Genomic DNA, 135,525 nt, shown 5'->3' with positions numbered 1-135,525 from the left:
AGAAATTACGGGTTGGTTTAGAAACATGAAAAATGACTTCTAAAAATTATTTTTTTTGTGTTTGGGTATTTAAGAAAAATAAAGTCAAAGAAAAATATTTATTCTAATCAAAGAGAAAATGTTCTATTTGATAGAAAACATCTTCTTAGATTTTGTTGGAAGATATTTTTTAAATTCTTTATTTTCCTGTATTTATTTTCTCTCTGTCTCTTTTAAAGTTAGTTTTCGAATTATTATTGATGGTTTTTGGGTTTTCGGGCCCAAGGAGGTCCAACACAACATTTGGCTGGAGAATACACCTTTCAATAAAATGTATGCCTATATTGGAAATAATGCTAGTGCTCAGAATCTCTTCGGTATTCTTCCCTCTCCGGGTATTCAATCGTCTCTCCATTTTACAAGAGCGGAGGAGCCTTTATATAGCGGCTCCTCCTCTACCGACTTGAAGGCCCTTAATGGCCGACTTCAAGACTAATTAAGATATGGAGCCGTTGGACGCCATTACTCGGTCGGCCAACGGCTCTTCCAGGCTTGTAACGGCCTGACCGAGTCCTGCTTTCAATGCTCTAACGGCTCACTTTTAAACAAGCTTCTTCAATGCTCTCAACGGCTCCTTGAACCGAGTCTTTCCCTGGGCTTGGGCCTCGGTCGACTCCTCGTCTCGGCCTAAGCTCCCACTGGGCTCCTCTTTAGCAGCTCTGAATCGGGCCCCGTGCTTGGGCCTGGGTCGACTCCAGGACTCGGCCCAATTGCTCTTCGGGCTCCTCTCGACGCTGGCCCACTTCTCCTATCTCGAGCCATTTTCTTTGGGCCCCTATCTCTTGGGCCGGGGTCCTTACCCCATCAACTAGTCCCTCACTTTTTCATACCCGGTCCGCTAGCCTGGGTTTGGAAAAGTAGCAACTGTCCATCTCCTTCAATCACCGTATACATGCCCTGAATAGCCTTTTGTAACGTCCGGATCATCAGCCATTCTCTCCGGATCTCGCGGGGCCGTTTGGATTCTTCTGTCTAGACTTGGCACCTATAAATGGCCTCATCCCTTCTTTCTTTCTTTCACAAGTCCATCATGGGTCGTTCTCCTCTGAAAGGAAAACGAATTGACTTTGGGTCTCCTTGGCGTCCGCTGCCTTCCAAGTGGACTTGGCCTGAAAGGGAACACAAAAAGAAGACTCCTCGCCCGGCTTCTCAGAGGTCTCCTGCCGGCGCTACTCCTTCAGCTTCTCAGCCGCCGACTCCTCCTCGACGTGAGGTCGCTCCATCTTCACGCCATCCGCCTACTCCCACAACTGCCCGAGTGACTTCTCAAGACGGGTCCTTCGTTGAGGTGGCGGTTCCAGAGCAACTTACTTTCAGAATGACCTTCTCAATCCCGCTGGACGACCTGGATGGGCCAGTTACGGGCCTAATGAATGATGAGGATTACGCCCGCTACCTGGAGGCGTATCCGGATGATGAGGAGCCAATTGCGCCACCACTCATGCCAGCTTTCTGGGACTCGTTCTGTCCATCCCCACCTGGACCACCGGGGGGATTCTTTGGGGGCGACTCTTCCTCGCCCGGCGAGTGATCATATGTACCGGAGTCGGCCATAGTTCGGAGGAATCTTTTTTAGGAGCATTTTTATATTCCTTATTGTAATAAGCTCCTTGGTGACAGAATAAAAAGAAGAGGAACGAGAGGCAACGAAAACTACCTACGGTGGCCGCACCCTCCGGCAGCAAGCCACGCTTAGCCATGGCCCGGACTCGGGACCAGTACTTGACGGAGTACGGCCCAAAGCCCTTCAAGAACTCGCCACCCTGGACCGCATCGTTGGTAGGGACGGCACGCCGAGAGCAAGGCTTGAATAGAGCGGCCGGCCACAAGGTCGGAAAAGTGAAGGAAGAGAAAGCACGCCGGACAAAGAAATAGAGGAGCTTCCAGTCCTTAATGGAGTCGGACAATCCCTCGAAAAGCTGTCGCCCCGGGCGAGCGGCAACTTGAACGAAGCCCGGCGAGTGCGAGCCGACCTTGTTCATGGTAAAAAGATACCGGAACAGGTCTAGATCCGGCTCGCACAACCACCAGTGGCAAAGGTTGACGAAGCAGGTGAGGAGTCGGTGAGAATTGGGCACTAATTGGCCCGGAACTAAGTTGTAATGGCGATAAAAAAGAGAATGGAAAGAGAGACGAAGTGGCTATTTAAAGGTGGAGGAATTCCAAAGGACGGCCACGTGCCACCTTCTCGTTGGAGGAAGTGGAGGTGACGGGATGTGAAGGGACGCCGCATTTAATGCCTCAAAAGGCGGGGCGACGGTTCAGGCCTAGGGTTAGCCTGCACACGGCGCGTCTGTCCTAGGCTAGGGTCGGACGTAGTGACCCGACCTGCTAAGCCGGAAGCCCATCGTAGGCCATGGCCTCTGGGCCCACGAGGTACGAGCTAGAAACTTCTAGAACGACCCGGTAGAACCCGGCCCATCAGATGATATCAGCCAAGTTCACGAAGAGACTCCGATCGCCAGGTCGGCAATCAGACTCGGCGACTCCCTCGCCAAGAGGGTCTCGCCGTAGCAAGACTAGGAATCAGTCCCGTAGACCAGAGGTTGGGCGACAAAATAATAAGAAAAGGTAGGGTCGGACACAAAAGCACACAGTTTATTTAATAAGTACGAAGATTACAAGGCCTAGAACTCAGCCTATGCAAGTTACAAGAGAAAAACGGGTCAAGGCTTGGCTTCTTTCTCTGTCGACGGGCGAGCAGTCGGAGGGCCTTCCAGGAGGTACTGAGAGCGGGAAGGCAGGAGACTCGGCTCAGGCTCAGGCATTTCGTCCAGATACACGGCTGGCTTCCCGTCATCGATCATTTGCAAGGGCCTCTTCAGAGCGCTCGGCGACATGGCGACACCAAAGAGGGGAGGAGCCTCCCACTTCTCTTCCACCATTGGTTCTGGATCCTCCACCACAGGCTCCATCTCCACATCGATAGGCTCCCTACACATCAGGTCCAGCATGTCTGGAGGCACCACAATGGGGTCTGAAGCCGAGTCGCCCACCAAACGACCTCCATTAGCCAGCCTCTTCTGCTTCAACTGCTCCAGTCGAGCATGCTCCTTGTTGCGAATGGACCAGCGGCGATCACCATCTCTGTAACTCATAGCGCCGTACTTTCGCAAAATGAAGAGTGTTGCGATTTGCATCAACTGTGAAAGGGTCTTTATATAGCCTAGTGAAGGCGAATATCTAGGCGATAATCACGGAGGAGATTATAACTGACATAACTGAGCCGGATTAGACGGATGGCGCGAATCTCTGTCAGAGATTAGTTCCATCAAATCCGCCCGGGAAGAGCAAGATTTGCACGTCAACACATAGAAGATTGGATTCACCCGAGATACGGGGAATCTTGCAGGTGTCAGACTGAAAAGAGCCTGATGATGTGACCGACTCCTTGACCAGTCGTCCGGATGAGTACGCAACAAAACACGACAAAACATAAGGCAAGACGAAAATAGCATTTTTTATTATAAAAAAGGAGGGTACAAGTAGCAAGGAGCTTATTACAATAAGGAATATAAAAATGCTCCTAAAAAAGATTCCTCCGAACTATGGCCGACTCCGGTACATATGATCACTCGCCGGGCGAGGAAGAGTCGCCCCCAAAGAATCCCCCCGGTGGTCCAGGTGGGGATGGACAGAACGAGTCCCAGAAAGATGGCATGAGTGGTGGCGCAATTGGCTCCTCATTATCCGGATACGCCTCCAGGTAGCGGGCGTAATCCTCATCATTCATTAGGCCCGTAACTGGCCCGTCCAGGTCGTCCAGCGGGATTGAGAAGGTCATTCTGAAAGTAAGTTGTTCTGGAACCGCCACCTCAACGAAGGACCCGTCTTGAGAAGTCACTCGGGCAGTTGTGGGAGTAGGCGGATGGCGTGAAGATGGAGCGACCTCACGTCGAGGAGGAGTCGGCGGCTGAGAAGCTGAAGGAGTAGCGCCGGCAAGAGACCTCTGAGAAGTCGGGCGAGGAGTCTTCTTTTTGTGTTCCCTTTCAGGCCGAGTCCGCTTGGAAGGCAGCGGACGCCAAGGAGACCCAAAGTCAATTCGTTTTCCTTTCAGAGGAGAACGACCCATGATGGACTTGTGAAATAAAGAAAGAAGGGAGGAGGCCATTTATAGGTGCCAAGTCTAGACAGAAGAATCCAAACGGCCCCGCGAGATCCGGAGAGAATGGCTGATGATCCGGATGTTATAAAAGGCTATTCAGGGCATGGATACGGTGATTGAAGGAGATGGACAGTTGCTACTTTTCCAAACCCAGGCTAGCGGACCGGGTATGAAAAAGTGAGGGACTAGTTGATGGGGTAAGGACCCCGGCCCAAGAGATAGGGGCCCAAAGAAAATGGTTCGAGATAGGAGAAGTGGGCCAGCGTCGAGAGGAGCCCGCAGAGCAATTGGGCCGAGTCCTGGAGTCGGCCCAGGCCCAAGCACGGGGCCCGGTTCAGAGCTGCTAAAGAGGAGCCCAGTGGGAGCTTAGGCCGAGACGAGGAGTCGACCGAGGCCCAAGCCCAGGGAAAGACTCGGTTCAAGGAGCCGTTGAGAGCATTGAAGAGGCTCGTTTAAAAGGGAGCCGTTAGAGCATTGAAAGCAGGACTCGGTCAGGCCGTTACAAGCCTGGAAGAGCCGTTGGCCGACCGAGTAATGGCGTCCAACGGCTCCATATCTTAATTAGTCTTGAAGTCGGCCATTAAGGGCCTTCAAGTCGGTAGAGGAGGAGCCGTTATATAAAGGCTCCTCCGCTCTTGTAAAAGGGAGAGACGATTGAATACCCGGAGAGGGAAGAATACCGAAGAGATTCCGAGCACTAGCATTATTTCCAATATAGGCATACATTTTATTGAAAGGTGTATCCTCCAGCCAAAGGTTGTGTTGGACCTCCTTGGGCCCGAAAACCTAAAAACCATCAATTGAAGGAGATGGACAGTTGCTACTTTTCCAAACCCAGGCTAGCGGACCGGGTATGAAAAAGTGAGGGACTAGTTGATGGGGTAAGGACCCCGGCCCAAGAGACAGGGGCCCAAAGAAAATGGTTCGAGATAGGAGAAGTGGGCCAGCGTCGAGAGGAGCCCGAAGAGCAATTGGGCCGAGTCCTGGAGTTGGCCCAGGCCCAAGCACGGGGCCCGGTTCAGAGCTGCTAAAGAGGAGCCCAGTGGGAGCTTAGGCCGAGACGAGGAGTCGACCGAGGCCCAAGCCCAGGGAAAGACTCGGTTCAAGGAGCCGTTGAGAGCATTGAAGAGGCTCGTTTAAAAGGGAGCCGTTAGAGCATTGAAAGCAGGACTCGGTCAGGCCGTTACAAGCTGTAAGAGCCGTTGGCCAACCGAGTAATGGCGTCCAACGGCTCCATATCTTAATTAGTCTTGAAGTCGGCCATTAAGGGCCTTCAAGTAGGTAGAGGAGGAGCCGTTATATAAAGGCTCCTCCGCTCTTGTAAAAGGGAGAGACGATTGAATACCCGGAGAGGGAAGAATACCGAAGAGATTCTGAGCACTAGCATTATTTCCAATATAGGCATACATTTTATTGAAAGGTGTATCCTCCAGCCAAAGGTTGTGTTGGACCTCCTTGGGCCCGAAAACCCAAAAACCATCAATTGAAGGAGATGGACAGTTGCTACTTTTCCAAACCCAGGCTAGTGGACCGGGTATGAAAAAGTGAGGGACTAGTTGATGGGGTAAGGACCCCGGCCCAAGAGATAGGGGCCCAAAGAAAATGGTTCGAGATAGGAGAAGTGGGCCAGCGTCGAGAGGAGCCCGAAGAGCAATTGGGCCTAGTCCTGGAGTTGGCCCAGGCCCAAGCACGGGGCCCGGTTCAGAGCTGCTAAAGAGGAGCCCAGTGGGAGCTTAGGCCGAGACGAGGAGTCGACCGAGGCCCAAGCCCAGGGAAAGACTCGGTTCAAGGAGCCGTTGAGAGCATTGAAGAGGCTCGTTTAAAAGGGAGCCATTAGAGCATTGAAAGCAGGACTCGGTCAGGCCGTTACAAGCTGTAAGAGCCGTTGGCCAACCGAGTAATGGCGTCCAACGGCTCCATATCTTAATTAGTCTTGAAGTCGGCCATTAAGGGCCTTCAAGTAGGTAGAGGAGGAGCCGTTATATAAAGGCTCCTCCGCTCTTGTAAAAGGGAGAGACGATTGAATACCCGGAGAGGGAAGAATACCGAAGAGATTCTGAGCACTAGCATTATTTCCAATATAGGCATACATTTTATTGAAAGGTGTATCCTCCAGCCAAAGGTTGTGTTGGACCTCCTTGGGCCCGAAAACCCAAAAACCCAAAAACCATCAATTATTATCACCACGACAAGCACCACTTATTATTATTACTAGTTTTTTACGCGCATTGCGCGATTGAGATAATGCCCAATGTGTTTTTTAAATAAGTACTTTAAAGTATATATCAATGCAAGATTATATTGGAATTGTTCATGCATAGATAATTGAATGTTGAATTTACGTATTTAAATAGGTGATTCTAAGTTTACAAATGCAAGATAATATAGTCAAGATTGATTATAATTTTCAATAAAATAATTGTATAGGTATGGTTGAAACCAAATACGGGACATAAGGGAGAGCAAATAAAAATTAGGGCATAAAATTTAAATATATACTAATATTGAAGAGCTAACTGTTGATTGCCAAACAATGACATTGCGAAGTAGTTTCCCACTTCAATTTGTTGTGTGATTTGAATACTCTTTTTATCAATAAATCCCCCAAGTAGTTAATCTGGTTGGCTTAATTATATTTTTTTTATTATTTATTTTTTTAAAAATTATTATTATTATTATTATTATTATTATTATTATTATTATTATTATTATTATTATTATTATGTCATTTTACATGTTAATCTAAACAGCTAATTTTTTCAAATATCTTTTTACCAACCATATATTGATATAATTCACTGGTCAAATTCGCTAATATTGAATTTTTATATTGGAGAAAAATAAAGACAATATAACTAATGAAATTATTTCTCTTATTTTTTTTGAATGCTACTAGCTCTATTACATTGTAGTATCTGTTCATATACTTTCTCAACCTACTGAAACACAAAGAGCCAATAACGCCTCCACTGAGGCTCGAAATCACAACCTTCCACTTGGAAGTCCACCCCGGATACCATTAGACCACATAGTCCTGGTTATTTCTCTTATTTAATTTATTGATAATGAATATTTTTTTTTGAATAAAGACATTGTAGACACATAATTCTAAATTAAAGAAATGCATATGCACCATCGGCAGTGTGGGAGCTACCTCTCAAAGTGTTGGGGTTCCTTGTGCGCAGTGAGCAAAGGTCTAGCCTCTATGGTTCATGTTCAGTTGAGTTACCATAATTTACATCTTCCCAAATGCTCTGTCGGGTCGGAGTGTGGGGGGCCCTTAAGGTTGGGGTTCAAGCTTTTGGAAGAAAGAAATGCATATGTATTATTTTATGTTGTAGCTACTGAATTATTATTTAATTTAACAAGAATAAAATAGAATACTAATTATGCCAATTTTGATTAGGATGGGGTTTGAACTTAAGACCTTTCTTATTGAAATCAAAGAGTAGAGCTGGCAATTCGTGTATACGGGTCCGTTAACGGGTCGACACGATAACGACACGAACACGATAAGGCTAAACACGGACACGACACGTTATGGTTACCGGGTTCAATTTTTTAACACGGACACGAACACGATTTGTTAACGGGTTAAACGGGTTGACACGATAGACACGTTTTGTTAACAAGTTTCAAGTCGTGTCGACACGATATGACACGAAACCCGTTTAAACCCGCAATTTCTATTAATATATTTTAAAAATTAAAATTTAAAGTTAAGTTCTATAAAAAGAAATAAAACCTACCATTCAATCCATCAAACAAACTAAAAAATATTTAATCCATAACATTCATAAAATGATAAAATAACAACCAAAAATCATAATTAAAGGAGTCCATACTAGTTTTTAGAATCAAATTGAACACAATAAAAATTCAAATTTCAAATTGTTGGATGGTGTAGGATCTTGGCCTAATGTAGTAAATTCATACTTAGTCATGCTCATAATATCTTTTGTAATCTCATTCATGACAATGGTTCTTACTTAAATGATAATGGTTCTTAGCGGGTTATAAACAGGTTTGGTAAACGGGTTCGTGTTAACGGGTTAACACGATAATATTAACGGGTTAAACGGGTTTTTAATAGGTTTAACGGGTTGACCCGTTAAGACACGAAACATAACGGGTCCTTAACGGGTCAACCCGTTAACGACCCGGGACACGTTAAGGCTAAACACTAACCCGTTATTTTCGTGTCCGGTTTCGTGTCGTGTTAACGGGTCGTGTCCATAATTGCCAGGTCTATCAAAGAGTAATTTAATGGTGAACTAACAGAAATTAACGGAAAAGATAATATTTAACGGAAAAGTTAACGAATAATCATATTCATTAAGGATAAATTAGGAAATCTTAAGGAAAAATTAAAATCTGATCAATCTGAGCCATTCATTTGATTATAATCTATGACCACCGTTTTTTCTACCCATTATATGCCTAACTCTCTTGGACTCTTATTAGTATAGTAGATTATTATTATTATTATTATTATTATTATTATTATTATTATTATTATTATTATTATTATTATATAACAAATACGGAGTAATATGTTCATTTTCTGAAAAATGAACCAAACAGAAAAATGCAATTTCTTAACTTTCAGCAAAACAGAAAAAAACTATTTTTCTAACCTTTAGACAAACATTAACAAATATTTTTTTTTTTTTTGAAAAATGAGTCATTTTTTAGATTTTCAAACAAAATCAAGTACCTTAGCTTATGATTTGATATCATTACTTACTTTCCATGAAAAAGGTTTTAGATTTGAGTCTCATCACCAGACACCAATCAACGTTAGCAACTTAGCATATTTGTTGAACAAAAGAATGTACCCAAAAAAAAAATATTTTAAATTGTAACAATTACTATATCCAAATTTCAAGTCGAAAACAATTGAAATGTGTTACATTTTCATCCGTTCAGTACCATACTAGTTTGAAGGCATCAATGCCTTTGAAAATGACATGTTATTTTGAACTAAATAAATAAAAGTTTTACACCAAGGTGACATAAATAATAACTGAAGAATTAATATGGAAGTAACTTAATAGTTGTAGGATCAAAATTGAAAATAATTTTATTGTAAAATACATGAAAGAATTTTATAGTGTTATATGTAATAGTATTTGCAAATATACTAAATATTTGATGAAATTGTACTATTCTCCCTTTATATAACCGGCAAAATATATGATACACTATCATTAAGTATACATCTTTAGATACGTCATTAAGTTAAACTTGTCATCAAGTTATGAAACCATTACATGGTTGGAGAAGCAGTTGGAATTTGACAAGGCAGCCGACCACCTATTTTTTAATTACACTACTTAATCATGATTATAAATAATTACTTTATAGAGCTAATCACACTAGCTTGGATTATTACTAGTTCTGAGTCAAATATGGGATAAAACAGCTAACATGCAACACAACTGAGAGGACATCAACTATGACTGGAGATCAACCTCCACTACTGGAAATTATGAAATTTCCGACTACCTGAAAGTGATCATAAATCAAGTTGAAAGCAAAAAGTGGTCGGAAATAGCAATAAAGGTTTTTTCGGATACCAAAAGTGATCAGAAGAAAGCTTTCGACTTGATTTAAGATCACTTTCAGATGGTCGGAAATTTCATAATTTCCAACAGTGCTCGCTCCAGCTTCCACTACTACGAGATTAGGTTTTTCGTAGACTTTATTCAGACATTAGACTACATTGATATCTAATACATTTCTCATCTTTTCAAGTGAGAAATTAACCCATTATTTCCACTCCGTCACAAATCACAAAAATTACGAGTAATTACAATCTATTGATCAACCGATCAAGATCATTGTTCAACCACCACTTAACAACATTGAAATAACTTAATTAATTTAAGGAGTTCATCATAATTTTCCAAAGTGCTTGAAAAAAATCGGAAAGGCCTTAAAAGAACAATGTATATTAGTAACTAATCTTTTAAGATTATGTATAAGAACAATAGAACAATAACATATTATCAACTTAGGTAAGTTGTTGGGCGTGCCAATTGCCAAATTATTAAAGTCTACGAATAAAGACAATGACTAGAAGTGGATGCTGACGATGAGACAAGCGATTATGGTTATGATTAGGATGAAGATGTTGATGATTTGGTCACGAGGTTAATAATATATATGTATGGAGACCATGCGTGGATGATGTTCCTAGGTAGAACATCATTAATTAAACTTTTAATTGCCATCTTAAACACGAATCAGAAACATATATAGAGGTTGCTTTATACAAGAAAGAATTATATATATGTTTTGGGATATTATATATGTAATTGTCATTTTTGTTTAATTAATGACACTTTAAGAGATAATGGAAATGTAATAAGGCATGATGATGAAATAACTAAGGGCATACTTGTCTTTTTCCTAATTCTCAGTTAGTTATGATAGTTATCCTTGTAATAAAAGGCAGTGTTGAGTGCTTAACTTTTTTTCAATTCAATTCAAGCTTCCTTTTTTCTTTCCCTGTTCTGTAAACATGAGCACTACTGTACTGAAATTCCAGATTCATCTTTTATGCTTCCAGTGTGTGTTCTAGTATTGTTCTTGCATATTTCAAGGGAGCATGACAGTGAACGAATACTTCACAAAAAGCAATGCTCTATGGCAGCAAATGAATTCTCTAAGGCCTCTGTTGTTGTGCGAATGTGTACCGAGATGCTCGTGCACACTTGTTAGCCGGATGCAGAAGCAAAGAAATGAAGATCAAGTAATCAGATTCTTGGAGGGACTGAACGAAGAGTATGAGACTATCAAGTCCGGAGTTCTAGTGATGGATCCCATCCCGGAAGTAGAGAAGGTTCTTAATATGGCTCTCAAAGTGGAGAGGAAGATTAGAGGAACTATTAGTCAAAGAAGCAGTGAGTTTGTCCAGGCTTGTGCTGTTCAGAATGATGCAGAGCAGGAACAGCCACTTGTAGCAACTGCTAATCTCAACAATAAGAAGAAGTTCAATGCAAATGGAGGGAAAAGTGTGCCTAAATGTACCTTCTGTGGTATGAATGGTCACACGATTGAGAAATGTTACAAAAAGCATGGATATCCTCCTGGATGGATAGCAGGCTATAAGACTAAGAATAAGCAGTACCAAGGCATACAGCAGACTTCAAATGCCTTAGTGAATCAAGTTGGGGAAACAGGTATATCTGCTGATCAGTTTCAAAAATTGTTGTTCCTTTTGCAGAATCAAAACAAAGAAAATCAGTCTCCAAGTAGTGCTGCTGTAACAGTGACTAGTCATGGAATCAGATCAGATTTCAGAAGCTCTGAGGGAATATATGGAGAAGGTAGCTTTACTTATAATCCCTCTGTTAGTGCTGTTTTGAATTCCCATACCATTTGGATATTAGATTCAGGTGCCACTGATCACATCACTTGCTCTTTAGACTACCTTGAAAAATATCATAGAATCCATGGATTGACTGTCAAGCTCCCAAATGGTGGGACAGTGAGGGTTACTCATATAGGAGAAATCAGGCTTGATGAAAATATAATACTGCAGAATGTGTTGTTCATTCCATCATTTGCCTTTAACATTATTTCTGCTAGTAAACTGACTAAAGAGTCCAATTGTAAGCTTGTTATGGGGGCTGATTCATGTGCCATTCAGGGAACTCATGGAGTAATGGATGGTTTTGCTAAGCAAAAGGATGGTCTGTATCTGCTAGAAGATCCTCCCATAAAAAGGAAAAATGAGACTGTAAGCAGAAGTGATGATATTCATTGCAATAGTGTAACAGTTGAGATATGGCATAGTAGACTAGGTCACTATCCTGTCAGCAAAATACCTTTTTTGAATGGAATAAAGTCTGTTGCTATCAATAAAAATGTTGATTTTGTTTGTGATGCTTGCCATTTTGGTAAACATAAGAGGTCTAATTTCCCTGTTAGTACTTCTAGAGCTGAGAAAAGCTTTGATTTGTTGCACATGGATGTGTGGGGTCCTTTTAATGTGGCATCTTTGAAAGGAGAGCATTATTTTCTCACCATAGTTGATGATTTTAGTAGATTCACCTGGCTGCATTTGATGAAAAATAAGTCAGAAGTTAAAGCTAAATTCCAAGGTTTTTATAACTATGTGTCTACTCAGTTTGCAACCAAAATCAAGATGGTGAAAACAGATAATGGGACTGAGTTTTTTATGGGAGCTTTTCTAGATGAAAAAGGAGTTGTTCATCAGAAATCATGTTCCTATACCCCACAACAGAATGGGATAGCAGAGAGGAAACATCAACATATCTTAAACATAGCTAGAACCTTGAAATTTCATGCAGGGTTGCCTATTGAATTCTGGGGACACTGTGTGCTACATGCTACTTTTCTCATTAATAGACTACCTTCTGAGGTCCTTAGTGGGAGGACTCCTTTTGAGATGTTGACTGGAAAATGTGTGGATTATGGGCAGATGAGATCATTTGGTTGCTTATGTTTTGGGGCAACCATTTCACAAGGAAGAAATAAGATGCAGACTAGGGCAAGGAAGTGTATATTTTTGGGCTATCCGGCAAATGTAAAGGGTTATATCTTGTTTGACATTATTGATAAAGTTGTTTTCATATCAAGGGATGTTAATTTCTTTGAAAGAACCTATCCTTTCAAAAAACATGCTTTAGGAACTGACTTGGAAAGTGGTGACAGTCATGTTCTTAACCCCTCATTACCCTTAATCCCCACAAATTCAGAAATCATTTTTGAATACAATGAGAACAGAAATCCAGAGGTTGATGTTGATCAGGTTATTGCCAGACAGACTGTACATTCCACTGAGCAGATTGATGAGCCAGTTCTTGAATCTGTTGAGTTGAGTAATGCAGGCCAGAATGAGTTGATTGTTGACCATCATTCTCCACAGAATCCAGAAAGCCATATGCATCTCAGAAGATCCACCAGACAAAGACAAGCATCCACTAAGTTGCAGGATTATTATTGTCATAACATGGTGGGAAACAGCTCAGGTATGAGGACCTCCCCCTATCCCATAAGTAAGTTCATTTCTTATGACACATTACCATCTGATTATAAAGCCTGCATTGCCTCTATTACCACCACACATGAACCACAGTCTTATAGTGAAGCTGTGCAGTTTGAACCTTGGAAGCAAGCTATGAATTCTGAAATAGAGGCATTGGTTAACAATAATACCTGGATTTTGGTAGATCTACCTCAAGGCAAAACACCAATTGGTTGTAGATGGGTTTATAAAGTAAAACACAAAGCTGATGGGTCAATTGAGAGGTACAAGGCAAGATTAGTTGCAAAAGGTTACACTCAACAGTTGGGAGTGGACTATTTTGAGACATTTTCTCCTGTAGCTAGGATGACAACCATCAAAACCTTCCTAGCCATAGCAGTAGCCAAAGATTGGGATGTTCAGCAGCTTGACATCAACAATGCTTTTTTACATGGGGATCTAGATGAGGAAGTCTATATGGTTCTCCCTCCAGGATTTAGAAGTGATAAGCCTAATCAAGTCTGCAAGTTATTGAGGTCTTTATATGGTTTAAGACAGGCTAGTAGACAATGGAATGCTAAACTCACAAAGGCATTGCAAAACTATGGTTTCCAACAATCCACTGCTGATCCATCACTGTTTACCAAGTCTACAACTGATTCTTACCTTGCTTTGCTTGTATATGTAGATGATATCCTTGTGGCAGGTACAAACTCTAACCAGATACAGGAATTGAAGCATTTGTTGAACACATCTTTTAAGATAAAGGATCTGGGAAAACTGAATTATTTCCTGGGGATTGAAGCTTTGAGAACTCCAGATGGCCTTACTCTGTGCCAAAGAAAGTATGCCTTAGAAATTCTTGAGGAAAGTGGTTTTTTGGATGCCAAACCTGCTAAGACTCCATGCATCACATGACAGAAGCTTACCAGTTTTGAAGGGAAGTTGCTTGACAATCCTGAGAGTTACAGGAAGTTGATTGGAAAGCTCTTGTATTTAACCAATACAAGACCTGATATCACCTTTGCTGTCCAACAGTTAAGCCAGTTTGTAGATGCACCAAGAGATCTTCATTTGGTTGCAGCTCACAGGGTATTGAGATACATTAAGGGATCACCAGGCAAGGGATTGTTCTATGCTTCCAAGTCCCAAATCAAACTCCAAGGTTTTTCTGATTCAGATTGGGCTACTTGTGCTGATACTAGGAAGTCCATCACTGGGTTCTGCATTTATCTTGGGAATTCTCTCATTTCCTGGAAAGCCAAGAAACAAGCTACTATATCAAGATCTTCTTCCGAAGCTGAATATAGAGCCCTTTCCTCCACAGTGTGTGAAATTCAATGGCTCATCTATTTACTAGCAGATTTGAGAGCACCTTCAACTAGTCCTGTTACTGTTTTTTGTGACAATCGATCTGCTATTGCTATAGGGGAGAACCATGTGTTTCATGAGCGTACGAAACACATCGAAATCGATTGTCATGTGGTAAAACAAAAGGTTAATGAAGGGGTGATTAAGTTGATGAATATCCCTTCAAATCAGCAGGTGGCAGATGGTTTTACTAAGGCCTTGCCCAAGCCTTTGTTTGATATTTTCCATGATAAGCTTGGCCTTCATGACATTCACGCTCCAGCTTACGGGGGGGGGGGGGGGGGGTGATGAAATAACTAAGGGCATACTTGTCTTTTTCCTAATCCTCAGTTAGTTATGATAGTTATCTTTGTAATAAAAGGCAGTGTTGACTGCTTAACTTTTTTTCAATTCAATTCAAGCTTCCTTTTTTCTTTCCCTGTTCTGTAAACATGAGCACTACTGTACTGAAATTCCAGATTCATCTTTTATGCTTCCAGTGTGTGTTCTAGTATTGTTCTTGCATATTTCATCACATGATAGGTCGGTCAAGGGTAATGGATAAATATGAAAATAGGAATCACGGGTTTTGAATAAAAATGATAAATGATGATATTGGGGGTGTTTGGTAAATAGTTGTTAATTAGCTGATTGGGTTAGTGGGTTTAATGATAGCATTAGCTGATTATAGAAAGATGTTTGGTAAATTGGTTGTTAGCTGATAGCTGATTACATACAAAATGACTTTCTAAAAAATATGATCTAAAAGCTACTTTGAGTAGCTTTTTAAATTTTAGCGTTTTGGAGCAATAGACTGTATAAAAAGCTAATTAATCAAACACTTATATTGTTGTTTAACCAAATCAAACCGCTAATAGTAGTCAAATAAGTCAAAATTGACTGATAAGCTAACTATATATGTTACCAAACAAGGCCATTATATCCTTGTGAATTATAGGAATACAATATTTTTTTAATTTTTTTTGAAAAGATTATTATAATACAACTAATCAATTAACCTACCAATAAATGCTTAATGCACCTTATTTTTGTTGGTCTTCTTGGTTTGTACCGATCAACTATGAACAATCTATATTCTATACTAATTTACTTTATTGTGATCATTTAGTGGTTAGTGTCACAAAGCATATTTCACTCATAAGTCATAATACATATTCAAGTAGTAGTTGCGGACTTTCCCGTAAATCAATAAGAATAATGGTAAGTAATTAATAACTCACTAATCATTATAATTAAAGACACTAACAAAGAATTATTAATATGGATCCAACCTCTAGGTTAGTTAGATTAGCCATGAAGATCTAAGGTGTTGATGAGTTTGCTGTCATAATGTACACCAAATAATGTTTTGCCAACGAAGCAGACGAAGCTAATAGGATGTTGTTAAATAGATTAACCCAATCATGTGACGCTAATTATTAGGTAACTAAAGTAGGTAATAAGATAATTATAGAGATTAAGTAAAAAAAAAAAAAAAAAAAGTTAAAGGTGTGTTGTTGGTTTTAATAAGAAAAAAGTTTCTAGGTTATGATGACTCGAAATGAAAGGGAAATCATTAGTTTTGGAAGAATGAATGAAGTTGATAGGAATGAATGGTAAAAAGTGAAAACATAGGATTACCATAGAGAACTAAAATAGAGAAATTTTTAACAAATGCCCTTTAGGAGAGTACGTATGGTAATTGTCATTAAGATCCACACTTCATTGAATTAGTTTCATTTTATAAAATGCAAATATCAATATAATATTAAAAGAAAGAGAGAAAATTGCCTTTTATTTTCTTTAGCAATAGTGAACCAATTTCTTCTTCTTTTTTTTTTTTAATTTTTTTTTTTCAAATTTTTACATAGTAAGCAATGAAGATTCTCTTCAAACACTTAATTCCTTTTCAGTACATGAAGTGGTATTATTCTGCTACGGATTACCGATAGTGGAAAAACAAGTGTACCTGTTACGCTTTTTGACAGATAAAGTTTGTCTGGACTCTAGATGCTTCCAATTGAGTGATGACTTATTATTTTTTCACAAGTTTTGAAATTATTTTGTATCATATATTTTACAATTTGACATGGCTATCTATATATCTTCGTTTAACTAAATTAAGCCCTTGTAATAGAGTTGATACTAATAAAAAAAGAAGAAGATATAGTTATACATACTTTAATAATTTATATATATACTCAGATTTAGTATCATAAAAGTTTTAATTTCCTAGTTCATGCATGCACAAACCTGATTAACAGTCTAACAGGCAATGGTTCCGTTATGCTTAGAGCCATAATAATGAGACTTTTCTCCGATGTTGGCGGCGGAGTTGTCACCGGAACCTCCGTAAGTCCGCTGACAGGAAGGGCACATGGTGAGCGGCGTAGCCGCCGACAGCTGCATGTAAAATGGCTGCGCCACCGCCACCGCTGCCGCCGCCGCCGGGGTCTTGGCTTTCAGCTCTTGCAGTTCTCTTTGCAGTCTTCTATTTTCATCGGTTAAGCTGTCGTAACACTTTCTTAGTAGCTCACAGTCCACCTCCGTCTGTTTCAGCTTATTCCTAGTTAATTACCAAAAAAAATAATTATTTTTTTTAAAGAATATAAAAAATAAAGTTATTAACAAATATTTATAAATAAAATCTGATAATTTTGTTTATTAAACTTTTTTTTTTATTATTATAATTTCAAAGAGGAAATAGTACCTGGCTCTTCGATTCTGGAACCACACTTCTACCTGTCTTGGTCGTAAATTTAGTTTTCTTGCCAAGTGTTCCTTTTGTTTCTGAGAAATTAAGGATAAAAAAAACCCAAGATTTAATATGGGAAATTCAAATATATGAATAAAAGTGAAGGGGAAATTAAAAAATATATAAATAAATAAAGTGAAATATGGAATTACAGAATTAAGAGTGCTGTGTTCTTTAAAGCTGTCTTCCAAAACAACTGATTGTTCCTTGGTCAACCTAAGTTTCTTCCTCGTACCAACAACCTCGTCATCGTCACCGGATAATCCCTTCGTCGGTTCCATTATCTCCAGCTCCACCTCTTCTTCCCCGCCGCCGCCGATTTCTCTCTCCCTCTTCATACTCGAGTTGGAAAACGACGACGCCATGCTGGTCCCATCTTCCTCCGCCGCCACTTCAAACTTCAACTCTTCCTCCGGCGGCGGGGGGCCGCCGAGCGTCAGAGAGGGGCGGAGGCAGGTGGTATCCGAAACCGGCGGAGAGGATTTCAGATGAAAGCGACATCCTGATCCTGGGGCGGCGACAACGTCGTGGTCGGAGGATCCGAGGAGGCTGAGAGTGAGGGCAGTGTTGCAGATGCTGTCGTCTTCAAATCCCATTTGGGGCTGCTGATTTGTGAGAGAGTTTGAAGGCAAAATATAATGGTTGGAAATTATGATAAAAGTGTAAATATTTATATAGCTTAACTTAGCTTGCTTTGGATATATAGTAAATAATGGAGAGCTACAATACTATACGTAGGTGCTTAATTAGTTAACTAATAACCGAAAGCAAGATATGATGAGAAGGGTAAGAGAATTTAGATTGAGACAGTATTTAAAAATTGTACCCTCCTCCTCTCTAGCTCTAGCTACTTAGTTGACCGTAAAAAAAAAATAAAAATACATACATACATACATATATATTAACATGGGCGGATCCAGTATGGGGCAGCTCTATCTTAATATATGAAAGGGTTCATGTAAGAATATGCTCCTACCTAAAAGGTAAAGACTGATATGATCCATCCATTTATGTAGATCAATAGTTGAGAATTGTTGAAAAATAAAAGGAAAAAGAGTGTGGTCATTTTTTTTAAATATTATAAACGTAAAAGTTGGCAATAATTATATAATTGATAGTGTTTTATTACTCATATATATATATATATATATATATATATATATATATATATATATTTATTTATTTATTTATTTATATATTATTTTTTCCACATTGCATTCACTATTATTAAAAGTGTGCCAATTTTAGTACACTTTAAGATTTTTCGTGGACTAAAATTGGAATACTTTTAATAATAGTGGACGCAATGTGGCAAAAATAATTATGGTGGACTAAAATTGGAATAACCCCTATAACAATAGGACCAAAAATGGAATTCACTCTTTTCATAAAATAAGAACATTTTAAGCATTTTAGAATTTAGAGTAAAAATAGAGAAACTAAAATTTAACGTGAGCGATAAGATTCGAACCTACGCGAGCAAAGCCCACATTATTTCTAGTCATGCCCAATAACCACTTTGGCACGCTCACTAGTTACTTAATCTTTTCCACTTTCCTTTTATGTATAACTTTATCTAAAAAACAATGAGTAAATAGGGATAAAAATACCTATGATTGTATGAGGTCCATATACTATAGTGTTTTGTTCAATTTAGTCACTATTGATGAACCATGCATAACGAACAATCTAGATTTTAAACACACACACAGAGAAAAATGGATTCCCGTGCGGTTGGCCTTCTCAAGTGCGGTTGTGCGGTTGCTAAGGTGCGTGGTTTGTGTGCTTAAGGTGCATCAATGATGAAACTTAAGGTGCGTCAATCTAAAGCTTTAAGGTGCGTCAATCTAAAGCTTTAAGGTGCGTGGTTTTCCTTCTTAAGGTGCGTGATTTGTATGCTTAAGGTGCGCCATTTTAAAACCTTAGGTGCCTGATTTGTGTTCTTTAGGTGCTTTGTTTGTGTGCTTAAGGTGCGTGTTTTGTGTACTTAAAGGTGTGTCAGCCTAAAGCTTTAGGTGCGCGTGAGTTGTGTTCTTAATGTGCTTTGTTTGTGTGCTTAAGGTGCGTAAGTTGTGTTCTTAATGTGCTTTGTTTGTATGTTTAAGGTGCGTAAGTTGTGTTCTTAATGTGCTTTGTTTGTGTGTTTAAGGTGCGTGGTTTGTGTACTTAAGGTGCGCCATTTTAATGCTTAAAGTTCGTCAACAACACAACCACACAGGAAAACATCTCTGCACTAGACCCCGTCCTATATATAGCTGTTTAATTTGAAGTAATCTGATATTCTTTAAAGAAGTGAAAGTCTAGTTTATTGCTCCAAGAAAAGTGACGAAGTTGTGGAATGTTGATTCCTGATTTCTGCCAACTCAGAATTAAAGATGATGATTAGTTGGTGTGAAAGATTAGGCCATAACTCTAGTATGAAAATCTTTTCAACCGTATACCATCTATGATCATCTAGTGGAGTTGGATTTCACCTTTGCGTGATCCCGCAGATGTGGGAGAAATTCTCCAAATTTCATAAACATATATATTTTGGTTCATTTAATTTTTCCTACACATTGTTTTTATTCTATAATTAATTTGATTAAAATCAAAGTAGGAACCAGTTAAGATTTTACCTGCATTCATGACTCACAAATTAACTATATATATATATATATATATATATATATATATATGGAGAGAGAGAGAGAGAGAGAGAGTTATCCCCATGTGAGAATTATAAATTACCTATTGTGTATTTTGTAATGCTTGATTGTCCAACAATCCTGGATAGGGCTGTGCATAACCCGTCCAACCTGCCCAACCCGACCGACCCGAACCCGTCATACTGGAATGGATCGGGAACCGAACCCGAATAGCCAAAACCGATCCGAGGCCGAAAACGACGCCGCATTAGTTGGGGCGGGGAGGGGGTTATATTTTCCACCCGAACCCGTCCGATAACCCGAACATTTCTAAGCCTACGTATAACCCTATGTAATACGACGTCGTGTAGCCTAAGTATAAATAGAAGAAGAAGCGGAGAAATCGCAAACCCTAGTCTCATTTGCGCAGCTCTTCATTCCCTTCTTCCAGAGAACTCTCTCAGTTCTCTCTTCTCTCTAGTCTCTACCCTAGTTCTCTCAAAGTCTCTTCTCTCAGACAGTCTCTTTGAGTCTCTGAGACGCTGAGAGCCTGAGAGTGTGAGTGTCTGTAGTGTGGAAGCTATTATTCTCCGGTGGAAGCTCTCAAGAGTCAAGCCCCATTCGTTTCCGGTAGCCCTCAAGCCCCAAGCGAGTCTCCGGTGGGAGCGATACTCCGGTGGATTGCAGTTCGCTGGCTAGGAATCGAAGCCCTTTGTTCTCGGGGGTTTATTTTAGAGAAACGAAGTAATCTCTATTCTCTAAACCCTAGTTTTTAAGATTGTTAGTTTGATTGTTTGATTAGGGTTATTCTGATTGTGATTTTTTGATTTGTATGGACTGTGAGGACTGTGATCTGTTGAGAAGTTCCAGATTACTTACTCACTTGTCTCTAATTTAAGATTGATACTTTGATTGTTTGATTAGGGTTATTCTGATTGTGATTCTGTGATTTGTATGGACTGTGAGGACTGTGATCTGTTGAGAAGTTCCAGATTACTTACTCACTTGTCTCTAATTTAAGATTGATACTTTGATTGTTTGATTAGGGTTATTCTGATTGTGATTCTGTGATTTGTATGGACTGTGAGGACTGTGATCTGTTGAGAAGTTCCAGATTACTTACTCACTTGTCTCTAATTTAAGATTGGTACTTTGATTGTTTGATTAGGGTTATTCTGATTGTGATTCTGTGATTTGTATGGACTGTGAGGACTGTGATCTGTTGAGAAGTTCCAGATTACTTACTCACTTGTCTCTAATTTAAGATTGATACTTTGATTGTTTGATTAGGGTTATTCTGATTGTGATTCTGTGATTTGTATGGACTGTGAGGACTGTGATCTGTTGAGAAGTTCCAGATTACTTACTTGTCTCTAATTTAAGATTGATACTTTGATTGTTTGATTAGGGTTATTCTGATTGTGATTCTGTGATTTGTATGGACTGTGAGGACTGTGATCTGTTGAGAAGTTCCAGATTACTTACTCACTTGTCTCTAATTTAAGATTGTTGGTGGAAGCTTAATCTGTATGTGTGTAACTCACTAACTGAGTTAAAGGCTTAAAGGGGTAATTGTCCCTAATCTGGTGGAAGCCCTAGCCCCTTTGTGTGAAATCCATATATATGATGAGCATTATGAAGTGGCATACATCCACTTAGCTTGAATGCCTGAATATGGATTTCTTTGTAAATTGTAAATTGTAAATTGTATTAAGTTTATGGATATGGGACCCTTAAATTGTTTATGTGCAATTCTGCATACATGATGACATGTGAAATTAACTGAAAGTAAATAAGTAATATGTAAATATGTAATACTTCTATGTATGAGTACTGTATGGTGGAAGCTTTAGTATGATTGGTTGTCTGCTTTATTTGGATACTGATGCCCATCTTTATAGATGGAAAGCATCAGTGCAACTGGACACCCTCCAACCTCAACTGATGAGGAGCATGGAGTAGAAGCTCAAGGTACTGAGAGAAATCCTCAGACAAATCCTATGCCTTCTCCTCCTGTTGTTCCTACAAAGAAGAGGAAAGAGGTGGAGTCTAGATCTATAGTATGGGATCATTTTGAAAAGATCCGTGCTCCACCTGCTGAAGGTGAAATTGAGGGACCAGTAGTTGAGGGCAAATGCCTTTATTGTGCCAAAATCTATAAATGTGAAAGTAAAAAGCATGGCACTTCCTCTTTGAGAAACCATATGAAGGCCTGCCTAAAAAATCCTCATTGTAAGGACACAAGGCAGTCTCTTCTCACCTTTAATGCCTCTGGAACAGAAGCTTCTGAGGGGGTTTTGGGGACTTGGGTTTTCAACCAAGAGGCTATTAGGAGGGCATTGTGTGAGATGATCATTGTTGATGAACTTCCCTTTAGGATTGTTGAGGGAAATGGCTTTAGGAAATTCATTTTAGTTGCTTGTCCTAGGTTTCAAATCCCTTCTAGGTGGACCATTTCTAGAGACATTTATCAGATTTACCTAGATGAGAGAATAACCCTAAAAAAGTTGTTTAAGGTGAGCACCCAAAGGGTCAGCTTGACCACTGATACATGGACCTCTGTCCAAAGGATCAATTACATGTGCATTACTGCACATTTCATTGATGATCAGTGGAAGCTAAACAAAAAGATCATTTCCTTTGTCCCAATTTCTTCTCATAAGGGAGAGTATATAGCCAAAGCCCTTGAGAGTTGTCTTCTTGATTGGGGGATTAGAAATGTGTTCACTGTTACTGTTGATAATGCCTCTTCAAATGACACAGCTTTGGGGTTTTTCAAGAACAAACTTCTGTCTTGGGGTGGGTCTTCTGTTAGGGTTCAATATATGCACATGAGGTGCATAGCCCATGTGTTGAACTTAGTGGTCCAGGATGGGTTGAGATATGCAGGTCCTTCTGTTAAGAAAGTTAGAGATGTTGTGAGATGGGTGAGGAGTTCTCCTGCCAGACTTAAGAAGTTTAGAGAGATTGCTGTGCTTAATGGGGTGGAAGCCAAATGTGCATTACAACTTGATGTTCCAACAAGATGGAACAGCACATACATGATGCTTAACACTGCCCTTCAATACCAGAGGGCCTTTGAAGCTTATGAGAATGATGCCTCATTGAATGCTGACTTACCTGATTCTATTCCAAACTTTATGGATTGGCTTTCTGTGCAAAGCTTAGTCCATTTCCTGAAAGGCTTCTATGAGATGACTGTGAGAATATCTGGTTCTCTATATGTCACTTCAAATACTTTCTTTTCTGAGATTTCTGACTTAGGTTGCATGCTGGATGACATGGTTAACTCTGTTTCAACCTCTGAAAAGGTAAACTGTAAACTGGTATCATTTATCTGAATGTGTTTGTATGCATCTCTTAATTTTTTCTGTGTTATGTCTGTTTTATAGGATATGGGGTCCCATATGAAACAAAAATTTGAAAAATATTGGGGAGATCCTGAAAAAATGAACTTCTTGATATTCTATGCCAATATTCTGGATCCTAGGGATAAGATTGAGTACATGCCTGCCCAATTTGCTCAGTTGTATGGTGATGAAAAAGGAAAATCATGCTTTGAAAAGGTTCAATCTTCTATGGTTGTCCTGTTTAATGATTATACAGCCACCTACAGTGTGCAGTCTGCATCCCCTACTGTGCAATCTACCCAATCTGAACCAGTCCATTCTCAAACTTCAGTTGGAAAACCTCAGGGTAGAATGAAAAGCCAGCTTAAAAAACAGAGAATGGAGGCTGGTAAAAGCAGTAAAGAAACTGAACTCCAGATTTATCTAAGTGAAAAAATAGTGGAAGATGAAGAAAATGTGGACTTTGATGTTCTAAGATGGTGGAAGGTTAACAGTGATAGATTTCCTATACTCTCTAGAATGGCAAGGGATGTGCTGGCTGTTCCCATTTCAACTGTTGCCTCTGAGAGTGCATTCAGTACTAGTGGTAGGGTATTAGATCCCTTTAGGAGTTCATTAACTCCTAAAATTGTTGAATCCCTAGTATGTGCACAAGATTGGTTGAGGGCACCCAATCATCCAATCTCTGTGGAGGAAAACTTGGATGATGTTGAAAGATTAGAGAAGGGTACTGTTTTTATTTTATATCTTTTGTAGGTTTCTACTTTATAAATTGTTAATTGTTACTTACCTTTTCTAAACTCTTTTTTTGTTTTTCCTTTTTGTGCAGAATTGTCCACTGGAGCTGCTGGTTCTTTACCAAGTACTGTTGGAACACTCCCAACAATTGCTGTAATACTTTTATATAACATTGCTTTCTGACTTTCTGTTTAGTTTGATTGATAAATGTGTGGACTCTTTGAGGCAAATCAGGTAAGATTCCAGAACTGCTAATTGCTAAGTGGCTTGGTAACTTTTTTATAAATGTTGCTGCCCTTACTCAGTTACATCTCTGGTATTCTGGAATTCTGGTATATCACTTCCCTTCCTCTCATATTCTCATTTCTGTTTAGTTATGGACTTATGGCTATGATGATGCTTCCACCATTTGTCTGAATTAAAAAGAGTTTGAGTGTTTGGTATGTTGTTCTGAGACAAAACTCATGAAGCAATTTGCCCCCAACTCTAAAATGATATGAAAAAAAGCAATCTGAGCCTTTCTTATTAAGTATTATTAGTTCCCTACTTCTCTTTGTCTTTATTGGCTTTAAAGTTTAAAGTCTTTACTGGTTTTGTAATTGAGCAGGAAGATGAGGAATGGATGAATGCTGATTGCTGAAGGCTGATTGGTGACTGCTGACTTGCTGACTTGCTGAGTTGCTGACTGCTGACTTGTTGAGTACTTTAGTAGTTAGTAGTTAGTAGTTAGTAGTTTAGTGTTGTTTGAGTATTGTAGACAAAACTCATTTTGTGGACTTCATTTTTGCTTTTTGAATTTTGAACACAAGTTGGAAACTGCAATATGTAATTATGTATCTAAAATCTAAATGCCTACATAGCTGATAGCTTTGGTAATTTAGATTATGGTTATTAAGTTTGAACATTGTTACAGTTTTTTTTTTTTGGTATGTTTTATATTAATCCGAGTTCAAACCGAAATCCGACCCCACCCGACCGTATCCGATCGGATTTCCCTCTTAATTCGAACGGATTGGGGTAGTTTTTCTCAATCCGAAATCCGAGCGGATGAACGGTTTTCTAAACCGATCCGCCCGAACCCGTCCGATGCACAGCCCTAATCCTGGATACCTTATTGTGTATTCGCGCATAATTGATTGTACACCCGAACAACTATTATCAAAGCATACTGTAAAATATTTTTAAAAAAGAGTGGAATTTTTGTAATTATAAATGTGCAACTTGTAGTGTCTAATTGTGCAACTACTTGTAGCTTATTGTGCAGTTAACACATTCACACAGGACTAATAATGGTTCTCATTTGATCCTACTATATATATATATATATATATATATATATATATATATATATGTGTGTGTGTGTGTGTGTGTGTGTGTGGGGGGGGGGGGGTGGGGTTGTGAGGGAGGGAGCGAGAGAGAGAGAGAGACATTGTGTGGTGGTATAAAACAATGTAAGAAAAGTAATTCTAAATTGCTTACAAAAATTACTCTCTGACTATTACGAGTAATATTATATTTCTCTTAAAATTACAATGGTATTACCATTGAATTTCTTTTTGTATTTAATTATCTCATAAAATTTATTTTATTCACTTATGATGTCATTAAGTTTGTTTATGAAGTGTAACTTTATTTTCTTATATTCACGTAACAAACATTACCATGTTTCTGTGAAAGAATGTTAGACTCGGCCCTCCAAACTTTCACCAACAAAATGAATATTATATTAAGTTTTCTTAAGGAAACTATGGTAGCTTGCTAGGGAATGATTCGAAATTAATATTTTAAGATTTCATGAAAAATTAAAACAGTCGACAATAAGAAATCATCTTTTTTTATCTTTGCTATTATTCTATTCTATTCTGTTTATTTTTTTTTTGAATGCCTATTCTGTTTATTTATTTATTTATTTTTACACCTAAGAAATCATGTTTGACCATGCTAGCTGTGACGGCAAGTACATGATTATTTAATTTCTTAGCCGAGGTCCACTAAGAAAAACATTTGAAATAATTGAATTCAGTATTGGATTCTCTTAAAAAGGAAAGTGATGCATGCATGCACCACCCCCCCCCCCCGCTCTTCATTTTTTTAATTAAAATTATTTTTTCAGACATGAATCTTGTTTCCAATTCCGCTGTTTCGCAGTTGCTTGTATATGAGAATTTTCTAAACGTAACTTAATCACAATTTACAATTTTTTATGTTTTACTATACAAAAAACTATTATGCTTGTGACCTTTTTTTTTTTTTTTGTGTGTTTTGTTTTGTTTTTGTTTTTGTTTTTGTTTTTTTTTTTGTTTTTTTTTTTTTTGTTTTATTTATTGGTGTATTCTATATTTTTAAGAATTACGGTTGCACAATTTTTATTTTTTTTTTGTACGTATATACAAGAATAATATTTATGACAATCAATATTAATGGGTGGCTTGGATGACGAAATCTAAGGTATCCATCCACAATGGAGTTGTTCACTCGTCTAGGGAAACCCTAGCGGAGGGACCTAGGATAAGGCTACCTACTGAGAAGAATCCGGAATGTGAGCCTTTTAGAATAGCTATCCAGAATGGAGTCATCAAGTCGTATGGTGCCGGCCTGGGGAGGGGGAGGGGAACTTAGGAAATGGCTACTTTAGAGTGAAGCCGTCAACATGGGAGAATGACTACTTGATGCTGAGAAGAGTTCGAAGTGTGAACCCTTAGAGTAGGCCGTTGTGGATATCACATTCTTAGAGGGAGGATGGACAATGATACGATGGTAGAGATTGTGGAGTGGTACTTAAGTTGGGTACAAACCTCCACTTTTATATATATATATATATATATATATATATATATATATATATATATATATATATATATATATTGTTTTTTTTGTTTGTTTTTTGTAGAGTTAAAATCTTAGTTTGAGTGTTGTATTATAAAGCTTATAATAATTGTAGATGCAAATATCATTTATGTTTGTTGACAGTGGGTTTCCATGCCAACTTATGAATTATTAACGAACTTTTGTCAAGGTCATATTTTTTGTCAAATATGTACAACGTTATTAATTATAATACATTTTAATTATTTAATGAAATATAGATCCGATCATTGGCGTATTTTTATTTTTATTTTTTGGTGTTTTTTTTTTTTTTTCAAATGAGGAAAATAAGAAAAGTTAGAAATTATCAACAAACAGAATCAAGGCTAAACTCTTTGGGGATGGTCCAAGATTTGTAAATTTGGTCAATGATAATAATCATGATAAGTTACCATCCAATTTATTTAGAAGCTTCTTTATGAATTGACAAATTGTACATGTAAGTTTTGGAAACACACAATTCGTCGGGCCAAAGTAAACAACTCTTGCTTTTTTTATAATTACGTTTGAATATTTTTTTCTAATTATATATGCTATAATTATGTGTTTCTTTTTTAATGCTACTGACTCTATTACATTGTAATATCTGTTCAAACATATTTTTTCAACCTAATGAAGTACACAGAGTCAACAACGTCTCCACTAGGTTCAATTTCATGACCTCACACATAGGAGAAATCACTACGTGCCATTTGAGCACAGGGTGCCTGGCATATAATCATGTGTTTCTAATTACATTATAACGTGATATATGATGGTTCGATTGTCTAGAGAAGTAAACAAAGATATATCTATAGTTATCTACATACACATCTTCAAAGTTCAATTAAAACTACAGCAATTATTGGCTATTGCTTGAAAAAAATAAAAATAAATCCCATGATGCTTTTAAGAATGAAAAGCTAGCATATATGCATCATCAAGACTTGCACAGGCACGCTTCTTCATCTGCCCATATTTGTATTAATTCTATTAGTGTGAACCCAAACCTAAAGAAATGTAAAGAAGATAAATCGTAAAATGTGTCTCAATTGATAAATAAGTTTATAAATAGTTCTTTTTAAAAAAAATTTGAAATACTTGTGAAATATATATTAGCGCAGCACACAATGATGTTGAAATTGACGTTGTAACACAAACGATCTGTAACGCAGTTCGGGCAAATAACCCTAATCTGCGAGGCACATCTCAATTTGAGAACTTGCCTAAATCCACTAAAAGCTCAATATTTAAAGTACACTGTTTGGAACCTGAGATTACACAATAGAATGATCTTTCTTACCAAACTATTGAAACCTAAACACATGTACTACTTTCTAGGGGAATTTAGTATCCTATTCTCAAAGACTCTCGTACCTCACCAGATTAATGTTGAATGCTTGAGTTTTACAAGAAAGGACAACCCCTATTTATAGTAGCTATTCCTAACAGATTCGTGAATAATAAAGCTATTCCTAATCAGACTAGAACTAAACACTTCAATAACAATTCCCTTTAGAACTAGTACTCTTCAATAACTACTCCTCTTAGGCTTGGTATTCCTTTATAGATCTGGTATTCCTTTTGCACATAACTTTGACAAAACACTTTGAGTCAACAATCTCCCCCTTTGTCAAATTTTTGGCAAAAACCTTGATCTCATAGTGGCTTGATTTCCTATTCTTCTCCCCCTTAGTTGATTCTTCTCTCCCTAAACTTGATTCCTGGAGTTCTTGGAAAAAAAAAAACTTGAAACTTGTATTTGAATGTGTGAGTGAAGAGAATTCTTCACTGTCTCTGTATATTTTACCAATGTGTGGTAAAGTAGATCCACACAGTCACAAAAGTAGAGGATTTGATCATAGATAAGTTCAAGTGGTTTTGGATCTGTAAATTAAATTTCGCCATTCACGCAGGGCAAAGCCCGCATCATGCATTTCATTTGGAAGAGGAAGCACCGGGCCATCAGAGATGAATATTCCGGTGGAATCTTCTCCGAGATCATATGGATTTCCATTGCTGTTTGAAACCGGAACGGTAGAGGATCCGAAAGCTGGGTGCGGATCCGACCCGAATCCATAGGGATCGGGACTGTGGACGGATTGAGGAAAGTGCTCAACTGTCACTTCATCGTACTCTCCCGGAAATCCCCCGGCTGATTGGTACGGTGGCGCGTATCCGCCGTCATCAAACGGCGGAGGAGCCGTTCTGACGTGCTCATCCATGGTAGATACATCGAAGATGCTGATTTCCCCGTCTTCTTTTCTTGATTTTCTGGTGATCCTTCGCACCAGGCTCTCTTCTGGGTTGTTGAGGTAGCAAGAAAATGAAGTCACCCGAAGACTCATGTCATTGGCTTCCATGGAGATTATTATAATAACCGGACAGTAACGGGTTTTGATTGGAAATCAGTTTCGTACTTGTATTCATTTATACAAACCCCTCTCGCATTTGGGTGCGCCTCAACTGTTCGACAGAATTTCGGAGTCATTGTAAGTGCAATCCAAACTTCATATTTTGTTCACTTATGTCATAGCTCAACTTTATACCCCAATCATGTATATCTGTTACAGTTTAAGGCTTCATCAATGTTTTTTGGGATCAAACTTGGAGGTGTGGCAGTATACTCCTTTTATTTTGTGGAAATCTTGTTTCTTTCCTCTAGTCTTTATTCTTTGATTGAGATCTCCCATGATATTTTCCAAAGGATGATTTTTCTGATTTTTTAAGACAGTAGGATGACTTTTATCCTTTTCTTCATTTGGCTCTGTTTCTGTTCTGCAATTCTGCATATCATTAGTCAGAGGTGTTGGAACAGTTGTTTCAACAACTCTTGGACTTTTGTCATCATCAGTGGTTATTGCTGGAGTTACATCATCAATGATCACACTATTTGATGAATAACCTGGGGATGCTCCTTGGTCATGAAAATTTATGTGTCCCATACGTTGGTGCCATAATTGTGTTTGACTGATGGTTGTCTGTAAACCGGATAGATCACTATCCCATGTGTAGCATTTGTTTGTAGACCTTTTTCCCATCATGACACAATCATGATTCTAATTAAACACATTGCAACTGTCTCTAGAGAACTCTACTTTGAGTTCATCTTCACAAAGCTGACTTATGCTGATTAGATTTGCTTTTAGGCTTTGTACTAAAAGGACTTTTGACAACTTAGGCAGCCCATGGATATTCAAGGTACCATTTGCAATAATTTGTCCTTTTCCACCGTCTCCAAAAGTGACATGCCCTTCATTTTTGTACTGGATGTTCTCAAGATTTTCTGAATTTCCAGTCATATGCCTTGAACATCCGCTGTCAAAGTACCATATATCTTGCTCTTTGTTTGTTTTGGAGGTATATGCAACATTTTGGTCTTTTCTTACCCAGATTTTCTTACTATTATTTCTGTTCTGTGTTGGCCACACTCTGTTGTTTTGTCTGTAGTAAAGATCATTCTGTCTCTTGTAGCAGTGAGTTTTGATGTGTCCTAGTTTGCGGCAATAGTAGCACCTTATTCTTCTTCGGTGTCGGAAGTGCTGTTGTGACACTTCCTGTGTCTCGGTTTGATGATTCTCACTAGTATCTGTGCTTGGAGTCCTGGGTCTTTCGGTAAGCTCCTTGATTTCTTGTAGAAGTTTAGCTTCTTTGTTTTTGAAGTCTAATAGTTCGTTTTGAGCTTCTTTGTATTGTTTCTCTATTCGTTCTTTTTCATTCTTCAAATAGTGATTATCTTCCATGAGTTCCAAATTTTTCTTGATGATTTGCTCCCACTTGGCATTTAGTTGAGTGTATGCCTCTAGTAACTCTTGCATGTCATCGCTATTGTTGCTTTCATGGCTAGCGGTGAAGGCTACGAAATTTGTGTTGCTATCATCTTCTTCACTATCTGAGTCGTCGCTTAGGGTTGATATATATGTTTTATTTTTCCTTTTCAAGTATGTGGCACATTCTGATTGGATGTGTCCAAAACCTTTGCATTCATAGCACTGTATTCCTTCTGTATTTGAACTGTCTCTTCTTTTTGAAATAGATTGATTTTGTCCAGTTGGGAAGTCCCCTTGATTGATTGAAGCACTTTTGTTTCTAAATTTGTTGAATTGTTTGAGAACTCTGTTGAAATTCTTTGTTAGGAGAGCAATTGATTGTTCCATGGTTTCAGTATCAATTTCTGGACTTCCTTTCTGCTTTGATTGGAACGCAATTCCTTTGTCATCGTCTTTCCCTTTTTGCAGTATCTCAAGCTCATATGTTTGAAGATTTCCCATTAGATCACTCAGTTTGTAGGTGTTTAGATCTTTATGTTCTTGAATAACGGTGACTTTCATTTGGAATCTTCCGGGTAGTGACCGTAGTACCTTTTTGACGATCCTATGTTCGGGTATAGGTTCGCCTAAGTTGAATGCATCTCCGGATATACTTAAAACTCTGGCACTGAATTGGGTGATGCTTTCTTCCTCTTCCATTTTCAGGTTTTCAAATTCAGTTTGTATCATCTGAAGCTTAGATTGTCTTACAGTTGTGTTTCCCTCATGATGATCGCACAATATACTCCACGCAATTTTGGCTATGCGAGTAGAGGCAATCAGTTTGAAGGTATCTTCGCTCACAGCTCCATAGATTGCATTCATTGCCTTCGAGTTGAAGTTATATTCTGTTTTTTCTTCTTCACTCCAGTCAATTTTAGGTTTTATGTTTCCTTTATCATCAACTGGAGTTTTCCATTCGTTTTCTATAGCATTCCAGACACCTTCTCCTTGTGCCAAGATGTATATTTGCATTCTGGCTTTCCAGTAGGAAAAAATTCGTGCCAATGAGGGCAGGTGGCCTAGTGTTTGACAGTCCTTCTCTGGGAAACTCCATTAGGATCCTGCTAATAACTTAAGCAGTTTGGCTCTGATACCAATTGAAATATATATTAGCGCAGCACACAATGATGTTGAAACTGACGTTGTAACACAAACGATCTGTAACGCAGTTCGGGCAAACAACCCTAATCTGCGAGGCACTTCTCAATTTGAGAACTTGCCTAAATCCACTAAAAGCTCAATATTTAAAGTACACTGTTTGGAACCTGAGATTACACAATAGAATGATCTTTCCTACCAAACTATTGAAACCTAAACACATGTACTACTTTCTAGGGGAATTTAGTATCCTATTCTCAAAGACTCTCGTACCTCACCAGATTAATGTTGAATGCTTGAGTTTTACAAGAAAGGACAACCCCTATTTATAGTAGCTATTCCTAACAGATTCGTGAATAATAAAGCTATTCCTAATCAGACTAGAACTAAACACTTCAATAACAATTCCCTTTAGAACTAGTACTCTTCAATAACTACTCCTCTTAGGCTTGGTATTCCTTTATAGATCTGGTATTCCTTTTGCACATAACTTTGACAAAACACTTTGAGTCAACAACTTGTATACTAATACTTACAACCAGGCCAAATTCATAGGATTCAAAACCTGTACCTTGCTTCTAATAGTAAAACAGAACTTATAGAATTGTTTTGAGTTGGTTGGCCAATTAAGCTGTACATGATTGTGTTACTATTATTGGAAGTTTTGATTGAAGATGTGCATTATTGGAAGCATCATTTTAATTACGTGATTTTTTGGTTAGGTTTGAATTGTACGGTGGATTCAAAGTATTACTTTTTGATCTTTTATCATCTAGTCTTTTATGTTCAATTATTTTCGAGACATGTAAAATTAGGCAATTTAGATCAAATAATTACCTAGTTTTATAAGGTCTCATCAAATTAATTGACTTTGATCTTGAGGCCGCTGCTATGTAATCAAGAGATTAAGAGCATCAACATTATTTGCAAGTTGTTATTGTAATTGATATTTATTAGGTGGAGATTTAGAGGATCAAGTCCAACACTTTATTATCATTAAAATTGACGGTGAATGTTATGTAAGTATAAGAAAATAAAATTATGTCGCTACTTGTCAAGAAGCAAATTTGTAACTTTATTTTCTTATACTTGCCCAACATTCAATGCCACATTTTAATGATAGGATGTTGGATTCGACCTTCCAATCCTTGACCCAATAATTACTTGACCTACTTTGATACCAATTGATGGATTTAATTAACCCGGGGTGGACCCGAATCAATAAATTCGGATAAAAACGTAATACGAATAATAAATAAATAATATATAACGATGTCGTAAGGGCCGTGAGACCGTATATTATATTAAATTCCGTAGAATTGGCTATTACAAGGATTTAGTAAGACAAAGTATCTAGAATATAAATCAAGTGTGTAAAATGAACGTGCCTTGTTAGGACAAGGAGGGGGACTTTTATACAAGCTAAACCCCCAACCGCCTCTCCCTAAATCGGGGGCGGTTAGATCACCACTTTGACCGGGCACGGGTGGACCGGGTCAGGTCACGTCCCTTGGGCTCGGGTAGTACCGAGCTCCCTTACCCGAGCTCATTATGGCCCGAGCTCGGGTAAGGTCGAGCTACCCGACCCGAGCCCACCACCACGTGGCTCGGGTCGGGGCACCTCCGAGGTGCCTTGGGCCGAGGTATTTTGGGCTCCACCTTAGTGCTCCGGGTCCGCGCTGCTATCCCAGGTCGGGTCGTATGTATAATATATCCGTCATGAGTCCCACACTCTCTTTGTTGTGAGAAGTCGGCGACGAAAGAGAGTAGATATCCCGACCCGACCTCCATGCGCGAATATAGCCGAGCTCACCATGGCCGAGGTGCCTTGTGCCGAGGCGTCTTGAGCCGAGGTGTCTTATGCCGAGGCGTCTTGGACCGAGGTGCCTTGTGCCGAGGTGTCTTGGGCTGAGGTGTCCTGAGCCGAGGTGCCTTGGGTCGAGGTGAGACGTCTTGGGCTGAGGTGAGACATCTTGGGCCGCTCCACCTCCTTGCTCCGTTCCCCCCGGGTCAGTTTGCTCCGCGCCTACTATATCCATCACCAATTATCAGATCAAGCGCTTACCACTAGACCAAAAGTTATGACTAGTAATGCATGGAGTCACAATTTTATTTCCTTATACTTGCATAGTAATCAACGTCATGTTTCAGTACCAAGATGCTAGACTCGGCCCTCCAAGCCTCCACCTAATGTAACATTACTAGCTATAGTTTTTGACATAATGATAAATACTTCACCCTATCAATTGATATCAACATAGGTCACAAGTTTAAATCTCATTATCCCATTAAAAGCAAGTGGGTTATTGAGGTTGTGAAGTGGACAATATTATTTATTATATGGACAATATTATTTATTATATTTATTGTTGAGTAGAGATTTTGGAGGTTGTGAAGTGGACAAAACTCTTGAAGTTGTTACATTTTTGGTTGAGTAGAGATTTGGAGAGTCTCACATTCAACATTATATCATCAAAATGTAACCAGGGCCGGTTTTAGATTTTGGTGGCCCCGTTCTGATAAATAAATGGGGCCCTACCAAAATCATAATCTTTAAAATCAATACCGTATTTTTGTTAATAATAAGGTGATAAAATGTTGTCGTGCGCAAAGAAAAAAAAAAAACAAAAAACATATTATGGAATAAATAATAATAATAATAATAATAATAATAATAATAATAATAATAATAATAATAATAATAATAATATGCGCAAACTCGCAATGTAAAAGGATTAAAAAAATAGAAGAAAAAAACAAAAAACATATTATGGAATAATAATAATAATAATAATAATAATAATAATAATAATAATAATAATAATAATAATAATAATAATAATAATAATAATAATAGTGTGCGCGACTCTGAATGCAAAATGATTTAAAAAAAAAAAAAAGAAAATGTTCAAAGTTAAAGCATCATTCAAGTTTCGAACCTCTGACTTTCAAGTTAAAATACAATAAACACATGTTCTTACCCTTCCTCCATGAAGTCTTTTAAGTTTAATTGAAAATTTTTAATTTTTTATTTTTAAACTAGCTAGGTAAAAATTAAATATTGAATCCTCTAAAATTTAGGGGCCCCTAAAATTTGGGGGCCCTGTGCGGTAGCCCAGATTGCTCACCCTAAAATCCAGCCCTGAATGTAACCCTTATTATATTGTTATAAATAAATAAATAAATATAAATAAATAAATAAATAAATATATATATATATATATATATATATATATATATATATATATATATATATATATAAATTACACATTTGTTACTAATTATAATGTAACGAATGACTTTGAATTATATAAAAAGGTGCATGTATATATAAACCAACTTGTCCAATAATAACACCGTTAAAATTCCCAAGTGGCTAGATGATAACATTATTGTACAGGGACAGCACAAATGAGCAATCAATTCAATTTCCAGTAGGGGAGGCCAGAGCTAGTCTTCCATAATCTAGGGTTTAACCGCCGACAATAAATTGCCGTCCAATTAGACCCCACACGTTAATTACGTATTAACTTTGCACAAATCATTTTTTTTTTTTTTTTTTGATGTAAACCAAAATGTGGTCCAAGTCTTTCTTTGTCCGTTTAACGGTTCAGGTCCACCCGATTCGCTCCGAGAGGCACAGAAGTCCAAAGAGAATCGTTACTTGTGAGAATTGTTCGTTTAACGGTCCAGGTCCACCCGGTTCGCTCCGAGAGGCACAGAAGCTGGCCCAAAGGGAATCGTTACTTGTGAGAATCGAACCCGGGTTAGCCTAAAATTATTCCCCACAAAGAAAGCTCATTTGCCACTTAAGCTACCCTGTTGGGTTCTTTGCACAAATCATTAATTAGTAAAAAATATCTTTAAAAGTCACTTTAATTTTTTCAATTAGCAAATAGCTATGTGTTTCAATAAATGTATACACCAAACCAAAAAATGTAAATAAAATAAACATTTTGCTTTCATTCTTTATAAATAAGAATTATTTCTAACTTTACTCTCCTTACTATTATTCTATTAGGTGTTGGGCAGAGGATTGGGAACTAAGTCGACATTTTTGCTATCGGAATATGGTACTAGTTCTTATGCAAGTACAAAGAAATAAAGTTGTGAATTTACTATTGGTTATAATTTTTAATGTATTGGTAAATATTTGATCTAATAATTGATATCAGCAAGTTACAAGCTGCTAGGCCAAATCTGAAATAAAAATATGTATTTACTACTAGCTATAGTTTTTGGTGTAAGTCACTTCCACAATTTCATATTTTTATCACATTAGGTATACGACATTTTTTTTTTCTTTGCCACATTTAGTATATTTAACCAAATCTTCGATAGAAGATTACCAGAATTTATCAAAATTTTTAGCTTATATCTATATCGACTTAAACATTTTAGTGCTTTTGGGGTAAAATGTATACACAATTTTGAACTATAAACATGACAAGTTCTGATCGTTTTCTATCAAAGGTTTGGTTGAATGGAGCAAATGTGTCAAAAAAAAAAAAGTTACACAAAATGGACGAAAATAATACTTGAAACTAAATTTGACAATAATGGTCATGAGACTAAAAATAAAAATAATTCTTTACAATAATAATATCGTCCATCCATCAGGTTTGGTTTCCTGTCTCCTGATACAGAGGTACGAGACTATAGAACAGATCATGTTCAAGTAAGGTCGTTAACAATATCGTCTATAATAGCTTGTGTTTTACCATTCAGCATTATAAAATTTCAATAAATATCTACAAGTTTGTGTTCAAAATGTAAACACGTAACATATCACGGTAAAGATGGACGATGGAAAGTGGAGCTGAGGTGATATCATTAGGAGAGAAAAAAGTTGATTTTGGTAGCGTTAATTAAGATTAGTATTATATGATGATGATTAATTAGCCATGTCTTCGTTGACAAGTATCCTTGCATGAAGTAGATAGACAGGGACTTCGACCAATTGGCGCGGTCCATATTACCTCATTACTCCAAAAGGTGTCTTAAATAATTGGGGGGATTATTTATTTATTTAATTAAATATTTCCTTACAATATTAGCACAAAGGGCAAGTATTCAACAAAAGTAATAATATTATTTGAGAAAAATAATTCCTTTCTTTGAGTACGTGTCGGTGTCTAAGTTTCTAGGACCCAAAAAAAAAAAAAAAAAAACTGAAGCTGGGTTTAGTTCATAGGGTTAGACACAATGAATGAGAATGGAAATCATACACATTGTTTAGTTGATAATTTTTTAAAATACAAATTAAATATAGGATTTGATTATGTCTATAGTTATGAAACTCGTTACCTAATTTGAATCATGTATCATTCCATTAATTCAGTCTTATCCCTCCTCATTTCATCACCTTCTCATTTTGTTGCCTTCTCACTTCATCGACATCTTCACTGCATTGCCTTGATTTTTTACTTTTGTATTTTTAAAATCATTATTTCGATTATAGAGTCATGTATAACCAAACATCAATATTGATAATAATTCTAATTTCACCCTACTACCAAACATGTAAAATACTTTTCACAAAACTCATTTTGATTACCAAAGTATTTAATTCACATTCCTATTCCGATTCCCATGTTCCAACCAAACACACCTTTATTTGAGTTTACTTCTACTCAAGATTTTTCTTAGAACTGGTTCATTTTCTACCAATTTTTGGATGAATATTCGGCAAAAATTTTGAGTTTATTATGAGATTTGATTTACAGTCCTCGTGCGCAAGAGAGGCCGTCACTATACAATTCAAGCTCCTTAAAATTTTCAATCGTATTTATACTAGTGCAAGACAAGTCTAGCAGCAAATCTTTCTATTCGTAAATCTTATCTTTTCAGGTAAATGAAATTCTCTAGCTTTGGCCAATTCTTCCTGAAAGCTCCGCCAACTTCTTGTAGACTGAACTCTCTTCTCTTTAGGCTCTGAGCTGTTTTTGAGTGGGATGGTCTAATTTTTCTTCTCCCAGCCCCACTAGCAGCCCGTGTTTCCAACCCGAAAGGAACCCCATTCTTTTTCAATATAGGACAATGCTACTTTAAATTCTTCAGAAACTTTATTTTTTTTCAACTCAATGAGTGAAGGTTAATAACCCCAAAAGTAAGGTATTAGTTTTGTCACATTTTATTCATAGATGCATTTCTTGCTTGGAAAAAAAGGGTATAACAACTTCAAAAAGTACAATTTTCTTTTGAAATCAAACTATAATAACATAAGTACATAACACATCTCATGATCTAACACTTACCATCACGTTAAAAATAGGATGTTGGACTCGAGATCAAATGCTTATCAGTATGTCAAAAGTTATAACTAGTAGTAAATGTGTAACTTTATTTTTTTTATACTTGTGCAGAAGTCAGCACCACATTTTAATAATAGGATATTGGACTTGGTCCTCCAAGCTGCTGCCCCAACAACACCATATTGGATACATCTAATGGGTTAAGAACTAAACATGCATGCTTTTTCTTATATGAAGTTAGTTTATGCCACTATACTCTATCACAAGGTCTTTGGTCATAACATAGTCGTTACCATACATTAAAAAATTTCCATTAAAAGAAGAATACTTTCAGTTTAATACAATGAGTATATAATATATTATAACTGATATCTTCTCATTTTTGCATACCTTTCACTTAACTTTCAAATGTTTTATGAGATTAATTGCATTGATTTATGATTTTTGTTGTCAATTCCCTTGCTCATTATTTAAAGTGTGGTATAATATAATGCATGTTTTGACCTTTCAAAACAAAAATGCATGTTTTGAATAACTTCTAGTGTGTTAGTAATGCATGCATTTGAACTTTTAGAAGCAAGTGTTGAAACAATGCAACTAATAACACAACCAATTAATAAGGGGACTTAATTGACTTTTTTTTTTTTTTTTTTTTTTTTTTACAATTAATAATAACCTATTATAACACAAATAAAGTAAATAATCTCTATTGGCCATATATAATATATAAAAATAAATGTGCAATCCAACTATCAGTTTAGACTTGCAGTTGAAATAGAACACATGCTTTAATTTAGTATTAGAGACAACCCATGCCAAATGTTATGAGTTCGAATCTCCCCGTCATCCAATAAAAAAGTGACTATATATGGTCCACATGTTTCTTGGAGCACATCAGAAAGTAATTGGTTTGCACACATGAGAGGGCGTGTTGAACATATGATATATAAACATAAATGCTCAATCCAACTATGAGCGGAATACACAATAGTGTTCTAATTAATCTTATCAACTCCATAAAATTGTGTACTATACACATTATAATAATGTGTGAAAGGAATGGTGAAAAGGTAAAATGATGGAGGGAGAGAGTGAAGAGGTGGGAAGTTGGAGGGAGGAGACAAGATCGAGTGTGAGAAGAAAAGACCCACCAATGATTTGGCAGGCATGCATGGGCATAATATTTGATTCCCAAAGGGGTGAATGATGATGGATATTATTGAACGTAACGTTGTAAGTTGGCAATATAATGATGGGCTGAAGATGTTGGAGATAAGGTTTCAACTCCGACCTGTTTCCTCCCACCCCCGACCACTCTTTCTGATTAGTCTCAGAATCAATCATTGTGCTCTTTGCTTGCCTTTTTCACCTCCCTATATATTTTTTTTATATATTATATTTCCTTTTAATTTGTTCCCTTAGCTAGCTTGGCCGTCCAAATCTTTCTGGCCGTTCCCATATCTAATCTTTTTGTCTTATATTTATTCTTCTCCTTATTCATCTAATCAATGCATTATCCCTTTGACCCTTATTTTAGTTTCATTTCATTTTATTAAACCTACTTGTTTATACAAATCCATTAATTTATTGGTCTTATTAATAGCGTCAACGAGGCGGGCCTCTACCACACGGATGAATTGAAGAGGAAGGCCATGACTTACTAAGGGGTGTGTTGGTTTTACGGCTTTGGGATGCCGCTCGGCGGGTCAACACTACCGTAAAATACTTAAATCAGGATTTAGATGAATAGAGATTAGAATAATGGAGAAAATATTATGATATTTATTATTCTAGAGTTTCGGCCGCTAGAGTGCCAAAGTTGTCGTCCCTCCTGGATGACCAGTTGCTTGAAGATGGCTGACTTCAGTCCCCAGGCACTTTCCATGACGAACGGTAATCACATATGCTCATTAAGCTTATGGCCATCTCAAATTTGACTGCCTTGCCGGGCACCCCTGACCGGTCGTCTGATTTGAGGTATCTATCAGGGTGTTTGGTAAATAACTGTTAGCTGATTGTATTAGTGGGTTTGACTAGTTGATAGAATTAGTTGATTGTAGAAAGATGTTTGGTAAATTCGTTGTTGGCTGATATCTAATTATATGTAAAATGACTTTCTCAAGAAGCTGTCCGAAAAAGCTGCATGCTTTGAGTAGCTTTTTGAATTTTAGTTTTTTGGATCAATAAACTTTTACAAAAAGCTAATTAATCAAACACTTATATTGGTTTTATGACCAAGTCAAACAACTAATAGTGGTCAAATAAGTCAAAATTAACTGATAAGCTAACTATGTTACCAAACAGGACCTAAGAATTCATGAATCCGTGATTTTGCTGTGTTGAGCATTGGCTTGGAGGGGCAAATCTAGTATTATGTTATCGAAATGTAATGATATGTATGTATAAGGAAATAAAGTAGCGCAAGGTTGCACGAGCCATTGACTCTTTGTGCTTCAGTGGGTTGAGAAAGTAGTTATGAACAGATACTACATTGTAATAGAGTAGTGTTCAAATAGTTATGAACAGATACTACATTGTAATAGAGTAGTGTTCAAATAGTTATGAACAGATACTACATTGTAATAGAGTAGTGTTCAAACTCATGACCTCCCATCTGAGAGAGCCATTTCATGCCACTAGATCACAAGGTCATTGACAAAAATTAAGTATATTAATTAGAGATTTAAATGAGTGTTGAGTTTACTTGTTAGTTGTTACTCACTTTTGATTGAATATGTAACTTATAAATCAATGAATATTGATGAAGTAATTAGATACAATTACATTGTAACGGCTTCTAGGATTCCATATTACATTAGTATACCTAAGAAAAACAATCTTCATTCATTTTGACATTAGCTCATCATCACCCACTTTTTTTCACTAGGGTTTCATCATTTATTATTACTAACACAACTTGATTGAATAATTCTTTTTCTCCTTTTTATTGGCTATTCAAAAGAGAGATTAATTATTACGGGGGTTAGTGATGAACTGATGGACAACAAAAAATTTTGTGAAAATTATTCATATATGGGGTGTGGATTAGATCAGATGACCTGAGTCTCTTTCCGTTTAACCCAAGGTCTTGAGGTTACACTCGACACAAATATGATTAGTCTCAATGTATGAGGTTTTCATTCATCATGAAAAATGGAGAATTTTTTTCGTCACTAAAGAGACATGTAGGCCCTGTTTGATAAAATAGTTAACCTATGGCCAATTTTGACTTGTTTGACTACTATTAACTATTTGACTTAGTTAAACAACTAATATGATTATATAATTAATTAACTTTTTGTAACAGCTTATTGCTCTGAAACACTAAAATTTAAAAAGCTGTTCAAAATAGCTTTTTCAATTATCTTTATGAGAAAGTCATATCGTATGTAATCAGCTATCAACTAATAACTAATTTACCAAATTAAACATGTTTCTACAATCAGCTAATGCTATCAACTAGTCAAACCCACTAACTCAATCAGCGAACAACTATCAGCTAACAAGTATTTACCAAACACCCCGTAAAATGAATAGGCTCATTATATTCACATTTGGTTATGAAAAGGGCAATATATATAATTGAGAATTATTAAGGCCTTGATTGAAGGGGGGGAAAGGAGAAATGGGAAGTGGTGATATTCTATTGATAATAATAGACACGTAGAATGTGAAGAAAAGGCTAATAGGAATAGAATGGATGGGCAGGAATAAGTTCTCCTTCCATCCCCTCATAGCAGAAAGGTGTATCCTAGTCAGAGCTGAGGTACATATGAAAGCCTCTCTAGCTATGATATCTTCTTGGATTTCATTATAGTTATAGTAGTGTGAGCATCAGCTTGTCACCGACTTTCCAAAAAGCAAAGCCCTACCTTACCCCACTTCTATTGGATTTTGTCTCCCATTCTTTCTTGCTTACCTTGCTGTGGATATATGGGTGGCTTAGCTTTCATTTGATCTCATCACCCTATTTGCCTCCCATGGAAACCTCACTAATCAATCAATGTTAATTACTTGTATTATTTCTACTCAAATCATTATGCATGCTATTGAGTTAATATATACCCAAAATGGTCATCGACTATAGTAATTTTTCTCAATTTCGTCCTAAATGATTTTGGTGACTTAATGTAGTCCCAGATTTTTGTGTTTTTGCTCAATTTAGCCTCCGTTTGTTATTCCATTAAATTGGTGTTAAATAATAAAAGAAATTTCAGTAATCTCAATATTGGTGTCTCTTTACTCTCAACCCTACGAAGTGCGAAATTACTCTTTTTTTTTTTTTTTTTTTTTTTTTTTTTTTTTTTTTTTTACGAATTACTCCCAGAATTACTCTCAGACATGCGAATCAAATTTTATATTCGCAGGTTTGAGAGTAATTCTGGAAGTAATTCGTAAAAGAAAGAAAGATGGATTTCGCACTTTTTAGATCTAGGAGTAAAGAGATGTCAATATTGAAATTACTGAATTGTCTCTTTACTTAACACCAAATGGATGGAATAACAAACGGATGACTAATTTGAACAAAAGCACAAAAGTCTGAGACTATATTAGGTCACCAAAGTTGTTTATGACGAAATTGAGAAAAACCAATATAGTCGAGGACCATTTTGAGTATTAACTCTTTTTAATTTTATTATATATGAATAGTGCAAATTTATACACGTTGATAGTGATTGAGAAAAGTTATTATCATGCTACTTGAAAAATCAAATATACTAAGGCCCTATTTGGTAAATGGCTGTTAGCTGATAGCTTATAGCGGTTAGCTGATTGGGTTAATTAGAAGGTATAATTTGTTGATAACATTATCTGATTGTAGAAAAATATTTGGTAAATTAGCTGGTAACTGATAGTTGTTTGGTATAATTTCTTTTTTCAAAAGTTAATTGAAAAAATTGATTTGAGCAGTTTTTGAATTTTAACATCTTAGAGTTACAAAAAGCTAATTAATCAAACACTTATATTAATTTTTTAACCAAATCAAATAATTAATAGTGGTTAAATAAGTTAAAATTGACTTCTAAGCTAACTATTTTACCAACAAGGGCCTAATAGAAAAATTTGAATGTAAATTAAAGAAATCCGCAACTATTTAATTTGCCTACGATTTTGTGTAGGCAAATGAATCAAATCCGTAGGTATTTAGGTGGTATATTTTAATTCATCGGTAAATTTGTAGTTATTTCCGTATTTTCTTGTACTATATGACTTATTTTCAACTTTCTCTACAATTTCACTAGGGTTCATCATTTATTATTTACTATAACACAACTCGATTAAATAATTCTTTTTTCTCCTTTTTTATTTGAATATTATTAGGGCGGGTTTTTTACCTTGAGAAAATTTGGGGCAATTAAGAATATGATTTTTGAAATAGGAAAATAAATCTAAGTTAGGGGTTGGTTGATTTTTTTTTTTTTCCTAACAAATTTGTTGTCATGAAGCACATTCTCTATGATTACTTTTTCAGGAATTTAATTAGTGGGAGCCCAATTGGCCTAACTTTAATTTGTTGTACTTGGTGTGGTCTTTATTACTGTTATATTACTTTCAATTTGTCAAATTTAACTTCTAATAACTAATTGAAAGCCAAGTGAAGATTGAATCTTTGATTGCTAGATGATCGATTTGTGATTGTCAATATCAAACACTTATTACTATTTGGCCTATGTATTCTAATTACATTAGAATTCTTTTTTCCCTCTCTCAGTATCATTATAAATCAATCTTTTATCATTCTTTAATTTACCTGACTAGGATTATTTATATTCTTATAAATACATCTATTTAATAAAATTCTTTATAGAATCATTGTTCTCATCTAGTATCAATAGGTCAAACGATCCATGGTAGCAAACCTTGCCAACACTGTCGTCGCCAGATGCAAACCCTACCAACCCAGATGTAACGTTGCCACCAGCTAGCGAAACACCTACCACAACCCTAGCCCCGATAAATACTCTACAGACCAAACTACCTATTTTGGAAGAATCAACTCCTTCCCTTTCTCCATGATCAAATCTCAGTGGATATGTTCATGACACATTACCGTATCTGGCTTTGTTTATTCAAGCTGCGGATGGATGTTCCGTTGTAACCAATCTTGCGGCAAAAAATTGGGTCCGAATTCTTCTATCTTGTCCATGCTCATTTTGTCTTTGACCGATGAGGTTATGTATGCCAAAAGCTATAATTATTATTGAAAGTGAAATTGCTTGACAATCCCCTCCCAGCACTTGCCAAACTCAACTGCACTATACCAATTTACAAGATCAAGTGCTTACCCGTATACATGTCAAAAGTTATAGGTAATTAATACCGAATGCACGACTTTATTTCCTTAACTTAATCATACTTGAGTAGTATCCAACATCATGTATGTTTCAATAATAGGATATTGGACTTGGCCTAAACATCAACTTCGAATTATGATCTAATTAATAACTTAGATACGATCCTCTCCGCTCTCACGGAAGCCATTTCCATTTGCAGGTTTTGTATCATATATGCAGGTTTTACTCTAACCTTGTGTAGAATAGTTATTCTAGAGGTTAACTTTCCAGAGTTAATAACTCAATTTTCAAAAACCTTCATTGCAGTCATGCATATCATTCCCTCTTCAAAAATAGAAGGTGATCTGAATTATAATATTGCTAAATTGGGCATGGGAGGAAGTTTCCATATGATCACAATTAATAATTATTATTTGAACAAGTTAATGGTGGATGTTTGCGATATGGTCGGATGATAGAAGTTATATAGTTTCCCAAAGTACAAACAGTAAACAGCACTGCTCCAAACTGTGCAGTTTAGTGCAGGACATGGAAGAAAAGAGGAATGCATGCCCCCATTAAAGTCTGTATGTTGAGGTTGAAGGAGTGGGACGAGACATCAATGCCATATGGGATTGTTCTTGCCCAACATCACTTTGCTTTTGACTAAATCAAGCCACGTGCTTCAATCATGGCGTTTCTATATGTTTGGTCCTCTCATAGATCTTGTCCTTCCCCCAATAATTTTATGACTATAGTAGTCTAGTGTAAATTCACAAATCAATTGAAAGGTTGTTATTTGAGCATCCATTTTGTTTAAGGGTCTGTTTAGAAAAGGTTGGAAATATTTTCTAGAAAATGAGTCATTTTTTAGAAAACATTTTCCTTTTCAGTATTTGGTTGCATTCCAAAAAAACTGTATTGGTGTGTTGGTTCATTTTTCGAAAAATGTGCAAAATCACATCAAAATCTCACTGCAAAATCGCATTGGCCGACTGGTTTCCAATGCGGCCAACAAGTTTTCGGAAGTTTTCGGTCGGGCGTGAGGAAGTGGCAGTCAGCTAACCAGCGTGAGGTATAGTAGAGAGGGTAGAGAACTTGGAAAATGACTTCCCAACAAAAAAGGGAAAGTCATTTTCTTGAAAATTTGATGTATTTTTCATTGACCAAGACATGATTTTTCCTTTAACTTTATGTTTTCCTCCTTGCCAAACATGGAGAAATCATTTTTCGAGTTTCCAAAAACACCCTTAAATGTTCTTCAAGAATCTATGTAAGAAACAAAAATATTACAAATAATACATATTGGTCATATATTACACTAATATATAAATATGAAACCAAGTATATAAATATCACATTGATTATTTAGAAAGATAAACTCATTTTCTGACCAATAAATTGACATTAAACTTTGAAGCTAAAGATAAGTAGAAACCAGTATTGTTGGCGTGAGTGGCCATACGCTCCATCCTTAAGAAGGGTCGGGGGTTCGAATCCCCACTCGTATGAAAAAACCAATATGGTTAGCACTTTGCCTCTTAATTGGGCTAACCCGGTGTGAATGGGGATTAGTCTGAGTATGATACGGGCTTAAATGTGTCTCCTACAGTTAGGCCATGCTCAGGACACCTCATGGTTTGACAAAAAAAAAAAAAAAAAGTAGATACATGTATGAGGGAATTTGAGAAAAATCTATGAAATGACTAATATGTCCTTCAATAATTTGAGAATTTGAAGTACAATATAATGTTAATTTTAGCTACACTGCAATGACAAAAATAAATGTGTCCGTTAAATTCAATGATTAATTAATTATTTAATACAAAATGATATAAATAAAAAATGACTAAGGTGTCCCTCAATAATTTGAAAATTTAAAAGGAATTATTAATATTAACATAATTTATTTGTGGTGGACTAAAATTGTCACTTTACACATAATTAATTGAAAAAATTTGTATATAGTAATAATTCATGGACCGAGTCTATAATATAGGTATAATTAATGGATTAAAACTGTCATTTTCCCTTTTATACACCAAGAATTGGGAATTGAATTGAAGCTAATGAGAATAAGCTCTGATCTAGATGAGAGCTATATATGTAATTAGTATATAAAAGCATATATTGTGATTAATTGGCCATGACGTCAATTATATAAAAGCATACACACATCTCTCTAGAAAAACATTATAAAGTAATTAGTATAAAAAAATAAAATTTTCAAAAGAACTTTTTAACTAATAATGAAATCAAATTATATATAATAAGGTGTTTTCTTATCATTACCATACAATATGTTGTGATTATTTAATTAGCAACACTATTTATTTATTCATCATTTAGATTAGAAAAAGAAAAGTGTCTTCACGATAAAATAACGGCAAGCTTTTGTATTAAGAATAAGGAATTTGTTATCTTGTACATGGAAGTCAACATATATATTTATTTAGGGTATGATTGCAATCATGGATGGCGAGGATGAGCATAATTATATTTAAAATATGCTTTGAGGATCGGAATATTTTCATTTTTATTTTGATTAATCTTCATCACACTACAATGCTATGCATGATCTGATTACGTACTTAAATTCAGTCTAATATTTCATAAAAATTTAAATATAATTCAAAAAGTAAAACACAAGCAATTTTCTTTTGTTTCTTAATTATTTCGATAAATAGGAAATTACAAATATATAATCCCATGTTTAGTCCCTCAATTATTCTTGTTAGGCGGACGCCTTGAAGTCCGAGTTCAACATCTTGCCTTAGAAACGTTACACTGACTGTTACGCAAATATAAAAAAATAAATGTGTGTTTTCACTACTAGCTATAACTTTTGACATTGTGGTAAGCGTTTAATTCTGATAACATGCTGTGCAGTTGAGGTTAACAGATGCTATAATGGTAAACTTTGTCACTATATTTCGGTTGTTGTAAATTCAATCGTTTAGTTGTTGACTAAGTTGTAAATTTAGATATTATCCTTCAATTGAAAAAGATTGGCTAAATTTCTAACTCAAAAACAATTCAGGGATCAAAAGTATGTGTGATTTTTTCTCAGCTCATGTTTGCTCCATGATATGGTATGTATTATTGCATACTCTTCTTTCGTGTTTGATTATTAACCTTTTCTTTATGACAGTGTTTATATAATTATATAATTAACTCATCTCTTAAAAAATATATATATAATTAACTCATGATAAAATTAATTAATATAAAAATAATTTAAAATAATTTTTAAAGTATTATAGATATATTACAACATTAGAGAATAAATATTAATTATGGGTAATTTTAATATGAAAAATATTCATTTTGTGCTATTAATTTCTTATTCTTAGAGCTAAGGTTAAATAAATGAGCACTAAAACACCATACACCCTTACAGAGTAAGGGTGTGTTTGGTTCATGAGTTTACACATTAGAAATGGGAATCAAAATCATAGTTAGTGTTAGGTTGACAACTTTTTAAAACACAATTATGTGATTTGATTACCCCCTTCAATTAAAAACATCATCCCTTAATTAAAAAGGTATCATTATTCCATCTTATTGATAATATGATTTTTAAGTTTGGATTAGTGCTTTTAGATTTGTGTTTTTTGATTTTTTTTTTTTTTTTTTTGTTCATATTGGTGCTTTGGATGTCATTATATTATGATCAATTGCCTTGATTTGTTTGTTTGTTTGTTTGTTTGTTTTTTTTTTTTTTTTTCTATTCTTAAAACTTTTATTCCCATTATAGAGTTATACATAACCAAACATTAATATTGATAATCATTCCAATTCTACTCTACTACCAAACATGCAAAATACTTTCACCAAAACTCATACAATTACTATAAGTATTTGATTCACATTCCGATTTCGATTCTCATATGCGAACTAAACACACCCTATATGACTATATATAGTATGTGATGGAATGAATCACCATATATAGGCATGGTATTGAAATTAAACAAAGCACAAAGGTCAATTTCATATTGCTACAATAAATATTGCATAAGAGCAGTACATAGGAAAGAAGGAGGGTTGTAGAACCACTCCATACAGTCGGACATAGAAAGGGATTCCTTTCCTAAACAATGGGTAATCTTGTTTGTGGACCGTTTAACAAAAGTGACAAGCACGTACATTAGATAATTGACTAAGAACATTTGCAATATCAGTATGGGGTGGTTACTCCTTAGTCCCAAAAATATTATCTGAATTATTGAAGGATATGTTTCGTCCAACTAATAGTATTGTCTTGATAATTGAATGATTCTTCCAAAAGGTTGAACCCCAACCCTAAGGGATTTCCACACTCCAGCCTGACAGAGCATCTGAGGGGATGTAAATCATGGTAACTCAACTGAACATGAAACACATAGGCTAGACCTGTCTCAACTAAAAATTTAAATTAATAGTAAAGGTGTGCATTTATAATAATAATGTTATTTAACGTCATTATTTTACCACTGATATTAATGTTTATCTTCTACGGGGTAATCACTACTGTAAATTATTGAATTTCCGACCACCTGAAAGTGATCTTAAATCAACTTGATACCAAAAAGTGGTCGGAAATAGCAACAAAGGTTTTTCCAGATACCAAAAGTGGTCGGAACAAAGTTTTTGACTTGATTTAAGATCACATTCAGGTGGTCAGAAATTTCATAATTTCCAGTAGTGTAATAAAACTCTTTTTATTTATTGACTATCTTGAATTAATGAACATACCGAGTATGTATTAATCAAGTACGGAGTACAAAATTAACCGATCAAATATTTTCACATAATGAGGTGGATGTAGCATTATATATTCTTCAAATACTTTTTGGTGGCCCTAATAACATGTAGATATATATCCTATTTGATAATATAGTTAGCTTATCATTCAATTTTGGCTTATTTGATCATTATTAGCAGTTTGACTTGGTTAAACAATTAATATGAGTGTTTAACTAATTAGCTTTTTTGTAACAGCTTATTGCTCAAAAATGCTAAAATTATATTCAAAAAGCGGCTCAAAGCAACTGTTTCAATCAACTTTTTGAGAAAGTCATTTTACATGTAATCAGCTATCAGCTAATTTACCAAACATTTTTCTAAACTCAGCAAATGTTATCATCTAGTCAAATCCACTAACCAAATCAATTAACAGGTATTTACCAAACACCTCTATAGTCTTCCCTTGCACGAATACTTTTTATAAGCTAAACAACACGTGGATGGAATCGCTTTTTTTGAGAGCTGAGATTCAAACCACAACTATTTAAGTTCCTCTCTACTACTAAATTAAACGAGGTATTTTATCATCCCAATTAAAAGAGTAAACTAATAGTAAGAATGCATATTTATATTTCATCCACACTAATATAAGAAGGACAATTCTTTTGAGAGGTAGAGAGAGTATATACTTCAATTCATCTATCAATACAATATGTTCTTTTAAAAAGATCCTAGGTTACGTGCACTGTATTTCTTTATGTATTATCCTACAACCTATCATTTAATTACAAAGTGGAGATCACTCATGTTGAAATTTAATGGATGGAGCCATCTGATATACAGATCGCTCATTTGCCGACATGACCTTCTAGATGGAGAGAGACAGACGACAGACAGACAAAGAGAGATATATGCGCCTATCAGTGTGGAACTATGAATTAATTAAAGTAAATAAAAATAATGTATATATATGAAAAGAATTTCCCTTTCTGCAAATTGATTCTTGTAGATCAGATATGTATGATGATATGTGATATTCTGATCTGGGAATATAATAGATCAAACATATATGCACATATGACATTATGAGACGACAGTTGGTTAATGATATAATTAATTTTTGTCAACCGCCCAATTAGCTTATTAGCTAGGTGATGATAATGCTAATGATTCTTATTCACTTCTAGCTCCCACCATTTATACCAACTTGCAGAGATCATACATACACTAACTTCAATTAGCTCCAAGGAATTTGGGGTTTTAATTTCTTTTGATCTTATGCTTTTGTGATATCCCCTCCAAGCTCCAACAGCCAATTATTTGGAATTTTATCATAACTAGTTACAATAATCTTCTTATAGATTCTAATCACATTGATATGATGTGTGTTTTGATCACATCAAATTGAAATCAAGTGACAATTATGGTTCTAATTATTTGGACTTCTCTGATCGTGTAAAATGAGAATATATGCGTTTCAGATGGAAAATGATTCTTATATTTATTTTCATGAGCCCAAATAATTCGAGTTTAACTTAAATACTATAAATTAATTCAAAATTTATCTTAAAATGATATGTGGGGTTATATAAAGTACATCAAATTCAGAATGTTTGAAACATTTTTTGAAACTCATATTTTGTCGATGTGAAAGATTATATATTTAATTTATTTGTAATAACTAAGGACCTTGTGGTCTAATGGTACCAAGTTGAACTCTCATAAGGGAGGTTGTGAGTTTGAGCCTAGTGGACGAACAGATACTGCATTCTCATTGAGTTAGTAGTATTCAAAAAATCAAAAATCAAATAAATTAGGTGGCAAAACTTGAAGGGGAAGGAAAAGAAAATGAAGAAATGATCGATGATAAATAGAGGGGAAATCATAATAATAATAATAATTATTATTATTATTAAGTAAGCCCAAGCAGGCCTTGTTGTATTTGGACCAGGCTTCAAAAGGAGATATGTTCCATGATTGGTTTTGTTGCAGACCACAGGGCTTGTATTTAAGTTTGAAAAAACAGAGTCAAAAACAAGGAACTTTATAACCAATCGTTATGCGTTGGACCCGTGTCCAGCATGCATGCTGGACACGGGTAACAGTGCCGTTAGGCACTGTTATTTATTTTCTTTTTTTTTTTCTTTTTTTTTTTTAAAAAAAAAAAATTAGACCGCTTCGTTATAAGAGTATATGTTCATAATTTTATTACTATATGTTAATAATTGTACATTCATAACTCTATAACTGTACATTCATAACTCCATAACTGTACATTCATAACTCCATAATTGTACATTCATAATTTTCGAAGCTCTATGTTCACAATTTTAGAGCTCTATGTTTATAATTTTATCACTATATGTTCATAATTGTAAGTTCATAATGTTAGAGCTCTTTGTTCATAATTCGATCAATAACTGTACATTCATAATTCCATAACTGTAGATTCATAACTCCATAACTGTAGATTCATAACTCTATAACTGTACATTCATAACTCCATAACTGTACATTCATAATCTTCGAAGCTCTATATTCACAATTTTAAAGCTCCATGGTCATAATTTTATCACTATATGTTCATAATTGTAAGTTCATAATGTTAGAGCTCTGTGTTCATAATTTCATAATTGCATAACTGTACGTTCATAACGGCATAACTGTACATTCATAACGGCATAACTGTACATTCATAATCCAAAAAAAAAATAACGCCGTTAACGGCAAAACGCGCGCGATTTTTTTTTTTTTTAAACTAAATGACGCGTTTTTTTAAAAAAAAAACGACGTCGTTTTGGGCCCGTGTCCACAATAATTGTGGACACGGGTCCAGGGCATAATTTGCCCTTTATAACAGTACTTTAACTGTTCAAGCCCATATACAATTTTAGGGCAAATTATGCTATGGACTCGGGTCCACCTTGCACAGTCCAAAACGTGCGTCGGGAATAACGCTGTCGTTAGTGGCACTGCTTCCTCAGTCAATGATTTTTTTTTTTTTTTATGAATATAGATTCAAAAATTGTGTTATACTGTTGAATATAGAGTTTTGTAATTGTGAATATAAAGTTCAAAAATTGTGAATATTGAGTTCTGTAATTTTGTATATTGAGATCTAAAATTGTGAATATTCAGTTCAAAAATTGTGAATATAGAGTTCAAAAATTATGAATATAGAGGAACGAATTATGAATACAAACGACGTCGTTTTGGATTCGGGTCCACCTTGAAAGGTGGACACGGGTCCATGGAATAACAATTGCAATTTTAGGGCAAATTTTTCCATCAGTCATTATACCATGAACCATGATTTACTTTACAAAATAAACCACGAACATAAGGTTCATTTTTGTATACAAAATATTCATTTTTTGAATATTAAATGTTTATTTTTGTGTATTGATGGTTCATTATTTTATATATTAATAAACTAAATTAAAAATACTATTAAATAAAAAAAATAAGTTTAAAAATAATAAAAAATATTTAAAAAAAAAAAAAAAAAAACAAAGAACAAAGAGTTAAAATGAAAAAGATGAACTAGCTTTGTTTTTCGTTTTTTTTTTGTTTTTTAATTCTCAAATCAAATGCCTCTTGATGCATGTCTTTTTTTTTCGTCTTTAATTTTTTAACACATCTAATGCAATTACAAGGGCGGATCCAAAAATTGTTTTCAGTTAGGGCGAAAGAAAAATAAAATGAAATACTTAGAAATTGAGTCATAAATATTGTTGACTATGGATAAAAAAAAAAAACAAAAAAAAACATTAAAATGTGATAAAAATATCCATAACAAAAACATAGTTCAAATAGAAATTACATAATAAATCACTTTCATCTCGCTATTAATATTTAAAAGAAAATCCCAATGTTATATATAAAAAAATCCAATTAAAATTAGAAATTAATCTCATGTAGAGTGGACGACTTGGAAAAAGAAAGTATACGGTGGACGACTGGTCAAACACTTGCATATGATCATCATTAGTATTGGACTGGGCACCCTTTGAAATTTTGACTCCAAATAATATCAATTAACAAAAATAGAGAATTCTACAATACCTATATGTTAAAGTATTATATTTCAAAAAATATATATTTATAATTTTATAGAAGTTGTATAAATGATTAAGTATATATAATAATTATTTTCAGAAAATAATATTTTATATATGACGTTTTGGCATTTCCCAATATAAATGTTAATGACCTACAAAAGTATTTTTCCACTCAATTGTATTTATTGACTATGGATTGGACATATGAGGAAGTGCAAGAGTGGATTCAGATTCCTTTTTCCTCGTATATAAGAGGGTGTTTGGTTGGATGGAAATCAAATTTTATGGAAAAGATTTTTTATGAAATGTAGGAAAATGATGTTTTACCTTGTTTGGTTGGATGGAAAATCTTTTCTATGGGAATTTGACTTTCCAAAGGTGAAGGAAAAGAAAATCCTACCTAAACATTGGTATTTTGTTTTCCAAATGAGTTGGGAAGAAAATATAGTACTATTAGACTATTTTGCCCTCATCAAAATTTATTAACTACACATGTATAAATTATTGTTAAGGGCATATTGGTCTTTATATTCATAATTCCTTACCATTCCAAACTCAACCAAACAATGGAATTCATATTCCGGGTAATTTCTTTTCCACTAACCAAACAATGAAATCTATTTTCCTGGTAATTTGTTTTCCATGGAATTTGAATTCCATTTCCCTTCAAATATTTTCCAGCGAACCAAACGGGCTGAAAAGTATAAGAGTGTTGATTTGTGCACGCGCACCCACACATACATACACACACATATATAATCAGATGCGGTAATAGACTCAGGTAAAAGATGAATTTAATCTCAACTCTTGATCTAAATCAAAATCAATGGGCGCTCGTCGACATGAAGAGTGAAAGATTCTCAACACCTGCCTCTTGGAAGTGACGAGGATTATTTTAAAGATCTAGTGCATGCCACGTGTGCTCGTAGAATGAGGGAGACTATCTTGCTAGTGTCTTTTCTCCTCCGGAGTTGCCCCCTCTCTTATTGATTAAAAAAAAAAAAAATTCCAAGTTGAGTACTTAGAGGAGAAGTAGGGTAAAATATTTTAGTACTAAAATTCTTCAAAATTTTTTTTTTTAATAGAGGATGTTCTCGAGTTGTCTCTATTTCTTTGTATTAGAATTTAAGAAGTACATAAAAATCTTTAGTTTGATTGTCAGATGCATTCAATATAATGGGAAGAAGCTAGTTTATAAGTTGAGTATGCATATCCCTATATAATATGTAAGTTGGTGAGGAGTCAGTTTACGAGCCAAGAAAACATATTCATATCTTATTACTTATGTTTATCCCTATCAAAAAAAAAAAAAAAAAAAAAAAAAAAAAAAAAAAACTAGTTAGCCATATATATTATTTATACATCTCTTACCTCAACTCTCAAGTACTAGATTCTTAATAATCTAGTTCTTAGCTTTGCTTAATAAACTATCTAAAGGTTGAAAAGTTTGTCAATAATAAGTTTGTAAGATATTTGTACAATTTGAAATCTCATAATTTATGAGACAAAATCTATCCTAAGACTTTAAATGGTTTCGATATGATTTTGTGAGCATGTATTTGTTATAAGAGGTGACTCGTGTGCAATCATTTTTATGTCTTTTTTATATCTCTTAAGACAACTTAAAAAAAAAAAAAAGATAGTTGGCCAAAATTTTGAGTTCATTCCACAACACTACCAATTGCATTCTATGATGAGTACAAGTGCAACCAACATGAGTGCACCTTACATTTCATCAATTGTACTTGTAATTTTGAGCAATAAACTTTTAGAATTGTAGACTTTAAGTGCACTTATACATGTTAAAAAAAATACATCCACACTCTCGCGTATTAGTATTGCTTTTAATTAGTCCGCACGGACTTAGTTCGGTAAATAGTATTTGAGAGAAGAGACCAAGTTCAAACCTCAACAACGATAATGTGAGAATTATGTCTAAAGTGGGCAGATTCTTTCATTCCCTTGTGCGGCCTAACGTTTGGCCGGTTGCTGAGCTATTACCTCCTCCCAAATGATCTGTCCGATCGGGATGTAGAGGGCCATTGAGATTGGGAGAAGTGTTCCTTTTAATTATGATATAAACGCACCCAAATGTGAACGGAATAAAACCAAACTCCCCAACTTGATCGTCATTTACAATATCCTAACATCAAGTCAGCCAGATGCAATCATCCCCAATTCCATCATCGTAGACTTCAATAATTCCAAGTTGACGATGAATTCAAAGTCAAATCCATTCAAAAACTTTGTGCCCAACGCCACTCTATAAGAAGTGATTCCTTTCAGTTTTTGATGCAGAGTTGAGGTCTGATCTGAATTGAAAGTTTCTTCAGAGAACTTCGAAGAGATCGAGATCGATAAATCATGTGTTACGAGGTTCAATGTTCGACCTGCGGCAAGACCTCCTGGGAGGGCTGCGGTCGCCATGTCCCCTCGGTTTACCAGCGGATTCCCAACGGCCAACACTGTCAGTGCAAGGGATGGCCCGGCGTTAAGACCGGCGCCGGCGGGGAGAGCAATTCCGGCTCCGGCGCCGGTGCTGAGGAAGCTAAGGCTCCATCGTCGTGCAGTATTCTCTGATGGGATGATTTACAATAAGTTGTGGGAATAAAGTTGTAATAAAAACTCAGATCATGAGATTAAATGTGGGTTTTATCTTAGATCTGGTTGAAGGGAAGATTTCAAGCCTTGTAATATCTTCATGTTCTCAAATATATATTTGCTTTCATGTTTCTCCTGTTTTTTATTTTATTTGATTTTAATATTTACTGGGTGCAGTAGATATAGAGGGTGGTACTATATCTACGTTTCTTAGATCTTGGGTGTAACTCAATTTACAACTCAAAATAAATTTATAAAGAAATAAGGATCAAATAAGTTATCAAACCGTAGACAATAATGTAATTAAACCACTGAACTCAAAAAAGTTATAATTAAATCCTAAACTAATCCATTTCAAACAATTTGTACAATTTGTAAAATTTCCCCCTTCCTAACAGGTCATTTAATTTAAAATATTTTTTAAAAATAATTTTTATAAAAAATTAATTAAAATAAACTAAAATTATTTATAAAAAAAAAAAAAAAAAAAAAACTTTCGTCTCCACCGGAGACGAAGATCCCTTCTTCGTCTCTGGCTGGAGACGAAGCCTGAGACGAAGAACGTTTCCTCGTCTCCGGCCGGAGACGATGTTTTTTTTTTATTAATTTTTTTTATAAATAATTTTAGTTTATTTTAATTAATTTTTTTAAAAAAGTATTTTTAAAATATATTTTAAATTGGATAACATGTTAGAAAGGGAAAAAACTTGCAAATTGGATAAATTGCTTGAAATATGTTAGTTTAGGGACTCAATTGTAGCTTTTTTGAGTTCAGTGTCCTAATTACATTATTGTGTGTGGTTCGATGGTCTATTTGACCTTTATTCCATTTATAAATTTTGTTTTGCTACTAACGGTATAATGTACAGTTTGAAATCTACAAAACTAAAAAAAGAGATATATGGATTTAACAATGTTGTGACTACTAACCTCATCTTAACTAATTAGGACATTCCTATTTGTGGTTTTTTTTTTTTTTTTTTTTGGGTCAAAATGGAAGGGAGAGATTAGGAAAGAGAAGAAATTGATTTTGCAATAAGTTGCATTGTTTTTGTGAGGTGACAGAGAGAGGAAGAGGACAAAGTCGCGCCAATTGGCGCGATAGGTGCACAATGTGCGTCGCAGTACACGTTCCACCTAAGCATGTAAATAAGCATTTTTTTTAATCCTGACATTTAGCATAGAAAAACAACTCTGGCCAGCACTTTGTCTCTTAATTGGGTTGATCCCGTGCGAAAAGGAATTAGTCTGATTATGGTAGTGGCTTAAAGGTGCTTCCTACAGTTAGGGTCTAGTCAGAACACCTCATAGCCTGACCAAAAAAATTTAAATCCAACAATAATACTCGAATATTTTGATTTAATTAACGGTTCTGTATCAAACACCCTCCTGATTGAGTCTGTACATGATTTTCTTAGTGCAATTTATTTTTCTTATGTGATTTATAAGTTATTATATGTTAAGAATAAAGTTAGTACAGATACACAATACATATATTCTAATAATAGCTGCGAATTTCTTTTGTCATCTAAAATTTGCACAAAAAGACTCAATGACAGCCCAAGTGCCCAACGGGGCTTGAAGGGCCTGCTACTCTTTGGACATTGTACGAATAAGCCCATTTTCTTAATGGGATACACCGATTAATAGTCCAAGGATTGCAATCGTTATGCTGTGCATCAGTATGCACCAAACATGGTGCATACGGATGCAAAAACAACGTCGTTTTGTCGCTTAACTTAAAAAAATAAAAATTAAAATTGCATAACTACACATTCATAATTTCATCACATCCATAATTTCATAATTATACATCCAGAATTACATAACTATAAATCTAGAATTGCATAACTACACATCCATAACTTCATAACTATACATCCAGAATTGCATAACTACACATCCATAATTTCATAACTATAAATCCAGAATTGCATAACTACACATTCATAACGTCATAACCACACATTCAGAATTGCATAACTACACATCCAGAATTGCATAACTATACATCCAGAATTTCATAACTAAAAATTATGAATGAATGAACTAAAAAAATGAATAACATAATGTTGTTGCTGGGAATCGAAACTGATTATTATTATTTTTTTTAAGTAGGACACGTGTTTTGCATCAAAACGATGTCGTTTTTGCATCCGTATGCACCGTACGGATGCACAACATAATTTGCCCAAGGACTGTAGTTCAAGTCACAATGTCAACACCTTAGGACTTGTGTGGCTAAATTTATATAATTCTCTCATTTCAAACTTGACTCAACCTCTAGTGGCACCAAGTTGCTATCTCATATGAAATTATAGATTCGAGATTCAGTGGAGATGATATTTATTTTTTGTGATTCAGTAAGTTGAGAAAGTAGTTATGCATAGATACTGCATTATTATAACAGAGTTGGTAGTAATAATAAAAAAAAAAAACCTTGACTCACCTCTTTTCATTTATTATGATTTAACATAATTAATTTGCAGATGAATCATACAACATTATGATGCTTATGAGTTATGACATGACAAGTCACACGCAAGCATACAATTATGAATATCTAATTAATGCCCGCATGGGCAGCTCAACTGGTTATAGAGGTGAAGTTTGAAAAGATTGACCAGAGATTGAGTCTCACCAGCGACAGTGTGAGAGCAACCTCTCAAAGTTAGGGGGCTCCTTGTGCGCAGTAAGCAAGTTACCATGATTTACATCATCCCAGATGCTCTGTCGCGACGGAGTGTGGGGGCTTCTTGTGCATACTAAGCAAATGTGTTCATCAGAATTATCATGATTTACATCCTCCTAAATGCTCTGTCGGGACGGGACGTGAAGGACACTTAGGGTTGGGAATTCAACCTTTTGGGAACATTTGAATATCTAATTACCTTAATAATAATGTAGCAACTAATATAGGTGGTAAGTAGAAAGAAATTATTAGCAGCACGCAATGTCCTTACTTTTTTCCATTTTTGTCAATGCATTCTCAAAAAGCTTTACCCACTACCTTTGAATTCTCAATAAATTTAATTGAAACATAATTTTTTACAGACGACAGTCAACACATTCATTTATTCCCTTCTCTTCACTTCTAATTTGTAGGTTATTTGGTCACCTACCAAAACGGAAATTTTTCTTGCATTTATAAACAACATTTTAAATTAGTTTTAAATAAAAAATTAAATTTTTATTCTTTAAATTATGTAACTTTGATTATTTTATAAATCTTTTATCTTTCAACCGTTTCAAAAACCATTTTAACTTTTTTTTTTTAAGTTGCAATTTTTCCTTTTCTATTTTTGCCATTGCCGAAATGGCCAACACATGACCATGGCCAAGTATGAGCTATGGCGCAACACTCTAAAATTTAAATGATATAATCTCTCTTAAGAAGTTTAAAAATGGGAAATGTTGTTTTCGATCCCTAAGTTATATATACTTCCAGGCCCGAACATGGGACTAATTCAGATTTGACTCGAGAACTGAATCTTGAACCTTACAGTTACATTAATAGTACACTCACTAACTATACTAAATTGTAGGGTAGTCATTTGATATAATAATGATGGAATAAGGTTCAAATTGATCACTGAACGTAACCTGAAAATGCAATTAGGCCACTGAACGAAAAAAAAAAAAGTGCAATTAGGCCACTGAACACTCCAAATGTATGCAATTTCACCTGATAACAAGTTACCATCAATTTTAGCAGGTTACCGGTTTACGTGACAGCTGAGTTCGACATTTTTAATAATTTTTAAAAAATTTTAATAATAATTTTTTAAAATAAAATAAAATAAAATAAATGACGGGTGGCGCAGCCACCCCGTCGTTTATTTTTATTTAATTTTTTTAAATTTATTATTAAAATTATTGTTATTAAAAATGTCAACTCAGTTGCCACGTAAGCAGGTAACCTGCTAAAATTGATGGTAACCTGCTATCCGGTGAAATTGCATACATTTGGAGTGTTCAGTGGCCTAATTGCACTTTTTTTTTTTTTTTTTCGTTCAGTGGCTTAATTGCATTTTCAGGTTACGTTCAGTGGCCAATTTGAACCTTATTCCAATAATGAAAAATGCGTATGGGCTGATAGTAAAGATATGAATAGGCCAGACCCTTTTGTAGGGGCCTATGACCTGACCTAATTAAGGCTTAGTTAGGCCTGACTTGTTTAGTAAAAAGGTTTGGTTCTTACCCATTTCAAAGCCAATTAAACTAAATAGGACAGACCTATATATACCATGCCCGACCTTCTGGCCTACATGCCTGGCCTTGGCAAATTTTACTGTGGACCATGGTCTATGTAGCATCATGGACCATGAAGTATGTATCATTTTAATTATAATGCGTATGAGCTGATAGTAAAGATATGAATAGGCCAGACCCTTTTGTAGGGGCCTATGACCTGACCTAATTAAGGCCTAGTTAGGCTTGACTTGTTTAGTAAAAAGGTTTGGTTCTTACCCATTTCAAAGCCAATTAAATTAAATAGGACAGACCTATATATACCACGCCCGGCCTTCTGGCCTACATGCCTGGCCTTGGCAAATTTTACTATTGACCATGGTCTACGTAGCATCACTACTGGAAATTCTGAAATTTCCAACCACCTGAAAGTGATCATAAATCAAGTTGAAAGTCTTGTTCCGACCACTTTTGGTATCCGGAAAAACCTTTGTTGCTATTTCCGACCACTTTTTGGATTTTTTGGTATCAACTTAATTTAAGATCATTTTCAGGTGGTCGGAAATTTCAGAATTTCCAGTAGTGCATCATGGACCATGAAGTATGTATCATTTTAATTACACTTCAGTTTCATTTGACAATATTATTATGTTTTTAGTTTCATTTTTTCTCCACACTAGTTTCATTATAGTAATACTAAAGTATTATTTTAATTATACTATAGGTTCATTTGATACTATACATTATTGCTTGAACTCTATTTTTTTATTTCATTTTTCACACACACTAGTATAATTATAGTAATGTTGAAGTATTATTTTAATTGCACTTTAGGTCAATTGACAATATATGTTATTGCATGACTCTGGATTTTAGTTTCATTTTTCATGCACACTAGTTTCATTATAGCAATACTAAAATATCATTTTAATTATACTACAGTTTCATTTGACAATAATGCGCAATGTTTTTTAGTTTCATTTTTCACATACACTAGTTTCATTATAGTAACATTAAAGTATCATTTTAATTCTACTACAGTTTCATTCCACAATCATGATCCATACAGCGTGTCAACCATGGTCCACTGTATAACAATTGCCTGGCCTATGTATATAATAAATAGAAATAAATTTCCACTGATGTGAAAGCCTTAATATATAAGTCAAGAAGAAGAAAGCCCTCGTTTCCTCTCCTCTCACAGTCACTTACATAAATTATTTTCCACCTTCAATTCAGAAGTACACTCATCATCATCATCTTCTTCATCTTTCTGGCAAAACTCTCTTTAATTTTCTGAATCACATATGGCTGCATCTCCTCTCCCCCTTATCATAATCTCTGCCTAGCCAAAACTTGCAGCCTAAATAGAGTAAACAAAATTAACAAAGGAGATCATCAGAGATGGGAAGATCACCTTGCTGTGACAAAAACAATGTGAAGAGAGGGCCATGGTCTGCAGAAGAAGATGCCAAGTTAAAGGCATTCATTGAGCAGCATGGCACTTGTGGCAATTGGATTTCTTTGCCACAAAAAATTGGTACCAAAACCCTTAACTTTTCATTTTCTTTCTTTCTTTCTTTCTTTCTTCTTAGTTAAAAGTGCTGTAATGTTGGGCGGAGGCCTGAAAGGACAAATCTAGAGCTCTGCCTATCGAAAATATGACGGGTATAAGAAAATAAAGTAACTGTAATTTTTTGCATAGTGATAAGCGTTTGATCCTAACAAGTGGTATCAGAATTAGGTTACGGATTTGAGTCCCAGCAAGGGGAAGCTTGATCCTAACATGTAACGTGTTAACCGATTATTGATTTGATCATATGTGTTGTTTTGTGGGAAATTGACTAGGGCTTAAGAGATGTGGGAAGAGTTGTCGTCTTAGATGGCTGAACTATCTCCGTCCAAATCTCAAGCATGGAGGATTCTCAGAAGAAGAAGATAAAATAATCTGCAGCCTCTACATAAGCATTGGGAGCAGGTAATTAGTTAAAATTAAAATTATTTTATTAATTACCTAGAACTGTTCTTTCAATTTAATCTTAATTTAAAACCATAATGTTGGACTTGGACCAGATGGTCTATAATTGCAGCACAGCTCCCTGGAAGAACTGATAATGACATAAAGAATTACTGGAACACTAAGCTCAAGAAGAAGCTCTTTGGCAAGCAGGTCAATGACCATGGCCACAGCCTTAGGGCTAACCAAAGGTCAAACCTGCAGCCAGAAATGGTCTCGTGTGGGCCCGCGTCCTCGTCCCCGAGTAATATAAATATTTATCAAAATCCTAGTTGTCACGAACTAGTACCGGTTGCGATGCAACCGGTCCCATACCCGAAGGAAGAGCCGGGTTTCAAGGACCCTGCTCATCTGACAGATACTTTACCCGTTGTCAACTCTATTTTATCAAGTACAGGTATGGAGGATTGTTTGATCAATCAAATGGTGTACAACGTTAATCCGCAAAACTTGGAGGGTGTCGAGTTCTTGTGTGACAACATATTCTATAATTGGAAAGTGGGGAGTAGTAGTAGCACTGCAGGAGGCATGGATTGGAATGAGATTAATGAGATGCAGTCTTTGGTGCCATCCCCTCCTTCTCCTCTAGCTTCGAGTTACGAAGGTCTTGAACCAACCGGGAAACAATGTGCATACTTCAAGACATAACTAGTTGAATTATGGGATTTGTACATTAGTTGTTAATTGCTGTTTGCTTTAAAAAAATTTAAGGTGTCATTTGAAATTCGTGTCAATTTGTACTAGGTACAACTATGTATATATACATGATTGTATTAGAGACTATTGAAAGTAATTACTAATAGGATACAATCATATATGATATACATGATTGTACCGGATACAGTTGACACTGCTTCTGATCAACATTACATAAGTTATTTGGCAGTTGTAGAATTGGATTGTTAATCATTGTGGAAACCCTAAATAAATTGTTCATCGGTATGTTCATTTTCTCTTCAATAACTTGAATAATTTAGAGACAATTAGAGCTATATATATAATTGTCCTTTTTGTAATGGAATAACGTTTCAATTCATTAGTATTATGTTAATTATATTACATGAGTTTCGTTTGTCTAGTTTATTCAATTCTAGTGGTGAATTTGCTTGGATATAGATTATTGTTTATTTGGTTATGGATAGAGGGCTAGATCTTGCATTTTTGCCATCGAAAATGCATTTGCTATTAGTTATAACTTTTGGTAAAATGGTAAACGTTTAATCCTTAAATGAATATTAATTTAAAGTTATATTGATGTATGCAAATTGGATTTTCTATTTGTTATACTTTATAGAATACTAATGCGAAATTGACAGCAATCTTTATCAATAACAATAAACAAAAGAGAGTCAGTTTCTCTATTATTACACACCGTGTTAAAAATGTATTAAAATATATATATACGCACATTCTGATTTATGGGAACCAACTAAAGTTCGATTTTTTGCATAACGAAACAATGACAATTCTAACATGGATACAATTATTCCGAAGGTCACAACTAATAAGGTGTAAGAAAAATAAATAGCCGTATTATATATGTTGTACTGTGAAACAAAATGTTGGCTGACCAAATACGGAATATAATTAAAGAGAGTTGATTACAGTTGTTAAGTACATAGTACAATTTGGACTAGGTAATGATTTTGGAGCTGACTTTGGATCCTAAATGTCACTTGTATTTGGTAAGGCTAAGGTCATAGTTTGTTATAAATTGGTTGACATACATAATCCTGAAGGAGATCCAGCTAGCTATCTAGCTGGTTTTTCTTCACTACAACCCTCAAGCACTCTATAGCTATAACCAATTTAAGTATAGCTACTTGTGATCACATGCATTATTTTTTTCTCTACTTTTCTTCATGGTAACTTAAGCTAATTTGAATGTGATTTTAGATTAAGGATTCACAATGCAAAATGGATCTTGATCCATGATATAATTTGTCATGATTTACTTTGTCTAAAGCATGGGACACAAATGACAAATTATACCATGGACCAGGGTCTACCTTGCATTGTGGATCCTGATTCAAAATAACCTTCAAATTATGTATTTGTAGTTGACATATTTTGTATCGACAGGCTACAGTTATTGATTTTTGTACAAGTAAATAAATTGAAGGTATACAACATGTTAATTACAGACACATAAAATGACAACTACATATACATAAACTGTTAACTACATGCAGCTACATAATATGTTAACTGCAGACACATAAGATACAAATATATTATGTCTATAGTTAACATATTTTATACATGATGTTAACAATTTATTGTCAGTAGTTACCATTTTATGTGTTTTTAGTTAATATATTATGTGCCTTCAACTTATTTACATGTACAAAAATGATTAACTGCAAATACAATATGTCAAACTGTAGACACGTAATTTTTAGATTGGAATCCACAATGTAAGATAAATCCTGATGTATGGTACTATGGTATAACAATTGACAAAAATGTACTTCCAAGTTTGGGTTGCATCAATTACCAAATATGATTTATTTAAAATGAGCCCAACATATTGAGTTGGATACAATTATTCCCAATTGTTATGCCATGGACGCCGGTCCACCTTACAAGGTAGACTCAGGTCCAAAACGACGCAGCTTTGTGTGTTTGGAGTAATAGTGTTGTTAGTGGCATCGTTTCCTCAGCCAATGATATATTTTTTTGTGAATATAGAGTTCAAAAATTGTAAATATAGAGTTCAAAAATTGTGCTATACTGTTGATATAATTGTGAATATAGAGTTCAAAAATTGCGACTATAGAGTTCTGTAATTGTAAATATAGAGTTCTGTAATTATGAATATAGAGTTCTTTAATTGCGAATATAGAGTTTTGTAATTGTGGATATAGAGTTCAAAATTGTCAATATATAGTACAATTTTTATTTTTATTTTTAATTCAGACGACGTCGTTTTGAAAATATATTGTATATAAAATGAAACTACAGTGTTGGAAAAAAATGAAACTACGGTGTTTTTAAGTAAAGAAACGACTGTCGTTACAGCTTAACGGAGCCCGTATTTTTTGTGTTAGTTACAAAATGAAACTACAGTGTATCTAAAATTAAACTGCCTCACATATTGTTTTTATATTATCAAATGAAACTATAGTTGAATTGAAATGAAACTGTCGTTGTGTTGAAATGAAACTGCAGTATTTATAAAATGAAACTGAATAACAGTTTCGCATATTTGAGTGTATAATGTCGAATGAAAATGTAGTTATATCAAAATGAAACTGTAGTTGTGTTGAGATGAAACTACAATAATGTATATAAAATGAAACTGAATAACAATTTCACATATTTGAGTGTATATTGTCCAATGAAATTGTAGTTATATCGAAATGATAATGTAGTTGTGTTGTAATGAAACTATAGTGTATATAAATGAAACTGAATAACAGTTTCACATATTTGAGTGTATAATGTTGAATGAAATTGTAGTTATATTGAAATGAAACTGTACTTGTGTTGAAATGAAACTACAGTGTATATAAAATTAAACTGAATATGTTATACAAACAGAGTTACTTTTTTGCGGAATGACGGGGAACAAGTACCGTTTCTTTTCATTAAAAGAAACGGCACCGTTTTGATGTCTGAACAACAATGCATTATGCATGGCCGCGGCCACAGTGAAATTTGCCCTACAATGTAAGGTGGGTCATTGTCTACAATCGTTATGCCATGGAACCGTGTTCACCATCCATTGTGAATACGGTCCCAACGGTGTTAGTGCACCGTTATCTTTTTTTTTTTTTTTTTTCCTTAATTAATCGCGTGACTTTTCTTCTTCATTTTCACATTTCGCGGTTTCACTTTAATTTGAGGTGAGCAATGATTTCGGACATTCATAAATTATGAATCCATGCCTGCACATTCACTTTGGAACCATGCCTACACATTCCCGTCCGAAACCATTGCTGCTCCTCTGTAGCGCAAGCTTCTTCAACATTCATAAATTATGAATTTTTTGTTATGAGATTATGAATTTTCTGTTATGAGATTATGAATTTTCTGTTATGAGATTATGAATTTACAGTAAATTCATAATCTCATAACAGAAAATTCATAATTTCTAATAAATGTTTTTTTTATGCGATTATGAATTTTCTGTTATGACTTATGAGATTATGAATTTACAGTACATTCATAATCTCATAACAGAAAATTCATAATCTGACCAAACGCGCGCCGTTAACACCACATAAGCGATTTTTTTTTTTTTTTTTTTTTTTTTACGTAAAAACGACGCCGTTTAGACCCGTGTTCACCATTCACGTTTCCCGGGGCATAATTTACCCATTGTCTATGATATAACAATTTCAGGCAGCTAGGCTAGGCCTACTTTGAGCTCTATGGGCTGAACTATTAGCGAGGGTTGGGCTTCCTTTAACTTGGAGTTTTATCTCACGGCTCACACAAGCTTTGAAGAGAGAAATATAAAAGCCGAAAATCCAGAGATTCAGAGAAGAAGAGGAGTTATTCACCAAAAAAAAAAAAAAAAAAACCGAATAGCTATTTTGATTCAGCTTATGTGTCTGTAGTTAACATGTGATGCGTCTTCAATTTTTTTTATAATCTACACACATAATCTGTAGGTTAATTATTTTAGATCATGATCTACCATACAAGATAAACAACGCTGGTATATGGTATAATTTGCCACACATTACTGGTAATCCATGTTGAAAGGGTCAAGCTTTTGGATAATTTAATTAATTTGTTATACGAGGCAGGAGAAGAGAGTCATCTTCTTGGAAGAATTAATGGTGGCGGTCAAGAGAACAGTTGGCATGCATAATTAGGTTTCAGGTCAAAGTCTGGTCGGTTAAGATAATACATAAGGTGATAGCGCCTCTTGTGGAGGATAATTATATTCACATAGATTACGACACAAACGTCTAAGAAGTTGGAAATTCTAGTTTTTTTTTTTTTTTTTTTTTTTTTTTTTTTTTAACAAATTCTAGTTAATTAATATATTATGTACTTGTAGTACCAATATTATTTATGATTGTGTAAAAAAAAATAATGCCACTAAATGCATTGTTTATGTGAATCGTAAGTAAATAAACTTAAAAGTTAAAGATTCATAAATTGCGTGTTTGACCGCTAATCGCGATTAAAAATTATCAAGTTTTTATTAAGGATTTAAAGTATTGATTTATAACATGTATTTGGTTAAAAAATCTTTGGCAAATGTTCATAGGGGAGAATTACTTGATTGGCCAAAACACTTCAACATTACCAATGAATTGAAACTGCTAGAGGGCTTTTGTATTTGTAACATTTTGTTAGTTATTGATACAAACCCAAAAATATTAGACTTAGGATTGGCAAAGAGCATTAGATTACAATGAGATAATGGAAGCAAATACAAATCAAGTTACTAGAACACATTAAGATTTTAATTTCATAATTATGCATTCATTTAATTGTTTGGTTTTTGATCATTGAACATAACAAGTTAAATTTCCAAACACATTGGTTATATATCTCCTCGAACACAGGCTCTTCTATCTCTATTAAATTAGATGGGTTATGCTTTGTTGTCTTGGTACTAGAAATTATATTGTGAGTGAAAAAAAGAAGAAGAAGTAATTTTCTCATAATTATCAAGATCACTACGAGAACCTTCTTGGTTATGTATGTCTCATTTTAAAGCATATCACCATTTATTCATTAATGCTTGAATTGAAGTCTTAATCAAGTAATTCATCTAAACTACACATGTATGAAATTAAAGCTATATAGAGATGGTAGATTGATTGAATATTTGAATATGTAGATGAGCATATGGATAAACCGGCCACGTGATTTTCTGCGAGTTCTAGGATCAATTTATATTGGCCTCTTATGTGGTCAATACTACCCTATAAATCAACCAAATTAAACATGTTTTCCATATATAGTACATATGCTGGCTAACAATGTCGAGTTGCCCATTGCTAAAGAGTATGATTTTTTCACATAAAGAATGGTAGTTGAAGCCAATTCTTCTTAAAACAAAGAAATAACATATTCCATAAAGGGATAATTGTAAAAAATGCCCCTCTATAATATGTGAATTATCAATGTCACCCCTGAATTATGAGTGGTGTAAATGTTGCCCCTCAATTATCAAAAAGGTGTACATATAGCCCCTCCCGTAACGGACATGTGGTTCCCCGTTAGTGTACGACACCGTTAAGTCGAAGTAAATATGTAATTTAGTTGTTTTTTCCCTCCCTCGATTCAAAGTACCAGCAATGGACAGCGGTGGGAAACTACATGTCCGTTACGGGAGGGGCTATATGTGCACCATTTTGATAATTGAGGGGCAACATTTACACCACTCATAATTCAGGGATGACATTAATAATTGACATATTATAGAGGGGCATTTTTTACAATTTTCCCTTCCATAAATGAAGTCACCATTACATTGTTATATAGGGAAAACTTCTAGAATTAAATTAAAGATAAACTAAATTTATTCGTGATGATGTGGTATGTAGAATTGCCCAACCTAATACTCTTTTACCATTCAATGGCAATGATTATAAATGAATTATTCATTGTTTCTTAAATAGAATTGTATTCTTAAGTTAGTCATGAGTGATGAATTGAAAGAAAAAAAAAAAAAAACAATTTCTAGCATTACTCATGTTTTATATTATATAGATATAAAGGAGGTCAAAGGCAATAGACACATCAGCAAGCTGTCAGAGTTTGCAGTGTGGTAGTTAATTGGCTGACATATGTTCCTCTAATATATATATATATATATATATATATATATATATATATATATATATATATACACACTGTTTTTTCTTTGAAGGGATAGATACACTGTTTGCTCCTTCGTATATTCAATTATTTTTTCAATATAATAAACAGAGCCTTTCCCCCCTCTCTCTTATATATCCGAGGATATGGTCCAACGTCAACATTATAGTACCATAACATTTTAACTGTTTAAATATCGACGGCTTCCCAATTATTAGTTGAAAAAAAAAAAAAAAAAAAATCGCCGGAAGATTGCATATCCCCGACGACCGGAACACGAGCTTTTATCATGCAGCTACAGCTTTGAACAAACAAATCAAATTAAGTAATATATATTGGGGGAGGGGGGAGAGGTGGTTCCTCAGTACTTATTTCAATGATTAATTTCGATTTGTTCCGTATGTCATTGCGTCGACAGTGGGGGGTGTGCATTTTTATGCTCTATCGTGTACACTTTGGTATGCATCGAACGAATGCACACTATTACTAGTGTTTGCACTTGCGTTGTGTACATGTAGGCTGTTTGAGGTTTTGTGCACTCATGTGGTCGTTTTTGTGCATTCCACATGGGATGACGTGCATTTATTCTTATATTTTATCACATTTTGGACATGTGTTGCGTTGTTGTTCTGTGATTTTAGAGGAAATTTCAATTTTGGTCATATGACTATAGGGGTCTTGTTAATTTCAGTCACTGACTTTTAAAAATGTTAATTTAGTACTTTAGCTATGCAAATTTTGTCAATTTTAGTCACTCCGGTCAAATTGCCGGCCAAATTTCGCGGAAAAATTTTAATAGTTAAAATAATTAGTATATTTTGGTCGTTTCACGCCCCTTTTCTTCTTCTCCGGCGAGTCCATATCTTTCTGTTCCATTTTCGGCGTTTTTTCTCCTTCTAAACCCTATCTTTAATATCATCAAGTCTCATTTCCCCATCATCTTAGTTCATTGCATTCACCGGAAACGGGAGAGGAAGGGATGAACTCGCTTGGGAAGAAGAAAAGAGACGTGAAATGATCAAAATATCCTCATTATTTTAACAATTAAAAGTTTCCGGCGACATTTGGCCGGAGTGACCAAAATTGACAAAAATTGCATAGTTAAGGTACTAAATTGATAGTTTTAAAAGTCAAGGACTGAAATTAACAAGACCACTATAGTCATATGACCAAAATTGAAATTTTGTCGTGATTTTATTTTTGTGCATTTGTGTGTCGCGTTTTCACAGTCACTTAAAAATGCCCAAAGTATCGAAATATGTTAATCATTTGCCATTTGTCCATTTTCTCGTAGTGGGATACTAACAAAATGTGTTCCTAAAATGCACAAAACATTACAAACAAGTGCACACTGACCATCTTTCCTCAGCCCCAAACCCTGTCCACCTTCCCTCGTCATGCCAATGGACAAACAACTTAAAATGCATACAACATATTACAAACAAGTGCACATTATCTATCTTCTCCCAAACCCAACTTCTTTTTGCCTCTCCCTGGCACCACGACCAAACAAACACCCATGAAAAATGACAATGGACAACAACCTAAAATGCACAAAATAGTATAAACAAGTGCACGTTATCCATAATGCCTATATAAATCAACATCATACTCCAAATTATCAAAACGATGTCCAATAAAAGGCTTGATAGACTTGTCAAAAGTTGGTGACTAGTACTTCGTTTCACCAGGCGAAGTATCCATAACACATTTGTCAAGTGCACCCGATTGAGCTCTATGCGCTGAAAAAATGAAAACAATCACAAAACACAAGTAAGAAACACCACCAACTCTACAGAGCAGCTCCCAAAACCCATCGTTACTCTACAATGCACAAAATGGACCAAACAAATGCACACACCATACATAAGAATTGAAACACGAACCACACTACACCACAACTGGAAAAATCTGCACCCCTGCAATGCACAAAATAGACAAAACAACAGCACACGAACCACCAACCACACCCTGACAGGTCCACCGAGGACCCAGACATTGTGAAATGCACAACCACTCTATCGGAACCCAAAACCATAATAATGCACACAAAGACCCACCCAAATGAACACAAGCCACCAAATAATGCACACACCGGCCAGATCAAACAAATGCACACTACACAGTAACTACCCCACCTTCCTCCCAAACCACGCACCTAGGCCCATTGTGCCGCCGAACACCAGACTCCTACCGGGAAAAAAAAACAGACAAACACATGGAACCATCGCACAAAGACCAGAACCACACCGCAACACCCTAGTTCCAACAAAATTAAACTATACAATACTATACAAGAACAACACAAAAAAAAAAAAAAAGAAAAAAAGAAAAAAAGGAACAAACATATGTCACCGGCGACTCCATCGGAACAAACAACATAACAACAGACAAACAAAAACAATGTGATGGCGAAGAAGAAAAAAATATCTGCAAAGAAAGAGAAGCATTGTCGAAAAGAGAATAAAATCGTACCAAAATTGCATCTCCTAAAATCATGCATAACATCCACAAATAATAATATCAGGATTCTATATGCTCACAAAATTACTATATATATATATATATATATATATATATATATATATATATATATATATATATATATTTTTTTTTTGGATCCGGTGAGGTTACCTTTGTCAGGCGAGGTGGTGAGGCTTGATCTGGTACGTCTATTTGTTTTTTTGGACGGATGAGATTTGGCTTATTAGATTGGCACGTGCGTGAGATAAGTGTGCATGTGGGGGCTTTGATGTCTTTTTGGTGGTGTCTTTATTAGGTTGTAATAATTGATTAGCAGATGTTATGGGCTTGTGCAGTGCTAATTATGGTTTTTATCCGATGATATATTATTTCAGATTGCCGTCTCTTCGCATTCTTCTTCTTTTCGTCCGTCCGTTCTTCTCCTACAGTTCAGACTGCATAGCGTATAGTTCTAACTTGCACATGGTTAAAACCTAGCATGCACAGGCTATAGTTCTAACTTGCACATGGTTAAAACCTAGCATGCACAGGTTGAGAATATAACGCTCAAAACCTTTCATTCTTACTTGCCCAGGCTAAGCACTATAGTCGCAAAGGCTAACCCTCAAACTTGCACAAGCATCAACCAAACATGCATATTCTTATACAAACCCCCACCATGTTTTTTTCCCCAATGTCTCGTTAGCTAACCACATATCATATCAAAACACAATGTCTGATTGCCTATTCAACTTTTTAAAACTCGTGCGGTATATACTCAACGTAATGTGATTTGTATTAAACTCCTCCCTCATGCACTCATTAGACCCACGTGTTATTAACTGCACACACTTCGGTTTCTCAAGGCACGGACTTGACATACGAAAAGCCAATAAGCATTTCTAATACGGTTGCACATACCTCTTTCCGTTTGCGCCATCACTGTTGCTTTGAGAAACCACCGTTGCACTGTGTTGCTGATTACCAAATGCTTAAATTCAACTCTCACAATATCAATACTAATTTATTGCCGTTAACATATAATTCAATCCTATAATCAGTTGATCCTTTGCATGGAATATATTCCAATTTATTTTTAACCATAAATAACTCCAATATTACAATTACTTATTCACCCTTATGCATAGACTACTACCTTAAATGCAAAACAAATCTCTTTCAATCTCACCCTTTTATATGTAATGATTTAATGGATGAGGTGAGGCCTCATGATCTCACCCATCTATGTCACCTCATGGGATCGGATTCGGAGCCATATATATATATATATATATATATATATATATATATATATATATATATATATATATATATATATATTTGATGAAGGCAGTCTGTCAAATCCAAACAAAGATATGGAATGAATTAAAAAAAGCAATACTAGACTAGTTAATTTATTATTTATGTCAGGTTTCTTTGATCATACTAAAAAAATGAATATACAAAGAAAAAATTCCATCAGATTGAACCAAACATAATAATAAGAAGAAGAAGAAGAAGAAGAAGAAGAAGAAGAAGAAGAAGAAGAAGAAGAAGAAGAAGAAGAAGAAGAAGAAGAAGAAAAGCTAGATTAGGAAGCTTTTCTCAATGGGAGCTCTTCTACTTTTATTAGCGCTCTCATTTTCAGTTCATAAGATGTCACTTGCAAGGGATACCATTAGCTCCACTCAGTCCCTCAAATATGGTGACACCATTGTTTCTTCTGGTGGAATCTTTGAGATGGGCTTTTTTAGCCCTACCAATAATCCTTCTCACAATAACATCTATGTTGGCATATGGTTCAAGCAAATGTCTATTCGCACTGTAGTTTGGGTTGCCAACAGAGACACTCCCCTCACTAATACATCATCAGTAGCCTTGCAGATCATCAGTCCAGGCCGGCTAGCTCTAGTCGATGGCAACGGTTCTCAAATCTGGCGTACTAACATCACTTCCGGTTCAGTTCAGAATAATCCAGTTGCAAAGTTACTGGATTCTGGGAATCTGGTGGTGAAGGATGCCAATGCCAATTTCCTGTGGCAAAGTTTTGATTATCCAACTGATACTCTATTGCCAGGCATGAGAATTGGGAAGAATTTGGTTACTGGTCTTGAGATTAGTGTGTCAGCATGGAAGACAGAAACTGATCCAGGTCCAGGACAATATAGGACTTCCTTTGATCCTACAGGGTTTCCACAAATTGTGTTCTGGAAAGGTGGAAACAAAATGTATCGATCCGGTCCGTGGACTGGTTCGAGCTGGAGAGATCTACAAAAATGGGGTCTATTTGTTGAAACTTCAGTAATCATTAATGCAACTGAGGTTATGACAAGGCAGTTTTCTAACACCTCAAAATTAATCAGGTTTGTCCTCACAAGCTCCGGGACTTTACAATTGGATATAGGGGAAAATGGGACAGGTAAATGGAACAGTTTCCCTCTTGTACCAATAGATGGTTGTGATAAATATGGAATATGTGGTCCCTATGGGAATTGTGACAATAACAAAAACCCTGTTTGTGGATGCCTGGATAAATTTGTGGCTAGAGATCCAGTAGAATGGGGAAGTTCAGATTTCTCAGGGGGGTGTGTTCGAAGGAAACCTCTGAATTCATCATCCTCAGATGGCTATGGATTCAAGAGATACTCAGGTGTTAAATTGCCAGATACAAATGTTTCAACATTCCATAAGAATATGACCCTTCAAGAGTGCAATCATGCTTGCTTCAACAATATCTCTTGCATGGCTTATTCAACTCTAATTATAAGCAACGGAGAAAATGTCTGCTTGCTTTGGTTTGATGATTTGATGGACATTAGAGTGGTAGTCATACCTGAGGACGGCCAAGATCTTTACATTAGGATGGCTTCTTCTGATTCAGGTAACAATTTATTATGGGATGTTTTGTAAATAGTTGTTAGCGAATAACTGATAGATGATTGGGTTAGTGAGTTTGACTAGTTGATAGCATCTGATTGTAGAAAAGTGTTTTGTAAATTAATTGTTAGCTGATATCGGATTAAATGCAAAATGACTTTCTCAAAAGCTGATCGAAAAAATCACCGTGAACAGCTTTTTTGAATTTTAGCATTTTGGAGCAATAAGTTGTTATAAAAAGCTAATTAATCAAATAGTTAATAGTGGTCAAAAATAGTCAAAATTAACTGATAAGCTAACTATATTACCAAATAGGGCCCATATTATGAATATTCAGCTAAAATAATATCATGCGTCTCCTTTTTCATTCCCTCTCTCTTTTTTGGTAGATTATCCATCAAGATCAAAGGGCAAGAAATTAAAAATTATAAAATTGAGTTCATCAATATTGGGTGGAATTCTGGTGCTGAGCTTGGCCTCGACTCTGATCATAATATTGTATCGACGAAAAAGGGAGAAGATCCATTTAAACTTGAAATGGGAAGAAGATCAAACATTATTTGAAGTATTGACAATAACCAGAGCTACTGATAACTTTTCACCAGAGAACAAGATTGGAGAGGGAGGATATGGACCTGTTTACAAGGTAACATAATATTATTATACCAAATTATATTCATCACTTTCTATAGCCTAAACATTATAATCCATTTACAGGGTGTTCTGGATGATGGAAAGGAAATAGCCGTGAAGCGACTTTCAAAGACATCTAAGCAAGGGCTTGGAGAATTTAAAAATGAAGTCAATTCTATTGCCAAACTTCAACATAGGAATCTTGTGAAACTTCTAGGATGGTGCATTCAAGGAGATGAAATGATGTTGATCTATGAATATATGCCAAACAAAAGCCTTGACTCATATATATTTGGTATGATATTCAATTCCCATCTAAATTCTAATCATGTCTATTTTTACATTTGATCACTTCATCAATGCCATATTGGATTTTGAATATTTTCCTTCATAGGATTCTTTTAACCAAGAAAATATGTGCTTGGAATTGAGAGTACACTTTAGGATGATTTTTTTTTTTTTTTCCATTTTAAATAGACATGTACGTGATTTGTATAAAAATCTTTGGCAGATACTCAAAGGAGATCATTTCTTGATTGGCCAAAACGCTTTAACATTATTAATGGAATTGCTAGAGGCCTTTTGTATTTGCACCAAGATTCTCGACTAAAAATTATTCATAGAGATCTCAAAGCTAGCAACATTTTGTTGGATATTGACATGAACCCAAAAATATCGGACTTTGGCTTGGCAAGGAGCATTGGATTAAATGAGACAGGAGCAAAAACAAACCGAATTGTTGGAACGCTGTAAGATTTCAATTTCGTTTTGCATTAATTTGTTGGCATTTTGATCATTCAACCTGACAAATTAAAATTTCAAACACAGTGGTTATATGTCTCCGGAGTACGCAGGACATGGGATCTTCTCTACTAAATCAGATGTGTTCAGTTTTGGTATCTTGGTACTAGAAATTGTGAGTGGGAAAAGAAATAGGGACTTTTCTCAACACCAAGATCACTATGAGAACCTTGTTAGCCATGTATGTCTCATTTTGAAGCATATTTATTTATTCGTTAACATTTTAAATAAAGTGTTTTACAATAATTCATCTTTATGATAATAGGCATGGAAGCTTTATAGAGATGGTACATCAATTCAACTTGTAGAACATCATCTAGATGAACCACATAATTTGCTTCAAGTTCTAAGATCAATTCAAGTTGGGTTGTTATGCGTTCAACACTGCCCTGAAGATAGGCCAAGCATGTCTTCCATTGTTCATATGTTAGCTAATGATGTTCAATTACCCATTCCTAAAGAGCCAGGTTTCTTCACAGAGAAAAGGGTAATTGAACCCAGTTCTTGCCTAGACAAAGAAAAATCTTTTTCCATAAATGGACTCACCATCTCATCAGCGTTCCATCCTCGTTAAAAGTAATGCTTTTATAACTAAATATTTGTTTGTAATGGTGTGATATATAGGATTGTCTAACCTAATTCTCTTCTAATATTTAGTGGCAATGATGATAAATCAATTCAACATAACTGTCTTAGACACCCCATTATGCTTGTGATTGGAATGGTATCTTGAAATTGTATTCTTAAGTTTGTTTTTTGTGTAATATATACAATGCTTTGTTTATTATTTGGAAACAGACATTAGGTTATAGTAATTTGAATTTAATATAGTTGTAATGTAACATAAAAATATAAACTATAATATAAACATTTGAATGTTTGGATGCAAATTAAAATTTTGAATTTAGAGGCTACAAAGAGGGAGATATTCTATTTCGATGGAAAATTGTAGTTTATATCCCACTAGTATAGGTCAATTATCAATGTTGCTCCTCAATTCTACGCGATATAAATGTTGCCCCTAAATTGACGAAACGTGCCCATATATTGCCCCTAAATTGTTGAAACGTTGCCATGGCTGCCTTTGCAGGCTACTTTGGAACCAATACAATTGTTATACCATGGACCATGGTTCATATTGCATTGTGAACCCTGATACAAAAATTCTGTACCTACACTTAACAGTTTCTTTACATGTAAACAAATATAACTTGATAATTGCTTACACACAATATGATAGCTACATGTACAAAATGTGTCAACTATAAATACAGAATCTGACTTGATAATTGCTGACACATAATATGATAGCTACATGTACAAAAACTATCAACTGCATGCACATAATGTGTGAACTATAGATACATAATCTATCGTGTATACTTTGGTAGGCGTCGAACGAATGCACACTATTACTGGTGTTTGCACTTGCGTTGTGTACATGTAATTGTTTGAGGTTGTGTGCCCTCATGTGGCCATTTATGTGCATTTTACATGGAATGACATGCATTTATTCTTACATTTTATCACCTTTTTAACCTTTTGTATGTGTTGCGTTTTTGTTTGGTTGTTTTATTTTTGTGCATTTGTATGTTGCGTTGTCATAGTCACTTTAAAATGCCTAAAGTATTGAAATATGTTATCCGTCAAGTGCACCCGATTGAGCTCCATGCGCTGAAAAATTGAAAACAACCACAAAACACAAGTAAGAAACACCACCAACTCAACAGAGTAGCTCCTAAAACCCATCGTTACTCTACAAACTACACCACAGCTGGCAAAATCTTCACCCCTGCAATGCACCCGTCACCGACGACTTCATCCGAACAAACAACATAGCAACAGACGAACAAAAACAATATGATGACGACAAAGAAAAAAAAAATATCCATAGAGAAAGAAAAGCACTGTCGAAAAGAGAATAAAATCATACCAAAATTATGCCTCCTAAAATCATGCATAACATCCATAGATAATAATATCAGGGTTCTAAATGTTCAAAAAATTACTAATCTAACAATCATATCCGAATTCAAGATCAAAGGCTCACGTTACTACATTAGTCCCTGAGTTTTAATGTAGGATGGTTCTCATTTGATATATATAAGGCGGCCTGTCAAATCGAAACAAAGATACGGAATGAATTAAAAAAAAAAGAAGCAATATTAGACTAGTTAATTTATTATTTATGTCAGGTTTCTTTGATTATACTAAAAGAAATGAATACAATGTAAAGTTTTCCTAATTACATTATTATAATATTAGATTAAAGTTATAATAATTAAGGTAATCTATTGTGGTGCAACACTTCCATACATGCTTCTATTAATTAAGGTAATATTTAATTATAAAGGTAAGAAGTATAATTAGTAAAGGGATTTAGTTACCATATTGATGGAAATTAGATAAAGAGTCCCCTAGTCCTCTCACTGCTTAACAATTATTCCTCATACAACTTATACTGTTACTATGCCGCAGCAGTCTTGTATACATAACCTTCATCAATCTGAAGCTATGGCCGATGGCTGAAGGTTAGTACTTAAATAAGATCATCTATATCATGTACTGTGTACTGTGTCGTTCCTACGTGATTTATATGCTTACATACATCAGATTGAACCAAACATAAGAAGAAGAAGAAGAAAAGCTTTTCTCAATGGGAACTCTTCTACTTTTATTAGCGCTCTCAATATTTTCAGTTCATAAGATGTCACTTGCAAGGGATACCATTAGCTCCACTCAATTCCTCAAATATGGTGACACCATTGTTTCTTCTGCTGGAATCTTTGAGATGGGGTTTTTTAGCCCTACCAATTCTTCTCACAATATCTATGTTGCCATATGGTACAAGCAAACACCTATTCGCACTATAGTCTGGGTTGCCAATAGAGACACTCCCCTCAATAATACATCTTCAGTAGCCTTGAAGATCATCAGTCCATCCAGGCTAGCTCTTGTGGATAGCAATGGTGCTGATATCTGGCATACTAACACTTCCAGACTAGTCCCGAATCCGGTTGCTAAGTTATTGGATTCTGGGAATCTGGTGGTGACTGATGCAAATGATGATAACCCAGAGAATTTCTTGTGGCAAAGTTTTGATCATCCTACAGATACTCTATTGCCAGGCATGAAACTCGGGACGAATTTCGTTACTGGTCTTGAGATTAGTGTGTCAGCATGGAAGACAGAAACTGATCCAGGTACAGGGCAATATAGGACTACCCTTGATCCTACAGGGTTCCCACAAGTTGTGTTCTGGAAAGGTGGAAACAAAATGTATCGATCTGGCCCGTGGACTGGTTCGACCTGGAGAGATCTCGAAAAATGGGGTCTATCTGTTGAAACTTCAGTAATCATTAATGCAACTGAGGTTATGACAAGGGTGTTGGTTATTAACACCACAAAATTAATCAGGTTTGTGATTACAAGCACAGGGACTTTACAAATGGATATAGGAGAAAATGGGACAGGTAAATGGAACAGTTTCCCTCTTGTACCAATAGATGCTTGTGACAAATATGGAATATGTGGACCCTATGGGTATTGTGACAATAACAAAAACCCTGTTTGTGGATGCCTGGATAAATTTGTGGCTAGAGATCCAGTAGAATGGGGAAGTTCAGATTTCTCAGGGGGGTGTGTTCGAAGGACACCTCTGAATTATTCATCCTCAGATGCCCATGGATTCAAGAGATACTCAGGTGTTAAATTGCCAGATACGAATGTTTCAACATTCTATAAGAATATGACCCTTCAAGAGTGCAATAATGTTTGCTTGAACAATATCTCTTGCATGGCTTATTCAACTCTAATGATAAGCAATGGAGAAAATGGGTGCTTGCTTTGGTTTGATGATTTGATGGACATTAGAGTGGTAGTCATACCTGAGGACGGCCAAGATCTTTACATAAGGATGGCTTCTTCTGATTCAGGTATATCACAATTTATTATATCATCGATATATATTCGATCTGAAATGTTGAGAGTGTTTGATAAATAGCTGTTAGCTAATAACTATTAGTTGATTGTATTAGTGGGTCTGTCATTGTAGAAAAGTATTTGGTAAATTAGCTATTATACCTGATTATATGCAAAATGATTTTCTCAAAAAAGTTGTTTTAAGCAGTTTTTTGAATTTTAGCATTTTAAAGCAATATGCTGTTATAAAAAGTTAATTAATCAAAAATTCATGTTGATTGTTTAGCAAGTTAGACAACTAATAGTGATTAAATAAGTCAAAATTTACTGATAAGCTAACTATGTTATCAATACCAACATCATGCACATCTCCTTTTTCATTTTCTCTCTCTTTTTGGTAGATTATCCATCAAGATCAGAGGGCAAGAAATTAAAAATTATAAAATTGAGTTCATCAATATTGGGTGGAATTCTGGTGCTGAGCTTGACCTCGACTCTGATCATAATATTGTGTCGACGAAGAAGGAAGAAGATCCATTTAAGGGTCCGTTTGGAAAGCTGGAAAATGACTTCTGGAAAATGAGTCATTTTCCAGAAGTCATTTTCCTTTCCTGTGTTTGGCTGAACAATGGAAAACTGTCTTTTGGTGTTTGGTTCATTTTCCAGAAAATGATGGAAAACTGTCTTTTGGTGTTTGGTTCATTTTCCAGAAAATGAACAGAATGGAATTGTTATTCGATAAATATATTTTTATTGTTTTTTGTATAATATAACAATTTTTATTTCAAATTCCATGCTACATAAATTTTAGTTGTATTTAATTCGAATGTCTTTGCTCTCAATCTATCTTTCTAGTATTCTAATAACGCTAATGCATTTGTTATCACCCTCACACAAGATACTATTTATGTAACTCTCTCGCTCATTATCTCTATTGACAATGTCATGTTCTATTTGGTTTCTATTCCTAAGTTGTTGTAATAGAAGAACTCCCATAGCTAGTATAGCACTTGCTGCACCCATAACAGTTGCACGCACATGATTTCTATCCATCTATACACAAAAAAAATGATAACAAATAACCACAATTAAAACTAACACATAGGTCATAACCACACAATAATTAGTGATCAAAATCAATAAACCAAATAAGCAGCAACCAAAGTGTATTATAAGCAGCAACCAATATACAAGTTCTTCAAGATCATGTATAATCAAATATACTGTATGTATGTGTTCAATGAAACCATCCATCTCAAAGTTAGAATAGCTATGTTTAAGATCATGTATAATCAAATCAAATCTACTGGCAATCAAATCTACTGGCATCAAATCTACTGGTATAGCAATCAAAGCATACAAGTTTTGAAAATTTTTTTTTTTCTTCACTGATTTCCCCGCCGGAAACCCACTGGTTTCCGGCGGGGAAACCAGCGAGCTCACTGGTTTCCCCGCCGGAAACCCACTGGTTTCCGGCGGGGAAACCAGTGAGCTCGCTGGTTTCCGCATCGGAAACCAGAGGCACTGGTTTCCCCGCCGGAAATCAGTGGGTTTCCGGCGGGGAAACCAGTGAAGAAAAAAAAAAAAAACAAACTCATAGATCTGAAAATCCATAGAAAAAAAAATTCAGGGTGTGTAGAGATGAGATATACCTCAATAGCTTTTCTAGTGTTGTTGAAGCTTTTGTGATTATGGATTGATGGAGGAGGAAGTGTTGGTGAGTTGTATTGCAAATGTTGAAGAGGAGGAAGCTCTGTTGAAAATGGGAAGAAAAGAAGATGGAAGGAAAATGACTTCCCCCAAAAAAAAGGGGAAGTCATTTTCCAGAAAATTGCCTTCCTTTTCCATTGACTTCTCCTCATTTTCCTTTGACCAGTCATTTTCCAATGTAGCCAAACACCAAAAACCCGGAAAATGACTTCCAGAAGTCATTTTCCGGGTTTCCAAACACACCCTAAACTTGAAATGGAAAGAAGATCAAACATTATTTGAAGTATTGACAATAAATAGAGCTACTGACAACTTTTCACTAAGGAACAAGATTGGAGAGGGAGGATATGGACCTGTTTACAAGGTAACATAATATTATTATACAAAATTATATTCATCACTTTCTAGAGCCTAAACATTCCATTTGCAGGGTGTTCTAGATGATGGAAAGGAAATAGCTGTGAAACGACTTTCAAAGACATCTATGCAAGGGCTTAGAGAATTTAAAAATGAAGTCAATTCTATTGCCGAACTTCAACATAGGAATCTTGTGAAGCTTCTAGGATGGTGCATTCAAGGAGAAGAAAAGATGTTGATCTATGAATATATGCCAAACAAAAGTCTTGACTCATATATATTTGGTATGGTATTCAACCCCCATCCATTTAAATTTTAATTAACTCTTTCTTCAAATACTACCGACTGAACTAGTAAGCTAAGTCCGTGCGAGAAACTCTATAATTATGTCTAATCACTTTTCATCAATGTCAATTTATGATTTTAAAATTTTCCTTGATAGCATTCTTTTAAGCAAGAAAATGTGTGCTTGGAAGAGTGGAAAGTTTCCTTCTTAGATTTTTTTTTTTTTTTAATTATAGAAGAATATACATAACTAAATTGCATTAATATCTTGGGCAGATAATAAAAGAAGAGCATTACTTGATTGGCCAAAACGCTTCAACATTATCAATGGCATTGCAAGAGGACTTTTGTATCTGCACCAAGATTCTCGATTAAAAATTATTCATAGAGATCTCAAAGCTAGCAACATTTTGTTAGATATTAATATGGACCCAAAAATATCAGACTTTGGCTTGGCAAGAAGCATTGAATTAAACGAGACAGGAGCAAATACAAATCAAGTTGCAGGAACACTGTAAGATTTCAATTTCATTTTGCATTCATTTGTTTGGTTTTTTGATCATTGAACATGACAAATTAATTTTCCAAACCCAGTGGTTATATGTCTCCAGAGTACGCCGGACACGGGATCTTTTCTATCAAATCAGATGTGTTTAGCTTTGGTGTCTTGGTACTGGAAACTGTGAGTGGGAAAAGAAATAGAGGTTTTTCTCATCATCAAGATCACTATGAGAACCTTCTTGGCCATGTATGTCTCATTCTAAAGCATAAATTCATTAATGTTTAGATTAAAGTCTTGATCAAGTAATTCATCTATACTACAGGCATGGAAGCTATATAGAGATGGTAGATTGGTTGAACTTGTAGATGAGCATCTGAATGAACCATGTGATTCTCCTGAAATTCTAAGATCAATCCATGTTGGCCTATTATGTGTTCAACATTGCCCTGAAGATAGGCCAACCATGTCTTCGATAGTACATATGTTGGCAAACAATGTTGAGTTGCCTATTGCTAAAGAGCCTGGTTTTTTCACAGAAAGCATGGTACGAATTGGAGCCAATTCATCTTCAAGCAAAGAAATATCATGTTCCATAAATGAAGTCACCATTTCATTGCTCGATCCCCGTTAAAATTTGATGGGGCAGGACAGGTTTTTTTGGAGGGTGTGTTCGGAGGACATCTCTTAATTCTTAAATTGGATCCTCAAATGGATCTAGAAATATTCTAGTGTTAAATTGTCAGTTACAAGGTTTTCAATCTTCAATACTAGTATTAACCTTCAGGAGTGCAGGCAAGTTTGCTTCAAAAATTGTTCTTGTATGGCTTATTCAAGTCTAGATATGGGCCCTATTTAGTAACGTAGTTAGCTTATCATTCAATTTTAACTTATTTGATCACTATTAGTTGTTCAATCGTTATGCGTTGGACCCGTGTCCAGCATGCTTGCTGGACACGGGTAACAGTGCCGTTAGGCACTGTTATCTCCTTTTTTTTTTTTTTTTTTTTTTTTTTTTTTTTTTAATTTCAGACCGCTTCATTGTAAGAGTATATGTTCATAATTTTATTACTATATGTTAATAACTGTACATTCATAACTCCATAATTGTACGTTCATAACTCTATAACTGTACATTCATAACTCCATAACTGTACATTCATAACTCCATAACTGTATATTCATAATTTTCGAAGCTCTATTTTCACAATTTTAGAGCTCTATGTTCATAATTTTATCACTATATGTTCATAATTGTAAGTTCATAATGTTAGAGCTCTTTGTTCATAATTCGATCAATAACAGTACATTCATAATTCCATACTGTAGATTCATAATCTCATAACTGTAGATTCATAACTCTATAACTGTACATTCATAACTCCATAACTGTATATTCATAATCTTCGAAGCTCTATATTCACAATTTTAAAGCTCCATGGTCATAATTTTATCACTATATATGTTCATAATTGTAAGTTCATAATGTTAGAGCTCTGTGTTCATAATTTCATAATTGCATAACTGTATATTCATAACGGCATAACTGTACATTCATAATCCAAAAAAAAAAAAATAACGCCGTTAACGGCAAAACACGCGCGATTTTTTTTTTTTTTTTTTAACTAAATGACGCGTTTTTTTTGAAAAACGACGTCGTTTTGGGCCCGTGTCCACAATTCAATGTGGACACGGGTCCAGGGCATAATTTGCCTTAGTTGTTTGACTTGGTTAAACAATCAATTGGAGTGTTTGATTAATTAGCTTTTTGTAGAAGTTTATTGCTCCAAAATGCTAAAATTCAAAAAGCTGCTCAAATTAGTTTTTTCAATAAGTTTTTTGAGGAAGTCATTTTGCATGTAATCGATCAGCTGATAGTTAATTTATAAATTACTTTTCTACAATCAACTAATGCTATCAACTAGTCAAACACACTAATCTAATCAGAAAAACAGTTATTTACCAAATAATGGAGAAAATGGCTGCTTGAACAGGCAAGATCTTTACATCAGGATGGCTTCCTACGACTTAGGTACCAATTTATAATAAAATTTTCCAGTGGTGTACTGAGTGTTGCTATATATAGATGACTATTTAAATTGTTCTTCCCTCTAATTCAAAGTGACCATAAGTCCATAACTTCCTGATGTCAATTACGGAATGCATCTCTTTGTTTGTTTAATTTGCTTGTTTATTTTCTAGCAGTCAATGCTTCAAGCACTAGGGAACAAGTTCAAGAAATGAATCAACCATCACTCTTGGATCGTTGGTGGAGAGTTGACAACAAAAATCAAAGTAATATTTCCCTTTTAATTTGGAAAATAAGTATTATTGTACCTTTTTTGTTCTTATAACGGGAGCATGTGCTCCATCTCAATTAAAAGTCTAAGCTAATAGTTAGATTTGAACCATAGTCATGACCTATGGTATGAGTTAACTCTGATACCAAACTGAAGCAAGTCTTCCATCCCAACTAAAAGTCTAAGCTAATAGTTTGATTGCACATTTATATTTATATAACATAAATGTTAGGAATAAAGTTTAAATTAATCACTGAACGTAATCTGAAAATGCAATTAGGCCACTGAACAAAAAAAAAAAGTGCAATTAAACCACTGAACACTACAAATGTGTGCAATTTCACCGGATAGCAGGTTACCATCAATTTTAACAGGTTACCTACAGTTGAGTTGACATTTTTAATAAATCTTAATAATAAATTTTAAAAAAGTTAAAAATAATTAAATAATAAATAAATAAATAAAACGACGGGGTGGTTGCCAGCCACCCCTTCCCCCTCCTTCGCCCCCACTCCTTCGTCTCCGCTGGAGATGAATGAAGACCGGGGGAGGGGGTGGCCGGCTGTCTTTTTTTTTTTTTTTTTTTTTAAGCCTTATTCCATTATAATTTTCCCTCGAAATAAAATATCTCCTGCTACAAGAACTTAATTAACCTCTACAAGAACAGACCCTATTCAGATTAACAAGTGGACTTCTTAAGGGTAGTTTTGTCATATACATTTTAGCCAATAATAAGCAAAGCAAGCAGCCATTTTCTCCATTGCTTATATCTAGACTTGAATAAGCCATATACAAGAGCAATTCTTCAAACAAACTTGCTCGTACATCTTTATATTAAATATTAATAAATTTAACCACATTATACTTCTTTACCAAACTAGGATTTTATCTTCTATGCTCTACCGAGGATGCAACTCAGTGATGGTGCATTCATTTCTTGAACTTGTTTTTTGTGTGCTTGAAGAGTAATTGCCCTTATTTACACTTTGTTCTATGAAAAATCCTGGCTCTTTTGCTTCAGGTAAGGTGTTGTCATTGGACAACATTGTGACCACGGAAAACATGGTTGGTCTATCTTCTGGGCGTTGTTGCACACATAATAATCCAACATGGATACACCTTTGAACTTGAGATTGATCACATGATGAAGCTAGATGAACATCAATTAGTTCCCATGCCCTATTTTCTTTATATAGCTTCCATGCCTGCAAAGTTAATTTAGATTAATAAAGACTAATAATATAAGTAATTCACAAAAAAATTATATATATGAGTAGTTGATTATGACCCACATGACCGATAAGGTTGAGACTATGGTCTGGGTGGAAAAATCCTCTATTTCTTTTTCCGCTCACAATCTCTAATAATAAAACGCCAAAGCTAAATGTATCTGATTTTATTGAAAATACTCCTTTACCAGCATATTCTGGGGATATGTATCCATTGCATCATAGGAGAACGTTTGTATTAATAAAATTAATGGAACACAATTGGATGATCCAATATAAGTAACACAATATCAAAATTCTTACTGTGTCCCCATAATACGACTTGCATTTGCTTCTGTTGCATCCCCTCCAACACTTCTTGCCAGTCCAAAGTCTGAAATCTTAGGATTCATATTGTTATCCAGCAAAACATTACTAGCTTTAAGATCTCTATGAATGATCCTTAGTCGAGAATCTTGGTGGAGATACATTAATCCTCGTGCAATTCCATTAATTATGGAAAAGCGCTTTGGCCAATCAATCAATTTGCTCTTTGCTTCATCTAATTAACCAAAGGATCTAATCAAGGTTTCATATATAGAATATAGTATGTAATGAAGTAAAGTTACTTATTGATGTATGACGTGTAGGAGATTAGAAAAGCAAACCAAATATGAAGGTATCTAGGCTTTTATTTGGCAAGTATTCATAAACCAAAAGCTTTTCTTCTCCTTGTATACAACACCCTAGAAGCTTTATTAAATTCCGGTGTTGAAGCTTGGCAATACAAATTACTTCATTCTTGAACTCTAATACTCCTTGTGTTGAAGTCTTTGAGAGCCGCTTCACGGCAATTTCCTGTTTATCATCCAAAACACCCTGAAAATTGAAAGTAATCATGTATATGTTACAATTTGGATGTACAAAAGTTTTTGAAATACTGAGAATTCAATGGACTTACCTTGTAAACAACTCCAAATCCACCCTCTCCGAGCTTGTTGTTTTCTGAAAAGTTATTTGTAGCTCTTGATATTGTAGACAAGTCAAATAATGGTAGTTCTAACCATTCTTTTAGCTTCATCATTTTCTTCTTACTCTTTTTGTAGATGTTCAAACCAAGGCACAGACCTAGGAGGATCATTACAATTAGAAGTAGCAAACAACCTAAGACAATTTTCACTTTCTTCCCCTTGGAGCTAGCATGAGATTCCACTCTAATTGGCTCTGTATTATCATGATAATTTTAGTCACTTCAACCACAAAATATAGATTATTGCATATATGTATTCTCACGGCTGGAAATTCTGGAATTTCCGACCACCTGAAAGTGATCTTAAATCAAGTCGAAAGCTTTGTTCCGGCCACTTTTGGTATCCGGAAAAACCTTTGTTGCTATTTCCGACCATTTTTTGCTTTCGACTTGATTTAAGTTCACTTTCAGGTAGTCGGAAATTCCATAATTTCCAGCGATCTTAATTGTAATATGTTGAGATTAAACAAGAACGAGAAAAATAATAATGGCAAAAAAGGTAAAGAAGACAAGATTTACGTGGTTCGGCAATGTGCCTACATCCACGGGAGTGAAAGTATTCTCTTATTATTTGTGATGGTGATAGTGGTGACACAACCCTTTAGGGATACAACCAATATATTTATAGGCATCCAATCCCTATACAATAGGTCTACCCGTTTCACTCCTACTCCTAGTATGAGACAAACACTTATTCCTAATCCATATATGAGACAAACTCAACAATCTCCACCTTGGCGAATATGTTCTTTAGGAGAAAAGATAACTCAACAAATCTCCACCTTGACGAATATGCTCTTTAGGAGAAAAGACTTATCTCACCATCTCCACCTTCACATATATGCCCTTTAGGAGAAAAGGCTTCTCCACCTTCGCAAATATGTCCTTTAGGAGAAAAAGATAACTCAACAAATCTCCACCTTAGCAAATATGTCCCTTAGGAGAAAAGACTTATCTCACCATCTCCACCTTCACAATTATGCCCCTTAGGAGAAAAAACTTATCTCACATATACACATGGGTAGGAACAACCATGCTCATCCCAACTAGCCAGCCACATGCATACGCAGCATCAAACGTTACCCAGTGCATGTACACGAACCGCTTTGTTCCAAGCCATTCGCCCCTCAGCCGTCGACCTGTTATACCGCCGCGACTCATGCTAACTGCCCCGTTCAGCTGACTTCCTGCATCCGGCCCATACCAGGTCCATATCCCCTCCTGGTATCCACGCTGCCCCAACACAACAGTGCCCCTGCAAAGTCACACTAAACCCGTGTGCCTTGTCCAATACTCCACTAACCAGCAATTACCACTGGCAAGCAACACGCACAACGCAGCATCAAATGTTTCCCAGTGCATGTTCACGAACTTCTTCGTCGTCCCGAGAAGTCCTCCCATACCAGCCGTGACTTATGCTAAGCCCGACCCATGCTAGTGCCATACTGGCCTATACTGAGCCCATATAAGCCCATACCGATACCAGCCGTGACTCGTGACAAGCCCGACCCATACCAGGTCCGCGACCCCTCCTGGTATCCGCACTACCCAACACCACAGTGCCCCTCACCACCTTCTCATCTAGCATCTAGAAACGCCCAACAAGTCCAAACAATGTTCGAACTTGTTACTAGTTACCGCTAGAACATCACCTTCACTATAATAAGATTCATTAGCATGTACCACGTCCGTAGCTTCCTGCTTCTTCAACTCCTTCCAATCAGCCTCTTCCAGATCAGCTGGCTTTTTCGCCTTCAAGGTTTTCAGAAGGCCTTGTTGTGCCAACAAATCTTTTACCCTAGATTGCCATAAGACACAAATCTTTTACCCTAGATTGCCATAACCCAAAATTCCTTTACCATCAAACTTTGATACCTGTACCATCAAACTTTGATACCTCGAATTTTGTACTTGAACGGACCATCTCAACAGTGCTCTGATACCAATTTGTTGAGATTAAACAAGAACGAGAAAAATAATAATGACAAAAAAGGTAAAGAACACAAGATTTACGTGGTTCGGCAATGTGCCTACATCCACGGGAGTGAAAGTATTCTCTTATTATTTGTGATGGTGATAGTGGTGACACAACCCTTTAGGGATACAACCAATATATTTATAGGCATCCAATCCCTATAGAATAGGTCTACCCGTTTCACTCCTACTCCTAGTATGAGACAAACACTTATTCCTAATCCATATATGAGACAAACTCAACATAATAGAAGAGTCAAATATGATATGATGTAAATGAAAATTGTAATGTATTCATACCTGGTATCTCAGAAGAATCAAGTCTAATGTAAATGTCTTGCCCGTTTTGATATAGTACTCGAATGTCAATCAAGTTGTTAAACCAAAGCAGACAACCACTTCCTCCATTGCTTATATCTAAATTCGAATAAGCAGTGCAGGAGCAATTCTTTAAACACTTGTGCTCGCACTCTATAAGGTTCATGGTCGTGTTAAACCAAGAATGTTTGGTGTCTGGCCATTTTACACCGGAATACTTGTTGAACCCATCTGTTCCATTCTTGCATTTCAGAGGCTTCCTCCTTTGGCAGCCATCGGACCAGTAATCCAATCCCACTCTAGTATTCCTTGTAAATTTTTCGAAGCATCCACAGACTGGGGAAGCAGTGATGTTACAAATTCCATTTGCACCACATATTGCATAGCTGTCACAAGCATTCCTAGGAACCTTAAGGGCACTGACCCAGCTTTGAGTCTCATTCACCCATGTGAAGACTTGGAGTTCACCAGAACTAGTCATAACTACCCTCGTCAAAACGGAGCTGTTAATGATATCATATTTGGTGTAAACCTCCCTGGGACTTATGTACACATGGTACTTGTAATGAGGACTATTTGTGGCCATTTCAGGCGTTCCACTCCACCGCAGACCATTCCAGGGTCCTGCTATAAAAATCTCTTTCGAACCGTTCTTGGTTACTAATTGTGGGTAACCAGTTGGATCAAAATGATGGGTGAACTGCCCTGAAGCTGGATCGTTTTCGTTCTTCCACGATGTAATATAAACCTCGTGGCGTGTCAAGAAATTCCACCCAAGCTTCATGCCTGGAAAATAAGTATCAGTTGGGTAGTCAAAACTCTGCCACAGGAAGTAGCTCTCATCCTCTCTATCTCTCACCACAAGATTCCCTGAATCCAACAGTTGCACCATTGGATTATTCTGAGTTGATCTTGATGACACATTAGTGGACCATATGATGATGTTATTGTTTCCATCAATAAGAACTAATCGCCCAGGCTTGACAACCTTCAATACACCCGAGGTTGTGTTAGTTAGGGCAGTTTCTCTGTTGGCAATCCATATCACTGTTTGATCAGGAATCTGCTTGTACCATATACCCACGTATCGGTTTATGGAACCAGCAGGGATGCTGAAAAACCCCATTTCGAAGTACCCACCAGATGAAATGATGGTGTCACCATCTTTGAGGAATTGGGTGGAGGTGATTGTATCCCTTGCATCAGAAATGTTGTGCATGGAATGCAAGAAGAGGGAGAACACAAAATGCAGGAATGGGAAAAGAGCTCTCATTTGGACACACACACACACTGTTTCTTGAATGAAATGTTTAATTACTGTTTACTGTTTTGTTTTTTCTTTTCTTGATCAAAGTATATTATTACTTTATTTATAGATAGATTGAGAGAGTTAATTCAATGGCTTGTGGGTATATAGTCCTTAGATGATGCCAAAGACCAAGACTCCGAACCGTGTAATTGCCGGCGAGATGAAAGTGGCCGGGAAACAATTTGGTAAAAAATTCAACTCATGCCATAACGTGTTTGTAGGGAAACCCGGAAAGGGGTATGTGAAACCTTCAACTACGCTGTTGAGAAAATGACTGCATACAACTATTCAAATTAAAGAGTTAATTCCCAAAATGGTCCTCCGACTATGACTTTTTCTCAAATTGGTTCATTGACTTTTAATTGCACCTAAAGTAGTCCTCTAACTATTGAATTTTAAGTCAAAATGGTCATCCGTTAGTTTTGGTATTAAGTGGGTGTTAAAATGAGGGGTAAAACTGGTAATTTAGGATTTTCACTATATTCAAAGGACTACTTTGAGTCCAATTAAAAGTCAATGGACCAATTTGAGAAAAGGCCATAGTTAGAGGACCATTTTAGGAATTTTCTCTTTATAGTTCAAACATGATTTGTACTTATTTTGATTAAAAGGGGTTGATCTATCTTGTACTTATTCTCATTTTCTAAAGAGTTAATCAACGATTTTGATGGGGTGTGGACCCCGGGCCCAAAGCTGGGGGAAGAGGGGAGAAGCCCAAGAAAAAGAGAAGAAGCCCAAGAAAGTAAGAAGAAGCCCAAGAAAGAGAGAAGAATCCCAAGGAATAAAGAGCGGCTCAGGAAAAGGAAGAGGCCAGGCCCAAAAGAAGGAAAGCCCGGGAGAGCCATGGACCGAGTCAAGAAGTCGGCCCGACCCTGAGGTCGAAGCGAGGGCTCGATCGGCGCAAGGAACAAAGAGCCGTTGGAAGCATTTAAAGAAGGCGTTAAAGAAGCCCAGTCAAAGAGCCTTTGGGAGGCCCAGTTGTAAATATTAAAGTCAGAATGTGGAATGGGAAGAGGTTTAACTAAGGGAACTTGGGAGGAGTTTTTCCTAAGGGAATTTGAGATGAGGTTTCCTAAGGGAATTTGGGATGAGGTTTCCTAAGAGAACTTGGGATGAAGTTTGAATAAGACAAATGCATTAAATGCTTGGGCATAGGTTTTGCTTGGGGAAATTTGCAGGAGAAGTTATCTTGCATTGCAAGTTCCTATGCATTTAATATAATATTAAATGCTTAAGAATTCTCTAGACTTTTTGGTTGCTATAAATAGGCAACATCCTTCATTCATTTGGATCATCCCATCCGAAAATTTCCAGTAGCATAGCAAATTCTGTAGAAAGAAAATAGAGAGTTATATTTGTAATTCCTATTGTATTATCATTTTGCCAATACAGAAAATTCTTCTTCAATTTGCTTTGTTCTGTGTATGATTTATTTTAAATCTTACACTAGAATTTATTCTCAATATTTTTTCAGTTCAAGTTGCTATTATAAATTTGGTGTTGTGAACCCGTTTCGATCATAACACCAGTAACGGCAGCCCAACGGCCCTTAGGAATAACTAGTAATTAATTGGCCAGTTAAGGCCTTAAATGTGTGTTCTAAGTTGAAATTCAAGGAGGCCTGCTATAAAAGGCCCCTCGAAAGAAGAGTATTACTTGATTGGTCAAAACGCTTCAACATTATCAATGGCATTGCAAGAGGACTTTTGTATCTGCACCAAGATTCTCGACTAAAAATTATTCATAGAGATCTCAAAGCTAGCAACATTTTGTTAGATATTAATATGGATTCAAAAAAAAAAAAAAAAAAAAAAAGGATCCAAAAATATCAAATTTTGGCTTGGCAAGAAGCATTGAATTAAACGAGACAGGAGCTGATACAAATCGAGTTGCTGGAACACTATAAGATTTCAATTTCATTTTGCATTCATTTGTTTGCTTCGTTTTTTTTTTTTTTTTTTTTTTTTTTTTTTTTTTTTTATCATTGAACATGACAAATAATTTTTTCAAACCTAGTGGTTATATGTCTCCAGAGTACGCCGGACACGGGATCTTTTCTATTAAATCAGATGTGTTTAACTTTGGTGTCTTGGTACTGAAAACTGTGAGTGGGAAAAGAAATAGAGATTTTTCTCATGATCAAGATCACTATGAGAACCTTCTTGGCCATGTATGTCTCATTCTAAAGCATATTTAATGTTTAGATTAAAGTCTTGATCAAGTAATTCATCTATGCTACAGGCATGGAAGCTATATAGAGATGGTAGATTGGTTGAACTTGTAGATGAGCATCTGAATGAACCACATGATTCTCTTCAAATTCTAAGATCAATCCATGTCGACCTGTTATGTGTTCAACACTGTCCTGAAGATAGGCCAATCATGTCTTCCATAGTACATATGTTGGCAAACAATGTTGAGTTGCCTATTGCTAAAGAACCTGGTTTTTTTCACAGAAAGCATGGTACGAATTGAAGCCAATTCATCTCCAAGCAAAGAAATATCATGCTCCATAAATGAAGTCACCATTTCATTGCTCGATCCCCGTTAAAATTTTTAACTTTTCTTAAAATTGTATTCTTAATAAAATTTTCTTGATTGTTCTCTCACAACCTCACTTGATTCACAATTACTCAAGGAGAGTAAGCTCTCTAGTATATGAACCTTCAAGAGTGCTAGCAATTCAAGTTGACTTGACAATTGCTCTTGTAGTATCACTTATTCAAGTCTAGATATAAGCAATGGAGAAAATGTCAAGTTCTAAAATATTAATGAGTTTGTCAATTTCAACGTCAAAATTAAACATTAGTTCTGTTAGAGGAGTATTAGGTTGGGCAATTAATCTTATATATCACACCATCACGAATAAATATTTTTAATACAACTTTTATGCTAGAAGCTTTCCCTATAAAATTATAAAAACAAAAAATACAAATACAAACTCAATGTAAATAGAAGTAATAGTCCAATTATAAAAGTTTTACATTTTAACGAGGATCAAGCATTGAGATAGTGACTTCATTTATGGAGCATGATACTTCGACAACACTTGAAGAAAACTTGGCCTCATCAATTACCATTTTTTCTGCAAAGAAACCAGGTTCTTTAGCAAAGGGCAACTCAACATCGTTAGCCAACATATGAACAATGGAACACATCTCTGGCCTATCTTCAGGGCACTTTTGTACACATAACAACCCAACTTGGATTGATCTTAGAACTTGAGGCAAATCACATGGCTCATCTACATGTTCTTCTAACAGTTCGATTGATCTACCGTCTCTATGAAGTTTCCATGCCTGTAGTATATATGAATTACTAGATAAGGACATATATGAAACATAAAAATGAATAAATATGTTCAAAATATAAAACATACATGGCCAAGAAGGTTCTCGTAGCCGTCTTGATGATGAGAAAATTCTCTATTTCTTTTTCCACTCACAATTTCTAGTACCAAGACACCAAAACTGAACACATCAGATTTAATAGAGAAGATCCCTTGTGCTGTATATTCCGGAGACATGTAACCACTGTGATTTAAAATTTTAATTTGTTATGTTCAATGATTAAAAAAAAAAAAAAAAACGAAACAAATGAATGCAAAAGGAAGACAAAATTTTTACCGTGTTCCAGCAACTCGGGTTGTATTTGCCCCAATCTCATTTAGCCCGATGCTCTTAGCCAAGCCGAAGTCTGATATTTTTGGATTCATGTCAATATCCAACAAAATGTTACTAGCTTTAAGGTCTCTGTGGATAATTCTTAAGCGAGAATCTTGGTGTAATACAAAAGCCCTCTAGCAATTCCATTAATAATGTCGAAGCGTTTTGGCCAATCAAGTAGTGTTCTTCTTTGATGATCTGTCAAAGGATTTTACACAATATACATATGTATGTGATGCTTTAAAAAAAAAAAAAAAAATCATTTCAAATCACACATTTTCTCTGTTAAAGAATGCTGGGAATGACATACCAAATATAAATGAGTCTAGACTTTTGTTTGGCATGTATTCATAAATCAACATTTTTTCTTCTCCTTGAATGCACCATCCCAAAAGTTTCACAAGATTTCTGTGTTGAAGTTTGGCAATAAAATTGACTTCATTTTTGAACTCTTCAATCCCTTGCATAGACATCTTTGAAAGTCGTTTTACAGCTATTTCCTTACCATCATCGAGGACACCCTGAATTCTTTAGAAAGTTAGAAATCAACAAATATTATTTTGGATAATAAAATATATATTTTTTATCTTGGTTTATTTATATTAAGTAAAAAATGTATAATAAAAATAAAAATATTGTTACTTTGTAAACATGTCCATATCCTCCTTCTCCAATCTTGTTATTGAGTGAAAAGTTACCAGTAGCTCTTGTTATGGTAGATATTTCAAATAATATTTGATCTTCTTCCCATGTCAACTTTAAATTGTTCTTCTTCCTTTTCCATTTGTACAAGAATATTAGGATCAGGATCAGGATCAAGCTAAGCACCAGCATTCCAATCAATATTGAACTCAATTCTATTATTTTTAGTTTCTTGCCTTTTGAGCTTGAACCATTAACTGCTGTAAAAAAGACAAAGAGATGAATTATATTCCATAATCGACATCATGAAGTTATGGCCTCTTTGAATTAGAGGTAAGGACAAAACAAATAGTCATTTTCCTTGTTTCCTGGATCCCCAACCCTAAGAGCCCCTCACGTCCTAACCCGACAGAGTATATGGGAGGATGTAAATCATGGTAACTCAGTTGAATACAGAGTTATTGCGCACAAGGACCCCCCCTCACTTCAGAGTTTCCTTGGTCCCTAGATCCCCAACCCTAAGAGCTGCGCACAAGGAGCCCCCTCACTTCAGAGTTTCCTTGTTCCCTGGATCCCTAACCCCAAGAGCTGCGCACAAGGAGCCCCCTCACTTCAGAGTTTCCTTGTTCCCTAGATCCCTAACCCCAAGAGCTCCTCACGTCCCGACCCGACAGAGCATTTGGGAGGATGTAAATCATGGTAACTCAGCTGAACACAGGGTTATTGCGCACAAGGAGCCCCCTCACTTCAGAGTTATTGCGCACAAGGAGGCCCCTCACTTTGAGAGGTTACTTCCACACTGCCGCACACTCGATCCTAGGTCATAATTAAACTTCATCACTGTGACCAACTGAGTTGCCCATGCAGGCCAAATAGTCCTTTTCCCATTATATTTGTTGAGCATATACGGAGTAAAATATATAAACATAAATGTGCAATCCAAACTATATTATCAGCTTAACATTTTAGTTGAAATGAAACACATGATTCAATTATAAGTATGATATATAGCAATGAATAAATGGGTACCTAAATCAGAGGAAGCCATCCTAATGTAAAGATCTTGCCCATGGAAAGGTACCACTTTAATGTCGACCAGATCTCCAAACCAAAGCAAGCAGCCATTTTCTCCATTGCTTATATCTAGACTTGAATAAGCCATACAAGAGCAATTGTTGAAGCAAACTTGCTCACACTCTTCAAGGTTCATACTGCTATTGAACCATGAAATCTGTGTATCTGGCAATTTAATATCAGAGTATTTCAAGAACCCATCATTTTGACAACTAAGGGGTGTCCTACGAACACACCCTCCAGAAAAATTCGCCCTGCCCCATGCCACTGGATCTCTAGCCAAAAATTTAGGCAAACATCCACAAAAAGGGTTGCCATTAGCGTTGCAACTCCCATGTGCCCCACAGAATCTATATGCGTCACAAACATCTGTTACTGCGAGGATACCATTCCATTGCCCAGTCCCATCTCCCCATACAAAGGTTTCTACACCCCCAGAGATTGTTAGCACAAGTCTGACCAAAGTTGAGGTATTAGATGCCTTGTAACTCACGGAAACCTCATTCATATTAGCGATCACAAACGTTTCAGCAATATTGTTCTTTCTTATCGTTCCAGTTGATCCACTCCAACGCAAGCCATTCCATGGTCCTGAGCGAAACACCTGGTTTCCACCTCTTCTTAAGACGAGTTGTGGGTATCCTGTGGGGTTAATGGAAAGCTCATATTCCCCCATCCCTGGATTGTTTTCTGACTTCCATGCCGATAGAGCTGTTTCAAGATGAGTAACCAAATTCCTCCCCAGTTTCATGCCTGGCAATAGAGTATCAGTAGGATGATCAAAGCTTTGCCACAGGAAATTCTCTGGGTTCTCATCATCATTTGCATCCATCACAACCAGATTCCCAGAATCCAATAGTTTCGCAACCGGATTTTGGGCTATTCTGGAAGCATTAGTATGCCATATATTAGCATTATTGTTGTTGCCATCAATAAGAGCTAGCCGGGATGGACTGATGATCTGCAAGGCTAGTGATGATGATGCAGCAGTGAGGGGAGTGTCTCTATTGGCAACCCAGACTACAGTGCGAATGGGTATTTGGCTGTACCATATGCCAACATAGATATTATTGTGAGAAGAATTATTGGTAGGGCTAAAAAAGCCCATCTCAAAGATTCCACCAGAAGAAACAATGGTGTCACCATATTTGAGGGAGTGAGTGGAGCTAATGGTATCCCTTGCAAAAGAAATCTTCTGAATTGAGAATAACAGCGCTAATAAAAGGAGTAATAGAAGAAGAGTTTCCATTGAGAAAAGCTTATCTAATCTATTCTTCACTATTTTGTGAGCTATATATGTAAGTTCCATCAATTTGACAGAGAAAAATTTGACATAGAAAAAATATTGTCCACAAGATGAAGTCTTATAGTTTTACTCGTTCCTAGAAACGGCACTATCATCGTCATTAGGCTGTCAGACCTTGGTCCTCAAGCAGTACAATTGCTCAACCCTCACCTAGACACTTCAATGCTAACGCGACTAAATCAACGAAGCCTCACAGAAATTAACATTATAGGTTTGGAAATTTATGAGTGACTGTAAAGTTTTATGTGTTGTGGCTTGGGTTGAGTAGTTATGCTGTGCATCCGTATGCACCATGCATGGTGCATACGGATGCAAAAACGACGTCGTTTTATTAAAAACGCGCGTCTTCCCTTAAAAAAAAAATCAGGTTTGATTCCCAGCAACAGCATTATGTTGTTCATTCATTCTGGAATTTTAGTTAATAGATTATGGAATTTTAGTTCATTGATTCTGGAATTATAGTTCATCGATTCTGGAATTGTAGTTCATCGATTCTGAAATTTTAGTTCATAGATTCTGGAATTTTAGTTCATTCATTCTGGAATTTTTAGTTCATAGATTAGATTCTGGAATTTTAGTTCATAGATTTTGAAATTATAGTTCATCGATTATGGAATTATAGTTCATCGATTCTGGAATTTTAGTTCATATGTTGTTGTTGGGAATCGAACCTGAATTTTTTTTTTTAAGGGGAGACGCACGTTTTTAATAAAACAACGTCGTTTTTGCATCCGTATGCACCATGCATGGTGCATACGGATGCACAGCATAATTTGCCGCCTGGGTTGTATTGGTAGGGACGGTTAGAATTTTTAGCTAAAAATGGCATTTTGAGTGATTATTTTGTTGTACAAATATATGTTGGATTCACTTCCTATTTGGGTCGGGTCAAAGTAGATTCGGGTCTTCGTAGTGAGACGAATAATTTGATATAATGTACGCTCAAAATAGGTAATAGGTAAATGAGAAATTGATTCTCAAAGTGAACCTATTTGAGAGAAGTCAAACTCTTAAGCTAAATTGCTAATTAAATTGGCAATTCGTAATTTGGTTATCAAACTTGATTAAGCTTAAGAGGGGTAATTAAGCTTGAAAGCTTAATTAACTAATTAATTGGGTTTCTGAGCACAATTCGTGCCTTGGAGAATTGGAGCTCCTTTCGTGCTTTATTGAATGCATGGACGAATGTTGCATGAATCAATTGTGCTTAAGCTTTGGATTCCAAAGCAGCTCAATTCGTGCTGTGAATTCGGTGAGCACGAGTCAATGCTATATGCATTGATTCATGCTGCACCGTTTTGGTGCTTGCAGATCACTTGGGTGTAGTTTGCGGTCCCAATTCGTTAAATTTTTGGGTTTGTACGAACTTCTCGGTCACTCAGATATTTTGAAATGGGTCGTTATGGTCGGTACGAATTAATCGCGTATTAAGTTCGTGACCGTTGGTATTATTACGATAATAAGTACGCCATTTCAAACGTTATTATCCAATTATTAAATTTTGAATTTATGTTGGATAATGTGTCATGAATAGGCTATTAATTCTATTTCTCCTACAAAAAGCTTGGGTGTTGGCAGATTGTTTACTCCGTTTTGAGAACTCTCAAAAATATTTTCCTTTGGTTTCTCTACTCTCAATTCGTTTACAAAGGGAAGAAATTCTGCCAAACATCTTTCGTAAAATATCTGAGTGCTCAAATTTTGTTCTAGTTCGCCCGACTTTGGATTGGAGTGCTCGAACACCAAAGTCGTAGTCCGTTTTATCCTGGGAGACTGACGCCACAACGTTCCTAGCACCCTCGGGAGGTGGCGAATCAGTTTTAAGGAGAGTGTGTGTACACACGACTCGGATTTCTGCTTCTTCTACTTCTTCTCGTTGGGTTAAAACCTCAGGTTAGAAATCCTTCTTGTTTTATGTTTTTTTTTTGTTCTTGGTTTCGTACCAAGTGGTGGGATTAATCTTGTAAAGATTAAATCCTTGTACTAGTTTCGTACTAGTTGTGATGGGATTAATCTCGGAAAGATTAAATCCCTTATACTAGTTTCGTATTAGTTGTGGTGGGATTATTTTGATAAAATAAATCCCTAGTTGGTTAATATATATACGCTGTATATATATATATATATATATATATATATATATATATATATATATATATATATATATATATATATATAATTTTGAATTTGTACCAAAATTGGTTGGAATTAATTTTCTATAAATTAAATTCCATTTTTTGGTAAATATATATTTATATATTTGTGTATCAATTTATTCACCAATATCCAACAGGGACTTTGTTCTTTTGATTAGAAATATTTATTTTCTAGTTGCAATAGGTATATAAAAGTTGAATTGATTTTCAAATCTTCAACAATTTTGGATTGATTCGAAATAAGAAATGTTTGGAGAGGTTAGAGAGTGGAGAATGAATAATCTTTTAAAATAGCCTTATTTATACCTCTTAAATTGCGCCAAAAATACAAGTTAAAATCGATTTTGGGCCGTGGTCACGGTGGGACTCACACCGTGAGTTTTCAGCATAGCTTGCAGGTTCCAGATGTTATGGTCACACTCACACTGTGACCGTACGTGACCATCCACTTTGCGCAGCAGTTCTGGTTTCTAGGCAAATTTTCACCTTGTAGACATCAGAACTGGACTTTGTTGTCTTCATAGAAGTTGTAGCACATTGAAATATATTTCTAATGCCATTGAAATCACTTCATTTGGATATTCCTACGACGAGATATACTTAAAATATTGAGATGTCGCCTGACAGAGAAAAGTGCAGAGCAGAATGAAGTCACGTTGGCACTCATGGCGTGAATGCCAGCGTGAGCCATATCTTCACTATAAAAAGCAAATTTCTTGATCTTGTTTGTTCCTTTGGGTCCCCAGGTCATGTCAGTTTACTTTCAACTCACTCTTTTTCACTTTCTTGACCTCTCATGACTCTCAGAACACGCCGTTGTGTCAAGATGACTTCAAAACACATCCAATTGAGCTTCAATTTACATGATGTTATAATCAATGCCTCCAAATCACCTAAATGACACAAAGGAATCAAATAAGCACATACTTAGCTTCCAATTAATATGAAATTATAAATTTGATATTAATTGTGCACATAAATGTACTATTAATTAACGCTTATCAGTTATATAAAGAGGGCATAGGAATTGAAGGATGTCTATGAGGATGAGAAGAGGGAAAGAATGATGAAAATGTATTTTCATCGACTGCCTTGAAACTCTTGGTTCTCAGATTAATTTACTAGAGACTCTGAGACAAAAATCTCAAATTACATGCTAAGTGATGAATTTCGCCAAAAAATATAATATATAAAATTTAACATCTTCTTGTATCTCAAAAATATTTTACGATCATCCTTGTTCCTTAATAAAAGAAATCAAAACCTTTAAGACAATGCATTTTATGCTCTTGAAAATTGTGATCAAATATGTTTCTTTATTTTCTTTGAGTCTCAAATTTCTTATCTGAGACCTAAATTGCTAACAATATAATCTAATATTTCTTCGGTTTCATTTTTGGTATCTAGTTGGATTCAAAAGACTTGACTTAAATTATTTTGAATTTAATTTCATTCTTCTAAAAGGCTGAACTTCAACCCTAAGGGTCCCTACACTCCGACCCGACAGAGAATTTAATTTCATTGATGGCAGTCATCTTGCGCCTGTGAATTGGTACACTACTGGAAACTTGACCTATTCTAAGCTACTGCTAAAATCTCTATAGGTGAACAATCTCTATTGAAATTCAAACATTAAATGTTAGTGTACTACTCTACTGTACCATGATGTTGAGGCTGGACCATTTCCTCCGACGTAGACAACACTCATGTTTTTAATAATGTTAGGATTATTATTAATTTTTTGTGTATTTCCACCAACAATTACAAAAATTAATTTATATATCTATAGTAGTCAATTTATATACTTATAGTAATAATTCATTAATTTGTTTTAATCAATTTTATATACCCAAAGTGATGACATTCTGCATTATAAATTTATTTTTAAAAATTGTAAACAAAATATTAATATTGGAGTTATATAAAATATCTCAATTAGCGTTCTTTAATGATTATATTTTACATTAATTTTATATATGTCATAACAAGTGCGACCCCCACTTATTGTTATAAGAGTATGCACGGAATAAATCATGTCTTATAACATGATCTTAATTGGTAAAAGATCACTAGAAAAATAAATCAATTTAAGCTGCATATAGCTAACTACCTCAAACCAACTATGGAAATTTTTTATTAGTCTTTTTAATTTGAAACTGTCAACTATGGGTACAAAATCAATACCCGTTATTACATGAACCATAGTCTACACATTGTCTTTGAAGAAATAGTCTACTGAGGTTGAACAATTGGCCTAATTAGGTTAACAGTTACCATGTACTAGATAAGGTGATTGATAAGAGTCAAAAAGTTTATAATTTCACCTTGCATTTAAGCTTACTTTCCTTGTTATTTGTTATAATTTTGCCCAAAGTGTCCTCATTTGATTCATTTGTGTGTTTATGTGTAATTCTTGATGATTTAGATGAATTGAATATTTTTGGGGCATTTCGGATGCTTGTAGAGCCAATGGGAGTCAATGAGAAGATATGAAGGTGGGAGAAACACCTTTTATAGAGCCAAATTGTGGTGTGTTTAGTGGTCTTGGTCATTTGGACAAACAAATGCAAAAGTGGAGCAAAAGAGCAAGAAGTTGAAATTCCCGCACAAATCGTCAACTGTTCAGTATTTTGGCTATATCTTTGCGTAGAAATGTCCAAATCAAATGAATTTTATATCATTGGAAAGCTAACTTGAAGGGATACAACTTTGACTCAAGAATCAAAGGCTAATTCAAACGTTTTGATGGTGAAAAATGGCCTAGAAGACGGACACAGTGCACAGAATCTCAGCTGTGGCAACCAGGCAGTGTACACTGCTACACTGCCTGGTTGGCCACGGGTGTGGCCACGGCCGTGGCCACTAGGCAGTGTACCCTGCGATTCTAGCCACGGGATTGGCCACACCCGTGGCCATGCACGTGGCTAGCCTTCTTTGCTTGTATTTAGTCTTGTTTTTAGCCATTTTAACATGGTTCCAACCCATTTTAGAACCCTAGCTTCTCTCTTTCATTTTCTTTGATATTTTTAGGTTATATTAGACTTATATTTAGGTTCTTAAACATTTTGGAAGCTTGGATTGAAGCATTTAATCTTGGATTTCAAAGATTTCATATCCATTTTCTATAGATAAGTTGTACCTCTTTTATTTCTATTTCCACTTTGCTATTTACTTTCTTGCTTTATTGATTTGTTATCTTGTGTTTGTTTTGGAATTCTTTGTTGATTATGAATCTTGTGTTATTTTCATTATGTTTGTTTGATTAGTTCTCCTTGGAGGGAGGTAGGGATGTAGGTTAGGTGTTTATTGGTTGACTTTGAATTGGTTGAGAAAGAATGTTGATGCTTGACCTTGATGTTGTTGATTGACATGTTTATTTGAGTCTCGATTAGGGAGTGACAACCTAGTCTAAGTTTAAGGAGTTGATCAACCATGCTTCACCTTTGAGAAAAGGGGAGTGTGTGATGTTAAGAACACCAAGTGTTTGATGAAATGCCTCTTAGACATTCTTGAGTCATGAGAATGTCCTTGAATGTTCTAGGAGTGTGGGATGACCTTGAGAAAGGCTTCCCTATCGTTATATGACATCTATCATCTTTTAGCCCCCAATTGGGTTTCGCTATCTTGACTTACCTTTAGTTCCTATTTACCTCCAATTTCTTATCATTTGTTTTCATTGTAGTGTGTTGTTTAATATTGTGTTTGTATCCAAATCAACTGTTCGGTTTGGCTAGATTTCCATGGGGAGCATTAGTATCTTATGCTTGGAACACTAAAGCTCTACTCCTATCGCCAATCCTTGTGAGAACGATATCCGGTGTAAGGATACCCTCTTACACATCCATTCACCCAAAAGACTACTTCATCAGTGATAGTGCCTCCTGTGGAGGATAATTCACATTGCTGAGAAAAAAATCTAAGAAGTTGAAAATGCTAAAGAAATAGCTAATCTGGAGAAGTTAGATAGTTGATTATAATATCTCCCAGAATTGGACGGAGTCTTTCCTCTTTGTCATCATATAAGGACTACCACAGGTGATTGGATTAACGTAACGTTTCTCAATCTATAAACAATAAATTTTCATCTATAAAAAGTGAAAATTATACTAGTTGGGGATATGGTCTAACAGCCTAATGAAAACTAAAAATCTATAGTAAGTTTGTAAACTCTGTCCTTACATAGCAATGGCAAGAAGAAAAGCTAGCTAGATTACAGAAGCTTTTTCTCAATGGCAACTCTTCTTCTATTGCTCCTTTTATTAGCGCTCTTATTTTCATTTCATTTCAGCAAATTTCATTTGCAAGGGATACCATTAGCTCTACTCAATTCCTCAAATATGGTGACACCATTGTTTCATCTGGTGGAATCTTTGAGATGGGTGCCATTAGTAGACTTCATACTCTGGTTGTTTTAGGAATAAGTCTACTAAGGACACTGCCGGCTCAAAGCTCCAACAGAGCGTCGGCTGGTAGCACCAAGTCGTAGGGGCTTTATTTCTTGGGAGCAGACGAAAAAGGTAGAGAAAGTAAAGGTAGAGAGATAAAGCTTTGTACAAATAGTAGAGCTGTCAAAACGGACCAGCCCGGCCCATATGGGTTGGCCCGTCACGGGTTCAACTAGAAACGGGACGGGACGGGCCGACCCGTTTTTTCACGGATTGGGATTTTCCCAACCCAACCCGTGTAGGACGGGCTGACGGGCTAAATGGGCCAGCCCGTCAGCCCGTTTATTATTATTTTTTTTTTTAATTTACGTGATTAAAATATTTATTGTAGTATTGCTTAAAATTTGAAGCCATGGCCTCTAAGTTAGTAACCAAGACTATTTCCAATCAACCACATTAACCATGGTTAACAAATATGTATATACACATATAAAAGTAGATTTTAGTTTTTAATATGTAATTATAAATTATTTAATTTATATTTAATACTAATATATTTTACATGTAATATTTTTTATTTGTAATTATAATATATAGTATTAAGTTATAAAGTTTATAAATATATAATTTATTACTTTATGTAGTTTATATAATAAATAAACTTTAAATTAATATTTATATAATGATACAATTAATTGTACTAATTAATATAGATATATATTTAGTATTGCTTGTGAATGATGTAAATAGATATATAATTACATTAAAATGTTTAACATGTGTTCTTAGTGTAGTTGGTTTTAATAGTAATAATTTAATAACTTAAATAAAAGATCAAGGGTTCAAGTCTTGTTAGCAACAATATTTTTAAACATTAATAAAATACCCAATTATACAACACATTTGGAAGTGGGGTGGGTGGGGATACGGGTTATACGGGCCGGCCCGTGTAACCCACGGGTCAACCCGTATAACCCGTATCCTCCACGGGTTACACGGGACGGGTTGAAAACGAGACGGGCTGAAAATCCTCCAACCCAACCCGTGTAAAATACGGGTTAAACGGGCCCAACCCGACGGGTTGGGCCCGTTTTGACAGCTCTAACAAATAGTCAGGGTTTTACAATTGTATATACGTACAGTACAGATGGAACGGTTTCCTTAGAAAGGGCCAGTAGCCCAGTAGCATGGGGAAAGACAATTGTTATACTATGTACCAAGGTTCATATTCATTGTGAATATTGATACAAAAATTTTGTATCTTCAATTCACATATTTTATATTTACAGTTTAATAATTTTTTTTTACATATATGTAAATAAATAACTTGATAATTGATGACAGGAATTATCAACTGAATGTGTAACTTATAGATACAGAATCTGATTTGATAATTGCTAATACAAAATATAATTGTTACATGTACAAAACTTTTAACTGTATATACAAAATGTGTCAATTATAGATATAGAATCTGAAAGTTATTTTTGGACTATAATCTACAAGACAAGATAAACCCTAATCCATGGTCTAATTTGTCGAGAAAAAGTGTCTTTGCATTTTGCAGGACACACATGAATTTTCAAAATGCTTAACCCAAGATTAGAGCTCATCCTAGCCCAAACAACTTGTCCAATAGATAGGAAGGATTCAATAAAAAATACATTATTTGAAAGTTCACTATTTGAGTATTACTGATAGTATATAATACTATCAAATAATATATATTCAATATACAAATAATGTATATTTAATATATTAAAAATATATTTTATATTTAAGAAAGTACATTATTTTATATAATGTACATATAGCATACAAATAATATATTTTTAATACATTAAAAATATATTTTTTTATAGTCCACATTAAAATTTATTCAATAACAATCCAGAGTTTTCCCATAAATTAAAATTGGAGAAAGACTAACAATATGTTTAGTTCAAAGAAATGAATTTATTAGGAATAAGAATGGTATTCATAAGTAATGGAATAACTCGGAACAAAAAGGCTAACAAATAACGGAATAGGCCTATTCTGTGATTCCATTCGCCTATTCCATTATAGTAATAATTTCATGGCAATTTTCCAGAGCATCAGCAAACAGATGAGGGAGAAGACTGAGGAGTAACAGCGCAGCCGCTCGTTCGGTCCACGGAGAATAATGAGGGGAAGCAACACGGAAATTAGGAAAATGGCGGACATTACTGAATGCAGAAATTGGGCTGATGATCAATTGCCAAGGACTGGATTGTTGATTGCAAATTGCAAATTTCAAATTGCGGGTGGATCAGCAGCCAGGAAAGGAGGCAAGTTCAATTTCCGATCTCCTCAATTTAGTCTGTTAATTTTACCTTTTAATATTTTAATTTAAAAGATAAATAGAGCAGAGTTTGTCTGTTGTATGAGGTAGGAGAAGAGTCATCTTCTTGGCGAGAAGTGAGAAGAATTAACGGTGGAAATGGATATATGAGTAAGTGTGTGAACTTTGAAACCCATATTTTATTGAATATTCTGTGATTTCATTGTCTTTGAAGAAATAGTGTAGTGGGGTTGAAAAATTGGCCTAATTAGGTTAACAATTACCATGTACTAGATAAAGTGATAGTGCCTCCTGTGGAGGATAATTCACATTGCTGAGAGAAAGTCTAAGAAGTTGAAAATGTTAAACAAATAGCTAATCTGGAGAAGTTAGATAGTTGATTATAATATCTCCCAGAATTGCACGCAATCTTTCCTCTTTGTCATCATATAAGGAAGTCTTTCCTCTTTGTCATCATATAAGGACTAACCACAGGTGATTGGATTAACGTTTCTCAATCTATAAACAATAAATTTTCATCTAGAAAAGTAAAAATTATACTAGTTGGGGATATGGTCTAACAGCCTAATGAAAAGTAAAAATCTATAGTAAGCATGTAAACTCTGTCCTTACATAGCTGACAAAATAGTCAAGAATATGAACATGAAGAAAAGCTAGCTAGATTACAGAAGCTTTTCTCAATGGCAACTCTTCTTCTATTGCTCCTTTTATTAGCGCTCTTATTTTCATTTCAGCAAATTTCATTTGCAAGGGATACCATTAGCTCTACTCAATTCCTCAGATATGGTGACACCATTGTTTCATCTGGTGGAATCTTTGAGATGGGATTTTTTAGCCCTATCAATTCCCAGAATATCTATGTTGGCATATGGTACAAGCGCATACCCATTCGCACTGTAGTTTGGGTTGCCAATAGAGATTCTCCCCTCTCTAATACATCATCAGTAGCCTTGCAGATCATCAGTCCAGGCTGGCTAGCTCTAGTTGATGGCAACGGCGCTGATATCTGGCATACTAACACTTCTAGACAAGTCCCAAATGCGGTTGCTAAATTATTGGATTCTGGTAATCTGGTAGTGATCGATGCAAATGATGATAACCCAGAGAGTTTCTTGTGGCAAAGTTTTGATCATCCTACAGATACTCATTTGCCAGGCATGAAACTCGGGAAGAATTTCATTACTGGTCTTGACACAACTTTATCGGCATGGAAGTCAGAAAGCAATCCAGGGATGGGGGAATATAAACTTGGTGTTGATCCTGCAGGATGTCCACAACTCATCTTAAGAAAAGGTAGACAGGAAGTGTCTCGATGGGGACCATGGAATGGTTTGCGTTGGAGTGGATTATCTGGAATGTTAAAAAAGGGCAAGATTGCTGAAATTTTTGTAATCATTAATTCAAATGAGGTTTCCTTCAATTATAATGTTTATAATCGCTCAACTTTGGCCAGGACGATCCTGTCAAATGTTGGGAGTGCAGAAATCTATGTATGGGAAGATGGAAAGGGGGAATGGAACAGTCTCCGTAAAATACCAACAGATGTTTGTGACAAATATAGACTATGTGGGGCATATGGGAGTTGCGACTATAATAACAACGCTGCTTGTGAATGCTTGGATAAATTTTTGCCTAGAGATCCAGGAGCATGGGGCAGGACAGATTTTTCTGGAGGTTGTGTTCGGAGGACACCCCTAAAATGTCAAAATACATCCTCGGATGGATTCGTGAAGTACTCTGGTATTAAATTGCCAGATACTCGGTTTTCGTGGTTCAATAGCAGTATGAACCTTCAAGAGTGTGAGCAAGTTTGCCTGAATAATTGCTCTTGTATGGCTTACTCAAGTTTAGATATAAGCAATGGACAAAATGGCTGCTTGCTTTGGTTTGGAGATTTGATTGACATTAAAGTTCTACCTGTGGATGGGCAAGATCTGTACATAAGGATGGCTTCTGCTGATTTAGGTATGCCACAAATTCAAAGTGACCATAATTTATTATGAATATTCTTGCTGTAGCATGTTCCCACTAATCCAAAGTGACCATCTTTCTATAATCCTTTCTGTTTTTATTTTTTTTATTGGTAGATTATCCTTCAAGCTCAAAGGGAAAGAAATCAAAAGTAATAAAATTGTGTTCATCAGTATCGGTTGGAATTCTGGTGCTAAGCTTGATCCTGACTTTGATCATAATATTGTACAAACGGAAAAGGAGGGAGTACCACTTAAAGTTAAAATGGGAAGAAGAGCAAGCATTATTTGAAGTATGTACAATAACAAGAGCTACTCATAACTTTTCACTCGAGAACAAGATTGGAGAGGGAGGATATGGGCCTGTTTACAAGGTAACAATATTTTATCATCCAAAATTATATTCATCACTTTCTACAATCTACAATCTAAAACTTTCATTTATAGGGTGTTTTGGACGATGGAAAGGAAATAGCTGTGAAACGGCTTTCAAAGTTATCTAAGCAGGGGCTTGGAGAATTTAAAAATGAAGTCAATTCTATTGCTAGACTTCAACATCGGAATCTTGTGAAACTTCTGGGATGGTGCATTCAAGGTGATGAAAAGATGTTGGTCTATGAATATATGCCAAACAAAAGCCTCGACTCATATATATTTGGTATGATATTCACATCTAATTAAATTTTAATCAAATCTAGCTATATTTTTGCATTTGATCACTTCATCAATGTCAATTTGGATTGTAAATATTTTCTTTGACAGCATATATTTTTTTAACCAAGAAAGTGTGTGCATGCTTGGAATTGAAAGTACCCTTCTTGGATGATATTTTTCCTTTTAAAATAGAAATGTAACTAAATAGTATAAAAATCTTTGGCAGATGTTCAAAAGAGAGCATTACTTGATTGGTCGAAACGCTCCAACATTATCAATGGAATTGCTAGAGGGCTTTTGTATTTGCACCAAGATTCTCGACTAAAAATTATTCATAGAGATCTCAAAGCTAGTAACATTTTGTTGGATATTGATATGAACCCAAAAATATCAGACTTTGGCTTGGCAAGGAGCATTGGTTTAAATGAGACGGGAGCGAATACAAACCGAGTTGCTGGAACACTGTAAGATTTTAATTTCACTTTGCATTCATTTGTTTGCTTCTTTTTTTTTTATTTTTTTTATTTTTTTTATTTTTTTTTATCATTGAAATAGCAAGTTAATTTTACAAACATAGTGGTTACATGGCGCCGGAGTACGCAGGACATGGAATATTCTCTATTAAATCAGATGTGTTCAGCTTTGGTGTCTTGGTAATAGAAATTGTGAGTGGGAAAAGAAATAGGGGTTTTTCTCATCATCAAGATCACTATGAGAACCTTCTTGGCCATGTATGTCTCATATTTTCTCATATTTATTTATTAAAGTTTCAAGTCCTTGACTATTAATTCACATATACTACAGGCATGGAAGCTTTATAGAGATGGTAAATTGATTAAACTTGTCGACAAGCATTTGGATGAACCACGCGATTTGCCCCAAGTTCTAAGGTCCATCCATGTAGGCCTTTTATGCGTTCAACATTGCCCTGAAGATAGGCCAGACATGTCTTCTGTAGTTCATATGTTGGCGAACGATGTCGAGTTACCCAATGCTAAAGAGCCTGGTTTCTTCACAGAAGGAAGCATAATTGGGGGTAAATCTTCCTCAAGCACAGAAATGTCATGTTCTATAAATGAAGTCACCATGTCATCACTCGATCCTCGTTAAAAAGATATCATGTTCTATAATTTTTATTTACCTCAAACTTGTATTTTCTTTATGAACTTCATAGGGAATACTTGTGACATTGTGTATGAAGTTGAACAAAACTTTTATAGTAAAATAGCTTTATTGGAAATTTGTGTTTATTTTCATTACATGAGACAGATAAGTCAGAGTCTTCACTAGTTGAGACAAACTAGCTGAAGGTGATGAATCTTTGCCTTTAACAAGCAGCTTGAAGAGAGAAATAGAAAAGCCCATAGTGTTAATAACCCATATTTTATAAACAGAATTCTACTACTCTCAAATCTTCCTTCCCTACTACTCTCAAATCTTACTTCTTGATATGACGGGCTCTGATAAGCTATTTTATTTTTTCATGTGGATCCTAATATAAGTGTCTACATCAAGTTTTGTATGTGCGAATAAAAGTTGGGAGTAGAAAATAAGAGTACACATAACATTTTTCAAATTCCACTTAATGTGGTGTGCAAGAGTGGCCTGTTTGCTGAAATTTCTGTAAGAAAAATGCTTTATGTACTCCCAAAATCCTATCCCAATTTTAACTCCTACTTGTGTAGTTGTGTTCACGTTTGATTCGAGGAAGTAAAAAAGGAATGTATAAACATCATGATCCTTATTAAATTAAGCAATTAAGGCATGGTCATAAGGAGTAGAAAATAAAAATAAGAATAGGTAGTGCATGTAAAATTACTTTTTCTCTCTCTAAATTTTACTCCCTGATGTGACAGATTTTGATAAGTTATTTTTTTTTTTCCATATAGGTCCCAATATAAGTGTCTACATCAAAATTTTGTGTTTGGGAATACAAGTTAGAAGTTGAAAATTCTAAAGAAATAGCTAATCTGGAGAAGTTAGATAGTTGATTATAATATCTCCCAGAATTGCACGGAGTCTTAAGTCTTTCCTCTTTGTCATCATATAAGGACGAACCACAGGTGATTGGATTAACGTTTCTCAATCTATAAACAATAAATTTTCATCTAGAAAAGTAAAAATTATACTAGTTGGGGATATGATCATACAGCCCAATGAAAATTAAAACTCTATAGTAAGCTGTAAGCAACATTGTTTGTATGTAAACTCTGTCATTTTCCAAATGGTAAATGATGGAACTTATATAGCTAACAAAATAGTCAAGAATATGAACAAGTAGAAAAGCTATATTAGAGAAGCTTTTCTCTATGGCAACTCTTCTTCTATTGCTCCTTTTATTAGCGCTCTTATTTTCATTTCATTTCAGCAAATTTCATTTGCAAGGGATACCATTAGCTCTACTCAATTCCTCAAATATGGTGACACCATTGTTTCATCTGGTGGAATCTTTGAGATGGGCGTTGTTAGCCCTACCAATTCTTCTCACAACATCTATGTTGGCAGATCGTACAAGCAAATGCCTATTCACTCTGTAGTTTGGGTTGCCAATAGAGATACTCCCCTCTCTAATAATGCATCCCTTTTTATTCTTTTAAATACCTTTTTTTGATACATTATACTTCAATCTCAAAGGGCAAGAAATAAAAAATAATGAAATTGAGTTCATGTATATTGGTTGGAATTCTGGTGATAAGATCGTAATATTGTACAAACATATAAAAAGAAAGGAAGGAGATCCATTTAAAGTTGAAATGGGAAGAAGATCAAATATTATTTGAAGTATATACAATAACAAGAGCTACTTATAACTTTTCACATGAGAACAAGATTGGAGAGGGAAGATATGGCCCTGTTTTCAAGATAGCAATATTTTATTATCCAAAATTATTATTCATCACTTTTTACAATCTTAAAATTCCATTTAGCAGGTGTTCTAGATTATAGAACGGAAATAGTTGTGAAATGGCTTTTAAAGACTTCTAAGCAAGGGTTTGGGGAATTTAAAAATGGGGTCAATTCTATTTCCAGACTTCAACATAGGTTTATTGTAAAGCTTTTGGAATGGTGCATTTGGTTTATATGATTAATTTTGACGATTTCAGCAGCTGCAGCCTGCAGTGTAGTACGTAGAATTAGTCAACCAATACTTAGGGAAGTTGAAAATTCTAAACCAATAGCTAATCTGGAAAAATTAGATGCTATAATATAAATACAAAGAGTGAAATTCCATCACATAAGAAGAAAAGCTAGATTAGAGAAAGCTGTTATCAATGGCAACTCTTCCTTTGCTCATTTATATAATATTTGTAGTTTCATTTCAGGAAATTTCCTTTGCACACGAAGCCATTAGCTCCACTCAGATCCTTAAAGATGGCGAGACCATTGTTTCTTCTGGTGGAATCTTTGAGATGGGATTTTTTAGTCCTCCCAATTCACAGTATCGCTATGTTGGCATATGGTACAAGCAAATATCTGTCTGCACTGTAGTTTGGGTTGCCAACAGAGATACTCCCCTCACTAATACCTCATCAGTAGTGTTGAAGATTGTCAATAATCCTGGCTGGCTAGCTCTTGTTGATGGCAACGGTGCTGATATCTACTGGCATACTAACACTTCCCGACTAATCTCAAATCCGGTTGCAAAGTTATTGGATTCTGGGAATCTGGTGGTGATGGATGCATATGATGATGATAACCCAGTGTGGCAAAGTTTTGACCATCCTACAGATACTCTATTGCCAGGCATGAAACTTGGAAAGAATTTCGTTACTGGTCTTGAGATTAGTCTGTCAGCATGGAAGATGGAAACTGATCCAGGTACAGGGCAATATAGGACTATCCTTGATCCTACAGGATTTCCACAAATTGTCTTCTGGAATGGTAGAAACAAAATGTATAGATCAGGCCCATGGAATGGTTTGAACTGGAAAGATCTGGAAAAATGGGGTCTGTTTGTTGAAAGTTCTGTAACCATTAACACAACTGAGGTTATGACAACAATCACAACACAGTTTTTCAATACCTCAAACTTAATCAGGGTCGTCCTGACAAGCGCAGGGACTTTACAGATGGATATAGGGAAAAATGGGACAGGTAAATGGAACAGTTTCCCTCTTGTACCAGTAGATGGTTGTGACAAATATGGAATATGTGGGCCGTATGGGATTTGTGACAGTAACAAAAATCCTGTTTGTGGATGCCTGGATAAATTTGTGGCTAGAGATCCAGTAGAATGGGGAAGTTCAGATTTTTCAGGGGGGTGTGTTCGAAGGACACCCCTGAATTCATCTGAGGATGGCTATGGATTCAAGAGATACTCTGGTATTAAATTGCCAGATACAAATGTTTCAACATTCCATAAGAATATGACCCTTCAAGAGTGCAACCAAGTTTGCTTCAACAATTTCTCTTGCATGGCTTATTCAACTCTAGATATAAGCAACGGAGAAAATGGCTGCTTGCTTTGGTTTGATGATTTGATCGACACTAGAGTGGTAGTCATACTTGAGGACGGGCAAGATCTTTACATAAGGATGGCTTCCTCTGATTCAGGTAACAATTTATTTTAGAGAAAATTATAATTTATGCCCCTCCATAATATGTCAATTATCAATGTCACCCCTGAATTATTAATGGTGTAAATGTTGCCCATCAATTTTCAAAATGATACATATATTACCCCTAAATTTTCAAAACGATACATATATAAATTATATGTTGCCCCTAAATTTTCAAAACGATACATATATTGCCCCCCCCCCCCATATGGTACGGGAGGGGCAATATATGTACTATTTTGAAAATTGAGGGGCAACATTTACACCACTAATAATTCAAGAGTAATATTGATAATTGACATATTATGGAGGGGCATAAATTACAATTTTCCCTTTATTTTATTATGGATAATCTGGCTAGCTGTTGCTAAAATAATATCATGCATCCCCTTTACATTCTTTTTTTTTTTTTTTTTTTTTTTTTTTTGGTAGATTATCCTTCAAGATCAAAGGGCAAGAAATTAAAAATTATAAAATTGAGTTCATTAGTATTGGGTGGAATTCTGGTGGTGAGCTTGACCTCGACTCTGATCATAATATTGTGCCGAAGTAAAAGGAAGAAGATGCATTTAAACTTAAAATGGGAAGAAGATCAAGCGTTATTTGAAGTATTGACAATAACCAGAGCTACCGATAACTTTTCCCTCGAGAACAAGATTGGAGAAGGAGGATATGGACATGTTTACAAGGTAACAGTAATGTTATTATACAAAATTATATTCATTACTTTCTACAATCTAAACATTCCGTTTACAGGGTGTTCTGGATGATGGAAAGGAAATAGCTGTGAAGCGACTTTCAAAGACATCTAAGCAAGGGCTTGGAGAATTCAAAAATGAAGTCAATTCTATTGCCAAACTTCAACATAGGAATCTTGTGAAACTTCTAGGATGGTGCATTCAAGGAGATGAAAAGATGTTGATCTATGAATACATGCCAAACAAAAGTCTTGACTCATATATATTTGGTATGATATTCCCATCTAAATTTTAATGAAATCTACTTTTACATTTGATCACTTCATCAATGTCAAGTTGGATTTTGAATATTTTCCTTGATAGCATTCTTTTAACCAAGAAAATGTGTGCTTGGAATTGAGAGTACCCTTCTGGGATGATTTTTTTTTTTTTTTTTTTTTTGTTTTTTCTTTTTACATAGAGATGTAAGTGATTTGTTTAAAAATCTTTGGCAGATAGTCAAAGGAGAACATTTCTTGATTGGCCAAAACGCTTTAACATTATCAATGGAATTGCTAGAGGGCTTTTGTATTTGCACCAAGATTCTCGACTAAAAATTATTCATAGAGATCTCAAAGCTAGCAACATTTTGTTGGATATTGACATGAACCCAAAAATATCGGACTTTGGCTTGGCAAGGAGCATTGGATTAAATGAGACAGGAGCAAATACAAACCGAATTGCTGGAACGCTGTAAGATTTCAATTTCATTTTGCATTAATTAGTTTGCTTTTTGATCATTGAACATGACGAATTAAAATTTCAAACACAGTGGCTATATGTCTCCGGAGTATGCAGGACATGGGATCTTCTCTATTAAATCAGATGTGTTCAGTTTTGGTGTCTTGGTACTAGAAATTGTGAGTGGGAAAAGAAATAGGGGATTTTCTCATCACCAAGATCACTATGAGAACCTTCTGAGCCATGTATGTCTCGTTTCAAAGTTTATTTATTTATTTGTTAACATTTGAAATGAAGTCTTGATATACTAATTAATCACTATGATAGGCATGGAAGCTTTATAGAGATGGTAGATCAATTGAACTTGTCGAAGTGCATCTGGATGAACCACATGATTTGCCTCAAGTTCTAAGATCAATCCAAGTTGGGTTGTTATGCGTTCAACACTACCCCGAAGATCGGCCAAGCATGTCTTCCATTGTTCATATGTTGGCTAATGATGTTCAATTACCCATTCCTAAAGAGCCAGGCTTCTTCACAGAGAAAAGAGTAAATGAGCCTAGTTCTTCTTCCGACAAAGAACAATCATGTTCCATAAATGAAGTCACCATCTCAGTGCTCAATCCTCGTTAAAAACGATGGTTTTTTTTTTTCTTTTTCTTTTTTGACAATCATAAAAAATGATGGTTTTATAATTGTATTGTTACTTTAATTTGCCTCGGCTTTATATTTCTTTTTCCAAGTTCTATAGGATTAAATGGTGTGATATATAGGAAACCTCATTAATTCAACATAACTGTCTCATAAACCCCACTAATGTGTTGACTCTGATCGTCTCTGAAACCCATGCATATTAAGACTCTGTTTTGACAGAGTTTATTTAGGAGCTTATGGCTTATTTTAAGCTACTAATAAGCTATAAGCTCTGTTTGGTAATGTTCTCAAAATAAGCTCCTAGCTTAAAATAAGAGCTTATTTTGTAACGCTACCTAAGGTAGCGTTTCAAAATAAGTTCGTAGCTTCCTAACTTTTTTTCCATCTTTATCCTTATTATTTTAAAGAAATGACATAATTTACCCTTCCCAATTAAAATCATTTTCTCTTCTCCTTTATCCGCAACTTTCACCGCAAATATTATTATTATTATTATTATTTTTTGAATCCAAAGGAAGGGTGTTACCCATATATTTATGAAGAAGTAAAAGTACAAGAGTTTATTTACATTGCGAAATGTCGCCAAAGGAAAAAGGAGCTGCAATCATATTCTAAGTAAGGAACGATTTCTGTTGGAGGATTAGGTAGTATGTGGATGCCACGAGGACGAGAGACTGCTAATTTCGCCAGAGCGTCCGCCGTGGAATTTTGTTCACGAGGTATCCAAGCGATTCTCCAATCTCTTATACCCTGCAATTCGCGTCTGCAGGTGGCCAGAAGGTTGTGTACCAAGGAGTTTGTTAGAGAGTCGGAAGTGATACCATCAACAATGGCCTTGGAGTCGCTTTCCAAAATAACCTGTTGGAGATCAAGAGCTTTGCCGAGTTGGATGCCTCTTAGAGTTGCCCAAGCCTCCGCCATAAGTGGAGGACAAGAGCCAATATTGCTAGTGAATCCTCCAATCCATTTTCCAGAACTGTTTCTTGCAAGTCCTCCGCAGCCTGCCGTGGAGCATTGAGGGTGTACACTGCCATCAACATTGATCTTGCTGTAATTCTCTTGGGGTTTTGTCCACTTTGTACTTTTCCAGGCTACTGTGTGAGAGAACCCGTTTGGGTGGGTGGCTCTTGCAAAGGCAGTAGTAATTTCATTGTGTTGAGCAAGGATCCAGCTGACTTTGGAATTTAGAGGGAGTTCACGATTGTTGAAGATGGCGTCGTTCCTCCATTTCCAAATCCACCAGACAGAGATTGCAAAGAGATTAGCCGAGTTAGAGGGGAGTCTGCCACTATTTTTGTCTGAGAGGCCTTGATCAAGCCACGTGGTAAAAGGGGCATGTAGCAAGGCAAAATCTGGAAGAATGTGACTCCATACTGCTTGAGCATTCGGGCAGCTTCTCAAGATATGATCAATATCCTCAGCTTCATTAGGGCAAGCCTAGCATTTATCGTTAGCAGAGAAACCTCTTCTTACTCTATTCACGTTTGTCATGGCTCTATTGTGCTTAGCAAGCCATAGGAAAATTCTGATTCTGCTTGGTACTTTGAGTTTCCAAATCTTACCCCAGCCCTCATTGTTAGCTTCAGTTGGGATATTGGTTAAGATATTGTAGGCTGATGATACAGAGAACATTCCCGAAACCTCACCCTTCCAGACAATCTGGTCCTTCCTGTTCTCTTCTGGGCACAGTATGATAGCATCAATAGCATCTAGTGTGGTCGTGGGAAGGAGACTATCGAAATCCTCCCATTTCCATCCATTGGGTTCTGACCAGTAATCAGCCACAGTATGGTGGGCAATCGAGTCTGGAATTTGATCTAAAGCAAGGTCGCGCAGTGGCCGTTCTCCTAGCCAAATGTCATTCCAGAATAGTGTATCTCTGCCATTATGTACTAGGGACTTGGAGCCTAGAAGAATTGTCGGGACACTCTTAAGGATTCCTTTCCATTCAATCGACATGTTGCGTTTGGGACGCCATAGAGCAGGACTGGACTTAGAAATTGCATATTTGCTTCTAAAGAGCATGGCCATGAGAGAGTCATCTTCTGTCATTATTCTCCAGCCTAGTTTTGCAAGAAAGGAAATGTTCATCTCCTCAAGTCTACGGATGCCAAGGCCACCATTGTCCTTAGAATTGGTCACCATATTCCAATTGACTAGGTTGCATTTCCTTTCCCCCTCTTTAGCGCCCCACAGAAAGCAGCGAATCAGTCGTTCAATAGACAAGATCACTCCTTTAGGGAAGAGCATGGTTTGCATGGTGTAAAATGGGATCGTCGAGAGCACTGATTGGACAAGAACATGCCTTCCAGCTAGTGAGAGAGATTTTGACTTCCAACCAGCTAGACTATTGCGGATCTTGTCAAGTATTCTTGCGAAGGATCCGCTCTTAAGCCTGCCATGTAGCGAAGGAACTCCCAGGTATTTGCCCAAGTCGGCTACTTTAGGAATGCCGGTCCTCTCTAGAATAGCCTGTTGTACGGATATATGAGTATTAGAAGAGAAAAAGATAGAAGACTTAATAAAATTGATACGTTCACCGGAGGATTCGCAGAAAGCATCGAGGCATTGCATCATGATTTCTGCTTGTGTAGTGGATGCTTCTCCAAATAGGACCATGTCGTCCGCAAATAATAAGTGTGTGATGAGTGGTCCCTGTCTAGCCAACTTTAATCCTTTCCATTGTCCTGAAAAAACAGTTTGTTCAATAAGGTGGCTCAATCTTTCCATGCAAAAAACGAAGAGAAGGGGGGAAATAGGGTCTCCCTGTCGGATGCCGCGACCGGGGTAGAACCAATCCGATAGATCTCCATTCCAGTTTATCGAGAATCGTGGTGAGAGAATGCATGCAAGGATATTTCTTCTCCAAGTCTGGTTGAAGCCTATGTCTTCCAAGGTATCTTGAATGAAGGCCCATGACAAGCGATCATACGCTTTCTCTAGGTCGATCTTCCAGATCATCCAACCAACAGCCCCTTTCTTTGTTCTAGCTGAGTTTAAGACCTCTTGGTAAATTAGGATATTATTCGTTATTTATCTACTGGGTACAAAACTGGTTTGATATTGTCCGACAAGCTTTTGCGAGATGTCTTTTAGTCTTGTTGTCATGGTCTTAGTAAGGATTTTGTAAGTCACGTTGCAGAGACCTATCGGACGAAGTTGATTTACCGTTTCCGAGTTGGAGGATTTTGGAATTAAGGTAATGATTGTGTCATTGCTTCCTTCTGTAAGTACGCCATTGTCGAAGAAATTGCGGACAAAAGCTATGATGGAATCTCCAACTGTCGACCATGTCTGCTGGAAAAAGCCAGCACTGAAGCTATCTGGTCTAGGAGCTTTGCAGGGAGCCATGTCGAAAAGGGCTTGTTTGATTTCATCTGGGGAGAATGGTTTATTGACTTCATACCAAACCTCATTATGGATAAAAGGGAACCGACCACGAGGTAGGGGATTAAAAGTGTGTGCTGGGTCTGCCGTGAAGAGCTCCACGAAGTATGAGCGGATGTGGTCCCATATTGCAAGATCTTCTGTGATCCAATTGTCTGAGGTGTCTTTCAGCTTAGAGATCCTGAGGGAACTGCTCTTGATAGATGTGGCCACATGGTAGAAGTGTGTGTTTCGATCTCCAGAGACAATCCATTCTTCCTTAGACCTTTGAAACCAAAGAAGTTCCTCATGGTAAAGTATTTCTTCCATTTCTTTTCGCAGCTTGTAGTCGAGTTTGAGCAGATCTGATCTGTAGTGTTCGGCCAGATTACGTTGGACACCACTGAGGCGTGGCATAACTCTTTTTTTCCTTTGAAAAATGTTGCCGAAGACATCTCTGTTCCAAGAGGAGAGCTTGGGCCATACAAGTTTTGTTGAGGTCAAGATCATCTTCTTTGTTCCAAGTCCGCTGTACGAAGGGAAGAAACAACTTATGTGATGCCCAGGCCATATTGAATCTGAAAGCCCTTGGCCTTGTTATTGGAGATGGTGACGAGATCCTAATGAGTAGAGGAATGTGGTCTGAATTAAGCATTGGCAGATGTTCGACTTGTGAATCCGCAAATCTGGTCTTCCAGTCCATGCTACAGAGCCCACGATCGAGTCTTGCTCCTTTAAAGGTTAGTTGGCTTGTACCTCTCATCCATGTGAATTTTGTACCTGAAAAGCCTAAGTCAAGAAGCCCTTCTTGAAAGATCCAATCTGTAAAATCTGCAGAGCGGGAGTTATGCAAGTTAACGGGGTTGCTGATTTCATCTGGGCTAACTACGGAGTTGAAGTCGCCGGCAGCTAACCAAGGGCCTCGAATATTCATGTTAAGCTTTGTCAAGTCAGAAAAAAGCTTCCTTCTTAGCGTTAAATCCGGGCTGCCATATATTGCCGCAAAGAACCATGGTACAGAGTTGTGTTCATTAATCTGCATCAAGACAAACTGAGGGTGTGTAGCATAAATCTCCAAAGACCAGCAGCTATTCCAAAAAATCCAGATTCCTCCAGAGTAACCCACTGCTTCAACTCTTAGCCAGTCCTTAAATCTGAAAGACGAGCATATGGTGTTTGCTTGGGTACCTGAAACTTTAGGCTCAAAGAGGCATAAAATCGATGGGGAAAAAACCCGAATCAAATACTTAAGGGAGCGGTGAAATGATTTGGACACTGCTCCTTGGCAATTCCAAGTTATAATATTCATGGATAAATAAGATGAAGGACGGGCGCTTAAGAGCGCATGGGGTGGTCGCCCCCAGAAACAGGCGGAGCAGAAGTGCCCGCAGAGTCACCCAAGTCAGTCATAGCTGCATCCGGTGGTTCAGGTCTGAGCGATGGGTCTGGTGGTTTGTCTGGAGGAATTAAATTCTCCAAATCAGCCAACATAGGTTCATCCGAGTGGTGAACCACCGTTGTGGATATACTTTTACCTTTGTCATAACCTCGGACGACAGTGTGTTCAAGTTCTGCCGCTGCTCGCCTGGGAGTGTTTCCTCTGCTACTTGGACTTCTAAAAGAGCGGAGCGGGGACTGTCTCGGGGGTCTCAAGTCTGGGATTGATTCTCTTGGTAAAGGTCCTGTGAGTGGGGAGGTGTGCGTTGCCTGGGTCTGAGCACGGGGCCTTATAATTTGGTGTTGGGTGACTGTAGGCGCAGTGGATGAGGAGGCGAAGTGAAAGACCGGTGTCGCATTCATCTCCTCACCATCCAGATTGGCTAGTGGGGTAAATCGAGATTGGTTTTGGAAGTTTGGTTGTATAGTTGTGTTTCTTGTAGGGGATCTCTGCGGTTGATTCGCCAAGGTATTGTTGGCTTGATTGGAATGTTGTTCTGGCTTTCTTGAATTTCTTCTGGTTCTTCGTGGCGCGATCATCCAAGGGCCAAATTTCTCTGTTAGGATTGGTCTTGGTTCGGGCAGAGAAATTGGGGGGGCTTGGTCATCTCTCTGGGCGGAGTTGTCTTGAGTAGCGTCAGAGGAAGTACCTGGATTCTCTGTGGAGTTGCCGCACTGATCTAGCCGATGGCCGTATAGTCCACATCCAAAGCAGACAAGGTGCATTCCCTCGTATTCGACTGGATGTACCTTTTCTTCTAAAGTGAATTTGGCACGCAGAGGTTTAGTAATATCTACTTCGACACAAAATCGCGCAAAATTGCCCTTCGAAACGATGCTGGTTGTGCCGTCAACTTTGACCGGCCGTCCAATCTTCCGGGCAATCTTCTTCAAGATAAGTTCATCGTAATATTCAACAGAGATGGACGGGAGACGTACCCATACTAGCAATTTCTCAGGTTTGTCGCCCTGGGGGTCGAAATCTGGTTTCCATTCCTGCACGAAGAGGTAATGGTCAAAAATCACCCATGGGCCCTCAAATTTAGCGTGTTCGTAGTCGCGGAGAGCTTCGAATTTTGCGATAAAATAATCATTGTTGAGCGCTATTAGGTCCATTGGTCCTTCCGGTTTCCACATTGCTCTCAATCGTTGAAGAAGATATGCGTAGCCGATGCGTCTTCCGAGTAGGCGAATAATGAGGGAGCGCCGCCATGGACGTCTAATCCTTTCTTTCTCATCCGCGGAGATCAAAATTACTGGGCATTCGACATCAGTGTCGTTATCGGCTGTGTCTTCCTCGGGTGTCACGGTGAATGCCGTCGCCGGGGCTCTGGTTCTTTGCGCCCAGAAACCTGCCGCGTTCGGTGTGAAAGAAGAGGGCGGAGTTCCCAAGTTTCTGCTTCTTGGGCGTTCGAGGGAGTATGAATTGGTTGGGGTAGCCCCACATGTGCTGAGTCAGAAGTTGCTAGCGGTGGTGGTGAGGTTTCGAGGGCCGACGCATTGCGCTTGGACTTCTTGGCACTGCGAGAATGAGAATCTTGATTATCCGATGACCGCTGTGAGGTTAGCGTTGGGTGGTTAACTGGGAGAGGATCCATCTCTAGAGAGAGAAAAACTTTTTACTGATTTTTATTAATAAGTCCTTTGTTTAATTTGAGATTATTATTATTATTATTATTATTATTATTATTATTATTATTATTATTATTATTATTATTAGATTTGCAACAATATTGCTACTTCATTATGAGATGCTTGGAGGTAAATATAATCTTAAGAAGTTTATTACCACTCACTATAACAGTCATGCTTGGCCTAACACTAGGTTTGTACTTGTACAGAAAGAGTAAAAAGAAAATGAAGATAAGAGAATGGTTGGATCTAAATAATAATATATACTTCTCTGTTTGATTTTAAGAGTAACACCATCAATACATTTTTTGGAGTTTTTTGTGGGGTCATAGGTGAGAGAAAAATGAAGTGCGAGCAAGAGATAGTTTTTTTTTGGGGTTCCCTAGGAAAACAAAAAAGCAAAATCAATTGTTTCTGGTGCGCCTTGAGCACACCAGTCGCGTACAGCTTGCGCAAGCTAGACATGTAAAAACAGTTTGTTCCATTTAAAATATATATATATATATATATATATATATATATATATATATATATATATATTTTCCCCCATTCCTTCCCCTTTTCTCTGAAAAAATTCCCATAAAAAATTGGACTGTTGAGCTTGCTCTAAGTATGACTAGATACTAGATTGTGGACATTAGTGATTAGACTATAGTCCTACATAAAACCCACACACACGATGACGAATGAAAACTAACACATAAATTACCTGAAACAGCATGATTTAGAGCAACCTCAATAGTGTGATTTTTGAAGAGTTTTTATAGGTGTGATTAGAAAAGAGAAAATAGGAGGAAATAAAAAATGGAGAAAAAAAACAAAACAAAGCTGAATTAAGAAAAAAAAAAAGGGTAATTAACGCGCCCAGTTAGTGCGTGCAGTGCACGCGCCTAGCTGGGGCGGGTTGTTCTTCACGCAAGGACGGCAGGCAGCTTCCTCCCTTCAGCTGGGCCCCACAAGCTGATAAAAACCACTAATTAATAAGGGCATCCTCAATAGTGTGAAGATTTTGAGGTGATTTTACAGTATGATTAGAAAAGAGAAAATGGGAGGGGAGAAAAAAAAAACTAAAATTTGAAAATTAAAAAAAAAAAATTATTTACAAGAATTGCGCTCATGCACGTGAGGCGCATCTTTCTCTCCCATAGTGGGACGCTGGGACCCACTACTTCTGCAAAATCTCCATTTTTGCAGGACCACCCACCCTTTCTTTCTCTCTCCCCTCTCTTTCATCTACCTCATCCTAATTTCTTAAAATCTGGTCCAAAATCTTCCTTTTGGATGCTTTAAGAGGACCTTGGGTAATCTCTCTCTTCCCCTCTCTCTTCCATGTTTTATTTCAAAAATCTTGAATAATCCACAAATGTGGATGCTCTTAGGTGTTTGAATCATCCAAAAAAGAAACTCAATCTACTATAGTACTATGCTTTAATAAAAAAAAAAAAAAATTATATAAGATTCCAAATACTTATACAAACCAGTACAAAATTTGAACACTTGTCATTGATATTTATGTAACTTCTTGAGTATAAGACTCCTTTGTAATGCAAGAACCCCCATGTCTTCTAATGCAACTCGCTGAGATGGTAGTCTCTGCACCCGCACACTGAAAGTCCTTGAGTAAACTAACGGTTTAATATATCCTGTGAAACAATGATAGAATTTGGTGCCACTAGCTATTTGTTGATCTACTCTGAAAAGTCCAAAACTACAAGCACCACAACTCGTAAAAATTCCATTTAATGTGGTGCGCAGGAGTGGCCTCAGCCTGTTTGCTGAAATTTCTGTAATCAGAAATACAAGTGAGGTTATGACAAATTGTCAGGGTTTTTTAATACCTCAAATTTACTCAACACGTCTGGGAGTGTATAATTGTATATATGGGCAGATGGAATAGTTTTCTGATAAATGCCAAAGATGCTTTGTTTTGTAGAATGTTTTGGTGTCTATTAGCGCTTTGATTGAGTTCTTTTGAGTCGATTTGTGGGTTTAATTGTTGATTGAGTCCTTTTGAATTGATTTGTGGGTTTATTTGTTGATTGAGTCCTTTTGAAATGATTTGTGGGTTTAATTGTCTTATTTGAGATAAAGATGCATATATATGAGGACTATGTGGTAATTATGCATTTTAGGGAGTAGTTTGAGTGGTTGCAAAGGCATTTGGAGGCAAGAAAGGGACGAAAATAGTAAAGGCATGAAGTCTATCACGGTAGGGGTTTGTACAGTCGTACTTCCCACGTACGAGAGCAGGCAGAATGTTCTACGGTCAGGATTATGTGTGTGGTAGCTGGTTTCATACCAGGAATACTAGCTACAATTGCCCTGCGGGGCTATCACACGGAGAAACAATTCCCTCCGGGGAGCTACCAATAGAAAGCATTAGTATGCATGCTATCGGTTGTTTAAGGAGCAGGATTGTGTATGATAATTCATTTTCAGGTGGTACTTATTATTGAAGAAGACGAAAACTACAGACGGGGAAGACGGGAGAATGCCTGGTACGAGCACGCGTACAGTCATACGGCGCACGTACCAACGCCACTATAAGTTGTATAAATAGTTCTTGGTGGGATTGTTTTAGGGGACTTTTGCCATTCTAGTTAGTTTTAATTCCTAAACTTAGAGGGCTTAGAACTAGGGGTATTAGCGAACAGAGCTTTCAGTAAACTACTCGTGTTCGTGTTCGTATTCGGTAAGCGTTCGTTTATTAAGGTAAACGAACATTAACAAACACAATTTAGAGCTCGGTTTATAAACGAACAGAATCTGATGAACAGTTGTAATATAAGCTCGTTTGCTAAGAGATCGTGAACAAGCTCGTTTGTGTTCGTTTAATAATGTTTGCAAACAAGCTCGTTTAGTGTTCGTTTAATAATGTTCGTGAAAAAGCTCGTTTGTGTTCGTTTAATATTTGTTTGTATTCTCTTTGTAGTTGTGTTACTTGTTTGGTTATTTTACATGAACTTAGATTATTTCTTGTTCACGAACGAATTGTGATCATAAACATGTTCATATGTTTGGTTATTAGCATTCATGAACGTGTTTATGAACGTGAACGAACATGTTCGCAAATATTAGTGAACATGTTCGAGAACATGCTTGGTTAACAAACATATACGTGAACGTGAATAAACACTAATGAACGCTTAACAAACGAACACGAACATGATTTTCAAAAATCTTAACAAACGAACACGAACACTCCAAAAACCTTAACAAATGAACACGACCAACCTCCGTTCGTTTATGTTCGGTTCGTTAATAGCCTTACTTAGAACTCTAACTTCAACCTTGTAGAGAGAAAAACCCTAGTTAGCAAATTGACAAGTTGTGAAGCTTGGAGATCTCTTGTAGCAAGGATTGGACTGGTAATTGACTAAAACGTTAGTCGTTCAATCACCTGTTGCTAGTCCTTAGCTAGATGACAAAGACGACCAAAGACTTTGTGCAATTAGTGGGGAATAATTTGGTAAAATATACTTGTTGTCCCTATCAACTCGAGAGCGAGTGATGGGTGATGTTCAAGAAAAACATGCAAGCTGGACCAATTACTCTACCTCATACTATACACTATTCATGGTCAACCAAATTAATGAAAATTCCAAGTAATTAATGTAAAATAATATGAAGCAAGACTATGTAGTCTAATGGTACTCGGGTTGGACTTCCATTTGAAAGGTTGTGAGTTCGAGCCTCAGTAGAGGTGTTATTGGTCATTGTAATAGACCTATTCCATCGTTTGGTTGGATCATTTTGCCAAGGGAATAGCATGCCTAGGAATGAGCTATTACCTTCGCAAGGGTAATAGCCATTCCTAGGGGGGGCCTTGGTATTAGCTATTCCCATGCCCTTGGGAATAGCTTTTATATCACAAATACCAAAAATACCCTTTGCACATTATATAATATTTATATTTATTTAATAAATATAGTGTATTATATAAATGTATATATATATATATATATATATATATATATATATATATATATACACACACACACACACACACACACACACACACATTTTGTAGCGTTTGCAATAAGAAAAGTATTTTCTCAAAACACCGGCCTTGACAGTTTATATATATATATATATATATATATATATATATATATATATGTAAATAAAAAAAATAACTGTATAAGACTCCTTAATTATGGAGCCTTGGCTCCTAAATTAAGTAGTCTGCTCATCTGCATGCCTAGCGGATGGGCATTGCAAGCTTGCCTAGCGGATGAGCATTGCAATTGAAATTATGGAGCCTTGAGGCTCCTTTTATAGGAGCCTCAAGGTTCCATTCCTTACTTCTCCAACCGATGTGGGATAAGTGAGAAAATAAATATAAAAATAAATATGTATTTGTATAATAATAATAATAATAATAATAATAATAATAATAATAATAATAATAATAATAATTATTATTATTATTATTATTATTATTATTATTATTATTATTATTATCTCACACACACATGTATATAAATACAAATATAAATATAAATAAATAATCATATTCATTATTATTATTATTGTTATTATTATTATTATTATTATTATTATTATTATTATTATTATTATTATGTATAAGGGTATTTATGTCTTTAAAACCTATTCCTTTAACCAACCAAACACTGGAATACAATTACTAAAGTCTATTCCTTCAGCCAACCAAACAACAGAATACAATTCATATTCTATTCCTTACCTATTCCATTCCATGTGGAATAGCATTCCTATTCCCTCCAAATTCATTCCGTGAACCAAACGTGCTGTTATTGCTCAGACTTTAGAGGCATACGAGAGAGGAAGAAGGGAAATTGGAATATTCTTTTCCTTGCATTTAGACAGTGTTGTATTACCCCTTTATATCCTCACTTATTGCTCAGACTTTAGAGGCATACGAGAGAGGAAGAAGGGAAATTGGAATATTCTTTTCCTTGCATTTAGACAGTGTTGTATTACCCCTTTATATACTACAATATAAAGCCACCACTCTTTATTCTAGCCACAAACCAACGCATAACAAGGGGAGTGGAAAAAGCATGTTGCCACACTTTTGTACACAAATGACGGAAAAGCTAGTTTGAAGCCGAAATAGTTGCTGCCTCGTTTGAATGGATTTCCAACAATCCCCCACACATTCAAAGTAGAGGCTAGAAGAAGGTAATGTCTGAGCAATACAAATGAGTTGATCTTAATGTCAGTGTTTGAGAACTTGAACTGACACGTAGTGACACTGAGTAATTTTCTTCCCGGGAGTGATGTGAATCTTGAACTCACTGGTTAGATAAATTTTGAACTCGAATGCACACACCAACTCAAAAAGCAGGTCCTACAAAAGTCAAACTCTTTGACTTCTTATGAACACCCTTAGTATTAAAGAATGTTACGTCTGTCTCAATATGGACTTCTACCCTGTCAAAGTCTATCTCAACATAAACTTTTAACTCTGACAAGTCTTATCGAATTACAGATTTTATGTCTTGTCAAGTCCATCTCAATATAGACCTTTAACTCTATCAAGTCTATTTTAGTATAGACCACCATTAAGGCTTACACAATAGTTAAAGACATAAATCAGTTGTAAGACTTTTCTTTCTATCAGAGGCACTGTTATTTGCAATGCAAATGATAGTTTGTGAATCACAAGGTGGTGAAGGTGTTGGACACCCCCACAACTGCACGGTTATCACCATGTTTCTTAGCCACTCACCTTCTTGAGATAACCTCATTATCTTTCATAAGAGGCGGTTAGCCCTTTTCTACTCAAGTTAGGGATCTCTTTAGGTCTACCTCAACATAGACCACCCCAATTGAGTACAAGTCACCAAGAGCACTTTGTACTCATGTCATTATGCGGTGAATTCATTAGGTTTGTCTCAACAAAACCACCCTTTCTCAAAGAGTTATGAATTCATTAAGAGTTGTAGCTCAACCTCACAAGTACACACACTGTTGGAATGACCAACTAGTGTACTATTTTGTAACTCTTTTCATGGCTTCGTTTGACCACAGAAGTGGGATCCACCACGAATTCATTACCACTTGGACTTTAAGTCCTTCCAATGAGTCAACGACTAATCCTCATAATTAGCCCTCAAGTAAGTTGATTCTCTTGACCAAACTTACATGTACTTTGACGAGTACTTCGTTTACTCAGATATAATCTCTTGAGATTTTCATGTTTAACATGAAACATCCTCTTTCATCATTATTCTCAATACCACAGAGAAACTTTTGATGAAAATATAAGGAGTTTATTACCCCCACAATGCAACACTTACAAACAATTTTGTCAAATGTATTTGATCTCTTACCCAGACTGATCTTTGGTGCCCAACATTAGCTCCTTTGTAGACTGAGTTTTGCCGACTTGCTTTGTGGAGCATTATAGAAGCTTCGCACTCTGCCTGATACATGCTCAACAATTGAATATATTTCAACAAACTTGGTTATCTCAATTGATTACAATTACCCTTTAACTAGGAATTATAGGTATTTCAATATGACTCAACCAAGAGTTTAATTAATATATATACAAATACTCATTGTTAGTAAGCCATAAAAATAATGTTGTCCACATGCTACATCAAGTTGAACAACATAATTACAAATTTCACATCATATTCTTATAAGAAATTAATCTCATAGACAAGGAATATGTTCGAGCTTACATTTATTTGGAAATATTTCTCAACAATGAGACTTCAGAGTTGTCACTTGCACAATTTTCCATTCCCTTGAGGAAATCAAAACTCATATAAAGCATTCATAGGATGCAGATCAATATTACTATTGCAGTACTTCAACAAATTCTATTGCAAGGCTTTGATTGATTAACAACATATGAAAGTCAACCTCATTTCAGGTGAAGATCAAGTGGCGCTCTAACTAGCCTGCATGATCAACGCCCTACTTCTTAAGTACTCCCAGGTCGAGTGGTGAAACCGAAGTTTACTTAAAAACCATCTTCCTAGACAGAGTGTTTAAGAATGATGACTTTTCCATGTTCTCACTAAATTACAATTGAAGCCTATGATATATGATCTTATTTTTATACAAATAATTTTAGTAAAAAGTTTGAGCAATATCTATGCACAAATTATTTCAATCAACGTCATTAGTATTCAAAATACTAAAGAAATAAGTACTACTAAGTAATCAAAATCTAGACAGCTCAACTAGAATTCAGTACTAAGACAATCATACTTCATGTAAACCCTTAGAACTAGAGCAAATATAGTTACTCAAAAATAACTACTTATTTAAAGAGACTCAATACCCATCTTGCTCTGTCAGATTGACTTTTGCTAGTTTTGCCATTGTGATGGTAGCACTGGTGTGCTCGGTTTCCTTGCTTTTTGCATGTAAAACACCTTCCTTTGAACTTCTTGATTTTTCTACTCCTTTTGTTGTAGACAATTCTGACACTTTGATTTTCAGGTTCATTGGAACCGTACTTTTCTGACAGTGATTCCCAAATGACTTTTGCCGAGTCTTGTTTGACATAGATGTCGAACAAATCGTCATTCATTTGAGACAGAAGGTATCCTCTGGCTGCCGCATTGTCATTTCTAAACTGCATCAGATTTACACCCGGTTCTTGGCCCGGAATATAATCTATTTCAGGACTGCTTTCTCTCGATTCTTCACCCGGAGTGTAATCAGATTCATGGCTAGCTTTTGTAACACCAGAGGGAAAGAACACTGTTGGAGTAGGTTCAGGTGCAACTGAATATAGCACGTAAACCAACTTTAATTGTTCAAAGAGAATTAGCATTCTTTGAGCCCACCTACTGTAATTTTTCCCATCAAGCGCGGTGATTTTTGATAGATCCGGTATGACAGAAGGTGTCATATTGCTAAAGGTTGACTGTTGCACAAATAACGCTTTTACATGTTGGGGAAAATCGCAACGTCAAGGCGCGATCTGGAAGCCTTTTAAGAAGCACGGACACTATTGGTGTATGGTTGAAAGAAAATATGTGCCGTGTTACAATAACACTACCTTAAAAGCGTTATTTGCCCGGTAACGGTGCAATTAGAACCCTGGCACGCTTTCGACAGGCTACACAGACCTACTACGGATAGCTTGCACTAGCAATCACGCAGGCGAACCTCACTTATTGCTCAGACTTTAGAGGCATACGAGAGAGGAAGAAGGGAAATTGGAATATTCTTTTCCTTGCATTTAGACAGTGTTGTATTACCCCTTTATATACTACAAGATAAAGCTACCACTCTTTATTCTAGCCACAAACCAACACATAACAAGGGGAGTGGAAAAAGCATGTTGCCACACTTTTGTACACAAATGACGGAAAAGCTAGTTTGAAGCCGAAATAGTTGCTGCCTCGTTTGAATGGATTTCCAACACCAAGAACTTACGTCTGAGCCTTTGGCGAACATGTTGTTGAGTACGCTAAAACTAAACCTATAACACATTAAAAATGAACATATATTAGAGGTGTTACGTGAATTCTAGTGCATAATATAAGTATTTATTCTCTAGAGCATCAACAAATAGAGGTCAAAGTACGTGTGGGGTTTCTTTATTAAATAATTTTATGCAATTCAGTACATGTACATTAAGTTTTTGCAATTTATTCATGCACTTTTAAATACAGTATAATTAATAACAATCATTAATTCCGATAAAATAGACTATTAATTATGTTAACTGATAAGCCATAAAATGGCTTATAGTTGTGTTTCATGTATGCTTGATTTTGTTTGAATATAATGTTAAGGAAGTATGGTAGAACAATGCTTAATTTGATGTGTTTGTAATTGTAGGAAGGAAAGAGTGGGCGTAGGCATGCACAAGTTTGAAAAGATGATAGTTCTAAAAGATATCAAAGCAAAAAATGGACAAAACGGAGGCTCGAGAGCATGGCGCAGAACAAGGGAGCGAAGTCGTGTATCAAAATATAATGAACTGATGAGAGTGGAACAGTTAATTCAATTCATAACAGAACGGGAGAATACAAATATAGACTTAAGAGAGAGAGCTAACAATTAGGCTAAAGACTAGATCTCTCAGGAAGTCAATAACAACATTATTATAAACTATACAATAAAAGGTATATAAAATATATGTCTAACACTCCCCCTCAAGCACAAGGTGAGTGGGACACCACATTGAGCTTGTCGCGCAAAGCCCCAAACCGAGCTGCTGGTAGTGGTTTGGTGAAGATATCTGTTAGCTGATCTTTGGTAGAAACGAAGTGTACCTGAAGCTGCCCTGCAGAGACTTTGTCCCGTACAAAGTGATAATCTACCTCAACGTGCTTCGTACGAGCGTGAAAGACTGGATTGACACAGAGATATGTGGCTCCAAGATTGTCGCACCATAACGTCGGAGCGGTCAATGAGCCTAAGCCAATCTCATTAAGCAATGAAACAACCCAAGTAACCTCTGGACATGCATCTGCCAATCCCTTGTACTCAGCCTCAGTGGACGAGCGTGCGACTGTACGTTGCTTCCGGGACACCCAGGATATCAGATTCGACCCCAAGAATACGGCGTAGCCACTAGTAGACTTCCTATTAACTGGGCATCCAGCCCAATCGGAATCAGAGTACGCATGAATGTCGGAGGTCGCAGAAGCAGAAATCTGAAGCCCGTAGTCTAAAGTACCACGAACATAGCGTAACACACGCTTAAGGAGCCCCCAATGTTCTTCTGTGGGTGAGTGCATGAACTGACACAGGCGGTTCACCGAATAGGATAGGTCCGGGCGTGTGATGGTGAGATATTGTAGCGCACCAGCAAGACGGTGATAAAGAGTCGGGTTGTCAAACGACTCTGTGGACTAACTAACCGGCTGAGAAACAGAAGCGGGAGTTGCAAGTGGCTTACACTCGGTCATACCAGCCCGTTGTAGGATGTCACGCATATAACGGCGCTGGGAAAGAACTAGGCCTCCGGGAACACTCAATGTCTCAATGCCTAAGAAGAACGTGGGAGTTCCAAGATCACGAATCTTGAACGCTGTAGCTAATTTACCGACTAATGTGTCAACCAGTGATGGTGCATTCCCAAGCATAATGATATCATCCACGTATACGAGCAAAAAAACTCTTGAGTCCCCTGCAGAGTAATGGAAAAGGGATACATCCGTCTTCGAGGCAACGAAACCTGTGACAAGTAAGAAATCATGCAAACGTTTGAACCAGGCCCTCGGGGCTTGCTTTAACCCATAGAGAGACCGCTGTAAGTGACACACATAATCGGGCCGATCCGGGTCCTCATAACCCGGCGGCTGTCGCATGTAGACCTTCTCGGCTAGATGTCCATTCAAGAAGGCGTTATGGACATCTAATTGACGCAACGTCCACTGTCGAGATACTGCAAATGATAAAAGTATCCTGACCGTAGTGGGCTTGACCACCGGACTAAAAGTCTCGAAAAAGTCTTCCCCGGCAACCTGATTAAAGCCCTTGGCTACTAGCCGGGCTTTGTAGCGCTCTATCAAACCATCGGCCTTCCGCTTTGTGCGGAAAACCCACTTGCAACCCACAATGTTCATGTCTGGAGAGGCCGGAACTAATTGCCAAGTACTGTTATGCAATAGTGCATTGAACTCCTGGTCCATAGCATCCCGCCATTGCGGATGTCCAACCGCCTGTGAGTAGCAGGTTGGATCATCAGTTGCTGCAATGAGGGCATGTAACTGTTCCCCGGTTCCCTGAGTCATGCGCCGGAGCCGCATAGTGTGTGACCGGTCTTGTAGGACCTGAACCCGCCTTCCCCGTTTCCTCGGTTGTGCCCTAGGTGGCTGGGGTGCAGCCATTGGCGGTGAAGGTAGGACTGGAAGGACCGGGCTAGGTTGATGGGCCACAGGACAGGAGGCCCATGGTACCTCTGGTGTAGACGCCTTGGAGCCCATTGTCACGGAATTAACTGCAAAAGGGAAAACAGTCTCGTCAAAGCGATCATGACGACAGGTATAGGTTTTCCCAGTGTTTAAGTCTATGCAGCGGTAACCCCTAAAGGAAGGTGGGTAACCTAAGAAGACACATGGACTCGAGCGATACTCTATTTTGTGGCGGTTATATGGCCAGAGATAAGGAAAGCAAAGGCACCCGAATACTCGTAAGTATGTATAGTTGGGTGGTTGCTTATATAGGCGAAAGAATGGTGTATCAAACTGTAGTGAGGATGACGGTAATCTGTTAATTAAAAAGGTTGCTGTTTCAAAGGCATGATCCCAATAGCGTTGTGGAACAGACGCCTGGGCCATTAGAGCCAGACCAGTCTCGACAATGTGTCGATTTCGACGCTCAACACGGCCATTTTGCTCGTGTGTATACGCACAAGACTGTCTGTGTACAATTCCCAAGGTAGTGAACAACTTGTGTAATTTTTGGTATTCCCCCCCCCCCCCCAAGATCGGACTGAATGGACTTGATAGAACGTGAAAACGTACGTTCTACCATCGCCCTAAACACATCGAAAACTTTATATATATCGGTTTTCAATCGTAGAGGATAAAACCAACAATAACGAGTATTATCATCTACGAAAAGTACAAAATAGCGCGAGCCATCCGCAGAAAGAATAGGTGCGGGGCCCTAGATATCAGTGTAAATTAAATTTAAAACACTGCGACTAGAATTATGAACCCTATCTAAAGGAAACCGGGATGATTTTCCAAGTTGACAAGAAGTACATAATTTAGGCGTGATATTATTTGTGGGTATAACCGGGCAATCCCGTAAGACACGACTTAAGGCTTGATTATGTGGGTGACCGAGACGCTGGTGCCATACAGCTGATGAGGCACGAGCCGAGACGAACGCATAATTTGACTTTGGAACCGACAACGAATACAAGCCCCCCGAGCTTGGACCTTTAAGCAGTACCGCCTGTGTGACGCAGTCCTTCACAAGAAAAAAGGTGGGGTGAAACTCAAAATAACAATTATTATCTTTTGTAAACTTGTTAACAGATAATAATGACACAGATAATTCGGGGACATGTAAGACACTGGATAATTTTAAAGATTTAGAACTCGATGGAATTACTGCATGACCCACACTGGAGATATCCAAACCTGCGCCATTGCCAACTCTTAACACATCATCTCCGTGATAATCTTCAGATTGCGAAAGCAGCCTGGGATCCGGTGTGGCGTGAGTTGTGGCCCCTGTATCCGGTAGCCATGCCGTCGCCGGATTGTGAGAGCTGCCATCTGCCGTGACTGCCATATGAGCCTGCGATGGAGGTGGCTCCGAGTAGCGGCGATGACAGTAAGCCGCCGAATGGCCTTGCGCTCGGCATATCTGGCAGCGAACAGGACCGCGGCCATTTCCACGTCCACGGCCACCACGGCCATTGCCTCCGCCGCGGCCACCTGCTCCGCGATTGCCGCCACCGCGCTGGTTCCCATCTCCATGATTTCGACGGCCAGAACCTGCATACATCGCCACTGGATCGCCGGTCGCCGGAGTGGGAAAATCATCTGCATGAATAAATTGTTGTGCCTGTAAACAGTCTGCAAGCTGGGGAATCGTCATAGGTGTGCCGTTGACTGCCAAAGAAGCGGCCATGGATCGGAATTCCGGTCGTAACCCCCGGAACACATATAGATTCTGTTCCGAGAGGGTCATGGGTCGTCCGGCGAGCGCTAGATCCTCCACGAGATGTTGCGCACGGCCCAAATATTCCGGCATGGACATGTCTCCCTGCCTCAACGCCTGAAATTGCCCCATGAGATTCAGACAGCGCACCTGCGATGAGGATCCGAGCGCTGTCTCCGCCGCGAGCCATACACCACGCGACCTAGTCTGCCCGAGCGTTAAATACATTACCTCCTCGGAGATGGAGGAGATAAGAAGAGAGAGAATTGAGGCATCTTGCTCCAGCCACGCCTCATAGGCCGGATTAGGAGTCACAGATGCAGTGTCGATCGCAGCTTCGCCGGTGGAAGTTTCGATCACCGGTGACGGGCACGGACGGGAGCCGTCGATGAACCCGAGTAAGCGCTGCCCACGGAGGAACGGGATGATTTGGGTATGCCAGTATAGGTAATTTCTGTGGGTTAATTTGAGTGACACAAAATGATGTGCACTCGGTAAGGAATTCGGAGGATTAAGGGAGGAAACGGAGGTGGTGGTGATGGTTCTCTCTGAACTTTGCGACATGGTCGAAAAAGAAGGAGGAGAGAGATTGGGATTCTAGGATTCCTACTGGCTAACTGATACCAGATGAGAGTGGAACAGTTAATTCAATTCATAACAGAACGGGAGAATACAAATATAGACTTAAGAGAGAGAGAGCTAACAATTAGGCTAAAGACTAGATCTCTCAGGAAGTCAATAACAACATTATTATAAACTATACAATAAAAGGTATATAAAATATATGTCTAACAGAACTTACTAAAAATGAATGTTTTTTTTAGTACAACCTACTGAAACACAAAGAGTCAAGAAAGCTACTTCATACAATTAGACCACAAAGTCATTGGCAAAAAAAAAAATAATAATAAATGAATGTGTAATATAATAAAAATGAATATGCAATAAACTAAAAATACCAAGGTCTACCTTAGAATTGTCAGGGAATTATTAAGGCAAATTATACTATGGACCAAGGTCCACCTTGTATTGTGGACAGGTCGAAAACGACATTCAAATTATGTACCTAGCCTTCAGATCACAAATTATGTACATGTAAATAAACGGAAGGTACATAATATGTTAATTATAATAGACACATAATTTATTAAAAGGTATATAATATGTTAACTGCATGTATTGATGTACATAATATGTTACTTGTAATATGTACATAATTTATTAACTGAAAATAAATAATGTATTACTACAGGTACATTATATAAATGTCATTTTAGATACACATCTAGAAGGCAAGATGAACCATGATATATTGTACAACAATTGCAAGTCTGCAACTTCTCTCTGATCCTCTAGGCTCTGTAGAATTGCCAGGGAAT

General features: G+C 36.3%; 7 protein-coding genes, 1 non-coding gene and 1 pseudogene across 17 annotated transcripts; 5 read left to right on the top strand and 4 right to left on the bottom strand.

Moving 5' to 3' along the window:
- Window positions 1-16,698: 16,698 nt before the first annotated feature.
- LOC109153337 (homeobox-leucine zipper protein HAT22-like) lies at window positions 16,699-18,010 on the bottom strand. Its single transcript, XM_019301240.1, has 3 exons — window positions 17,400-18,010; window positions 17,203-17,282; window positions 16,699-17,058 (listed from the first exon to the last, which is right to left on the bottom strand). The coding sequence occupies exons 1-3, from the start codon at window positions 17,841-17,843 to the stop codon at window positions 16,758-16,760; spliced, it is 825 nt and encodes a 274-aa protein (XP_019156785.1). The 5' UTR covers window positions 17,844-18,010; the 3' UTR covers window positions 16,699-16,757.
- A 687-nt stretch (window positions 18,011-18,697) lies between these two features.
- TRNAS-AGA lies at window positions 18,698-18,779 on the bottom strand. Its single transcript has one exon. It is a non-coding gene; the product is annotated as a tRNA-Ser (tRNA).
- A 3,926-nt stretch (window positions 18,780-22,705) lies between these two features.
- On the top strand, window positions 22,706-24,602 carry LOC109152771 (zinc finger BED domain-containing protein RICESLEEPER 2-like). The gene is made up of 4 exons (XM_019300417.1): window positions 22,706-23,185; window positions 23,267-23,951; window positions 24,054-24,115; window positions 24,570-24,602. The coding sequence occupies exons 1-4, from the start codon at window positions 22,706-22,708 to the stop codon at window positions 24,600-24,602; spliced, it is 1,260 nt and encodes a 419-aa protein (XP_019155962.1).
- Window positions 24,603-61,046: 36,444 nt separating this feature from the next.
- On the top strand, window positions 61,047-62,944 carry LOC109152860 (transcription factor MYB36-like). The gene is made up of 3 exons (XM_019300529.1): window positions 61,047-61,366; window positions 61,675-61,804; window positions 61,900-62,944. Exons 1-3 carry the CDS (start codon window positions 61,231-61,233, stop codon window positions 62,489-62,491), a joined length of 858 nt encoding a protein of 285 aa, XP_019156074.1. The 5' UTR covers window positions 61,047-61,230; the 3' UTR covers window positions 62,492-62,944.
- A 9,759-nt stretch (window positions 62,945-72,703) lies between these two features.
- LOC109152770 (G-type lectin S-receptor-like serine/threonine-protein kinase At4g27290) lies at window positions 72,704-75,980 on the top strand. Its single transcript, XM_019300416.1, has 6 exons — window positions 72,704-73,976; window positions 74,362-74,618; window positions 74,690-74,900; window positions 75,117-75,354; window positions 75,434-75,587; window positions 75,672-75,980. Exons 1-6 carry the CDS (start codon window positions 72,704-72,706, stop codon window positions 75,978-75,980), a joined length of 2,442 nt encoding a protein of 813 aa, XP_019155961.1.
- Window positions 75,981-78,102: 2,122 nt separating this feature from the next.
- LOC109152769 (G-type lectin S-receptor-like serine/threonine-protein kinase At1g11410) lies at window positions 78,103-82,813 on the top strand. The gene is made up of 9 exons (XM_019300414.1): window positions 78,103-78,342; window positions 78,502-79,341; window positions 79,729-79,871; window positions 80,183-80,274; window positions 81,338-81,401; window positions 81,468-81,678; window positions 81,956-82,193; window positions 82,274-82,427; window positions 82,504-82,813. Exons 1-9 carry the CDS (start codon window positions 78,114-78,116, stop codon window positions 82,810-82,812), a joined length of 2,280 nt encoding a protein of 759 aa, XP_019155959.1. The 5' UTR covers window positions 78,103-78,113; the 3' UTR covers window position 82,813.
- Window positions 82,814-85,301: 2,488 nt separating this feature from the next.
- On the bottom strand, window positions 85,302-90,281 carry LOC109152768 (G-type lectin S-receptor-like serine/threonine-protein kinase At4g27290). The gene is made up of 6 exons (XM_019300413.1): window positions 88,991-90,281; window positions 86,648-86,910; window positions 86,355-86,565; window positions 86,011-86,248; window positions 85,771-85,921; window positions 85,302-85,683 (listed from the first exon to the last, which is right to left on the bottom strand). Exons 1-6 carry the CDS (start codon window positions 90,279-90,281, stop codon window positions 85,378-85,380), a joined length of 2,460 nt encoding a protein of 819 aa, XP_019155958.1. The 3' UTR covers window positions 85,302-85,377.
- Window positions 90,282-93,268: 2,987 nt separating this feature from the next.
- Window positions 93,269-96,947, bottom strand: LOC109152939 (annotated as a pseudogene).
- Window positions 96,948-105,612: 8,665 nt separating this feature from the next.
- On the top strand, window positions 105,613-115,237 carry LOC109152933 (G-type lectin S-receptor-like serine/threonine-protein kinase At4g27290). Of its 10 annotated transcripts, none has more exons than XM_019300632.1 (8): window positions 105,613-105,854; window positions 105,959-106,018; window positions 106,817-107,833; window positions 107,956-108,212; window positions 108,286-108,496; window positions 108,719-108,956; window positions 109,070-109,223; window positions 109,297-109,734. In XM_019300632.1, exons 1-8 carry the CDS (start codon window positions 105,710-105,712, stop codon window positions 109,600-109,602), a joined length of 2,388 nt encoding a protein of 795 aa, XP_019156177.1. In that variant the 5' UTR covers window positions 105,613-105,709; the 3' UTR covers window positions 109,603-109,734. The 10 variants fall into 10 exon arrangements, with proteins under 10 accessions (XP_019156177.1, XP_019156176.1, XP_019156181.1 ...); XM_019300631.1 differs by having other exon boundaries at window positions 106,814-107,833; XM_019300636.1 differs by having other exon boundaries at window positions 105,613-106,018; window positions 106,825-106,933; window positions 107,009-107,833; window positions 109,297-109,733.
- The last annotated feature ends 20,288 nt before the right edge of the window (window positions 115,238-135,525 follow it).

This window comes from Ipomoea nil, unplaced genomic scaffold (genome assembly GCF_001879475.1).
Source record: "Ipomoea nil cultivar Tokyo-kokei standard unplaced genomic scaffold, Asagao_1.1 scaffold2480, whole genome shotgun sequence".
NCBI lineage: Eukaryota > Viridiplantae > Streptophyta > Magnoliopsida > Solanales > Convolvulaceae > Ipomoea > Ipomoea nil.
The sequence above is the reverse complement of the archived record's forward strand: the minus strand, read 5'-3'. Positions and strand labels throughout refer to the sequence as shown.

Bases quoted from the DNA above. Each gene is read 5' to 3' on its own strand.
- LOC109152770 (XM_019300416.1), top strand. From the start codon at position 72,704: ATGGGAGCTCTTCTACTTTTATTAGCGCTCTCATTTTCAGTTCATAAG. The intron at 74,619-74,689 runs GTAACATAATAT...ATCCATTTACAG, and splicing joins GATATGGACCTGTTTACAAG to GGTGTTCTGGATGATGGAAA. The intron at 74,901-75,116 runs GTATGATATTCA...AATCTTTGGCAG, and splicing joins CCTTGACTCATATATATTTG to ATACTCAAAGGAGATCATTT.
- LOC109152771 (XM_019300417.1), top strand. From the start codon at position 22,706: ATGAGGTGCATAGCCCATGTGTTGAACTTAGTGGTCCAGGATGGGTTG. The intron at 23,952-24,053 runs GTACTGTTTTTA...CTTTTTGTGCAG, and splicing joins TGTTGAAAGATTAGAGAAGG to AATTGTCCACTGGAGCTGCT. The intron at 24,116-24,569 runs GTAATACTTTTA...GTAATTGAGCAG, and splicing joins GAACACTCCCAACAATTGCT to GAAGATGAGGAATGGATGAA.
- LOC109152860 (XM_019300529.1), top strand. From the start codon at position 61,231: ATGGGAAGATCACCTTGCTGTGACAAAAACAATGTGAAGAGAGGGCCA. The intron at 61,367-61,674 runs GTACCAAAACCC...GAAATTGACTAG, and splicing joins TTCTTTGCCACAAAAAATTG to GGCTTAAGAGATGTGGGAAG. The intron at 61,805-61,899 runs GTAATTAGTTAA...GACTTGGACCAG, and splicing joins TACATAAGCATTGGGAGCAG to ATGGTCTATAATTGCAGCAC.
- LOC109153337 (XM_019301240.1), bottom strand. From the start codon at position 17,843: ATGGGATTTGAAGACGACAGCATCTGCAACACTGCCCTCACTCTCAGC. The intron at 17,283-17,399 runs GTAATTCCATAT...TTAATTTCTCAG, and splicing joins AACACAGCACTCTTAATTCT to AAACAAAAGGAACACTTGGC. The intron at 17,059-17,202 runs GTACTATTTCCT...GTAATTAACTAG, and splicing joins TTCCAGAATCGAAGAGCCAG to GAATAAGCTGAAACAGACGG.
- LOC109152933 (XM_019300630.1), top strand. From the start codon at position 106,549: ATGGCAACTCTTCTTCTATTGCTCCTTTTATTAGCGCTCTTATTTTCA. The intron at 108,213-113,807 runs GTAACAATATTT...TTCCGTTTACAG, and splicing joins GATATGGGCCTGTTTACAAG to GGTGTTCTGGATGATGGAAA. The intron at 114,715-114,796 runs GTATGTCTCGTT...TCACTATGATAG, and splicing joins ATGAGAACCTTCTGAGCCAT to GCATGGAAGCTTTATAGAGA.
- LOC109152768 (XM_019300413.1), bottom strand. From the start codon at position 90,281: ATGAGAGCTCTTTTCCCATTCCTGCATTTTGTGTTCTCCCTCTTCTTG. The intron at 86,249-86,354 runs GTTTGCTTTTCT...TTGGTTAATTAG, and splicing joins CCTAGATACCTTCATATTTG to ATGAAGCAAAGAGCAAATTG. The intron at 85,922-86,010 runs GTAAGAATTTTG...CCTATGATGCAA, and splicing joins AGTCGTATTATGGGGACACA to TGGATACATATCCCCAGAAT.
- LOC109152769 (XM_019300414.1), top strand. From the start codon at position 78,114: ATGTCACTTGCAAGGGATACCATTAGCTCCACTCAATTCCTCAAATAT. The intron at 81,679-81,955 runs GTATGGTATTCA...TATCTTGGGCAG, and splicing joins TCTTGACTCATATATATTTG to ATAATAAAAGAAGAGCATTA. The intron at 82,428-82,503 runs GTATGTCTCATT...TCTATACTACAG, and splicing joins ATGAGAACCTTCTTGGCCAT to GCATGGAAGCTATATAGAGA.